At 38.5% G+C, this 144179-nt stretch overlaps 3 protein-coding genes across 7 annotated transcripts; 2 read left to right on the top strand and 1 right to left on the bottom strand.

The window, feature by feature from the left end:
• The first annotated feature begins 29881 nt into the window (after positions 1-29881).
• On the top strand, positions 29882-43247 carry ALKAL2 (ALK and LTK ligand 2). Of its 3 annotated transcripts, none has more exons than XM_066314891.1 (6): positions 29882-30012; positions 32374-32705; positions 35013-35066; positions 35187-35267; positions 37665-37731; positions 42578-43247. In XM_066314891.1, exons 2-5 carry the CDS (start codon positions 32423-32425, stop codon positions 37727-37729), a joined length of 483 nt encoding a protein of 160 aa, XP_066170988.1. In that variant the 5' UTR covers positions 29882-30012; positions 32374-32422; the 3' UTR covers positions 37730-37731; positions 42578-43247. The 3 variants fall into 3 exon arrangements, with proteins under 3 accessions (XP_066170988.1, XP_066170987.1, XP_066170989.1); XM_066314890.1 differs by lacking the exon at positions 29882-30012 and adding an exon at positions 31268-31521; XM_066314892.1 differs by lacking the exons at positions 29882-30012; positions 42578-43247 and adding exons at positions 31268-31521; positions 38898-38930.
• A 3540-nt stretch (positions 43248-46787) lies between these two features.
• On the bottom strand, positions 46788-65523 carry ACP1 (acid phosphatase 1). Of its 2 annotated transcripts, none has more exons than XM_066314894.1 (6): positions 65392-65523; positions 55906-55979; positions 55520-55633; positions 51083-51144; positions 48753-48858; positions 46788-47899 (listed from the first exon to the last, which is right to left on the bottom strand). In XM_066314894.1, the coding sequence occupies exons 1-6, from the start codon at positions 65432-65434 to the stop codon at positions 47822-47824; spliced, it is 477 nt and encodes a 158-aa protein (XP_066170991.1). In that variant the 5' UTR covers positions 65435-65523; the 3' UTR covers positions 46788-47821. The 2 variants fall into 2 exon arrangements, with proteins under 2 accessions (XP_066170991.1, XP_066170990.1); XM_066314893.1 differs by lacking the exon at positions 55520-55633 and adding an exon at positions 55689-55802 and having other exon boundaries at positions 65392-65511.
• Positions 65524-65590: 67 nt separating this feature from the next.
• On the top strand, positions 65591-113747 carry SH3YL1 (SH3 and SYLF domain containing 1). Of its 2 annotated transcripts, none has more exons than XM_066314888.1 (10): positions 65591-65790; positions 79209-79319; positions 80360-80473; positions 80980-81044; positions 83633-83745; positions 86756-86884; positions 87606-87768; positions 88406-88478; positions 89171-89227; positions 113188-113747. In XM_066314888.1, coding segments are annotated over exons 1-10 (1026 nt in total). In that variant the 5' UTR covers positions 65591-65789; the 3' UTR covers positions 113388-113747. The 2 variants fall into 2 exon arrangements, with proteins under 2 accessions (XP_066170985.1, XP_066170986.1); XM_066314889.1 differs by having other exon boundaries at positions 87606-87750.
• Positions 113748-144179: the final 30432 nt, after the last annotated feature.

Below are 144179 nucleotides of genomic sequence, written 5' to 3' on the forward strand. Positions count from 1 at the left end.
ACTCCTTTGTTTTATAAAACGCATAAATAATAAAAAGTTTTTATAGTTGGTGTACTTGATTTAAGGAATTCCAGAAGCACTTAGGCTTGTACAACTCTGAAATGAAAAACCAATGTCTCATGTAAGTGTGAATTATCAGCTTGTTCCACATCAGGTAACATGCAGACAACACATGAACTTGCCACAGGTTTACAATCTGAATAAAAATTCGACCATGGAATTCTAAAAATGCCTCAAATCCTCACATAACTTGCTTGCAACTGGGGATTAGCAGTTACCTTTACTTGCCAGCAGATGCTGGCAGAACACTTTTTCCCTGGGGAGGTTTCTCTCTCTCCATCTGCAGTTTTAAATAACTTTGGATTCCTCTCTTGATCCATTTATCAACAAAGGTCAAAACCAAACTTTTTGTTTAATGTTTCAAACCAGCATTCTAGTAGGCAAAAGGGACATTATCACTGGGTAGTAGATATGTGCACTTAAATACCTTTACTGGGTTTTTTTATACTATAATTTGTTGCTTTTGTCCAGTTATTGGCACAACAGCTGGAAGAATGGGTCAGGTTCCTACATGTGTTCAGTATTCTGGCTGGTCAATCAGGATATTCTACTAGGAAACTGAAGTAAGATGTTAAAATGCTAGGAAGAACAGAAAGTGCCTTATTCAAATTCTGAAACTGTGCATATACTTCTAAAACCTTAAGTTGTAACCTTTAGCCTGGGAAGTCTTGTGCCAGGCTCATAAGCAACACATGAATGGATCTCTTCCTCTCGTCACTGAGCATCTTCCTGAAGGACAAACACTAGCATTGTGAGTTCTGTGTTGAACTCTGGGCTTGGGATACATATGAAATGTGTATTTTTTACTAATGTGGAGCTAAAGACAGTCAGCCTTAGAGGATGGTTTAGTTGTGTCAAGATAGGACAAGCAAGAACACTACTGTACAAGTATTCTCAATTATATCTTTTACCTGCTCACTACTCCCTCATTTAGAGGCATTGTAAATTTCTGATAAACATCAAAGTAAATTTACAGTTCTGGCATCTGCTAAATCATTTACATGTATGCACTACACGGTCAACTATGTTGTGACTGTGATGATTGATTCTGTGCTTATAACATTCCAGCTGACAGATAATACAGTTGAACAGATTGAAAAGATATTGTGCCTGTATAACTGTCTAAACTGTCTAACCTCTGTGATAAATAATACATTAGATAAACGACATATTATGTTTTGCATTGATGTCTCAGCACAGTTTTATATTTTCAGTATTACCATAGGTAAGCAGCCTTCACAGTATGCCATTATTTACACTCATGCAGTATCTTTGAGAGTAACATCCAGGAGCAGATGTCAGACGTTCTAGTCCTGCAAAAAATAAAAGTATCCAGCATATAATAAACATATAAAAGGAAATGCTCTTAAGAAGACTGTCAGGTCCCTGCCTTTCTGAAGCCTATGAGCCACATGGCACCCAGTGGAGTCAATGGAAATCTTTCCACTAACTTCAGTGAGCTTTGGATTAGTACTTTCTGTTTCTGTAGTAGTTCTGATCAGCCACTATATAAATGTTAATGAGATGAACTCTTAGAAGCTGCAAAGACAGAAGATATTGTTTCCTCCATCCATCTTTGACAAGGGTGAAGTACCATGATGGAGGAATATAAGGAGATTCAACACAGTATCTCAACATGGGAAATGAAATTGCTCATTATACTCTTTAAAAATCCTAAGGGATTTAGATGGATGAATTTCTATTGGCTCTTTCATATTTCCTCTTAAGGATAAATCTGTAAGAGGAATTAGAATGGCAGTAATGACTGAAGTTGATATACATTTGCTGAAATTTCTTTCCTATCAGGAGCATGACTATATGCTTTCAAACATTTCAGTACCATTCCTGAAGTGGAGAATCACAAATGAATACTTGGAAGTAAATAAAGTGATCACAGATGATCACTTTGAATTCTAAAAAACTCCTATTTTCTCACAATGCTAATTCAATGCTACAGGAAATTCTGGATAATAAAGAAATAAAAATTAGTTAAAATTGTTGGTGTATTTTGGAAGAAATGTTTTTCTTACAGTATTAAAAATAATCGTATGGATACTGAACCTTGTGAAGTTTCTATGAAAAATGTTCATGTCAGGTCATACTTAGAAATACTATTTCCTAAGCACCCACTATTGGCCTCTATCACAGAGTGGCTTAGAAAAACTGGATGTTTTGATTTTCAGTGCAAACCCTAAACTGTCTGCTACTGGGTGAAACAGCACATCTTAAATGTAGTGATTTTTCAGGCAGCGAGACAGAAAATAAAGAAGATTATTTAAAGACATAAACAGAACAGTCGTGCATTAGGTGGAGGTGTCTCACTGACATACACAGTTCATGTTACTCTTTTGCAACAGAAAACACCATGAAAACATAGCAAAAAACAGCACACTGAAAGCAATAAAACTTGAATAGAATTAACATTATGCTTAAGGTAAATAGTCCCATATGTCTATATTTGGTAAGGTTTTGTCCATTAGGTTGTCATTTGCTAAGATCATATGCCTTAAAATATAGATATTGTTTACATCTTGGAAAGCTTACAAATTGCTGTGTCCCTCCTTCAAGCAGGAAAATGGAAGAAGATTCTCACTGTCCTCATGTTAAAACTTCCTGTGTAAAAATAGAAAAACGTCATGATACCTATTAATTCTGTGAGCCCTCAAATAATTCCTAACATGAGAAGAGAGGACACTTCAGAAAACAAAAACCTTCAGACTATTATAACATGAAATATTGGTGATATCATGTTTATTTATTATTGATTTCATGTTTGTTTATCTGTACACTTCCAAACTGATTTTCTTCCAGTATGTAGTAGACATAGACATAGACTTTTTTTAGTAGACAAACAATTAATCTTTGTCAAAAATGCGAAAAAGTGAAAAAATGCATTCCATTTGCAAGTAAGATATGATTTAAAAAATTTATTTTAACACAAGAATGATTGGATGAAATTCTGATATATATTCTGAATTCCAGAATTAATTCTGTAATTTTGTTAGAATATGAAAGATACCATGCAGAAAAATTAACTAGGACATTTTAAACATACAGAGGTTGACATGCCCTGTGGAAGAACTAATAAAGTCATACAAAAAAATTAAGACAACTGTTTGAGTATCAACTACTCCCTTAATTCCTTGACAACTAGAAAGAAAAGAAATTCCTACTAAATGGAAAACTGCTAGCTTTGATGTAGCCAGAATCACACTGTATCTACACTGCAAGTACATAAGTGAAATATTTTCACAAGAAGCTAGTATCAGCACTGAAATACATATTTATCAAAGAAATTTAATTAATAAACATAACGTTTTTCTCCAGAATAATTTATTGCCCATTTTAATATGCTTATGACCATAATTAAAAGCATAATAGCTTGATAATGATGTCAGCATTTCATTCAATCTTTTTTGTATTAATCTTTCCTTGTTTTGTGACAAAACATCAAGGGTTTTGCCAGAATTTCAAATGAAATAATTTTAGAGCCATATAATTTGCTCTTGCTCTTCTAGTGAGCCTCAGAATAAATTGTCCTTTATGTTTTGGATACCAAGTCAGACATTTATTTGGAATGCTGTTCTTAAACATCTAATCAGAGTTTCTGGTTGTCATTTGTTTACTTATTTCATTCAGAACAGCAAGAGCAAAAGGATATACTGGACCTCAAATCTACTTTAATACTGAAGTGCTGCAACCTGTTGGTCATTTTTCCATGGATGATAGCTAAATCAGCATAATCATATCATAGGACTGTCTCTTCTCTATTCCATAACTTTCTGTTCATCTACCTACGACAGATAGGAAAGCTTGACAAGAAACCCTGTCTTAATTCAAGACAGAAATTCTTCCTTAGGAAAGATCTTCCTATTAAAAATTGGAAGTGGCAACACATCAATGCAATCAGTGCAACAGTAAAATTAAAATGGTGCTTTGCTTATATAATAACACACATGGTTATTTGGGCATTTTACAGGAAGTTAAGTTTTGGAAATAAGTAATTTGTCCTATGTAGGCTTCCCTGCTGTGACTGCTATGTGCACAACTTTGTTTCCATGTGCATCTTGCAGGAAGACAAAAGACTGTGACGTTTTGACTTTGGCCAGCAAAGAGAACCCCCCTACCCAGCTGCTCACTCATTCTCCCACCCCAATAGGATAAGGGGAAAAAATAAGGTGGAAAACTCATGGATCAAAGGAAGGGCACTGAGATCATTCAACAATTAACATCACAGGCAAAAGAGACTCAGCTTAGGCATAATTAATTTAATTTACTGCAAGTTCAAAATATAGGGGGAAGGTAAGAAACAAAGACTTTACCACACTGTCCCTTTCCCCAGGCTCAGTTTCACTACTTCATTCCTGACTCCTTTACATCCTTCTCCCAACCCCAACCGACATAGGGGAATGGAGAATGGGTGCGGTGATCAGTCCATATGAGCACCTCTCTCTCTTGCTTCTTCTCTCTCCCATATTTCCTCTCTCCCAGCCTTTCAAGGAAAACATGCTTCAGCATGGTGTCCCCACTGGCTGCAGCTCCTTGAAGGAGTCTCCTCCAGCATGGAGCAGCATATATCCATGGCTACAGCTTCCTTCAGAACACATCCACGTGGTCCTGGTGGAGTCCTCCATGGACAGACAGCACAGTCCCTCCATGGGCTGCAGGGGTACCACCTGTGTCACCCCACAGGCTCCCCACGGGTTTCCGGGGAATCTCTGCTCTGAGGCCTGCAGCAGCTCCTCCACCCCCCTCAGTTCTCAGCTTCGTGTTCACAAGGTTGGTTGTCTCATCTGTTTTTTCCTCACCACCTTTTGTGCAGCGTTTCTCCCTTCCTTACACATGCAGTCCCTGCAGTGCCCCTGCCCTGGCCATTGGCTGGAACCAGCTGTGTCCGGCTGGAACTGGGTGTGTCTGGTTCAAACTGGCTGTGTCCGGCTGGAACAGGCTGTGTCCAGCTGGAACTGGCTGTTTCTGGCTGGAACAGGCTGTGTCCCGCTGGAACAGGCTGTGTCTGGCCAGAACAGGCTGTGTCCAGCTGGAACTGACTGTGTCCGGCTGGAACCAGCTGTGTCCGGCTGGAGCAGCCCCGGCCTCCCCTCACGGAGCCCCTGCAGTCCCCACTGCTGCCAGGGCCTTGGTCTGGGAACTCTGCAGAGTGTCTCTGGAGAACATGGAACCAGCAGCTCTGAGCACAGACACCTTCTCCAGACTGGCAAAAGACACTTCCTGGACTACTGAAGATTCTTTAAAGTTTGCCTTTGAGGGTTACATATCTTCTAGACACCTTAATGATTTTCTGTCACTATGGATACAGCCTGCCTACAAGTCAGTGTGGATAGAGAAGTGAGACTCTGCAGTATAAACTAGGATGATTTTTTTGTAACTGCACTGCCCACTGTGTGAATGGGGCCTGGGACCCAGGAAGGATGTTGTCAGGAAACTATCATGGCTTGTCCAGCCCTCAGACTGCCCCCCTGATTGCTCCATTGGTATGGACATGCTGGTCAGTAATGACATTACCAGGGAAGACCTGGAGTGTACCAAGCATGACTACAAGACTCTTGTGGTCAAGGGCATGATGGCCCAGAGTTCTTCCTCTGTAATCCTGCTGGGTGAGAGGGAACAGCTCAAAGATGATTGGAAGGATCCTATGGATAAACAACTGTTTGTAGACCTGGTATCATCATCAGGAATTAAGCTTTCATAAGTATTTTGAAGATTTGAATTTATAAGACTCCTAGGAAGACAGAGGACCATCTAAACAAGTGGAACAAAACTCTCTTTGTCAGCTGACTGGCCAACGTGCTGAGGATAGCTTTCAGCTAGGAAAGATGGAGAAAGGACGTGATGATCAACCATCAGATGAGGAAATCAGAGATGGGTGGCAAGCAAAGGATGCAGTGTGATGTGGTCAGAAAAGATACGGCAATCAAATAGAAATCATCATGGTAAGCATTGAAACAGGCTGCATACACTATTTACAAGGCCATTAATAAGGGAATGATGAGAGGGCTGCATTATAGGAGAAGATGCCACACTTCTAGGAAATCAGAACAACTATGGGTTGTACACTAATTCATATAGCATGGAGAACAAGTACGAGGAATTAGAGGACCATGTGCAGTCTCTAGGCCTTTACAATGCCCATTAAAAGAAAGCACCCATTCTGATGATTCATATGTACTTTATAACTTTGTCTCGCCCACAATACTGTTGTTTTGAAGATATATCAATGAAGTGGTGCTAAACTGAACTGTTGCAACTACTTACACTCTAATCTAGTTTCTTTTGTTCTCTGATGTCTTGAATGACTTCTCTGTGGCTACAGCAAAGGATGAGCTGTACGAGTGTTCTTAAGTTGGGTGGAAAATGTCCTTAGAGACAGCATCCTTTTAAAGTTAGGAGAACTATAACTGACACAACAGAAAAGGTTTAAGTCACAAGAACCTTTCTTCAGATTTAAACTAGAATCCTTAATCAAAATTACCTCATCCAATTTACAGTGTCAAATATGACTAAAGATACACAAAGTTTAGTTTTAAAGACAGAGATCACATCTATAAAAAATAGGGCTTTTGCAGATTAGTCCAGATTTTGAGGCAGCTCTTTTTATATGAAGTTCATTCTTTATCAGTGTACTGGATCTGACTGAGATGGAACTCATTTTCATCACAGCAGCCCTCTCAATGCTATGCTTTGTATTGGTATCTAGAAAGGTGTTGGTTACCCACCAGTGTTTTGTCTACTGCTGAGCAGTGCTGGCACAGAATCAGTACTTTCTCTCCAGGTGGGCAAGACCTTGGGAGGGGAAACAACCAGGACAGCAGACCCAAACTGTCCAAAGGGACATTTCATACCATATGATGTCTACTTAGATGCAAAAGCATGAATAAATTCATTATTACAATGCTTGTCTTCCAGAGTAACTGCTTCACGTACTCAAGGCCTGCTTCCCAGGAAGTGGCTGATGGGAAGCAGAGAATAAAGCTTTTGTTTTACTTTGCTTCTGTACCCAGCAATTGCTTTTGAGCCTATTAAACTACCTTTATCTTTATCCATGAGGTTTTTCCATCTTACTGCTTCGCACCATGGATAAGAGCCTGCATCCATCAGAGGATAGATATCAAAGGAAACCAACTTCCTTTCAGATACTGACAGACATTGACAAGGTGCCCTCGCAGCCTGTCTCACCTCAAGTTTGAGCAGACCCAGCCATTCTTTGTAAGAGAGATGCTCCAGTCCTTTAACTCTCTCTGCAGGCCTCCGCTGGACCAGCTCCAAGGGTTTCTGGGCCTTCTTGTACCGAGGAGCCCAGAATTGGATACTCCAGGTGCAGCCTTACTAAGGCTGGGTAGAGGGGCAGGATGAACTTTGAGCTACTAGAAAAGCTATTTTTATAGGAAAATAATTTTATGAACATCTCTATAGCCTAAACTGTCCCTAGTGAGCTTATTTCCATTTCAATAAAGTGCTAAGAGGGATTTAATGTCACATTCTGGAGAAATACTAAGAATGCAATCTCTCTGTCTTTTCCTGATTACTGCAGACATGTGCATACACATGCCTTGTGAAGTGTGGACTTTGTTCCTCAGTTTGAATGGGCCTCATAAGGACACACACACAAACACACCTGCCTGAGTGACTCAGGCAGTTCTCTAAGAGTTGCCATTTTGCAGGAGGAAAGGACATCCTTCCTATCTCCTGTAGAATTTTTCTACCTTGAAGGGTTTAAGAATCATCCATGATTTCAAATTTCTGAAAAAATAAAAATTTCATCCGAGAAGTAAACACATAACACTGACACCTGCTGGCTAGGACAATCTTCTGGAAATGAGGAGGGTTGTTTATCGATCTGGTAACTATCTAATATAAAATCTAAATGTTGAACAAAGAGCAGAATTACAGTGGAGTTGCCTTCTCAGCAGAGTTGCTTGGTCACTAAACCATGAAAGCACAGTCCATCCTGGTCTCTCTCTCTTAATCTTGAACCATTTCTAGAATGGATAAACAGCTTCTATAATGATGGAGAACGCCTGGTCAACACCGCCCAAAGCAGCCTTAAAATAATATTCTCATGGAAATGTAATCTCCTGGACCACATAATTTCCCTTGAATAGTACATGGCATACCATTCAGGTTCTCTGCCTTCTTGATGGGAGCTGTAACTATGTGCCACTATAAGAGGGGAAGAAGGATTGGACTGAGTTTGGTTAAGCTTGGCACAAAATTGTGCTCATGTTTGCAAAGGCTTCTGTTTATACAGGGAACCTTGCACAAGCTCAGAATCTACCTAAGCCACACAATGGAACACAAATAAAAGTTTATGCTCAGAGTTCTCTAAATTAATCTAAATGTTTTAAGCATGTACAAAATGGGAAAAGTGCAGGTAAAGGAAGACTGCATGTTAATTGAGCATTTAAGATGTTAAATGTTGTCTTCCTAAAGGAAGAAATACATGAATGCATGAAAATATTTGAAAAAAAAAATTAAAAATGGCACCTGGCTACTGAATGTGAAACTGGAGGCAGATATGAATTTAAATACAAAATAGTTCATAGGGTCAATCTGAGAAGTAAAACTATCTACATAGAGGTTGGGCAGTTGGTAAAGCTAATACAAGTATTTTACATGTAAGGACTAATTATGATAGTTTTTACTGCTAGAAGAGAGCTCTGCACATTTAGACTATGATGATTTTAATTATTTCAACTCATCTGCATTAAAAAGCACCAGCATTTATTGAAACAAGTGTGGGAGAAATAATAAAATTAAGCATTTTTATTACTATATTTTTAAAGAAAACTCTCAGGTCTAGAGATATTTTGAAGGTTGCAGGGAATTTTAAAATAAGTTTTGAAAGGAAAAAGGAATCTTATGAGGGCTACACATCTTATTAAATGTGCTCAAAGCCAGAGTTTGTAGGTAAGGGACAATTAAAGAGACCCCAACTACTTTTTAGATTTCATCATGCTCAGAGGCAAAAAGACATAAAGAAACACCCAGTGTACTTCAGGGGTATAAAGTAAATATTAAAGCAGAACTCGGATCTCTCCAAGATGAATTCTACTGGTTCTATTTAAACATTCAGAAAAATATAGTAATAATAAAAATAATAAAAAATAAATAAATAAATAAATAAATAAATAAATAAATAAATAACTTCAGATACCTAAAAAGAGCTACAGAAAAAATAACCCTACTTTGGTTTCAAAGTCATAAAATCAAAAACTTGGAAATATCTACATTAAGGTTTTCTGTGCTCTCTCAGTTCAATTCTTTATGTTAATTATATGATCATTTTTATTTCCTAATTTTTTTCAGTTGTAAGCAAAGAAATGCAATGATACATGTAACTATTTTTAAGTATGGATCTAAAAGATAAGTGTACTAACATTTATTTGTTTATTGACATTGAAATTGTGGGTGGAAGAGCAATCTTGAAAACACTTTCTTTCCAGCCCCTATTAGTATGCTAGGACTGAACCCATATATTAAATAGGTCATTCTTAGAACTGTGTTCTGTTGTTTAAGGTAATTTTTAGGGAAGGCAGGTGGAGAAATACTAAAATGAAATCATTATAAACAAAAAAAAAAAGAGACTAAGAAAATTAAGTATTAATAAAGCCTTGTAATATTTCATAAGGTTTACAAGAGACTTTTTATTTAGTTCAACAAACCAGTAGGTAGGTTTTTTATATATAAATGGTAATAAACATACATTGGTAACATAAATTAAGATCCTAGAATCTAAAGATCTAATTCTCAATTATTTAAAAAATAATGAGATTTTTGAGCTGTCAGATAATAAATCCAAAATTGGTTTAGTTATACAATCTAGGGTAATGAATGAAGTATTTCAAAACTTGGTATTTTATCATAGCACATAATGTATTTGTATATACTTTACCATAGTGAAGTGAAAGGTAACATATCATCTTGACATTTTATCTAGTAAGCATTTTCACAAAGTATACACAGAAAAAAAAAAAAAGAAAAAAGCCTCACACCCACATCTTTATTTTGTCCAATAATTCTGAGATTACTGAGGTTTTTTATTTTGTTTTTAATAAGCAAAAGAATGTAAGTATTTTTAGTAAGCATCAGTTCTGTATTCTGAAGTCTCTTGGGAATGTTATGTTATTTAATAACTCACTTATGAATAGAAAATACAAGGGGGCATCTGAGAAAAAAACTTAACTCTGATAGAGAAAACATAACACAATTTTAATGAAGTTTGGCAACGGAGTACTGAATTTTTATTTTAAAGGTGAGCAGCAACCTTGTTTAAACAGCGAATTTGGCAGGCAAAGTCTATTATTTAATGCATGTGAGAAGTTTTGACTTCAGAACATGGGATATTTTAAAACAATCTTATTACTAGGAAAGAGAGATTTGTGTATTTTGTAATGAGGATATATATACATCTGTGATAAGGACGTAAATATAAGATAACCCCTGCTTCACACTTTTTTTTCTTAAATAGACTCCAACTGGGAGGAAACCTCATGATGCACTTCAGAAGTAAACTTACCATAGCTCACATATCAGGCAAGCCATGTGTGCTCCCTGGAGTAGCACTGGCAAATTCCTGACACTGATGCCAGGTTTGGTACCAGCAGAGATTTATGCGAGCACCAAAAATGCTTACAATGCATTTAAAATAAATTTTTCATTACACATGTAAAATCTTTACTATTACACATTTTCAGGTCTTAGAGAAATCTAATCTGAAAAGTTAATTTATTTGCATTTGCAAGGCCTATAAAGTTGGTACAACAGTGAAGGCCAACAATAATTCTAGCTAGTTCCTTATGTTTTTGAGATATTTGCCTAAATTTGGAGTTACAGTTATAGTTGGACTGAAGATCTAGTTTTATTTTTGGATTCTGAACACAGATACCAAAGAACATGAGAAAATAGCATTAAATGAATTAGGGAAGGGAGTTCAGCCTCTTAGTAAGGCTAAGGCTGGATTAGAAATAGATTTAGCATCTTAGGAGAGGAGGCTGAAGATCTAGATTAATTTCTGGATTCTTCAGTGCCTAGAGAGCAAATCCAGGGCTTTATAAGCAGACAAAGGCTTTTGGTTACTTTGGAGGCAGATATGAACTAGTTTAAGAAAAGCTGTAAGATCACCCCAGGAGAGATGGAGGAGCATAGTGTTATTGACAGCACTTGAAAAGCACAAAGGGCAATGAAAGACTTGGTGCTAGAGCAGCAAATTTGTTTCAGCTAATTGTCAAGACATCATTGGGTTCTGGGTTCAGTTTTCAGAAGGATAAAATTCACCTCTGAGAGTACAAGCAGAATTCACCAGCATGCCAAGGGTTTACCTGCAATGCTATGTATGACAAGTATGAATTAAATATATCTGAAGAAAGCTTTGATTTAACATTGAGAACATGAAGAAGTGAAAAAAGGTGTTTTTTTTTCCATGTTCCTACAGCTCTGCACTCTAGAATGCACAATATCAGAGGCTTGAAGTGGGTCACATACACAATACAGTATAGGGCATAACTGTAGAGAACAAATAAAATTTGTATTTTGTGTGACAGTTTAACTTTGAAAGCAGGAACTAATTTTTTCTTTTTGTTATGTGTGATTTACAAGCCTAAGATGATATGTTTAGCAGAGTCAAATAGGTCAGAATGAGATGGACCTGGACAACAAGTCTATTGTTTGGTTTATATTTCATTTCAGTTCAGAGATTGAGACCAAGACATACTGAAAATGGGGGCTATATGTAACCCCTAAGGCCCTAAGAGTCAAGGGACAGAAAGGGTTAAATTGGTAAGACTATTTTTGGAAGAAGCACAAAGGCAGAAAACAAGATCTGAAAACTGTAGAAACTAATTTCTTTTAGTTCACCTCCTGTCTTTAAAAATCCTAACTGCAATAAATAACCTCCTTTTATCAACAATCAATGGCCACATTAGTATTAGACAGGCTTTCCAAGGCCATTCCTCATCTCGTTTTAGAAGATCCTGAACTATATTGTTACCAGTTTAGCTCCAGAGCACTTGCATTATAGCACCACGAAAAAAGCAGAAATATAGCTTTAAATAAGACACACAACCTCAATATGCTTCAAACCTGGGGAAAACTCACTCACCCTTATTGCTAAACATTTATTCCAGATCTGTGAGACTTGTAGTTTCAGTATAAACATCTTATCTTCTAGTTCCTGAAGCATTCACCTTTACTCTAGCCTTAAACACAGTTTCTTTTAAACACCAGCTGTTTTAGTCTATATAGACTGGGCTAATTAACTTTTTTCAGCTGCTGAACTATTATACTCCCTTACAATCACACACCCATCCTAAATTTATGTGATGCCCATTTGAACAAGAAATAAAACCATTTATCCAGGCCACTTGTGGGATCACCCTACTTCTGCAGGAATTAAACCCACAAAACTCCCAGAAATTTTCAGCACCTTTTGCACAAAACCCGCATCTCCTCAGCTATGATTTCAGGACCCATAAACTTCTTTACAGAACCTCTTGGTCCTGTGTGCTCTGCTCAGTCTCACAATTGGCTTAATTTCTTTCTCTGATCCTCTCACTGTCCTGGTTTAGGTCAAATTTGGGAGGAAACCTCTGAATGGGGTTCCTCTGGGGAGCAAACCCAAACGGCCCCACCCCCGGCTGGTCCGGGGAAAAAGAATTTCCTCAGAGAAAAGTGGAAAAAACCCTTTATTTAACAAACAAAATGCCCACGAGCATGAGGAATGAAAAAAATCAAACAACAAAACCTCTCGCTGCTCCGAAGAGGGATGGCGAACTGAGGAGGTTCTCGGCAGAAGTTAGTTTCAGTCTTTCTGGTGCTGGAAAATGCCGAGGTCCAGCCCAGGTGGCCCCCTGGATTTCGGATCCCAATCCTTCTCTGAGTTTTCAGCCCAGAGCAGACTGAAACAGTCCCAAGAAAAAGAGAGAAAAACAGTCCAGGAAGCTTCTTTGCCTCAGCTAGCTAAACTAACTAAAAAGAAACAAAACCTCTCCCAAATGTCCGACTAACACACCGACCCGAGGAAGAAAAAAAAAACAAACCAGGAATGTGGATGAGTGAACACTATTCAAAAACAAACTGCGCGCTTCTTCTTCCCTGCTCACCCTCAGAACCACTCTTAAAGGTACAGAACACAACCTACAGCACACACAGACCAGACGATTGGGGACACAGAGGCATCATACTCAACCCAGAACCCTCACCTATTTCTATTCCTAAACCTCATTAGAACAGTAACATTCTCCAACACAATCATCATAAAGACTCAAAAGAAGTAATTCACAACATGCGCCCTCATTCTACCTCTTCAAGTTATATCTTATAAGACTTCAGTCTCTGTTGTGCTTAGTAAGACCCCATACTATAAAACTAGCCCCAGACTTTACCTTTTACAGAGAACTATCCTCCCTTCCCTTGAAGAACTGAACTTCTCATTCAGACCAAACTCACCTATAATTTGTCTGGTCTTACAAATTTCTCAGAAAAGATAAAGTCATTATCCCAACTCTAATCATTGTTACTATAATCCTTCTTATTATTTTCAAACTTGTTAACAGCAGTGTGTTCCATAGGAAGGAGTCTCTAAAGAGTACCTTCCAGGAGATAGCTCTGTGGCTATCCCAGCCTCCTACTGTGCAGTTAAGATAAAGGAAAAGATTGTGGTTATGGCAACATTCATTATATTGTCAAGGAATGCTACTTGGCAAACTGGGACTTGGGCTGGAACTGGCAAGGTCTTGTATCTTACAGTTAATTCCTAGATTATTGTAGGCTGATGGTAAGTCTAAGATTTGAAGAATCTTAGTAAGATGGTAAGAATAAGATTTGACTGTGGTGTTGGTAGTACTACTGGGGAGAGGAGATCATAGAAATTTCAGGATACAGCCACAATGCTTTCACCTGCTCTCCCTGGCACATCTATGTCCCCTCTTCTCCCCGTTTTGAGATTAAATTTAAAAATAGGGGTAATGGATTTCTTGAGGTTATTGGTGAATCTTGATAAACATACAAACAATTGATGAAGGCTAGGTCTGGAATGACTCTATCCTTTTTCTTCTTAACCTGATATCAAAACATATATTTACCTTTTACCAATAACAAAGTCATTCAATTCATCTTGGGTCTGCATGGCTTGCAAGATGTCTTCAGTATCAAGTTCTTCAGTATCTCTGCTGCCTGCATTGATTGCATCACTGTTTCTATTCTTTGGGCTCACTTTGCATCTGTTAGTCATAACTTCCAGTGAATGAGCCATGACTCCCCCACTCCTGTTGGCACCAGCTTTTATTCCAAGACTCTGAGCCTTTTTTCCAACACTTCATTATTAACTATTTGCTCCCACTTTATAACACTTCATAATGTGGTGGGCACTATTATCTTACCTAAGGTTTTTGGGAGGAATGAAATCTCCTGGCTAACTGCTTTTGGAAGAGGTGTGAGGTTCTCAAATAAGATGCAGGAAAAACAACTTTTCCTGAGCTCTCAAGGGCCAAAAAAAGCAAAACTTGAAATGACAGAGGTGGGTAGGTTTCATTTAGTAATTCTAGTAAAGGTTCTAGTTAAAAACACAACAGATATACATTCAAAACAAGATGTGCTGATTTGATACACATAAATATTGTAGAGCTGTTTATCTACCTACCAGAAGTATCCTTTGGTATGGTAAAGAGGTAAGGGTCTGATAAAGACCAGGGACAAGGGCCTGAACTGGAATTCAGCTCCTCAGCCAGCTGAAGCCTCCAACACAGCTTCTTGCAGCTATTTCACAAATCCTTTTGCAGCAATCTGGTTTCCACAGCTGCACTGTATCAAAGCTGGCCTTGACCACGGGTGGTAAAACATCTTGGAGAAGGGAAAGGAATGAAGGGGCTGCTGTTTGCACTCAGGGCCCTGAGACAAGAAGAGTGGATGGGGAACACCTATCCAATTTTTTAGCAATAAACTCTTAACTCAAGAGCTGAATGAATGAAATGAATGCTAACAAAAAAGAGGCACCAAAGAAAGCAGATCAGCCTCACAACTCATTTCTCAGTTGTTATTTGCTGTCAGCATTGTTGCCGTCCGTGCAAAAGAGAAATCCCCAGGTTAGTCTGCTGATACTTATCTGAGACAAAGACATCAAAAAGTTCCAATATACACAAAAGAAAACTGTGGCACAGTCAATACACATTCAGACCTCCTGTCACACTTTGTAACTAATATGGTTGATCTAATCTATTCCAGATCTAACTCTTCCATGTTCTTAACACCCATCTTTTTGCTATTCTTTTACTCTATGCTGCAGGCTTTCTATATTTAGAAGTTCTGCAACCACCTGTATAGAAGTGTCCAAAAACATGCATGTCCTTAATCATAAATGTATCTGGAAACTTCTGAGGCATTTGCTGATTATCTTTTCTCTTATCCCGAGGACAGAATCTTCATGTGTGTTACTGTGCCTCATTCCTAAAAATCAGGTGCCAGTTAAGGCATCATCAACTTCCTGACCAAAATCGATAGATCCAGGCCCTATATATTATAGCCATCCTTCACAATATGCCATGAAGAATTCCTTACAGAATTCCATGAAGATCAACAACTTAATCTCTCTTAAAGAAGTAAAATGCAGTGTTGATCCATGGATATTCTAATAGCTCCTGAGAATGCTTTTCATGTTCAGATCAAGTAAATAGTAAGATCTAGCCTTCACTTTAAGTCAATGCTAGACCACATTTGCCATGTGACCTTACATTCTCTGCATGAATTCCCGCAGCAGATCTTGGATTTTCCAAACTGTCTTCCACAAAGTGGATAGTTTGACAACCTAAAAGTGTCCAGATCACATTAAGCCACTCAAAAGCTCTACAGATGCTTCCAGGTTACCCTCAGGCTAATTTTACTGGGAGACAATCATTCCCTGTGAGTTTCAACATCATTGTACCTACCCTGTGTGCTGGTTTCCTTTTATTGTGGTCTGCTGATCAGAGCAACAGCTTTTAATCCTTTTCCTTAGTTCTGGAGCCTCTTGTTTTTAATGTTCCTCCTATAGCAGTTGTTCTTACTATGCCATAAGTTCTTGCAAGTGCTCACAGGTTCTCAAAGCTTCTACTGGGTCTGTGCTGCCTTTAGCAGCATCTGTAGGTACATCTGCTGCAACTGTTGCTGGTGGCGTGCTGGTACCTCCTGGTTTTCTTACCAAGAAACTCTGAATCTGCATTTTCTACTGGCAACAGCCCTGCTGCAGACGTTCTTCCTCGCAGGTGGTCTGCCTTTGCCTATGGCCATCACAGGATCCCTGGTCTCACTCCATTGAACAACTCTTGATCAGTGTTTCAACACAAAGAAAATGCAGCAAGTCTATTCAGGGAACAACAACAACAAAGTCCTTCTTCCTTGAGTAGACATTGTTTTTTCACTTATTACAGAAGAATCAGGACACACACAAAGGCAGTCCCACACATTTAAAATCCACAAATACTTGAAATATTGGTATGCAAGCTCTTCTACTCCTTCACTGGGGTAGGAATTGACAAGCATGTGTGTATCATTTTATTATCGAATACAAACAGTCAATTTGCTAAATTCAAAAAAACCCCCTCATGAACTCCATTTGAGGGAACTAACAAAATTAGTTCTTGTGAGTCATCATTGTATTGCTGCTAAAGTGAAAGTATTCAGAACAGGAAGAATGGATTGATTAAACTTGAGCCCTGCAAAGCTTGCATGGCTAGGATAAAACCAGGAACCAGTAGGCATGAGTTTTATTTTATTTTCTATCAAGTATTGATAGGTGGTTTATAAGGCTACCAGAGCTGAAGAGCAAAGCATAGTCATCTACAAGAATATAATGAAGATCAGAGATCATAATTGCTATGGGTCTTCAATCTAGAGTAGAGTTAGTTATTCTTCCAATTAAGGTTTCTCAACAGAAACAGATGAATTTTTTAAAGAGATTTTCAAGACCTCCAGAGAAGCTTATAGCTCTAGAGCTATGATGTCTGTTTCTGAAGCAAGTATGATCATATCATATAAGAAATATAGTTGGTTTTCAACAACTCAAAATAGATTATAGTGCACATGATGCCATACTGGATTACTATTAAGCAAATGGTTTTGTCTGGAAATGGGCTTGGTTTAGGGACTATAAAGATTTGAGACAAATGCTGTACAATTCAAATATTTGGTTCAGTAGGGTGAAAGCTGGATTTAACAATCTGGTCTTTTTGGTGCCCGCTGTGAGGCAGCAGTCACAGGTGTCAGGACTTCCACTTGAAAAAAATTGCCCTATTGGTTGTTCTTTCCAACGAAGGACTCACCACTTGTGACCATCTCTGCTGAAAATAGGTCTCCATCACTTGTCAGAAGTCCCTGGGTCCCCCAGGAAAGACAGACACCAGAAGAGAGCAGAGACCAAGGAAAAACCTCCTGGGGCAAGGAGGTGGGAGTTGAAAAGGAAAGACACAGACACTCCTGAGGAGTGCCTTTGAAAGAGGAAGAGAGAAGGAGGAAAATAGTAGAAAATTAAACCAGTAAAAGAAACAAAATCATTACAGTCTTCAGCTAACAGACTCCAATAAACTGAAAGCATCAAAAACTTCATTCGAAACCCAGAAAAAAAGATCTGCTGCTTGTGCCACTGTCACATATGTCTATTGCAGTCTGCACCAATGTCAACTAAGCTGGCCCAAAAAGAGACACATAACCGAGACTGACAAGCTTCCTCCCATGGGCAACACTGCCAGGAATGAGAACAGCCACAAAGATCCTTTGCTCACCATGCAGAGAAAAGTGAAAAGAAATCACACAGAACTGTCAAAGGGTGTCAAAGGACCTGCAGGAGGTATCACAAATCATTTCCCAGTGCTTTCTTTACCAAATGGTACCTTCAAGTCAAGGAGGCCTCTAACCAAGTCTGAAAAACAGCATTCTAAGAAATACTACTTAGAAAAGTCCAAGAGGCTGAAGCACAAAGCTGATGCAATGCCTGACAAGGCTGTAAATGCCTTTCTGTACCCAGCAGAGGCTGCCCTTTTATTCACAAAATATGGGATTGCCTTGAAACTGGATGCCCTAGAGCCAAAATCAGTTTACAGCATATTTAGAGACACCATAGTTCTTATCAAATTCATTATGACATTGAAACCATTTGCAGACTCCTCAGTATCTTCACATGGAAAAATCTTTGCCATGTTATGAATATGCTGCCAGTCTATTTTGCAAATGGCCATGTTTGGTTACATTATTCCAGGCTCTTGACTGACCACTTCAAGAGTAATTTCACAGTAAAACAAGCACTTCTCCACATGCTGCAAGAATAGACTTGCCTTCTCCTCTTTATCCAATACTCTCTTCTGCTGGTTTTGTCAGTTCTGAGCTGTTATCGAATATCAACAATAGCACTGGCAAGAATGGCCTTGTCTAGAATGCCTTCACTTCTGAATATATTTAAACTCTTACCATTTGAATCATCTTGTGTCAAGGTGTTTTTCACATAACCACAGGGTAAGAAACAGTTCCTACCACCTGTTTTGAATCTAAGCCCCGCAAACCTTCCACTGGAAGGCACAAGCATTCCCTATTTACTACTCTACCAATAGTACTCTTGATTTCACAAGCCTTTACCATGTGCCATCAATCATAATTTCCATGTTGAAAGTCCTAATATACTTAGCTGTACCCTGTATAGAAGCTATTTCAAGTATCTGATCACCTCTGTCAAACTTTTCAGAACTTCATCCAGTGCTAATACATTTCTGTAGTGGGTAGGGGGGTGGGAACATAGCTGCAGACAGATCACCACGCTCTGTGGAGAGGTAAGGAGTGATTTCCACCATGTTTGTCTGTTCTTTTTTTAAAGAGTTCTTAATATTGACTTGATTTTGAGCAACAGGATGACATTTTTAACAGAACAATCAATTTTAATTCAGAGAAAACATTCAGAATAGTTATAAATTCAATCTCCTTTCTTTGAAAAATCGGTATTTATTTTTCTCATATATTTTGCTGAACATCAGATCTATCTGTACTAAGTTTCACCTGCCATTGCAGTAACTGTGCAGTCTTATATGGTTCTTTCCTATGTTTTTCATGTTCAGGCTTTTCTGAATACTTTAATATCAGTAAACACTGTCACATTTCCCAAGGAGTGGCTCATTTATGAATATGCTGGAAATCACTGATCTTAGCAGAGATTCCTGAAGAGTTTTATCCGTAATTTAATAGAATCACAGAATTAACTAGGTTGGAAAAGACCTTGGAGATCATCAAGTCCAATGTATGACCTAACACCACCTTATCAAATTAAACCATGGCACTAAGTGCCATATGCTGTCTTTTTTTAAACACCTCCAAGATGGTGACTCCACCACCTTCCTGGGCACCCCATTCCAATGCCCAGCCACTCCTTCTGGAAAGAATTTTCTAATGTCTAGCCTAAACTTCCCCTGGCACAGCTTAAGACTGTGTCCTCTCATCCTACTGCTGGTTATCTGGGAGAAGAGATCAACCTCCACCCGGCTACACCCTCCTTTCAGGGAGTTGTAGAGAGTGAAAATTTCCTGCTTACTCCAATTTATTGCACTGCTTACTCCAGTTTTCATTTTCTGTTGTCTACACATCTACATGTGTAACAACTCTGCTTCTTATTCAGTGGATGCTTTATTTATGTAGGAAGCTTTTAAGATGGCTTGTTGACAATATCAGCCAGATTTCCCTAATGTGTGCTTATTTCTCAAACAAAAGCAAAACAGGTATTATGTAACTGTAAGGTATGACTTTCCTTTGCAAATTTTGTGTTAATAATATTGCAACACAAACCCCACCTGAACTAAAACCACCTGGACCATAGGAAAGCTAAAGACAACGAGAAAAAAAAATCTATCTGCAGCACAGCTAAGAGTGAAGAATTCTAATGCACTAAAGAAGAAATGAATCACAGCAATGAAACGGCCTTTTAACTAGACATGGATTGTTAAATTATTAATAGTGTAGAAAAGGAACATTTATTCAATTAATACTTTTGTTCTGTCTTTAAAAGAAAGCCAGATAAGATACATGGGTCACGTAGGAATAAAGGAAAGATTCTTAATTCACTAGCAACTGAGAAAGATATTAGACAACATGACAACCAAATATGCATCTTACAGGTGCATAAGATGTTTCCAGTAACACTTAATTGCTTGCTGAGGAAATATCTGCCTTCCTAATTTGAATTTTATTTATTTATTACAGTGACAATAAAATTGTAGAAGACTGAAAACACTGATTTTTTTTGTCACCTTTCCAGATGAGGAAATGGAGTGTTAATTGATTAGTCTGATTCCAGTCAGAAGTAAATTAATCAAAAATTATTTCAGAATCAATAAATAAAGAATTAAAAGACAGAATTTTAGTTAATCCCAGTCAACAAATATTTTTTTAAAAACATATATTTTTTCAAACAAGATGGGATGGACTTTTTAAAATAATGTAGATCTATAGATAATATTGATAATTTAAGGAATATATATTTTAGAGAATATTTTAGATAGTGTACTTTTGTTTACAAAAGTCACTTAACCAAACTGATACTGTATCATTAAGGAATTAAATATGTGCTATTAACATAATAACTCAATGTTATCCTACAGGAAAATGACAGTGAATTTGCACTTGAGTTTACTAATCAGTAAACTTATTTATTTATTATTTCTTTACTTTACTAATAAGTAAACTGTATCTGGAAATCCAGATACAGCAGTGGCGAGACTGTTACTGTCATACTATGACCTCTTGATTGTAGGGGAAAACATGGAAGTCCCACAAAAGAAGGAACATAAAAATAATTAAAGGGTTATAGAAAGTGTGAGAAGAAATATTCTCCATAAATTGGAACATGAGTCAGGTGCTCTTGCCCTGAATAAAATGGCAAACTCAATAACTAATCTCTGTAATCTTTCATTAATCCATGATTAATCCACTGATGTTTGAATAGTTAATTGGGCTGGCTTCATTAGGGCCTTTTCTGGAGTCATAAAGTGTATGGATATTTCATCAACTGAGAGAATTAAGATCCAGGTAAATGGGGTTTTACTGAATTAAATATCACCAGAATTTGATTTTCTCTATGTATTCCTTTGGATAAGATAAGAAGAAATCATTCAACTTCACTCTCATGGCAACAAAAATGTATCTGTTTTTTGTATTATCTGGAGCAACTAATCAAAGCATCCATTTGTTCCAGACACATATATTATCAATATTGGGATGTTTATTTTCCAAACTATGCTATATAAAGCTGCTTGCCATTCTTGTGGGATGCACTGGTGACAGGGTCATCTCACACTGAATGTAGATTAAGATCGGTATTCTGAAAATACTGAATATAATTTTTTTTTTAGTGAATACAAGACCCCAGAACTTTTTCTGGTTTTTCTTCATGCCTTTCTGTTCAATACATATCTGTTTGCCTACACAAGGACTTGGTTGTTCAATACAGTGAGTTTTACCTTGTCTGCAAAATAACAAAAAAAAGCCCCAACAAATAAACAGTGGCAATATTTTGTATTCTGCTATTAAGAGGCACCCTAAATGGATCATGCTTATTTAATGTTTTTCCTTTATCTAGTTTCTCAGACTGAAATCTTCCTACTACATGAAGAGAGATAGTAAGAAATTTTCAAACATGGCAATATTTCATTCGAGGAACACTTCTTTATTAAAGTGATGAAGAAATATTTTGCTTTCTATCAACCTCTGACGAATCACAAATGCTGCTTCCTAGAAGGCTGCACTACATAGGTTGCTTCAGAGTCCAGCGGCTGGGCACTTAGCAGATGGAACAGTCAATCTCAAGTTTCTTGGCACAGTCAGGAGCTGCAGAACATTATGCAGCCAAGAACACAGCAGCCTTGCAAAATCTATATTCAAGCTTTTAAAGAACCTGGAAACATCTTCAAGGCATCCTGTTCCACATGTTTGTTGTGATAGTACTAAAATTCCCAAGAATGCTCCCACTTCTGAATGAGATGTGTGCACTGTTTAATTTTGGAAAAATCATAGGACATTCTGATTTCCTGAAATTATTTTAATACTTATTTTCCACAGTCAATATCTTTGAAGGTTTTTTATTTGCTTGTGAGATTGTCTTGGATCAAAACTAAAATATTTTGTTCAGACGATGGAAGTTCCACATTTTATCTAGCATATAATCATTATTACTGAGGTCATGATCCTTTTTCTCCTTTGAGTATTGCCCTATTGCTCCTCTAATGTGTAAGGAATGGATAAAGAAAAGGTGATAAATAGCTCCATCTGAAAAAAGGGTTTTTTTCTTTATTGTTAATCTCATATTTTCAAATAGTATAATTGCAGAGCTCACTGTTGCATTGGGCAACACTGCCCAGGGAACATCCTTATTCTATGACAGCCTCTAACAGAAACATCTGCTTGCAATTTGTTACTTAACTGACACTACCAAAGTGCCATTTCATCTGAACTAGCACTGCAGAATAAGAAGATGAGCATAAATATTGATATCTATGAGCAGTACCTGATGGCTGTGACAGAAGTCCATCTGCATTCCTTTAATCACAGAGACAAATTCTTTGGTATATCAGAAGAACATTTTACAAAATTTGCATGTAAGAGAATGAATATCTTAATCAGAAATTAATATTTTAAGACAGAAGTCCCTCTCTTGTGGTATTTTCCACTAAAACTTAAAAAAAAAAAGGGATGAAGACTTCCCCAGATGAGTATTCCAATTGGAAAAGGGAAAAGCAATTGTGCTGCTTCTGTTATTCAGGCTGAGCTCAACGTAAAATTTAAATCAATGACATAAAACAGTGAATTGTCAATTCCATTTTTATCTTTTATGTTAACCATATAGGTAATAATTTAGTAATACAAGATCTTCTCATACCTGTATATGTTGTTCTTGTTCTTTGCTAAATAGAGTGAAAATTTTGAAAAATACTTTTATAATGTAACTTTTTGAATTGCAGCACCAACTATGAAACAACCCATAAAGATTGGTCCCATTTTGGTATGAATGTCCAATCCAAGTAAATTTCCAGTTTCAGAACCATTTGGCATTAATGTTCTGAGACAAACTGGAACACATCTGACATTTAAGCTTAGAAAAAGACAAAAACAGACATGAATACTACTACCACTGCTAATACTACTACTACCACCTAATGACAATTCAAACGAATCAAATGTCTTGACTGGCCTCAAAATGGTATTTTTCTTTTATGTGTGAAAATTTCTCTATTAAAGAATATATGACTGATTTTGGTGGAGACTGAAGAGGGGATGAGGTCAGGAAAGAGGCTGAAGGAGCAGTCATAACAGGAAAACATTCAGTAGGTATGTGTCATGGTTTGACACTAGCCCAACACCAGGCACCCATGAAAACCACTCGCTCACCCTCCCTTGCTACAGCTGAGCAGAGAGAAAAAAAAAACAAAGGGCTCATGAGACAAGGACTGGGAGAAAACTCTTCAAGGGCAAAACAGGCTCAACTGAAAGTTACAAAGTGAATTTATTACTAACAGAATCAGAGGAGGATAATGATAAGTAAAATAAGCCCTTAAAAATACCTTTTCTCCCAGTCCCTCCCTCCTTCCCACCGACAGTGTGGGAAATAGGGCCTGGGGATTTTGGCCAGTTCATCACCGAGGTTTTCTTACACTGCTCTGGGAGAGGAGTCCTTCCCCTGCTGCACCGTGGGGACCCTCCATCGGGAAAGAGTTCTCCATGAACTTCTCCAACGTGGCGCCATGCTCATGAGCAGCAGTCCTGACAAAACTGCTGCAATGTGAATTCTCCCCTCAGGCACACAGTCCCCAAACTGCTGTGCCATGGGTCTCTCTTTCCACAGGGTGCAGTCCTTCAAGGACAGGCCACTCCAGTCTGGGAGCAGGGGCCCTCTCTCCATGGATCTCCCATGGGGTCACAGCTTCCTCCAGGCATCCACCTGCTCTGGTGTGGGCACCTCCTCCATGGGCTGTGGGTGGATCTCTGCCTCCCCACCGGATCCCCAAGGGCTGCAGGGGCACAGCTCCCTCATCATGGTCTCACCACGGCCTGCAGAGGAATCTCAGCTCCAGTGCCTGGAGCACCTCCTGCCCTTCCTTCTCCACTGACCTTGGTGTCTCCATGTTGTTTTCCCTCACATGTTCTCATCTGCTCCTCCTCTCTGGGTAGAAAAAACTGTGTGACTTTGTTTTGATTTTCTTCTTCACTATGTTATCGCAGAGGCATTACCAACCTCTCTCATTGACCTAGGCTTGGCCAACAGCATGTCCATCCTCAGAGCCACCAGGGTTTGGCTCTGCCAGACATGGTGGAAGCTTCCAGCAGCTTCTCACAGAAGCCACCTCCGTGGCCCCCCCACTACCAAGAACCAGGCCATGCAAAACCCATGCAGTATTTTATAGGCTGTTTAAAAATAATGTAATGTGATACAAAATAAGTTTTTGTCTTAGGAGAAAGACCAGATTGTAATGGTCATATAAAATTATTTTTTATTCTTTTCTTTTTCTTTGGACTAAAGCTAAAAATATTGATAATTCTGACCTATTGCCATACAAGATCTAAAAGATATTGCATTTATAAAAATGATGGACTTGAGGGGAAAAGAAAAAAAATTTATTAAGTTGTGCAACTAAGTTGATTTCAGTGTGGTTCTGCCCAACTTGCATTGATTCTTTGCTGCCTCCAGTGGAAGCTGTGTACAGCTGCCTGACCATAAAGACATGTAACTATTTTTTTGAAGTGATTTCAAGTCTTGAGAGTGCTTTTTGAAGCTGCTGCAGTTCCCAGATTCTGATGTTTATTTTATTCCCATTCAGGGCATGATGCAAAAAAGCTCATTTCAGTTCTACCAACTGGTAAGAGTCCCCAAAGCTTTTATCTCTAACCCTTGCAACACAGGTGGGACCCACAGGTTGTGACTATACCAGAAGACAAACGTGAAAACTGCCAGGGAGGTTTCCTGGCACTGGAACCCAGCCGTCAATACTGTTAAACAGGGCAGTCCCTGGAACGTGGTCAGTCTGTGACAACCCTCCTGATCGATCCCTGTGTGCTGTTGGGAAGTGAGGCTCCCCAGGAAGTGTTCCTAATGAGTAGTTTGCGTAAGGCTGTCCTCTTGCTGCCAGTAGGAAGGATGGACAGAATGGATGGGGCTTATGCTGTGCCAGCTGGCTTAAGTTCCACAGACTTTATCAGTGCTTTTGAGCGCATTATACTTATTCCTGGAGATGTATCCTGTGTATTCCAGGTCATTTGCTTCCTGCAGTTGTGCTGAACCAGGATGTTTTCTCTCCTCAAAAGGACAGCAAATTTCCATGTAAGAAGAGACAACATTCACAATACTCAGCTTGTGGATGTACAATACAGTATATTGAAAATATAGTCTGCGCTTTAATATCTTTTCATCATTTCAAGTGCAGAATCAAGGAAAGCTACAAGTTGGACTCTGAAATCTAGAGAGAGCTCTTCATAGTCTGTTGCTGTTGAATAAACTTTCTGCCTCTACTGTGGAGACAGGTTAATCCCGTTATGAAGCTGGTTATGAGGAGGCTGCCTGGGTACAGTTTGGGATTGCTGTGCTGGTTTCTGGAAGGTAAAAACCTCTGGTCATCAGTGAGTATGTGTAGAGGGCTTACTGCTGCACAGTAGTTGTAGAATTGTTTACAGCCTGAAAAATAGCTGCCTAGAAGAGGATTAACCCTGTTTCCTTCCTCAGCAGCTTTTGTAGGCACATGATCTTCCAAAGGCTATGCTTGCTTACAAGAGGTCTTTGGAATAGAGTCTGGCCAATGGGCCTGCTCTACATCTGATCTGCAAAAAGTCATCCAGCTCTCCACTGGAAAGTCATGAGGCCTGCTCACTAAACCAGCAGTGTGCCTGTCTACTGATGACCTGCAGAAGGAAACAAGTACCCCAGCTTTTTATAGTTCTCAGTGTTTGTGCTTAGCATTCATATGCTGATGGTGAGTCATATGGGATATCCTTATGTTGCCTGAGATGGCATTTGTTTTTCAGCATAAATTTTTTAAGAAGTGGTGCAAAGACAATGTGAGATAAAATTCTCAGATTTAGAGTACACTATCAAAACATGTCATCGTTTATCAGCCACGGCTCTAAAAAACACATGTGATCCACTTGTCTCTTTGAGCTAAGAACCATGGCTGTGATGAAAGATGAAGATACTCTGCTTCTAAAATTACTAAGTTCTTACGTTCACTGAAGCTATCCTCTTTCCTTTGGCACAGAAAGACCAGAGTAGGCCAGAAAATGTAATGCACTCTACCAGCTAATGAGACATCAGCTAAGGCTTTTACTTGTAATCTTAATTTGATGTAGAAAGAGTTTCTGCGGCTGCAGCTACATAACTCTAAGTGAACAGATAGGAGTCCACAGTGAACCCACATGTAGCAGGCTCAGAGCTGCACAGTAGCTATGGAAGGTAGTTTCATAGAATGGTATTAACCCCTACCGTCACTTACCTGCTTAAAAGTTCAGGATCTGGTCTATGTTAGTGTATTTCTGTAGGCAATTATCTACAGTTGGAGAGGTTTGACTTGCTTCACTGGGGCATTTATCTTTACTGTGTAAAACAAAGTATCTCTGAAAACCTAAATACAGAATAATTCAGAGGGATGTTCTCTGGAGATTTCAGGGGGTACCCTGAAGACCATGAAAAGCATGTAAAAAAGTGAGACTAATCTCTCAAGACTAAAATCTCCTCCTGCTGGTTCAGTAGGATTCCCAAAGGAGCTTTGTGTTGGTGCAGCACCATTGCCCTGCTGCAGCACTGCAAAGCTAATTGAACATAACTTTAAAACTGGCTCAATAAATGATGCATTTGCCAACTCAGAGCTGTCTTTAGCCTTGAATTTACAGGCAGAGAAAAGTTCTAGCCAAAAATTTGGTTGGGAATTTTTGCTGTGGTTTCTTTTTTTAACTTACTACCAAACATCAAGCTGGCTCTGGAGGCAGTTCTGATGAAACATTTGGGAACTGTATCAAGGTTCTTCAGTTTTGGTTGCAGTGATGATTAATGGGATTTTAATCTTTTTGGCATTTGCATCAGGTAGGAAGTGGGGAAAGCCCTTAAAATGCTCAATTGGCTTTAATACCCCTAACATCTGTTCAAGTTTTTGTTCTACTTATATATGTTCTCTGGCTGATTTCAATGCTAAAGGAATTCTTACTGCCTCATCTTTAGTTTCCCCAGCAGCTGTCATTGGGCATTGCCTCTGAGAGCTGGAGGCTCACAGAGATGACTGAGCCAGGTGCATAAATATTATTTTATACTTACGTACAATACATTATATTGAAAACATTCTGCATTTTCATTAACTTGGAACAGAGATTTTGGAAAGTATCATCCATTGAATGTAGTGTATGCATTTTTCTATAGAGATTTTAAAAGTAACTATCACACATGCAGATTCCATGTGTGTGGTCAACATAATGTGAATTGAATTGCCATGTCAACCAACTGATACACACTCAACCCAGCAGAATTACCAACCCCATCTCATTCCATAATACTAACCTCTACGGGGATTGGTATGTAACCTGGAGATTAAACACTGCTTTTTTTTTTTTTTTTTTTTTTTTTTTTTTTTTTTGTGAAGAGTGAAAAATACTATTTTTTAAACCAAGTTTTGCAAGTTGATGTGATGTTTAAGAGAAAAAGAGTATTTCAAAATACTTTTTTGAGGTTCTGAGGTCAATAAAGAGCAACGCAGGAAGCATTTCTTTAACCTAAGCATATAAATGTCCATTGGAATTTTCTTCTAAGCACACACTCAGTTCATGTATTGGTTATGAGCCTGATTTAGACAATCAGCTCTGCTCTGCAATCACTTCAGAAAATGTTGCACTTGCTTTTATTAAATATAGATAGGAACTCTTATGTCTGTTATAATCAGCTGAAACAAGAGCATGCTTAAAACTGTAGAGCTCTTAGCATGAAAATTTCACCAGTCTTAGACAACAGAACCAAAGAGAACACATTTTCTTGTTTTCATGTACACCATGTAAGTAAAGGAAGTCAAGATATCTTTCCTTTTCTGTCTTAGCATCACATGCTAGAATGAAATACTGGAATGGAATTGGTGAAAACAGTGACTAATGTGTGTTATTTAACAAAACTGGAAATTCTGCCTGGCATTTGTTCCAAATCCCAAATGTAGTGCCTTTGTTTCATAATCAAGGGAACAGAGAAGAGTACAATGGCTAAAACTATCCACCACAAGCTGCGTTTGATCTCACTTGTGTATCCTTACTTCATGAGGTTCTTACCCTGAGAATCACAGTGTTCAAAGACAGCACATTTTTAATAACGTTGTAGATCAATCTATGCATAGATTTTGATTGTGGAAGAGTTAACTAACTTGATCCTTGATGTCCTGAAAAATAACACAAAAAAAAAATCCCATCACTTTGAAATGAAAACCACTCCTCCAGGACAAGCCAAAAAACTAATTGCATAGCATTAATTCTAAGGATCTGCTCTCGAAGGTACATGTTGCTTTTTGAGACTGAGTTTTATATGCCCCTCTCCACTTTCTTTCAAGGAAAGCATGCAGGTTTTTGTCCTGGCATGGAAGGTGTGTTCATCTTTCATCTCTGCCTGAAGAGATTAGAATTTACATCTTGTAATTCCTGGAAGAATGCTTTCTTCACTATCCTGGCTGCTTAGTGTTGACAAGAGTCAGGCGCTTCCCGGCATCCAGGGAAGAAGTCCAAGAAACTGTGAGCAGCCATGGCAAACAGTGCACCTACTCACTTTAGAAGACTCGGGAGCCACACTGAGGGTGGATGGAAGGCATAGGGGTTGTAGATTTTACAGTATCTATGCAGAGTAGGAGCTTGGTAGCATATAGGCAGTGATCATCTAGATGGCTAGCTTAGATGGAGCCCTAAGAAAAATATACTTAAGAAAATACAACCTGTTCGAATATTAAATTACCATCCTAAACCTATCAGTGGGAATTTGAATTTAATTCTATTGAAGTCATGGGAACTATTATCTATCTTTGTCTAATTCAATGTAAACAAATCAGAATAGACCCTTGCCTCAGAGTCTGCGTGCAGAAAAAGACTACAAACTGTTCATCTACCTCATGTCTCAGTTAATGCCTTCATTGTACTTTGAGTCTATGTTTATACTAGTAAATTTAAAAGGAATATTGGAAATCAATTGTTTATAATGTTGACTTGTCCTTGGTGTGTCTTGGGGCACTTCCAGCTATCCCATTCTCAGAGCCACGGCAGAGTTATCTCATAAGAGGGATTAATGCCATTACTGCTTATGTCCACTGTCTTGTGAAAAGGAAGACAACTATATAAACTACATTATTCTACAATTCGTTGGTTGTTCCTTAACAGCTGGTCTCCATGCCAGACATAACAGGCATGTCTGGGTACATCTAAGCAGAAAAGATGCAGTCTAGGACTCATGACTTGAATTGATGTGTACTCAAAACACAGGTTGCTCCTTCCTTACACAATGGTGACCAAAAACATGAAAATTGTAGCTGTAAGGAAGGCAAGAATCCATCCAGGTGTTTAGCTGAAATCCTCTTTCAGTTTTGAAATTTTATCTACCTTTTTCCAAAGAGATTATTTGGGTGAAGAAATACTTGCAATGTAATCTCAGGAACAGAACACCAGGCTTTATTCTGCCTGCGTCGTTTTCCATGTTCCCTGTATCCAATTGGTGACCTCAATGTGTCAATATTTGGAATGACTAACATGTAAATACAGCCATACCAAGTTATGTCATGCAAAGGGACATTCTTTCTCGTTGTTGAACTGATTGTTCAATTTCTTTTTTTCTCTCGAGTCTTAAGGTGACTGGAAACAAACCACGAAGCCAAGAGAAGGAAGGATTCTGGAAACCTGACAAAGCAGTCTTGCTCGGTCTTGCCTCTGGGTCTCTTTCTTCATCATGTGGTGTGTATTTTTTTTTCCCAATGCTTTTGTACCTTCACTGTGACAGCACAGGCTGAGATCCTGGTAGCTAGAGACACGTTCCGTTCACATGCGGGTTTTGAAGCCGAACGGACTAAAGCGGCGCGGCGCACCCCGCGGAGGGCCCGGGCGGCGCGGAGCAGGCCCGGCGGGCCCACAGCGCCCGGGGCGCGGGGCGCTCAGCGCCGCCTGGCGGCGGGCGGCGGCACTGCCGGGGCGCGCGGGGCGGCGGCCGCTGGGGGTCGCTGTTCCCGCGGCGAGCCGTCCCCGGGGAAGTGGCCGCGGGGGCCGGGAAGCGCCCTCGCCACGCGGGGCGGCTCCGCGGCTGCCGAGGGACAGCTTCGTCCGCGGAGGAGAGGCAACACCGAGAGTTCCGCCGGATCGGGTTTCAGCCTCCCCCCGCCGCGCCCCGAGGGGCTACGCGGGGAGGGCGGCAGCCTGTGTGTGCTCTGGGGAAGGGCTCTCCTTGAAGGGGGCTCGGCGCTCTCCGTAGACTGCCCAGCGCTTCCAGTGCCCTTCGCTCAAGCTGTCACCTCTGCTGAGAGGCCGGCAGCTGAGGGTGCTCCCGGTGATGGCACTTGCCTTCGTCGTCCTCCTCCTTTTCCTCCTTCTCCTCTCCCGGCCCCGCTGGGAGCGCTTCCAGGCAGCGCCGCGCCGGGAACCCAGGAAGCCGCCTCGCCACCCGGGACCGCCCGTGCCAAGAATCGGCGAAAGAGGCGGCACGCCTTCTCCCTCCCTCTACCCAGACCCACTCCAGCCGCAGGCTGGACTCTTCGCGGGCTTCCCGGCCGGCGGGAGCAGAAATAGCCTTCCCCTTCCCCGGCAGCTCGCCCCCGCCCCAACACCTCCCCTTCCCCGCCGCAGCCGGGCCCGGAGTTCCCGGTAAACAGGCGGCTTCCCCGCCCGCCCCCCACGGGGCTGCGGCCGCGGGCCGGGGACCCGCCTGACGAGAGCTGCGCCAGGGACATCAATATTTCAGTGGCTCCTCAGCGCGGTTCTAATTAAAGGCTCGGGCGATGCGCCCCCCCGCCCCGTCCCCATCTTCCCGCCGCCGCCCCCTCCCACTCCAAACACACACACACTTGGGACCGTCTCCTTACGTCGGAGAGCAGCGAAGGAGTGACTGCCCGGGAGAACCGAGCAGGGGGAGGGACGGGGGGGCCCGGGGCGGGAGGGGAGAGAGGGCGGGAAGGGGGGGCTTGTGCAAGCAGCGACGCTCCCGAGGTTGCCAAGTGGACTTTTATTGTTTTCCACCCACTTCCAAGTCGATACTATCTGCCGTCTCATGTCCATCCTATAGCCTATATAAGCGGCTGCGCTGGGGCTGGCGGCGATGGAGTAGTTTGTGGATACGGCGGGAGCGCAGGGGACGGGAGGGGAGCGGGCGGGCCAGCCGCGGAATACTCGGACTCCCTGCCGTGCGCGGGCTGCTGCCGTCCGGGGAGCGGCTCCCGGGGGGAAGACACCTCGGCTTCTGGGACGGAGATACAGGTAAAGCGGCCGGCGAGCGCCAGCAACCTCCTTCCCCTCCGTGTGTCTCCCCATGCCTCCATCCCTCCCGCCCCGCCGGGCCGAAGCGCTGCGTGCGGCGGGACCGGTGACAGCCCCGGGCGGAGCGGCCGCGGCCGGACCCCGCCGGAGTTGGCAGGGCAGAGCCGCCGCACGGAGCGGCCGTGTGCGGGGGGCGGTCAGGCGTCCGAGGGCGAGCGGCTCCGGGCATGATGCTGGCCGCCGCTCCGGGCTGCTCCTGCGGGGAAGGGGAGCGAGGAAAGGGACAGAAAAAGGGGAGACTGGCGGTGCTGTCCCCTGCCCCGGCCGGTTGCCCCCCAGCCGCGCACCTCCCGTCCCGCCGCTGCTGCCCGCAGCCCGGGCGCGGAGCCCAGCGGCGAAGGTGGGCACAGCTGCTGCGGCTCTCCGGCAGAAACTTCGGGGAAAGTTGTCGCCCCTCGCCCGTGCTCCTCCGCTCCACGGCGGGGCGGGGAGAGGCGGGGCGGAACGCCCGTCCCGGCTGGGGATCCGCTCCGCCGGCGCACCCCCGGCCCGGCCCCGCTCCGGGGCTGCGCTCCCGCGGGGCCCGGTGCCCGCTGCGGGACGCTGTGCGAGCGCTGCCCCGGCGCTGGGGCGGCTCTGCCCGCGGGCCGGGCGCTGTGGGGAGCGGGGGCAGCGGCGGAGCTCCGCGGACCCCCGCCCCGTCCCGCTCCGTCAGCCCCGCAGCCCGGAGCGGTCTGTGCCCCCGCCCGGTGTAACCTGCCGAGCGGTCACCGCTCTTTCCTCTGCTAATGTTTCCGATTTCGCCCCCACGAGTCTCCCCACCTTCGACCCACCCCCAATTTTCTCTTCCAGTGAAACAGGAGACCTCACATAGCAGCGGATCCTTCATCTTCATCCCCTCATGCACTCTTCAGGTCGGACTGCAATGAGTGGACTGAGGTCTTCTGGGCTGCTGGGGCTGGTACTCTTAATGCTTTCAGCAGGATACTGCAAAGAAAAAACGGACTCCACAGATTTGAAGGACAAGCAAAGTCTCTTAAATCTCATCATGGAGATCATTCAGGAACTGAAAAGGTACCACCTGGAGAAGGACAGTGGGATGCAGTACTTCTCCAAGCATGACTATAACTTGGATCGAAGGGAAGTGGCTGACTACGGAGGATACCAGGACGAGCAGAGAGTTGGTAAGTCCTAGTCCTTTTTTTTTTTTTTTTTTTTTCCCTAGGGTGCCTCGGTGAATGAGATAGTGCATCAGGTTACTAATTTTGTATTAAGAATTCACCACTCAAAATACCTGGAGATTCCCTTTGGAATCAGAGACAGACACAGATGGCAAATTTGGAATAGAAAAACCTCCATTCACATATCAGAGTGTTTTACTCTCTGGATAATGTACTCAACTGAAAGTCCAACTTCCTGTGGCTTTGAGCAAAACCTAATAATAAGGGAAAAGAGTGAAATGGGCTGAGATCAAAGAAACAAGGGATGAAAACGTTTTTTCCTGGAAGGTTACCACTTATTATCATGTGCTTGGTTTAATTGTTTCTTGGAAATGACCCTAGCAAGAATTATCCTGCAGGACTGCAGTATGTCCTTACGTACAGAAGTCTTCCCTGTAGCTCAGCTTCACTGAACTGTTCACCTTGCTTGTTAGTTCCTTTTGTACTTCAGAGGTAGCACCTTTGAGATACTAGGGAGCTGAGAGTACTCCTCTGTCACTGTGCAGGCTGTGACCAGTTTGGGACAGTCCTGCAGTCATCTTTCTGCTCATGTGACTGGCTCTTCTCTAACCTGCTTAGTTTGTGGATGTGCTTCTGTGCATTCAGTTGAAAATTGATTTAGTTTCCCCTGCTGCCATATCTAACTTGGTGTCCCCTGTCACTCCCACATCCCTGCATGTTGCTCATCTGACTCCTCCTACTGCTAGTGACTTTCAAATATCTACTCACCTTTCCCTAACTGGCTTTCATTTTGATAGTATGCTATTTATTTTGTTTTTATTGATCTCATAATGCTTCATTGTACCTTTTTGTCATTCTCATTCATACTCAAATGTCCCCATAATTTGCATTTATTGGTGGTTGTCATGAAGATGTTGTTCTCCATTTGGATGATTAATGAATGCATAGAGGAAGACAATTTTGTTCTACTTAAGGTCAGCAAAGGAGAGAACATTTTGCTTGGCATACGTTGAAGGGTCAAAGAGGCCAGACTAAGCAGGGAACCATGATCTGCACAACTCTAAATCTCATCTTGGAACATGGGCATAGTTTTTCGTCACCCTGTTGGTGTAAAACATCTGCCTTGTGTGAAACAGTTATCTACAAAATTAATAATCCTGCTTCAGAGCAGATTAGTTGATAGTGTTGTTACTGATTCTGAAGAAGAACTTTTCATTCTGTTATTATAATGGAGTTTTTCCCAGCAACTCTGAAAAGGAACTACTAGTTAGAGTCTTTCATTTCAGTTTTGGCATCACTTTCCTAGTGAGTTTGTCCCATGGGAAATTTCTGAGTGAAGCATGTGTGTTTTTAATGCTCTTCATGACATAATTAGGTCAAATAGGATAAGGTCAATTTTACTTACACTGACTAAAGTTAGAAGTAAATGAAGAATGACTTTCGAGAAGTGTCTAAATTCACAAGTGAATCAGATCTGGATGGAAATGCTCTCTGCTTTATATCTGATAAGAGGTGCCGGGGGAATGAAAAAGGCTGCTTAGGCATTCATGGGCAAGTAAATAAAGCACCATATAGTGTATCATACACAATCAGCACTAAGCTATCAGGATAGAGTTTGTAACGGAAAGCAATCAAAGATAGCTGTAAATCAGGAAGTCACAAGCAGGGGTTAGGGCTAAAATGGATTTCAGTAAACCAGTTTCATTTTGCCATCTGCTGAACACAAAACACAAGGCGGTAAACCACAAACATAGGGAGCCAGAAGAGAGCAATTTGCTTGGAATCATTTCCTGTGAATTTTATTTACTGCTGGGGAGAGGGAGGGAAGATTCCTGTAAGTAGATCAATCCAGTTTCATGATTACAGTAGAGCAGTGCTTCTACAGACATACCTGGGACAAAATAGTGGTTACATTTACATAAGAGAATTAGAAGACACAACCCAAACTCGAATATATCTTTGGATCTTTACCCAAATGTAGTATGAAAGAATTTAAATCTAGGTAGAGTTGATAATGTAGTTCATAGAGAGCTAAAATCTGACTCTTAGTTAATAACCATAGTCATTAATGATTTCTCACCTAACAGGCATTGTTCTGTCGGTACTGTGTTTCACAGAGCCTTTTCCAAGGTCTCCCTATGTAAAGTGAATGCCTGCAATTTGGCCTCCTGTGTGCAAAAGACTTTTGACCGCCATGCACCTGTCAGACATAATGGTGATGTTGCTGGACAGTATTCCCTGTCCTCACATTATGCTTGGCAAGCATAGATCCAGTGCAGCACAGTAACTGTTCTTTTTTCTGTCCAACAGAAATAGTTCCCAGAGATCTGAGGATGAAAGACAAGTTCTTGAAGCATTTAACAGGTATGTTTTAATTTTGCATTGGTATCTGTATTTCACGTACATACTGTAAGCTACACTGCTCTACCTACTACTGAACTGTGCTGATTCATAACTTTTTTTTTTTTTTTCTTTATATTTCAGGTCCACTCTACTTTAGCCCAAAATGTAGCAAACACTTTCATCGGCTTTATCACAATACAAGAGACTGCACCATCCCAGCGTGTAAGTAACAAAAGCAGACACTTCTCTAGAACAAGAGGAAACTCTAAAATTTATTAGCTCTATCAGCTATCAGTAGTGATACAATGTCAGAATCCATTCCCTGCAAAGAAAAATTTGGACTGCTGTAAAATGTACTAAGTATCTTCTAGCATTGCTAGAACAGCATCAGCATTACAGAGAGGAAAATGGAAATAAAACTTTCTCATCGCAAATACACTGTGTAGAATGGCTGTAAACACTTCATCCTTAGGTACTAATGTTTTTCCCTCATGGGTCCAAACCAGATGTGTGCTTTTCCTAGGAACATGACTCCTCTCACAAATATCTCATATTTAATTTCTAGTACCATAAGTTCAAAATAGGATCACAAATCCTATTCGGCTATTTACTTTTCATTGATTATTTATGTAGGACACATTTTATAGGCATTTTCTATTTTGACTATTCAGCTACCAGTCTACCAGTGATGTTGGCAATGAATATGTGCAACACTTGATTTTATAATTCAGTGAATTATGAAAGTATAACTTCTTAGCTTAGAAAAAAAAAGTGCTGATGGACACAACTAAGCACATGCAGCTTATGCTACCTCATCACTGTTGATAGCCCAGAGGATTAAATAAAAATCGAACACTGACATTTATCGGTCAGTAGATGTGACTCTAGATTCATACTGAGGTGGACCTGTTGAGTAAGCAGATGCTATTTTAGTACAGCCTTTTCAGAATGGAAGCACACTTTATTTTACTTGTCTGAGGTCAATCACTTGGGTCAGTAGCAGAGCTGGGAATAGAAACAAGAGTGACCGATTCCAAGTTTCAAGTATTAATAAATATTTCAGCCCAGTGCATTTTAAAGGCATATTTGGGAAGAGTTGTGGTAATTTCTGTATTTGTAAGGCTTCAGATTAGGAATTCCTTGGAAAGACAAGGATTTCTGGATGACAGGTGGTAACCAGATCTCACTCTGTTTGGGTGGAGATGTAAGTTGTTCATAACTTACCTGTTCTGAACAAGCAACAGTCTTATTACCTTTTTCATAAGGTAATATCACAACACAAATGTCACTTGGCTCAGCACTAATGAGTACTCCAAGCTGTGAAGCTAAAAACTAGTTGGCCTTAAATGCTCTAAATTATCCTTTTCCTCCTGACGTGTGACATATCCACCAACATAATGTCTGGATAATGGAGGATAATTTGTATGAGTGGCAGTTATACCATAACTATGCTGTGAGTTGGGAATTGTTAACATTTCATCTCCAGAAAACAGTAGATGTAGTTACTCAATGAAATAATGATTAACAAAAGGGATCATCACTTACTGGGCTGGATTAACTAGCATCTCTTTAAAGTAACTTTCTTCTAGGAAAATGAGAATAACAGCCTGCTTTAATTCTTCATGCACAGAAGGATGTTACTTTTTGATAACATCCTGACTTCAAATTCAACTGTTCCTTCTGTGTAGAAATCTGAAGGCCAAACAGCAAAGAAACTAAAAGTATCTCTGATGCTGCAGTGTGGTGGTAGCCAATACAAAAGCATTGAGTTGGCATACTTTCTAATCCTTTGTACAGTGTAGTAGTAGCATTGGTACCTGAAAAATAATTTACTTTTCTTTCTGTCCATAACCAACTTTCACAATATTTGCTTTCAGTTTTTCCCGTAAATGAAAAAAAAGAATACCCTTTTGAATAATTTCTTTAGTTTTGCATTGGTTCTGTGTCTTACTATGAATGCATCAAAAAGTTAAAGGTCCATAAAATATGAAGAACTAACAATGGTACTACTGTTTAAAAAAACAATTTTACTAATTTCAAGATGAAGCTTCATACTCTTACGAATGTTTATGATGTGGTCATCTACTTGGGCTGGATTTAAGATTTGTATGACTAGAAGATGTTATATGTCTAATTTAACAGCTTTCCCAGGAAGAAATATATTGGAGAGGGGCATTATATAATATTAAGTTTTCAGACTTGCTCATAGAGGGCTGGATTTCAAAGGTGGATGAACACTACTTATTCTTTCTCTATTACAGAAATCCTACACTCACATGTTTAGATCCCACACGGAAGCACAGGCACAGATGTATAAATTTTTATACATATATACACACACTTGGAGAGCCTCCAAGCACATTCGTGCTGTTTGTTTACAGCTAGAACATGTGCAGAAGTCAGTTGCATAGTTACACGTGCCATTAGACATGGCTTTTACTTATTACCCAAGTTTTACACATTCCTCTTTTAAGTTGGAGGAGTTGATTTTTATTCTGTTGCAAACCAAGGTATTCACTGAACTTTGCTATGACACTAATTTATACACTGAAAACAATTTTGATTTTTAAAGGCAAATTTGATTACTTTGGTAATCTAGTAATGCTTTTTTTTTTACAGATTATAAAAGATGTGCCAGGCTTCTTACTCGATTGGCAGTAAGCCCTATGTGCATGGAAGGATAAAGGTAAGCTTTTTCTTAGCAGAAATGACATTCCACTGCACAGCAAAGCAATGGATGTGGTGTGAAAATTCATGGGAGTATAATAACAATGGTCCTTTAGATAAGGTATTCCCCTCACAGAGGATTTGAAGTAACTGGTTTAATCTGGCAAATTTTGGCATTAAGGAAAGGGTACCCCCTACTGGAAGTCATTACATAAACATCCATGTGCATCATCTGTGAATTATTTATAGCAGCATACAGTTAGCAGATAGTGAATTTGTTGTTACAGAACAAAACACAACAGCTGTGGCTTATTTTTCAAGAGTTTACTCAGTACACAATTGCCTGTATTGGCAGCAGCAGCCACCCTTTTATGTGTGCAGCTGTAGATCTGTGCTGTACTCAGTAGTATGAGTTAATATATACATAGCTCTCCACATCAAAGCTTTATAAATGCAGATAGGTCACAGGTGCTATTATTGTAATTCAGTTAAAATGTATTGATGGTAGCATTGATAAACTAACTTCAAGCTATTCGGAATTTTTGGGATTTCCTTGTGTACACCTCTCATTTCTAGAGGTTAATTCCCTCTTTCTTTGCCTATGTGGGCCTCTATTTCTCATAGATACTTGGGAAATTTCATCATGCACCAAAATAAAAACAAAAGCCAATCAATCAACCCAAAAAGTACTCCCAAATTATCTCTATTTTAGAGAACTGTAATGTAAGAATACAGAAGGACTAATTTACATTCTCATACAATCCTCAAACTTTACCTGAGACAAAAATGTGATCTTAGAAAAGGGGGTAAATAATAACCATTGTAGACTTGTCGGTAACAAATGCTATCAAGCCAAGATGCTTTAACTCTGTGACAAAATACACATCTTGTGGAAGAAATCAGTGAGAAAAGTAATAAATATTAAGTATTTTATTTTGTTTTATTTTATTTTATTTTTAAGCATTGGCACTGCTTTGCACTTCACTCTAACAAGCAAGCTGGGAAATAGGATCAAGATGAATGTAAAAATGACTGGAAAAGATACATAAGTCAGTTGTTAGTGCTTCATTGTCAAAACTGGAAAAATCTACCTACCAGTGCCAAACAGCTTCATTATGGGTTTGATATTGTTCAGTATTTTCATTAATAACTTGGGTGATAGAATACTGTATTTATGTATTTCAGTATTATTGGACAAGCAACCGGGATACAGTACAACCTTGAAATAAAAAATAATCTTGGAAAATAAACCAAATCCTCTAAAACCAGGATAACAGATAAAGAACAGAATTATGAAGTCCTGTAGGATTATTCAACTGCAGAAATAAATGGAATTTGGTGAATAGTTAGTTAGTGCTGTTGAAAACATAGAGATTGGTGTGGATTGCAAACTAAGCAAGTCTTCAGTGTTACACTTGAAGAAAGTCTGGAATATATAACCATACTGGAATATATAAACAGAATCATTATTTATGAAACTCCTGACATAATTACTATTACTGGAATACTTTATTTAATTAAGGGCGCCACACTTGAAGACATAGGGGTTCTTCTTATAAGAGTCGAAAGAAGAGCAACACAGATGACCAAAGGCCTAGAAAACTCAGTACACAAGAACAGTTACAGGAATAAAGATTATTTAATCTAAAGAAAACATGACTGCAGGAAAATCTGATGGATTCAATTTCGTGAAAGGCTTCTACAAGTCATTCTCTCTATTCACTCCAGATAAATGAGACATAATTTGTTTAACTTTGCAAATATGTAAAAAAAACTACTACCGATACCAATAAGCAGATACATGAGTGGGAAATTCTTTTCTCCCTTTCTTTAGACAATTTTATCTGTATGTTAACAACCTGTCATGTAAATATGAACTTTTAATAGAAGGAATAGCAACTAAAGTAATTCATATCTCAAGCTGAGAGTCTATTCAAAAATGTCCATCTCTTCAACAACCTTTGCTCAACACGTTTCAATGTCAGCAACAACTGTCCGCTTCTTTTATTCACACAGACACAAATCAGTAGTGGTAGACTCCTTAAGCAGCCTCCATTAGCAGAAAGGAAGACTATCCTCTACCACATACATCTGGAGATGCACAGGTGTCTGTAAGATTAAGCCTCTTTTCTGCTCAAGGCTTTTCCACTGCATCAGTTCAATTTGTGTGAAACAAATTAGGTTTCCTGTTTTGTTCAGTATCTGATTTTTGTTTCATTGAAGGTTTATAAGTGGGCTGGGCTATAGATGGACTATTACTTTGGCAAACTGGTAGTTCTGTTGGATTTTTCAGGTCTGTGGATATCTATCCATGTTTAGAGATCAACTTGGAGAGAAGAAAAAAATATAAATTTATTTTTATTTGTACTTAAAGTGCATTTCAGATTAGCACAGCTTTAAAGCACACAAGACTTTGAAACTCAAAGCTAGGATCAAACAAGAAAATAATATGTGAAAACAGGATTTAGATATGTTACTGTCACAACACATACCTCTGTGAGCACATGTGTGTTTATGGTACGACATGTCTGTGGCTAGCACCAGATGAAATAGTAAAAGCTTCATAATTTTCAGTGCATCAATCTCTGTGATCACATTACAGCAGAATTCTACCTGGGTGTGCACACTTGGGAAAACAATTTTTTTATGTAAGCATGGGGAGGTTCTGCTACAAAGTCCTACTGACACAGTATTTTAAAGTTTATATTGATATTTAAACCACTAAATTCTTCTCATATACATTAGCTTTTTTATACAGAGTTTATCATCATGCACAGGTAATAACCAGAATCAAATTTGGAAAGCTGTAATATGCCTTTACAATAGCTTTTATGTGTGCTTTTAAAAGTTAGCACAATTGGCTAGAGAGTTGTATAGTTAGCTATGTTCTCAACAGAGGTTGTAGTCAAATTGCATTCAGGATCTCCACTAAGACATCATCCTTTAGCTAAGTTCCAGCCAAATATTCCTAGACTGATGCATGTAACAGACTATATGAAATTTAAAAAAATTCTAAAAAGTAGAACAGATTTTATTATTATTTTATCGGTGTTGAAAATCTGGTGTCTGTTCAAGGGTTTCTGAAGGTGCCAGGGGTTTAGAAAACCGTGAGTTAGCTGATAGAAAACTGTTCAGTTACACATACAAAAGCAGGTGTTGATGAGATGACAAATGAGCATCCTAACCACTAGTTTTCATCCCCAGTGAGCTGCATATTCCCATTAGTAACAAAAAAAAAAAAAAAAATTAAAAATCTTTTTATCAAATTTAACTTGTAGATTGGACCACACACTGATCAAACCAAAAGCATGTTAATTTCTTCTGAATATCACTTTTTAATGTCATAGCTTAAATAGGGTGCAGTAGGGGCATACATACATAAATAAGAAAAATATTTAGGAAAATAAGGTAGATGAAAAGGCAAGACAAAGAAAATTTACATCCATTTTCCCTTCTAAGGAAGGATATTAAAAAAAAAAATAATTGTCCTATTTGCAAAGCCAGAAAAAAACCCCTAGATTACATTAAGGTTTTCTGTAACATTATTACATTTCCTAATAGCTTTCAAAAATTGCAAAACTAAATGTTTAAATACTACTAACAAGTATTTCTGTATGCACCAATAGCTTGATTTTCAATGGATTATGTTAAGTACAACTGACTTTGCACACAAATGATTCCATTACAAATTATACTTAAGCAGTAGAAAATGTAGAGAGGCTCAGAGTATCAGAGAACTCACACTGATCATGGGGAAGACAGTTACCCATGTTCAGACAGATAATATGAAAGTTTTAACTGTGAAAAATATCATCAGCGGAATTCTACTATCAGATTACCACTGTTTTTTTATCTCCCCCATGAATTTTTGATGGCTGTAAGACACCAAAGCTTCATCTGGGTCTATTTGCATGTTAAGAGTCTTTCAGCTGTGTAGTTCCTGCTGACTAAAAAGACATTTTTTACTTCTATATAAGAACAACAGGCATAGAAACACATGAAACTGGGCAGACAGACTTGCAGCATTCAGTGCTCACCTGCCTAGATGAGGACAGACTTCTAGATATGTGTATATGCACTTACACTGTATTTTCTTACAAGCTTTAAAGGTGTGGGGGAGGAGGGTTGTGAACCTTTGAATTAGCATTTCTAGAATAGAGACAGAATACATAAGCAATGTGGAAACCTGTAACTTTGTATTGGTGATTTTGATAGCAGAGTCATAGGCATGGTTGTGATTTCATTCAAAGAAACTCTTCTGGAAGACTTAACAGGCAGCAAATTAAACCACTGCAGCTCCTGCATAGTTTGTGGTGGCTCAGTGTTGGCATGTTCCAGGCTATAGTTATACAAACAACTCTAAAAAAGCTACTTCTATTTGTTTCTTGTTTACATGAATCCAAGTTTCTTAACAAATGGGCCCAATGTATCATTAGATCCTTCAAACTGGTCAGCCCATCAATAGCTCCTGATACCTAGGCATTTGGACAGCATTTTGCAATCTGTTAATGGTGTTCCTGAGGCTCACTCACTTCCTGACTTCACAGATGCAGTCATGAACAGATTAACTATGAGCACATTTTTGATGTGTAGAACTGGATTTCCCTAGTGTGTCTACCAAAAATGAACCATCAAAAAAAGTGATGCTTTCCAGAATTTTAGCCTTTATTAACAAAGAAAACATGAATGTAAGTTAGTGATATGAACTGAGCTAAAAATAAAATTCACTACTGCTATTTCCAAAGTTATTACTGAATTCTCTAAGTTTATTTACTATTTTCACTATGATAAACACATTCTCAAACACATGTATGTGAGTATAAAAATGATGAAAGACATTTTTTTTCTTTCTTTTAATCCACCAGATGTTACTGTCATGACAAGAAACACCAAGAACCAGGAGAAGTGCCTTGGAAACCAACAGGGAAATAGAACTTACTACCTTTTAGCTAATTCCATTGTGAACAAGAGATTTATTTTTGCAGATTGACAGACTACTTCCCATAATTCTTTTAACATGCATTTTGTATGTCATCAACAGTTTGCAGATTGACATTCTCTACAGTAGCATAACTGCCAGTAGTACTTAATGCTCCATACTTAAAACCACACTACAATTCATGTGTAATGCTGCCAAAAATTATGTAAACACAAATACTTCACCAAGAAAATTCATGTTCTATTGCTTAATTATACAGTTTTAAGGAATGTTTGTTTGTATATCTAAAACTACTAAAGATCTGCTCCACAGTAGTTGTGGTCACTTGATATCCTTCATGCTTATACAATTTTTTAAAAGTTTGGTTAAAACAGACTTGCATTGGGGTCACATTGTACCCTGGAGTACAAATTGCATGACAAACAGGAACGTAATTCCAAGTAGACATACTTTTTGGGACAGTGGAGCATGGATTTTGTACACAAACACAAGCTGCCATTAATTTACTTTATATAATAAATGTATAAAACATTCCAGCGAACGTGCAATATGTAAATATTGTAAATAGGCGTAAGTAATAAAGTGTTTGGTATTAAGTCGTTCTCAGTTTGCCTTCTGTTCATTGAATCCAGGTAAATAAACTGGTAACTACTATAATTTACCCACATGTAAACTTCTTTCCACAAAGAGTAAGGAAAGGTGTACTCATTTCAGAGTTCAGTAAGCTGGACACCCTGGATTTAACCAGGATGGACAAATCTGTGGGTTTCAAACCTACAGAATGCCCAGACTACAAGGCTGCTCAAATTCTCTACAGCATTATAAAATGGAATATTTTCTAAGACTAACAGATGTTCTGAGGTTTTTGTTTGGGGTTTGGTTTGGGGAGAGGCTTTCTGTTTGTTTTTTAATAATGTGCAGTCTGTTCATGATACTGCAAGGCAGTCTAATCAGAAAATATCCAGTAAATAATTTTATTATTGTAAAATTTTTAAGGAGTTAGTGTTACTCCAAAGACCTTGACACACATTTCTCTTTCTTCCTTATATCAGATATTAAATCCAGTTGTCACAGTAAAATGACTCAAACGGGAAGAAAATGTTTATGCACAATCTCTAAACCTGCATGGCCAGGTTTTGGTAGTGGAGGGGCTACAGGGGTGGCTTCTGTGAGCAGCTGCCAGAAGCTTCCTCCATGTCCAGCAGTGCCAACGCCAGACAGCTCCAAGATGGATGTGCTGGGCCAGTCAGAAATGGTAACACCTATGGGATAACACAGTTGAGAAGAGAAAAGTTATTGCACAGTTGTAACTGCAGCCAGAGCAGATCAGGGTGAGAAGATGAGAGGAACAGCCCTGCAGACCCCAGGGTCAGTGCAGAAGGAGGGGCAGGAGCTCCAGGCACCAGAGCTGAGATTCCCCTGCAGCCCATAGTGCAGCCCATGGTGAGGCAGCTGTGCCCCTGCAGCCCATGGAGAACCGCAGGGATGCAGAGATCCCAGGATGTGGAGGTGACCACACCAGGGCAGGTGGATGCCTGAGAGGAGGCTGTGATCCTGTGGGGGTCTGTGGTGGAGCAGGGTCCTGGCAGGGACATGCAGACCTGTGGAGAGAGGAGCCCACACTGGAGCAGGTTTGCTGGTGGGACTTGTGACCCCATGGAGGAGCCAGGCTGGAATGGGCTCTGCCTGAGGGACTGCACCCCATGGCAGAGCTGCTCTGCAGCAGTGTGGGGAGGACTGATCCCTGTGGGATGGACTCACACTGGAGAACTCATTGAGAACTCTCTCCATTAGGAGAAACCCCAAGCTGGAACAGGGCAAGGACTCCTCTCCCTGAGGAGGAGCAGAAACAAACCTGTGATGAACTGACCATAACCCCCACTCCCACCTACCTGCACTGCTGGGAGAGGAGGTAGAGCTGGGAAGGAAGGGTGAGGGAAAGGTGTTTTTAAGGTCTTATTTTACTTTCTCATCATCCTGATCTGAATTTGTTAGTAATTAATTAATAATTTCAGTTAAAATCCCCAGCTTGACTTGGTTTGCCCATGACACTATTTGGTGAGTAACCTCTCCCAGTTCTTATCTCAACCAATGAACCTTTTTTGTTTTCTCTTCCCCTGTCCAGCTATAGAGGGGACCATGAGAGCAGCTCTGGTGGGTGCCTGGCAACCAGCCAGGGCCAACCTACTACAATGAACCACAGGTACTTTTATCTTAATACTGGCATTTATAATTTCCATTCTATCCTCAGTTTGAACCACAAAATGTAAAACCAAGTACAACCCTCCCCACCCTGAGAACTATAGGAGTTGAGATTCTGGAAACTGACACTTCAGAGCCTTCTGCATCCAACTCTTTGGAAGAAAAAAATGGCAAAAGTACAAAATTCCATCCTGGAACATGGTTGGATTTAGCAAGGGAGAAGTACATATTTTTATTTGCTTTCAGTGATGACTAAATGCTAAGTTCCATGTCTCAATGGATGCAATACATGCTTGCAGAAAACCTGGTTGTTAAAGAAATCAACTTCTATGGGATTCACTAAAGCTGCTCATCTACAGTAAAGGTGGTGGAACTCAGTGCTTCACTGAGGTTCTACTGACCTTACCACAGGCTAATACTTACCAAGGGAGTTTAAAATATTGTTAAGCTTTCTTTTTCTAGTACGATACCCAGAATCTAAACAAAAATCTTCTAGTAAATCTCCTTGTAAACGGGAAATAGCAACTTATTTTATGATTTAATGAATTAATATAAATAAAGTAATCCCATGGAAGTTTTCTCAAGATTTAGCAAAAGTCAGCATGCTCTGACAGAAAATGCACCTATACTGTATCGGACTTGTTTTTAGTCTTAACTTTACCACTTAAAATATAAAAAGCTGTGCAGACGGGGAGGGAGAAACAGGAGTCAGTTCTGTACTTTTTCATTCAAAATTACATTTTTCATGAGTGGTATTTTGGATGTGTGAGCTCTTAGTCATCTCTATGATACATCATTTGTATCTTAATCCTGTGTTCACTGTTTCTCTTTGAATCCAAATAATGGTTCTGTGCAAGTGTCCTTCCCGAAGGCAATCCCTGTTCTGTATTCTGTATTTGCTTCTACAAATTTGTATAAAATACCATCATGCTCCTTCCCCTCTTCCATAAAAAACCTACTAATTATAAAAATAAATCAGCCAGCTTATTCCTTCTAGTAGAGGTAGCGAATTATTAAGTCATTAGATTGCTTGGTGAAAATCTGTCTCAATGTTGAGACTTCTAAAATGTGAACTGAATTTAGCACAAGTTTTGACTTAGTATCAGTTTACAGGGAGATTCCTCAGCCTAGTGAAGGTAAACAACCATATCCTCTTATTTCCTTTGTCACCCCAGCAGCCCAAAGACAAAGATTTAAGACCTTTCAATCTTAGCCTTAACATGCAGGAAACTATAGGCTGAATTCCTACATAGCCATGAATAGGAAAGCACAAACCATCATGTTCTCAATCTTATGAGTTGTTTTACTTTCACAAGAATATCTGAAATGGTCATTCAGGCAGGGAGTAACATTAGATTACTCCTAAATACTTCCACCTTTGAGGTTAGTGCACCAAACCACATTTGGGATGTTCTGTCCCTAACTGCCCATCATTTCCCCCATTTACTTTGTCAAAACATTAATAAAAGAAATCAAAAATAATTCTTCCAGAGTCAGTACTTAATTGGATCTGAAATAGCGTATTACTCTTTGTCCCTGGAAGTGAAACAGCTATTAGTTTGCAATTCCTACCTTATTTTTTAGAAGTCAAAACTGATGGTAATGCAATAATGCACAAACATTCTGATTTCTGTATTTAAGTATTCCTTCTACCATCTGCCTTTTCTAAGCAGGTTCTGAAGTTGTATGTCTGATGGAAATTTTAGCACAAACCAGAAACCTCATTAACACATACATCTATTCTACAGCAAAAGCCCCAAGAAACAATCCCCATTGTGAAGTCTGTAACACACACAGAGTGACAACAGGATTCCAACCACCCCAAGAATAACAGGATCTTCTGTTGAAATTCATCTCTCTCCCCCCCAAAGGCTGAGCAGGTGACAAGTACAGAGACTACAAGTTTAGAAGGCAGCAAGAGACAGAAACAAGGCTAAATAAGAAAAAAAAATTTATAGCTCCAGTTTTACAGATGTGGTAATGCTAGTTCATACCAGTGCTGAGAATATTCAAAACAGGAAAACCATCATGGTATCACTTGTATTACTGATCTCAGTACATTTACATGTCTAAGGCAGACAGGAAGGGTAATGTTCAGAAAAGCAGGCACAGACTTCTACAAAGCATTTCAATTTTGTCCAAGATCTGAACTGTTTACTTACTGGACTTCGGCTAACTTAGTACAGATTACAGATGGACTGTCTTTACACTGAACTATACTCTCAAAGAACACTTTTGACAGGCTGGACGTTCTCCTGAGTAGATCTGGAAATGCTGTCTGACCCTCATGTAGAAACTGAGATTACAGCAAATTTCTCATCCATTGTATTACAAGGACTTGACTATTTTACTACTGTGAGATACAAAACACGATTTCACATTTCAGCTTTTAGAGCCTGGGATATTTTCTCCTCAAAGTACATGCTGTGTTACGTGTGCTTGTGTCAGTGTGCTAGGAACTGACCAAAAAATCAAAGGAAGACTTAGCCAGTTCTATCAGGCAGCAGATCTACATCTTCCATCCAAAGGCTGCCTAATGATACTGGGATGACACACCTAAGTAATACATCAATTATTATCTCACAGACTACCACTGAAAGTTGACTGAAATCTACTCACTGAGGACAGAATGACAAGACCTCAGTTCAGTTAGCATTACATAAAAAGAAGCAAGGTGTTACTTTTGCAGTGCTTGTGAGAAAACACTGGAAGAGATTACAGAAAAGTTTATCCTAAATTATATACTTTATAACTGCATTGATGTGTGACAAAATGGTTGAACATGTAATCCAATTAAAACCTTTCTGTATTTTTTCATTAAATGACAGAAAAACTAAAATACAAAATTAAACTGAGTAAGTACTGAATGTAGAGGCATGATTTTACAATTTAAATACATCAATAAAGTAAACTTTACATATTTCAGGAGAAGCTAATTATTTTCTTTTAGAAATTATATGATGAAGCATTAATGATACTTCTCCAAAAATGCTTTACAGCATCTAAGACACTGCTCGTAAACAGTTTCAAAGTCCTTTTCGTTCCCCTAGAAAAGAAGAGAGGAAAAGATGGTAAGAATAACAGTACTGGCTAAAGAGCAAATACAAATTGCAGACTGGTTTCTTCACTAACAGTATTTGCAAAAAAACAGAAATTAGGAAAAAATAAAAACAGTGCAAATCCTTGGTGATACCTTTGACATATTTCTCTCTAATCTGAGCTCAGGAATTTCCACAGACAAACTCTGTGGCTTTGTATTCAACCGTCCTGCCTGACTTTCCTTCATATTTCTTCCATTCACTTTTGAGACTTTAAAGTCTTTTTTGTTTTTATGCTCACACTAACCTGTCATGTTGAGCTTCACAGTATAATGAAGTGCAGAAACAAAACTCCCAAAACAAAACCCTTTAGTATTACTAATCTGCTTCCCACTAATACCATTTGATGTTCTCTACTTCCTGGGTAATGAATAGCAATTCCTTATTCAGCTTTCTCCATGATATCAAGATTTTACAGAACCCTACTGCATCTTTATCCACTTCTGTTCCCTAAACTGAAAAATATTAGTCTAATTTTTTGCTCCTGGCTGGTATTATCCAACTTTTTCGACCACCGGTGTCAATGGCTTTGTCTCTAACTTTCCTGATCACATCCTCTTGGCAAAGAGGCTGATTAAACAGGGTTCCACCCAATATTAAAAATACAGATGCACTGCATTATTTAAATTTAAGTAATTGTTATAAGCATAATTACATAATTAACAAACATAATTACAAAATTAACACTTCACTTTGTGTAACATCAGATTACGTATCACATGCCAACTGTGGCATCTGGGAAGATATATACTATACACACACAATTTTTATCAAGCCACCCAAAGAATTTCTTACACATACATAGTATGGATCTTCAATGATAAGCTGTTTCTGTGGATCATAAGTTCCAAGTAGCTCAATTTTGGCCTTGCAGTCTTTAACTTGGTTGCTTTTCCTGTTCAAATCTCTGCAAAAGAGAAAATAAAATTTTCTCCTGAATTTTCCATCATTTTGGCATCAGTATGAGATGTTCATGACTGTTTCTAGACAATACAGGCAAATAACGTATCTGGACTCTGTCAATCCTGTGGACTTCATGCTGCTCCTTGTTTTTGTTTTTCTTGTTATGTGAAGTCTTTTTTAATTGAATATGGAAGACATAAACTGAATTCAGAGCATAAACAAGCAGTCAGGCAATTGACCCATAGCTTAAAAAAACTTCATAACTGTAAATTCAAGTTTTCCTCAAATCAATCATTAGTCCTTTCAACACTCACCTGTAGCTTGTACTGAACAAAAAACAATGGAAATTATCCAGGTATTTTTCCAGAAGTATGAGTAAGATGAACTTATCTGCTCAAAACCACTGTTCCAGATTGATATGCTCTAGTTCATGTAAAATCCTACCACATTCAGTTAACAGAAAATGGTAAATCAGTGAGCTACACCTGTTTTCCTTTTGATATACCATAGCATTTCATCAGCTGTCACATCCTCTTCCTTCTATATTGCCTCTCATTGATGAAACATTCTGGTTTTGAGATGGCATTTTCCCTATTTGCTTAAAAATGGTCATCTGTTATCCCAAAGCCACTTAAAATGCACCTCTCATAATCTTCACATTAAAGGCAGCTCAGAACTATCATCTTCACAATGAATTCTCGAAACATACTGAATTATTTTAACATTACACATCTCCATACCAAATCATCATTTTACTTACTCACCACTAAAAAATGCAAAGAAACCCGTTGTGAATACTTAGTCATAACTGTATAAGCTTTAAGAAATTAAATTCTAATTATTAATTCTGATTAAGAAGTTAATTTCAGATAGTTTGGAATAGCAGTGAGACAATAGTACAGGCTTTACCTGAAGAAAAATCAGAGATCCTCTATCAAGTTACTGCTTGAATTTACAGATTTTTCAATAAAATCTCTAGCCTTTTATTATTAAAAAAATATCAAACCATCTTCTAAAAGGCTTTTGGCACACCATCTAATGAACAAGAGAGGGTCAGATGGCACTGGTACTAAAGAAAAGACATGTCCCAAATCTTCCTTTTCTGATAAGATCGGCATTCCATCAACACCTGGAATCAGCTTGCCCTCCCAGAGCTACAAATAAGCATTCCTAGGCGAAATGGTTGAACTCAGTGCAAGCTAAAGGCAAAGCTTTAGCATAGCAGCAGCAATATCCCTGTTTTAGGTCTGATGTTTCTTCTGCTCTAGAGCTCATATATAAATTGTTAATTCAAATTTCTGTTTAAGAATTCAAGTGAAAATAGAAGGAAGCCTTGTCACGTCATTGCCTGAGACACTGCAATCAAGCCAAGTGTTACATATCCTTCATTCATGAAGGCTGTGGAAGAGCAGTTATTCAAGACATTCTAGAAAATTCAACAAAATCATACTTACTTTGGTTAAGTGGTGCTGCTTCTAGAAAATTTCATGGGTTACTAATATGGTCTTTATTAAGGTTTTGTTGTTGGTTGTGGTGGTTGGGCTTGGGCCCTTTTAAACTAACTTGACAACAGCCCTTATAAGCACTTTGACACTTGCAGTTTATTAAATTCAGCTCCTTAATCCTCAATATGCATGTAATTGAGTAGAAATTTGGCTAATGATATCCAAATTTTTACACTAGGCAGCTACTTAACCAGATCTTTTTTAAGTGCACTAAACTAGAGCACAGCTAGCAACAAAACAAGACTTCCTCAAGCTAACAACTTTGCTTGTTTCAAAGTTCCCTCTTTCTACAAAAGTTTAAAAACCTGCACCATATTTAATCCCTTCCAAGCTCCCAATTCGTCTTTTAACTGCCATGCAATTAGAAAAACTGATCACTTCAATCAAGACACTAAGTACATCCTCATTCTTAATTACACAGGCATCAGCTGTATATAGCACAAAGTAACTAAATTACCATGTCCTTGAGAGGCATGTATCACACAAATAAACCATTGAGTTCTGGCTCATTAAACTTATTAGAAGTGAAGAATCCATCCATTAGCAGATCATTCACATACATGTAAAAAAAAAAAAAAAAAAAAAAAAAAAAAAACACAAACTTCAAACAAAGAAATCCCAACACAAGCTAAGCAGTAAAATGTGACATCTGTCTTTAAAGTCACTTATGAGACATCACTACAAGTAATCCATATGAATTTGTTCCATTTCCTCATACATTACCTTAGATTGCTCTCATCCATACAAAGTATATGATCAAAGGTCTGGAAATCCTCTTTAGTAATCTAGAAGTAAAAACAGGTGCTTTAGCCTACAAACTGCATTTGATTAATAAAAAGGGAGAAAAAGTGTTTTCAAATTCTGTACCTCTGATTTATTAAAAAAGACACAGGTGGAAAAAATAGAACTGCACCTTCATCAAATTTTACAGTAACAACATTTTAAATATACTCTTACCACAATTATTTATCCATTTCTGCAAATATTCCAGAAAAAAAACCCAAAACCCAAGTAAACTATTTATTCAACTTTTTCTTTTTTTTTTCTTTTACATTTCATGCATCGACTTAGAACATCATTAAAACCAATATTTTTAGAACTTCTCAACTACTAAAACTAAAGCAATTTCCAATCACAGCAACCATGCAATAAAAATGGTTAAGAATAAAAGAGAAAATTTACTTTGATAGGACAACAAAAATGTACGTAACCTGGAATCAACTGCAATACTTACAATCTAGAAATTTGCCATTGCACAATAAAACATACCAAGTGAAACTTAAAGCTGAAGTATGATGGTATGAGTTACAATCTCTTAAAAACAAATGCATCCACAGTATTTTAGACCATGTAAATTCACAAAATTTGTAGTATGATGTGAAAAAATGTGGGATCTATTGTACATCTTCCTACCATCATATCATCTGTTCTTTTTCTTTCTTGAAATTTATTGACTCCTAAACATGAATATCAATTAAATTCAGAGATCTGAGTTCACAGTCATGTAGGCAAACACTGCAGATAAACCACTGACTTAAATACTAATGTCATCTTGTTATAAGGATGGCTGCAGATGTTTGCCAGTAGTCATTTTATTCCAGTTTACATTTAAGCCTTAGTTTAGGATAAAAGTCTACCCCGACCATGCCCACAAAGCTGGTATAAGATATCTGAACCAGGTGTTCACAATGAGGATGAAGGAATAGAATAAAATCTTTAATATTAGAGTTTACTTTAAGACTGCTTTTCATGCATGGTCCTGTGTGAAGCATCAAAACCAATAAACTTGGAAAGGTCATCCAGAACAGGTTTTTCTGGCAGGCATCCCTACAAAGGATGGGCTACAGAAGTGAGTAAGCAAGTAAAAGGCCAAAAGGCAAAACACATTATCCTGTAAGTCAGAGTTTTAACTTGTAAAAAATATCTATGCATTAAAAAAAGGTTTAGATGGCAAAACAGCCACTATTTTTTTTTTTTTTGTGCAAACAGCAAATAGATTCTGATTAAGCTCCCATAACAGGGAGTAAGAAAAGAGAGACAGAAACTATTGGAATAATGCCATAAATGAAACATTACACACCAAGAGAACTGCAGAGGCAAGGTATGTCAGAAGTGCACATGAAAAGAAAGAGTTAATGATGAAAACTAATGGAGACTTATTTATTTTCACTGTAAAAATATTTGCTGTATACATGCAGTGCCTCTGACCTATGCAAATATTTTTGCAGTGGAAATAGCTCTGTTTTCCTGGCAAATCTAATCAGGATTTCTACAGGCTGCTTCTGATTGCTCTACACAGCTGAACACTTGCCCCTGTGAAAATATGAGGGCACAGATTTCTTTGTTGTACAGACAAATGGAAGAATACACTAGGAACACTTAACAGTGTGACAGCTATAACCCTATGACCAGCAATAATACAGCTGCAAATGCAACTAAAACCAAGGTTACAATTTGGCTTATGTTTTTAAGCCCTAACAGAGAGTCAGATTAAAAAAAAAAAAAAAAAAAAAAAAAAAAAGCTTTAATTGAGCAAACACCAATGAACTGAAGGTACTCCTCAAAACTACTAAAACTAATACTTTGGGGGATGAAATTGAGGATGTAAAAATTTAGGTACATTTTGAGAAATGTAGTGGAGAGTTCAAGTAGTCAACTTTGGATGAAACTACACAGATAACAATGACTTTATATTTAAAAAATGCATATAATGATTATTAAATTAGTGAAACATTTCCCTTTATTTACAGAAGGGAAATCTCAATTTCTCTGTCTGAAACGCACAGAGAGGGAGGAATCCTCAAATTTATCCAGTTGTGAAACAGTGTTTAATACAACCTTCTTCTAATCTCAATTCATATTTAAGGCAAATGCATGGTATGAGTCATACCAAAATCAATTTTTGCCTCAGCATAAATAAAAGTGAAAATGATTAAAACCTCTCTGGTTTGTGCATGAAGAATAAGAGCTTAGAGAATTTCATACAGCAACCTACCATTAACTAAAATGATAACTGTTTTATATATAAATATATCCATTTATTTTTATACTTCACTTTTAACTTAGAATATCACTGTATATGATGGTAGGACATGACCAATTTAATATCCTCTTTTACATAAACCATTCTTGTAGTACTGAATTTAAAAAAAAAAAGCTAAAATCCATGATTATGGTAATTATGAAAAAAATTATGTGAGAAAAGGTGCCTTTCACTGGGTGTGTAACAGTTTTCCACGGGACTGAAGAGGATAATTTGTACAAGGTACTTATGACAGTACTTCGAAGGCAACAGAAGATAAATCCCTACTCTCTATTTCAGCTTCTGTATTAAAACTTCCTTAATCTGTTCTGAAACAAGTGTCACCCAAAATTCTATCCTTAAGTTTGCCTCTAATAGTGAAACAAATACACTTCCACTTGTACTAACCTGATTACTCTGAAAAGTCCTATTCTACACTGTCAAGTACCTCCTTTTTCAGAAGTACTGCAAGACCATAGCACATCTGCAGTTCAGAGAATCAACAGAATCAGCAGAGACCATGTGATAGAACTTTAGGGGAAAAAAATTTGGAGTTACATTATTAACATCAGTGCAAAATAAACAGTTACCTGTAGTTCAGGGATTTGAAGATTTTCTTCACAAAAGAAACTGTGTCTATTGGAATGATTTAGACAAATTTTCATCCTGCATTTAATTGCCTCATTTTTTTAAATTTTCTCTCTCTGTATATGTAACATTTTCAGGTCTCCTGACTGAAAAATATTTTCAATTGCCAGAATGTATAAGCAAATGTCTTCATTAAAGTGTTTTCGTTCCTTCTCTGCCAAAGGAGGATACATAGATTTGCTTCAAGACAGAGGATCAACTTGGTTTGGGTTCTTTGCTTTAATTTAACTGCCCATAAGCCACTCTAGGAATACCGAGAAGAACAGCTCTCAAGTTTCCAAGGCGTATCTTCTAAGACAAACATAGCAAACTACTGTGATGACTGAAACATTGACTGAATAACTGCAGTCCCATTTAGCTTGTATATTGACAAACAGTGATGTTTGTAAGCACTAATAAACAATAAATCCAGACACTGTAACAGGAAAAGATCACAACAGACTTTTTTAGTAATTATTCTAATAGTAAATTATTGAAAAAGCTGAAATGGTGCTGTGCTTAATTCTGTTTCATATAAACAGAGATTAACATCAGGAGAGGTCAGCAGAGGGCAATTGACTAATTCAGAGAATTTATTTTTGAAACTCAAAAAACTAATCATGCAGTCTTTGAAAAGTGAATAAAGTAAATATGACCTCAGTGAGGTCTAGAAAAATTCTGAAGGGAACAGCAATGTAAGACAATAACAAGACTACTTGATCTTTTTGTCAATACAAAAACTAGTGGTGTAAACTTAAACTAAGTAAAGGTCAAGCCCTAAAGGAGTATCTTATATCCAGAGAATAGTTAACTGAAGTAAATTATGTGCATTTATATGAATGTCTGAATGATTTAAATAGATGCAGACACATTTACTTCCAATCTCTTTGGAATGCAGTATGGAAATACATGTTCTTTTGTTAATGAAAGCAGATACAAGTTTAGGTAAAACTTAGAGGATTTCACTAAGTGGCAAACCTGCCTTTGACTTAAGAATGCTTCAACGCTATGTTTTCCTCTGAAGTTACCACCAACCGCGCTACTAATCTTGGGTTTGAGTGCTTTGATTCTAATTCAGCACTCCAGGTATTTTTAGAAGATCTACATGCAAGCGCAGAAGCTTTTTGAGATGAAGAGGTATTCTACTTTTTTTTGAACCTGCTAAATAAATATACAATTCTTTGCTGAAGGATGCATCACAGATTACTAGAGTAAGTCTATTTTTAAAACTTATTTTAAAAATGCTCAAAATACTAAACATTTGGAGGCAGTAGTTTTCTATAATGCAGAAACTGGTTCAATGCTTTCCAGTTATATTTCCAATGAACCTTAATAAAAAAAAAAAACCTCATTAAGCTCAACCAGAAGAGTTAAGCCACTTTACAGTCCTTTAAGAAACTGCACAGAGTATTTACTACTTGATGCTTAACCATGCATTGGTCAAATGACTTCTGTGATTGCAATGGTTAGGGCATGGGTATGAAAAAGGAAGAAAATATACTCTCTTCTACCTGTCGTGCTTTATGTGCTGTCTCAATGCCATGATGTCTTAGACAACCTAAAGCCCTTGAGTCTGGGAAGCGCCCCACGTTCCAGTCTGAGACAGCAGCACTGTCTGTCCTCCACTGTAACAACAAAACAAATATATATACACATTTTAAAAAAATTAAGGTACAGTACCTGCCTGGCAATATGATTCATAGCAATGCCATGCTTCTTCATGCAATTCTGTCCTCGATAGTCAGGAGGGCTTCCTATTTCATAGGCAGATGTTGCTGCACTGTCTATCCTCCACTACAGAAAAATAAATAAATATTTTTATGTTTCTTTCCTCAGTGCTTTTATTTCTGACTGGCTAAGAGACAGTTATTTCTCAGAACAGAAATCAATAGCTTACCTTATGTTCAAGCTTTTCATCAGTTACAAGTTTTCTGAAAACTGCTTCAGCTATTGGAGAGCGACAGATGTTTCCTATGGAAACAGGAGATTCAGTGAATTTTCAGACTACTGAAAACAAAAAAACAGTAATGGTGTGGACTTTTCAGCCCAGATCAGATTAAAGATTTTTGTTTACTCAAAAACAAAATTCTTACATTGTGTGAGAACCCAGAGCTGTGCACCTGGATTGGGGCAATCTCCAGTATCAGTACAGACAGTGGCATGAAGGGATTGAGGAGCCCAGTGGAGGACCTGGGGACACTGGTGGGTGACAAGTTGGATATGAGCCAGCAGAGTGCACCTGCAGCCCCAGAAAGCCAATCGTATCCCTGGATGCATCACAAGCAGCATGGCCAGCAGGTTGAGGGAAGGGATTCTGCCCCTCTACTCAGCCCTCATGAGACCCTTCACGCATCCAGCTCTGGGGCACCCAGCACAAGAAAGACACAGAGCTGTTGCAGTGGGTCCAATGGAGGGCCACAGAGATGATCAGAGGGCTGAGCACCTCTGAGTGAGAACTGAAGTCATGCAGTCTGAAGAAGAAAAGGACTGGGGAGATTAGATCTTACTGCAACCTTTATATATAGAAAGGGGGCTGTAGCGACAACGGTTTTAAACAGAAACGCAGAACGCTTGTATCGGACATAAACAAGTTGGGTTTTTTTACAGTGAGGGTTGTGAGACATTGCAACAGGTTGCCCAGAGAAATTGTGGTGTTCCATCCCTGGAAATGTTCAAGATCAGGCTGGATGGGGCTTTGAGCAACCTGGTCTAGTGGAAGGCATCTCTGCTTATGGCAGGACATTGCACCTAGATGAGATGATCTAGCTGACAGTCCCCTCCCACCCAAACTCTACTAGGATTCTGCACTACCCACCTATCTCTTGGATAAGTCCAAAACCCTGCCACCACCATTGTGAAAATGTAGTGAAATGCCTGAACAACGTCTGGTAAAAAGGCTTTTGGTCACTGAAGTCAAGTCACTACAGGTAAAATTGAGTCCTCATAACAGCAGCATCAAGAAACCAATTCTAACCCCAAAAAATTGAATTCAATTACACAAGCTCTAAAAACATCACAAGAAAAAATAAATTTTAAACTTTTCCCAAAATAAGGAGGATTAGGAACAAAACTTAACACACGGCAAAGCTTAAGTGCTGTCAATCAGCCAACAAACAGTTAAGATATTTATACAAATACATAATCTTCCCTTCGAATAGTCTCCAACTGCCCTAGCCACTTGATCTGACCTTATTTTCAAAAAGAACCTATTTCAACAATGCCTTCACGGCCCCATCAAAAACTAAAAATAATGGATATACCTTTGTTCTGAAACTGTAACTACAACTGTAATAATCTATGGAAGATCTCTTAAAAATGCACGCAGAAATTCATATTTAAAAAGAATGAAGTGTCTCAATAAAAAGCCTATTCAACTATTACTTTAGCTCTTTCTACCTTTTCATCCTTCTCAAGTTTTCAGTAACTAGATGGATATTCATAATATTTGATATGTCACGCAGATGGCAGTAACTCATACACACAAATCTTCAGTTCCCATCAAACAAAATGTGTAACTTTGCTCATCTCATCCTTGATTTTTGAGTAGATAAGTATAAAATACCAAAAATGGCAAAATTCATCCCTGTACCCTTAAATAAATCACTCTCCTACTACTGATTAAATGCATTCCAAATCTCAAACCATAAAAAGAAGAAGATGCCAATGAACAAAGCTACATTTCCATCAGCAAAAAGGAATTTTCACATGAGACACTTCATCTCATTTTCAAAAAAACACCAAGGTAGACACTTCATTGCTAAAGACAGAAGCTGCTATGACATGGGCATTTACTAACTTGCTGTCACACATCAACTATAAAAATCACAAAGAGGGAAGTGAAGGTCTGAAGCAACACAAATTGACTGTCAAAGATTTGGGGAACATCAACTAAATGGCAAAAGGAACAGCCTTTTGAAAAACTGATCTTGTGAAACATTTAGTGAGTTCTAATGTCAGTATATCTTCTTCCAGGAGAGAACATCCTAAAACATCCTCAAATATTCCATTGTTTGAATTAGCTTATTTCATACACAGAAATGAGATCAGTCTTGGAAGAAAAATAAAGCAGGAAAATTTTGAGGCTCCCTATGTGGTTAAGCAAGAACAGAAGTTAGGAAAAGTTTGTTCCAATTTATTTTTTAAATTAAAAAAGTCTGTAATAGGTACTTAGTGCTTTTGAAAATAACTTGAGAGTCACCTTTGATTCATTCACAAGTATCAAATTTATGATTATATAGAGGAACTTTAAGTCTTTTTTCTAAACTATTACATTCTGTTTCCATTACAGCAGCTGTTGACGGCATCCACTTCTTCCTGAAGAAAATTTTTTCTCAGTATGAATGATCCCACACAACTGTGCATGAACAGTAACTTTCATTACTACATTCAACATTTCAGTAAAAAACAATGATTAATACTCTTGGATCTAGTAATTTATTAACTAGCTCCCAGAATTTCAAAATGGTGGTTTTGAAATAAGTCCCTCATGGCTTTTTCCATTTATTTAGCCTTCTGCTTTACATGGATTGAACTTGTTTCAAATTTTCACTCTTCTACAGCTTGCTCACTTCTTGAAATATATGCCACAAATAACATCTTTAATGACATCATATAAAATGCAGTAATGAACAGCACCATGATCACCCATGATTAAACATATTAAATACCACTTCTAGCAGTAACTAGAAACTTCAGTTGTATCATTTTTGAAACCAACACTTAACCCAGTTTGTGACTTAAAAATTAATGTTTTCCCTGATGACACATTCCAGATATGAGCAGAGGTATTAACATTGTTAGGGAATTTCAATCAGCACTCAAATCTATTCTTGGGAACTACAGACAGGATCGCAGAACTGACTTAACAGAAGCTCTTTTCCCCACATACTCTGCAATATTATTTTCATCCTGAACAACTTTTACCCTTGATAATCCTTGCAACTGTTATCATTCATCTTGAGATTGATGTAAAGCCCTTTCTTATCCTACTGACATATGTAAATTTAATCTCTGTTTTCCAGTCACTTTTCTCACTCATTTCTATCCACTGCAGATATAGTTTTACATCCCACATTGGTCTTTCCAGGCTTTACTGAGGTTCCTCATGCATGTACAGTATTTCCCAAGTTATGCACTAACGGACACATTTGGAGAGTGAATGGAGAAATTTTACAAAAAGAATCTTAGGGCAATTACCTTCCACTTTGGATTAGAACCCCAGAACCATTCTTTTCCTTAAATGTTATCTACACATTATCTTCACTACCTATACTCTTCTGGTGTTCCTTCCCTCTTTGTTGCATTTCCAACTGACCTGATCATGCTGGCTTTATGTTAAAGGTAGCAGTATTCAAGTTCTCAAAATCTCCATCCTCTCCCTTCATTTTTTTTGCATCTCAACTTCTCTAAGTTGTAGCGACATTTTCAATGACAGAAAACTAGTGCCCAAGGTACCTAGAGGTACCACCTACTGAAATGAATCCTACAAACATCTCCAAATACGAGAGACTTCAATCAGAGAATCAATAGTAGAACCATTTGTCAATCACTTTGAAGAAGTCATGTTTTCTCATTAGTTTTCTAAGCACAAGGCCTCCAGTGAGAGTGACCTAAGCCAATACCTAATTCTCTGAGTTCTTACTCTGGTCACTGCACTAATCTTTGACCACTCCCTGACAGAAATGGAAGATCTGCTTCTACTGGAGAAAACACTTGAATCTATTTCATGCTCAATTCCACTGCCCCTCTCTGAGTATGTTGACCCAATCACTTATTCTCTCAATTAGTTCTGTATCTTAATTTGCTCTTTATTCAGCTCCCTACTCCTTTCAGAACTTCCCCAAATACAAACAAAGGGTTTTCTCTTATTCCTTTCTTTTTCTGTCTGTTAGTAACAAAAGTTTTACTAGTTTTCATCCTCTCACATGCAAAAACCTGATTTTTATTTTACTTCTGTTTCCACAAATGGTCACGTTATCCCAGTGACTGGAATAATGCTTCTCAGCATCATCTGCATCAATTCACCAGGCACCCTTCACAAGTGTTTAAAACTGACTGGTCACTTTATTCTGTTCTGTGCTCAAATTCCTGTCAGAACCTCATCACAAGTCCTAGTTCCTTCCATCTTGTCACACTCAGTATTCAACTACTTTTGTGAGGAACCATTCAAGGCACAAATTTTAATTCATATTTCCCAGTACATTCATGTGGGTTTCAAAAAACTTTCCTTGCAGCAAGAATAATTATCCTGAATTATTCAACTGCTGCTACATTATGCTTTTCTAACAAACCTAGAGGTTCATCAGGAAAACTCAAGTTTTCAACACGTAAGGACCTAGTCACAACAATCAGACCCTTAACATGTTTAAAGCATAGATACTGTTGTTCAATTCTAAGATTACTTTCACAACCATGCTTTCAACTCTCTAGTACTTCTGCATCATTTTGAAACAGATTAAATAAAACACTGTATTCTTAGAGCTGTATTACCAATACTGCATAGAAGAAAGGATAATTTTCCTTACATTTATCTAACATTCTCTTCTTTATAAAAAAACCCCACATCATTTCTTTTTGTCAACTTGCCAAGAATCCTCATTACAGCAACTGTTTCTCATGACTTCTTCAATTACCCAATCTTCACTTACCCAATCTAGTGCATTCTCATTATGGTATAAACCATTTTGGCCCAAGAAACATAGTATTTGGCTATATCTAAACACATACAATGAAGTGTGACAACTGAACCAGGAAACTCAAATCTCTCTATAACAGTCATCTAATGTACTCATACCCACTAAGTGAGTTGCCATTTCAGAAATTATTTTATGCAGTCTAGATCCCTGGGGACAATACTTGTACTTAGTGATTCTCAACAAGCATTAAACTTCTGAAGACCTAGTCAAACCCACTTTGCTCAACAGTACACCCATCTTACAACTGCTCCACCATTTCTGGAGATCAGAAAGCCAGTGCCTGGTCTGAGATGCTCAGTCAGCTTGTGTTACAGTGGAGAAGTCATCAGAGAAAGACACAGACTTATCTAATGCAGCATCATATTAAGCCCCTTTCTGGAGCTTGACTATTAATTACATGAGCTATATAAGTGTAAAATGAGCAAACTGCATTTTGATTCACCTCCACTTTTTTTTTCATTTAAGCAAAGAAATAATTAAATGTTTTCTGGTGCCTTTTCATATGCTGTAATTACATATATTGCTGGGTATTTCAATTATTTCTCAGTGATGAGGAACCCTTATCATTAACGTGGTTATGCACATTAACTAGATTGTATTTTGTTGTGTAATGACAATCTGCTTATTTCATTACAAACAAAGAACACAATCAATAGATACTTCAGTACTAGGTTTCTTTCAAAACAATGTAGAAAGAAAATGTAGTTTTTCATTAAGAAGTGTCCTTTCTGGAATCCACTCTCACTAGATGAGGCAAACTTTAAAATTATTGTACTACATTAACCAGCAAAGAATACTACAGTTAAATGCAGTTCTAGAAATTTGTTTAGTACTCGTTTCAGCAATTATCTCAGCAGTATTCCTAGTAAAATTTAAGAGGATAAATATATCACTCTTGAAAAATAACCAAAAAAAATTAAGCAGACTTAAAGCAGAAACAAGAAACAAGTTACCCACAAAATTTAACTGAGAAGAGTGTATATTTCAGTGGAAAAGAAAGAAGTGCTTATCATGTCAATTATCTTTCCACACGGCATATCACTAAGGTTTTTTCTCATAACCCAGTAACACAGAAGAGGAAATTTAAAAGCTATTTACAACATTCGATTAAAACAATCCATCCTATTAACATTGGTACTGATTGGTACTTGTGCACCCTTTCCTCAGGCCTAATAATTAATTAATATAAATTATTATATTATGTTACACTAGAAAGAGCTCCTGCATTAGAACCTTGTTGTAGTGCAAATCACCATTGTGGGCTTACAAATCCACACATATGAACTGTTTCACGAAATCACAGAATAGTGATTTTGTGAAACAAAAGTTTAGCTTGCAAAAGACCCTAAAGATCACATCCGACAGTTAACCCAGAGCTTCCAAGTCCACCAGTAACCCATGTCCTTAAGCACCATGTCTGTTAAATACCTATGGAGTATTTAACTATTCCTCAACTATTTCTCTGGAGAGCTCCTTCCAATGCCTGACAATACCTTTGTGATGAAATTTTTCCTAATATCCAATTTCAACCTTCCCTGGTGCAACTTAGAGTCCTCTCATCTTGTCCCTGTTAACTTATTTCAGATATTGTAGAGTGGTAAGGTGCCTCCTGAACCTCCAGCTCTCGAGGCTAAACCCTCTCAGCTCCCATAGCCACCTCTCATCAGACTTGTGCTCCAGACCCTTCACCAGCTTTGCTGCCCTTCTCTGGACACACTCCAGCACTTCAATGTTCTTCTTGACTGAGGAGTTCAGAGTTGAACACAGCACTTGAGATGCAGCCTCACCACTGCCAAGTACAGGGGGACAATCACTGCCCTGGTCCTGCTGGCCATGTCACTGCTGATTCAGGCCAGGATGTCACTGGCCTTCTTGGCCACCTGGGTACAGGCTGGCCAATGTTCAGCTGCAGCCAATGAGCACCCCCAGGTCCTTTTCCTCTGGGCACCTTTTCAGCCACTGCCCCAGGGGGTTGTTGTGGCAGGACTTGGAACTCGGTCTTGCTGAACTTTGTATTATTGGATTCGACCCAGCCTGTCCAGATCTGCCTGCAGAGCCTTTCTGCTCACCAGCAGATCAACACTCCCACCCAACTTGATGTCTGTGACCTCAGCAGCCCTCAATCCCCTTGTCCAGATTACTGATTAGGATATTAAACAGGACTGATCCCAATACTGAGCCCTGGGGAAACACTACTGATGACCAGCTGTCAGCTGGGCCCATTCGCTTTGGGCCCACATATCCAGTTTTTTACCCAGAAAACAGTGCACCCATCCAAGCCCTAAGTAGCCAGTTTTTCCAGGGGAATGCTGTGGGAAATGGTGTTAAAGGTTACAGTGAAGTCCAGGTAGACAACATGCGTCTTTCCCATCCATTAGGCAGGTCACCTGGTCACAGAAGATCAGGTCATTCAAGCAAGACCTGCCTTTCCTAAACCCATCCTGGTTGGGATTACCTCGTTGTCCTGTGCCACATGATGGCACTCATGATGATCTCCCCTAGCACCAACATCAGGCTGGCAGGGCTGCAGTTCCCCAGGTCATTCTTTCAAACCTTCTTGTTAGGTGCGTGTCATATTCACCAGCCTCCAGTCACCCAGGACCTCCCCAGCTGACCAGGGCTGATGGCAAATGGTTGAGTGTGGCTCAGTGAGCACTTCCAGCAGCTCCGTCAGTGCAGGAAACATGGCTGGAAAGCAGCCTGGCAGAAAAGGACTGGGAGATGCTGGCTGACACCCAGCTGACAGCAGCGTGCCCATGTGGCCAAGCAGGCCTGTGACAGCAATAGTGTGGCCAGCAGGACCAGGGCAGTGATCGTCCCCCTGTACTCAGTAAAAGGCCACACCTTGAATCTTACATCCATTACAGATGAAGATTCTACTTAGTCCACTTTTTGCTGCTGATGTATTTAGAGAAATATTTTCTTTTTGTCTTTCATGGCAGTAAACACTTTATGTTCTAGCTGTGTTTTGGACCTTCTAATTTTTCTCCCTGCATATCCTCATGACATCCTTTGGTCCTCCTGAGTTGCCTGCCCCTTCTTCCAAAGGTCATAATCTCTCTTCCTTCAGTTCCAACCAGAATTCTCTGTTCAGTCAAGTCAGTCTTCTTCCTCACTGGCTCACCCTACAGCACACAGGGATGGTGATTACCACTATCTTTAGAACATCATGTTTGGGAGGGAGGATTCATATTAATTAAGATGTTTTTATACAAAAGCATTTGTACTGACCACTAGCTTCTGAACACACAGCAACTGATAATCCCTTACTAAAGGATGTTTTCCCTTGATTATTATTTGCAGTTGATTTTACTCTAAGGTAAACATCAGAACATATTTCACAAAACTAAACTCTTATTTTGCTATTCAACTAATCTGCACATCTCCTATTACAATAACAAAAAAAAAAAGGCAAATAGTGAAAAGCCCAAACATTAACTAATGGTTTTGCAACAAACTGGGCAAAATGCCAGGGATTCATAGCACATGGGTAAGGTTACACGGGCTAGGAAGCAGATAATGTTAACAGCTCTCCTAGATCAGAGCAGAGAGCCATCGGGCTTGTTATGCCCTGAAGAAAGCAGAAGGTTAGAGAAAGCATGTACAAAATGGGGCATGGGTCTGTAACCTATGCAGTCAGGTTAGCTATTTGCTAATTGTGATTATCTTGCTTACCAGTAAACTCCAGAAAAGCATTGAGGTGATTTCTGATTCCATCTACACTTCTGTTTTCTGGGACTTTGCATAACAAGATTTCCAACTTTAACATACAAAACATCAACAAAAGGAAGTCTCCCATTTTTCATTTTGGTAGCCTTTAAAAAAAAGTCTTATTCTTTTCACTCATTTTCATAACAGATAAAGAATTTTATGATTAGATCTTAACAGATCAACCTCCACAAAGTTCATTTGCTTTTACAGCAGCTCTTACACTAACTTCAGTGGTCCTTGTGGTTTTCTCTCCCTTTCCCACGTCAGGCGCTGCTCCCAACAGCAAGCACGCGGCCAGGCTTCCCCGTTCCCATCCCGCTCTTCCAGACGCCAAGTGCTACACAACCCATCTGAGAACCCTGTTCAAAGTCACCTTTCCGTGCTGCCCCCAAGCACCAGCCTTGAGTCAGAGCTGGTTTATGCCTATTTAGGTGTTGCACTTCCCCACACACAACCTTCACATTTGTTAACACTGCACTTTACTTCCTTCACTATTTCCTACAGATTTCACAGAATCACAGAACTATTAGGGTTAGAAGGGCCCTCTGGACATTATCTAGTGCGATCCCCCTGTCGAAGCAGGGTGACCCAGAGCAGGTTGCACAGGAACGCGTCCAGCTCGGTTCTTAACGTCTCTAGAGAGGAAGACTCCACGATCACCTCAGGCAACCTGTTCCAGTGCTCTGCCCCCCTCAACGCTGAGCCCTTCCTTGTTGTTCCTACCATAAAAGGGTACAGGTGTATTCAGCCTTCTGCCTCCCTTCCAGGCTACTACTCCGGCCCTCCCCGGCAAGGCAAACTCGCGGAACCGTCCGAGGGCGGGACGCCTGCGGTACCGCGGCGGGCCTGCCGCACTTCCCCCGGTCCCGACCCTCGCCTCGCCGCGCTCCCGCCCCAGCCCGCCGGTGCCCCGGGCAGAGGAGCGGCGGGCGCAGAGCGGGAGCGGCCCGGGAGCAGCCGTCCCTCTCCCCGCTCACCCAGGCACACGAACAGCACCGACTTCGCCTCCCCCGCCGCCATCTTCGCTTAGAGGACCTCGCGGCTGTCGCGCCGCCCGCGCCCCGCTTTACGGCACCGGCTGTTATAGGCGGCTGCGGGACTTGCCTGTTTTGAGGGGGGGGAATAGGAGCGAAGTGTGGAACGGGCCCGGGCCAGCGGGAAGGGAAGGGAGGGACGGGACGGCAGCGGGCAGTGCCGGTGCCGCCGAGGAACCGCTGGCAGGAAGGGGAGAGGGCGCTTCGCAATCGCCCCGGCCCCGCCCGCCTCACCTGCGGCAGGTGCGCGGCTCAGCGGGGCCGCCCACTGAGGCTGCGGCGGCAGCGGCGGCAGGAGGCGAGGAAGCGAGGGGGAGCGGGGGCGTCCCGGCCCGGGCAGGAGTGAGTATCCCGTGGGGCAGGAGTGAGGATCCCGCGGGGGCAGGAGTGAGGATCCCGCGGGGGCAGGAGTGAGTATCCCGTGGGGCAGGAGTGAGGATCCCGCGGGGGCAGGAGAGAGGATCCCGCGGGGGCAGGAGTGAGTATCCCGTGGGGCAGGAGTGAGGATCCCGCGGGGGCAGGAGAGAGGATCCCGCGGGGCAGGAGTGAGGATCCCGTGGGGCAGGAGTGAGGATCCCGCGGGGGCAGGAGTGAGGATCCCGCGGGGGCAGGAGTGAGGATCCCGCGGGGGCAGGAGTGAGGATCCAGGTGGCCAGGTGGGCTCCTCAGCGGGGCAGCCGCGGCGGGCACGGAGCCGCCCCCGTTCCCCCGCGGGCGGAGCGAGCACCGCACACCGCGGGCAGGGCTGCGGTGGCACATCGCGGCCTCTTCGCGCCCGGGGTCGCAGCGTGTGCTGCGTCCTCCACGTAAAAATTAGGAAGCGTCGAATGCGGCTTTGGCTTCGCCCGGCTTCTGGTGAAATTGAGCACACGGGCGCTTCGCTTTCTAGGGCAGCTCGAGTGTCTGTTTTTTGGTTTGTCTTATTTAGTTGTATTTTATACCGATGTATAATATAGATAGGTTATATATACCTACTGTGTATTGTAAGACATATATGTATCCACATATATTTTTGTATTTATATATATATATATATATATATATATATATATATACTTTTGTGGGTTTTTTTTGTTTTGTTTTTTGTTTTTGTTTTTTTTTTTTTTTCTGCTGGGCTATCTTGTACAGTGTGTCTGTGTACCTGGCTGGGTTTTGTAACACCAGTAGACACAGCCCCACGACGGCAGGGTGTGGCCACGACTGGATTCCTCTGCTGCTTTTTAAAAACTTGCTTGGCTGGTCTTCTGGTCAAAATGCGACACTTTGGAGGTTAAATAAAAAATGCTGGGTTCTTAGTTTTGTGCCAGATCTGTGACTTGCAAATGAAAGCTGAAGATCTTACATAACATATGCTGTGGAAAGGAACAAACTGCACATTTGGTATTATGCTGATCGAAATGCTATCCTGCATACGCTGCTTCTTTTGTAAATACAGTTGTACAACCACATTTTTTTTAAAATTGTCTAGTTATTTGACTTTGCAGTGGAAGCAATTGGTAAAAAGCAGCGTGGTTTGTGTCCGTGGTGCCTGCAGCATCCTGCTGTTGTCAGGCCAGCTCACAGGTGTGTTGGAGTGGGAGGTGGGGGAGCCGGGCAGGGGCCAGGGCTCTGCTCCCTTGTCAGACATGACCTTGGCAAAGGAGGGTGGGATGAGTCAGTTGTGGCATTCCCACATGTGGCTCTGCCATATTATATGACTGAGCAGTGCAGGGTGCCTTCAGTCCTGCATTCTGTCATGTGAAGTCCCTTGCGTTGTGGACATTGGAAGCAGATTCCCCCCACACACCCCTTTCCTGTGTTTGTGGGTTGGGGAAGGTGAGGTTCTATATAGAGGTGAGTGTTTTGAAAGGCCATCCTGGAGCTCCTGTAAAACCGGTGTTTGTAGCTGTGTATGTCACATGTAGGCACATGCTTAGCTGTAATTTTGAGACAGTCTTTCATGTTTTCCCTGTCTTTGGGAGGGGACTGGGGAGGATCCTTAAGTGTTATCCTGCATTCTTAATTGAAGGGATTGTCAAGCATTGGAACAGGCTGTCCAAGGAGGTGGTAGAGTCACCATCCCTGAAGGTGTTCAAGAAACAACATGACACTTAGGGCTGTGGTCTAGTTGACAAAGTGGTGTTTGGTCAAAGGTGGACCTTGATGATCTCAAAGGTGTTTTCCAACCTAAATGATTCTGTCATTTTCAGCCCTCAGCAGTGGAAGAGAGACACAATTTTTGCCTTCTTCATCTAATGGCAACTTCATACCTTTGAAATGGACTGTGACAAAATTCACTGTTGTCCTTTGCATTGTGTCATGGTTTCTCACCAGTAAGAATTACTCTTTCTGATGCAATAAGCTCTCCATATTTTGGGGGCTTTTGAAACAGTTATTTTATTATTGTAAAAGAGCCTGTAATGCAGGGCTATTACGAAGGATAACCTGGATGACTTAGTGAAGAAGAAATACTCTTGTGAATAAGGTAATTTAAGAACTTGGGCGGAACTAGGGCTCTTCTAATTCTTGATTAATAAATATCAAGCACCTTCACTTTTTAAATGTTTATGCCTTCTAGCTCGAAGAAATGTTTCTTGTGTGATGAATTGTAGGAATTAATTGGTTGTGGGAATTGGTGACTTCTTAGATTTCATTCAAGCACATAGTGAATAGGGACATCTATGAACTGTGGAAATTAGAGAATCAGAATAATGGTGATAGTTTTCTTGACAAAAGTGTAAAGTATTTTCATTGGGAAATAAGCAAAGTATTTTGTTTAGGTGGTTAATATTTTTTCATGGTAGTGCAGAGGGCTGTTGTATAGTGCACATCTGAGTTTTGTCTTACATTTTTATTCTCTGTACTTCTGGTCTTAGTGAGAAGATAAACAAGATGTTTGTTTAGGATTTTGGTGAAAAAACAGCCTTGTTTTAGTTAAAGCTTTCATGTGCAAAGGGTAATAATGTTGATCTGCTTGGGTTGCCTTGAAGTTTATTCTTCATGATTAAAATACAGTAAAGAAGTCAAAATTAGGATTCCCTTTGGGATTTTCCCCTTACTCCACTGTCTAAATTTCACATATCATACCAACTCCTGTATTAAGATGACACGAGACAGGTAGAACTGTCCTTGTAGCTCTGACTTAGCTTCAGTAATGCTACTTATCTTAGTTAGTGGGTAGGACCCCTTTGGTGGCAATTGTTTACACATCCAACGTATTATAATAAGTGTATATGAAAGACTTGCTAGAAGAGTTTCCAGTGGACAGCATCCTGGGGCATGGGTGTAGGGTGGACAGGTGTGGTGCCAATTCTTGTAGTACAGATTCCTGCTAGAGTTCACATGTGAGTCTCAGACAACCCCCAGCACAACTTTGCCTTTCGTGCATGTTTTAGAGTACATCACTATATTTATATTCTTGAAAATGATGGTTTATGATTCTTTTTGCACAAATGGAGTGGTTTCTTCCTCGTGCCACTTGTGTTTATCCTTTCTTCTATGCAAAGGCTACAACTTGGTTGTAGAACTGTGGGCTTGGGATTTTGGTATTCTTGCAAGTGCTAAAAGTTGTAAGAATTTTTGAAGACTTTTATCTACAGGTATTCTACTACTCTTGTGTCCTGTGCAGCTGAACAGATGTCTAATGTGCTTTTTGGAACAAATCCTCTGTGCCTCAGGCAGGTATCAACTGTCTTCACACGCCACAGTTCCTTAGAAATAAGGAACGCCACCTAGTTGAAACATCTCACATCTACGAGGGGAACACATTTTTCTTTAAAAGTACATTGTTCAGCTTCATCACTATCACTTTACCCTCATATATTCCAGCTCTCATCAGAAAAGGAGAGGAAATTCTGCATCTCTAATTAGAATTTTCTCCAAGCTGGCTTCAGTATAAAAAAACTGTTAGGAACCCAACTCGTCAAATGCTTTTGATAACACAGGAGACTCTGTGTTACAGAACTTTTTTCCCTTTACTTTTCTCAAGGAAATAGCTAATTCAACATGGGACTGATGTCTGATACCACATAAAGTTACAAAGTGATCAATTTGTGTTTGAATTAGTTAAGTTCTTTCCTCTCTGTGGAGAAAATTTATAAAAATTATGCCACAATGAAACAGGGCATAGGTTTTTTGCACGTTGTAGGATTATTTTAGCATTAACAAAATGAATATTTCATGTGAAAAATATTGAACTCCCATGGGCTAGAAATGCACATAATTGGTTGCAAGATTGAAAAGGCAGCTTGTAAACACTAGAGCTCACCAAAAATCTTTTATGCGTTTGGACACTATACATGACAATAGTCATACTGATCCAGTTAACAAGCATTATTACTTTTATCACATTTCATACCATTTGATTTATATCAGATAGCCTGTGCAGAGCCTAAGCTTATTTTGGATGTGCTATTTTATATAATTATGGCATTTCAAATAAATTTTGCTTTGCTTTCCAGAAGGTCATTGGGTAACATATCAATTTCTATCTCTGTAAGCTTGAATTTACAAAATACCTTTGCTTAGCAAACAGCCTAAAAACTTGACCATGAAGTTTACTTACTCCTCTAAAGACGTCATCGCAGAAAGCCTTAAACCTGCATTCAGTGCTTATCCTCAGCAAGTTTGCTGATGACATGAAGCTGAGCAGTGCCATTGATGCAAGAGAAGGAGGGGATGCCATCGAGAGGGACCTGGACAAGCTTGAGAAGGGAAGCATGAGAGCCTCGTGAAGTTCAACAAGTCTTGAGTACACGGTGCTGCAGCTGGGTCAGGGCAATCCCAGACACGGGTATGGACTGGGAGAGGAGCTCATTGAGAGCAGCATTGCTGAGAAGGACTTGGAGGTCCTGGCAGACAAAAGCTGGACATGAGTTGGCAATGTGGCAGTGTGCTCCTGCAGCCCAGAAAACGCAACTGCACCCTGGCCTGCATCAAAAGCAGCATAGGCAGCAGGGCAAGGGATGGGATTCTACCCCTCTGCTGTCATGACACCCCACCTGGAGTGCTGCATTCAGCTCTGGAGTTCTTAGCACAAGACCTGTTCGAGAAAATTCAGAGGAGGGTGAAAGAGATGACCAAAGGATCAAGCATCTCTCCTATGGAGACAGGCTGAGAAAGCTGGGTTTGTTCAGCATGGAGAAGAGACACCTTCAGGGAGAGAGGTGATGCCTAAAGGTGATTTTTTACTCAGATAGTGATAGAACAAGGGCTAGCATTTTTAAACTAAAGGAGGGGACATTTAAATTAGGTGTTAGACATACATTCTTTATGTGAGGGTTGTGAGGCACTGGAACTGGTTGCCCGGAGGAGCTGTAGATGCCTCGTCTGTGGAAGTGTTCATGGCTACACTGGGTGGACTTTTAGCAATCTGGTCAAGGAGAAGGTGTCCCTGCCCATTACAGGGGGCTGGAACTGGATGATCTTTCAGGTCCCTTCCAACAGAAACTTCAATGACTCTCTAATAAAGGCTGTGAAGAGTTGCTCATCTTATAGTATCACCTAATGGTAGACATAGTGCACATGCAGGTTGGGGTGAGGCAGCTTGCCTCTCCAGGTTTAGTTACCATATTTACATGCCTCTGATAATTCTGGCTTCCTTTGAGTTATCTTTAGAAGTATTTTAATTTCCATAACTCATAGTAATGTATTTTAAAAAGCCCTAAACACACACACATGCGCACACAAAAACCCCAAAACTCATACCTGCAGACTTCTAGAGATGAGAATAAAGGAAGAAATCTGCTCATCTATCTCCATTACTTCATTTCTATCAATGAAAGGCCTTCTGTGTTTGAAATGGTTATTTTTTCAGTAAAGACTTATGATTCTTTGTATTTTGGGTTGATTTCATACTGTGTATTTGCATGCCAAAGTGCAAATACCTGTGTTGCTTCTCATTGTCTGACTTTTTTGCTGTCTTACAATAACCACACAGATATAATGCAAGTTTGCATAAAGTTTTTTGGAAGTATTAATGGCATTTGTTATTCCTCCATCCACACAAATTGCTGTGATTTAAATGCATAAAAAATATGTATTTGTGGAAATATAAGCTTTGCATATTCTATTATAATTTCTTACTGTAATGTTCTCCATTAAAAAAATTATTCAAAATACTGTCAATATCTCAGCTTTCTATATTGATAGGAATGTCTGTGGGATTCTCCTCTTTGAAATAGAGAATTGTTGGGCTGTTTTCCTTTTAGAGAAGTTGCTGTCTTCTGTTATGTGTCATTCCTTTTGCATATTTGAGTTCTTGAAGGTTGAATTTAGTTGTAACTTCAGTGTGCTCATGAGGTTTTCCTGGGCACAGGCTGTAATCAACAGCTACCTTTAGCAAGTTATTGCAGGCAACACAAGGAAAAACAGGCTGCTTTTAACATGGATAAGAGTGAGGTGGGTTTTTTTTCCATTTTCAGCCTTACTTTTAAGCACTTTTTCACTTCCTCTCACTGGATTGTTTGGACAGAATATATTTCCAGCTGCCTTAGGTAAACTTTAAAATGCTTCCAACTCATTGATTTCTGTACACTGTTCAGCTGCAGGTTCTGCAGACCTTTCTTGTCTGTTCTGCCTTTCTCACCACTACCAGCACCAGCTTAATGCAATGCCATCCAGTAAACAACTTGTAATCCAGGGTGGGGAAGGAGGAAAGTGTAGTTACATTAATTCAAAGTATAAAAACTATGGGGATTGTGAAAGCACACATTAGAGTCTTCCAGTGCAGCTCAGCTGACATCTGCAAGGCCATGTAGTGCTTGTTCTAGTACCTATAGCCTGCCATAACTTGTACTGTCAGTGACAGATCACTGATTTCTCACACCAGTGTTGTTGATGAGCAGTGAAGCATGGAAGCTGGTAAAACTTCAGGAATCTAAGTGATAAAGATGGTAGAAATACATGAGCATAGTGCAAAACTTCACTGTAGAGAGACCCTGTTTTCTACTTTTTTGCTCTGCTTCCATTGCCTTACACTGTATTATGTTGTCTCCTGTGACTCTTGCTGTTCTCAAGGTGCCTGTGTCAAAATTGAACAACCTTGCCGGTTGGCTAACCAGTGTGTCAGTAATGCTTTCTCATTCCCTGCTACAGCTTTCATAAACTCCTTGCCTATACCATAAGCAGGATGTACAAATTGTACATTTTGAGCCTCTCCTTGTTCATGGTCTTTGGAATCTGGAGGGAACAGTATTTGCTTGTTGCTGTTGGTTCCAAATCAGGACTGAGGAGCTCAGGCTTGGACAATAGTAGTCTGTTGGATTTAAACTAAAGAGGGTTGTTATTGCCTTTATTTTTTTAACATCCTTTTCTCATTGGTTACTTTTCAGCTTATTCTACTATTTCCTTGAACTCCACAGATCTTTTCTTGACATTTCATTAATTCTGGATTCTTTGCTTTCAATCATTGGCTTCAAGTGTTGCAAATTGTAAATGGAGAGAGACTCACAGAGACATGTTTAGCATTGGCTGCTGCTCGTCATCCACGTCTCTGTATTGCATCACTTTTTCTTGGGCTGGGCAAAATGCTTACGATGCACATCTGGCATGTTGTTTGAGGAATTCCAAGTACCAGATGAATCCCAAGGCTGGAGCTGGCAACCACAGTAGCATGTTGTTACACATTTGTGAAACCAAAATTGCATTAATCTCTTTAACTGTAGTACCAAATTAAAATTTCTTGTTTAGGCCCTTTTCCAGGGCTGCACAGTCTTGCTTTTCAGGTTTTTCCTTCCCATTAGAATGTTGTTCTTTAACTTCTCTTGACTATGCAAGTTTTCATGTTTATGAATGTCCATAATTTTGAATGTTCTCATATAAGTCTTTTAGCACTGATGTTCCTGATGTAACCATGGATATTTGAAAATCAACTAAGCTTTCATGTATTCTTGTGCTGCTTCTGAACTTTTTATTGGAGTGAAAGCAAAGACTGAATTAGTGTATGGGGCTCATAGAGGTATTTGTTGTTGTTTTTTCTTCTTTTTGTAACAAATAAAACCCACAAAACCACTTTTCACTAAATACTTCAAAGCTCAAACATATATGTGCAACATGTATGTGCAACATATGTGTGAAATCTGCATGTGAGTCTTTGTCTCCGCTTTGTCATCCATTCTTTGAAACTGTACTTTTGATGTTTGGGTTCTTATAATGCAACTAAGCTTTTTTTCATCTGTTCATATTCAGCATAATTTTGATTGTATCAGAATTAGTTATAGCTTTTAAGTAAAAAGACTTTATTTATTCTTTAATGCACCTTGCTCAGATAATTTCACCAAATGTTCAGCCAGCAAATTATTACTGTTAGTCAGAATGTAAATTAGAGGCTGACGCACTTGCCTCATCAGCTTACAAATTAAGCAGTTAATCAATTTTGGTGTGATATTCCCCCGTGGGGACTGTGTTGCTGACTCACATATGCTCAATATCTTCTCCTTTCAACAACAAGCAGGAGTGCAAATGAAGCTTACTCCCAGCTGAGCATTCACTGGTCACGGCATTCCAAATCCATCAGTCACTGTATCCTCCTGATAGATATTACTGTCTTATTGCTCCTGGTTACCTCTTTCCTGAGCAGTGCTTGAATACAAAACAGACCATTAGATATGCATACTTAAAAGCTAATAGTGAGGACAGTGCTACAGGGTTATTACGTATGTTATTGATGGGGTAAACTGAACACGGAAATTCTGCTTATATCTAACTATTTCATACAGTAGTTTTGTTAAAAAGCAGATATGTCTGTATGATTTTTTCAACAGACTTAAATGAGTTTCTAAGGAACTAATTTTACAATCCAAATCCTGAGGCAAGCTCGAGAGAGAAGAGGATAATTTGAAAGATGAACAGAAGCTGAAATAATTTTTGAGGTCACAGAAATCCCAGTCACAATTTCGTCTGTTTATACAGTGATTAAAATAAATAGAAACAAGAATTTACTCCTCTGCCTTTGCCATATTATTTGTTTTATTTCTGTTGAATTTTGAGACAGATGTCACCATTTCATAGTGCAAATCTCCATGTCCTTTTTTTTAAAGGGAATAGTTTTGAATTGTCTGACATATTTGTGCTATTTTTTGATTTGTTAGGGTGGGGTTTTTTTGCCAAAAACCCAATAATTTGCTTTGCCTTTGGACAAAGTTTTATGAAATTGGTTGATCTAAAATTAAATGGTAAGAGTTAGGCCTCAGCCGTACAATATCTACACTACATATCTAACCATTAAACTTTGCCTTTTTAGTGTTGATTGTTGACTCTGTCCTTATATAATCCTGAACTCTGTCAACAAAATCTTAAGTGTGGCGTAGCCCAAGAGGCAGTGCCAAGCTTTCCTCAGTGATAAAAATACTATATTTCTTCTGCTGTGGTTCTAGCATTCACCAAAATGGGAGTCCAGCCAGGCCTTATCAGCCATCACATTATACATAATTGAGGTCAGGGTGTGGATTTGTTTGGGTTTTTTGTTTAAACAAGTCATCAGTTCCCCAAGAGTCCTGTAGGCATCCCACCAGTTCCTTAGTATCTACACAGCATTATGGAAGTCAGTAAAGGAACTCAAAGTGAGCCACTGGGGAAAGAATCATATGGTTACCACTTTGAGTAACTGTGTTGGTTTGCAGCATGAAAGTGTTTGATCAGGTGGCTTATTCATCCAGCCTGTTGTTAAAAACTCTCTATGCCATGTTTACTGGGCAATAATGTCACTAATTTTCATACCTGCTTACTGTCTAAATTAAAATCTTACTTGCAGCCCTTCTCTACAAGGTGTAGCTTTGAGCTCTTCAGTTGGTAGCATGTTCGACCTCTTCCTTTTTTTCTTCCCTTTTCCTCTCTCTGTATTTCTGTTGTGCTTTAGAAATTTCTTAGCTTCTGAAAGTGCACAAGTCTAGCCACATGCAAAGTAACTGGTAGAATGCTGTTGTCAAATCCATCTGCTGTATCTTAGTCCAGAAAAATAATTCTGTATTACTTCAGTCTGTGTCAGGAAGGGAAAAAGTGAGGGATAATGGAGGAGTGAACTGCTGTAACTACCTATGGAAAGCAGAAGAAATAATGATGAAGAAAACAAGTGATACAGTGTGAAAGTGTAGTTTCTGATGTTGGCTTGAGGATGGGAAGTTAAGCTTTGCTGTGCTTGCTGTTGTAGTGTACAGCTAGATGAATGTCTCTCCAGTTTCTCGATTCTCTGGTGGTCACGCACACTATGTGACACCACCACCACCAAAAAAGAAACAAACCTACCCCCCCACCAAAAAAAAAAAAAAAAAAAAAAAAAAAAGTTCGAATTATCAGAGTGAAAATATCTAATTTTTCATTTACTTAACTAATGCTGTTTTTCTGTGCAAAGTTTGTATTTTAGAATACCGTTTTTGGAATCATAGTACAGAAAAGTCATAGAATGGTTTGGGCTGGAAGGAAAAAGGACATAATCCAACCCCTCCTGCAATAGGCAGAGACTCCTTTGACTAGAGCAGGTTGCTCAGAGGAACCAGTTATGTGTTGAGACATGAAGGAACAGTGAGGTAGTAACAGTGTTACTTTTCCTGACTCCTGAAGTTCAGCTTTGAGTTGTCTTCAATTAAATGGTAGGTCTTACATGCACGGTGGCATGCACACAGTGTTTTCTGATAACCGTCAAATCTTTCTGAAGCAATTCTGAATCTGAAATCTGAAAATGCTTGCAAAAACTGTAATGTGAGTTTATATTTTTTTTTCCTCACTCGATTTTTCCTATTTGCAAACTTTCAGGTCTGAAAACACCTCATTTTCTCAATGGATTTAGCTAAGGGATTTCTCTTCTAATCTGTATGAAAGCTGCTTTTTTTTCTTACTTTTTAGTAGTAGAAAGAATAATTGGAAATGTTTCTCCAAATTCTGAGATTAGCCAAAGTGAAGCAAAGCGGAGGAAGGAATGCATGGGTAATCAGGGAAGAGTTTGAGAAGAGCACAGAAGTTTATTTTATTTCTCTAATCTAGAAGCTGGATAATGCTTTTGCTCAATAATGTTTTTTTACCTCCCCAGTGTTTTCATCTCCCCAATGTTTTTTTATCTCCAGTCAGTGTACAGGTCTTATTTTCGTTGTCTTGATTACTTTGCTAGAAGTCCTACACAGTCAGGCACATAACTGTCCATTTTACTACAGTTTAATCTTACTGAACCATGAGAAAAATTAAGTACCATGAAATGTGTATTTTGGATAGAATGGGTAGGCGACTCTTCCCAAACTTGAGACCTCTAGATTTGCAAAGTATCTTAAGTGAAAACCTACATATAAAATTGTTCACCTGATTTTGCAAATGGACATGCACTCTGTATTACAATGATAATTATTAGTTGCAAATTATAATATGCTAGGTTTATTCTTTGTGCCTTCTTGAGAAGAATGGGGTTGCAATATGCTTTTTGGGGCTGCCTCAGTTTATCTCCATACAAAAGCAGAAATCTTATTTTTCTCTAACTACATGCTGGTCATGTTTACCCTCTGACCTTGAAAAGGCAGTGTGAAATGCAAACAACAGAAGTAATGGAGACATTTGCTCCACCCCAGTTTGTTAAACTACCAAAGGCGAGTTCACGTTTTATATGAGCTACACTAGCCTCTCCTCTTGTCATGAAGCCAGGTTCCAGCCTGGGGAAGCCTTCCAACTACAGAAGAAATGCATGTTCAAAACTCCTGCAATTTTAATATGCAACAATCAGAGAAAATTCACATACCCAGAGCTTTTCAGAATATCCTGAGCTCTTAGAGCTTCATTTTCTCTTATCATTCACACTCAGGGCCTTGACTATCATCTTAATATTCTGAAAATGGAAGGGATTATTAGGAGGTAGAATTAATATTTCTACTCTGATAACTGCAGTGTGGTTTAGAGTCTGTTGCATTCTATACATTTCCTTTTGTTCCCAGAGAGGCTGATATTTCTGCACAGCCTTCTGATGACATCACTTCAAACTCTCCAAGATTCTACCTGCTGCATCTCCACCACAGCCAAAAAATGTTCTTGCAAGTTGTCTTGGCAGATGCTAATCCAGACATTCAGCTGTCCAAACCTCTCATGTTCTTGGAATCTTCCTTCTTGCCTGGAGAACATACTAGAGGAATATTCTCTTTGAAAAATGGAGATGTATTGTATTCTAGTGAATGGAGCCTGACAAAAACCTGGTTGATTTGCTGCTATGCCCTTCACTTGATCTGAGCTGAATCTCTCTCTAAGCTTCATTGATGTAACCTCAAAATTTATTTAGTCCTTACCTTCTTGGTTTTGGGTGGGAATGTTGCCCAGAGTGAAGAGATGAATGAATGTTCAGGGAATGCCAATTAAAAAAATAGTCCACCTTTGACTGAATGCTGTTTGTTTATGCACAGTCTTTTTTATACGTTTGTGAATTTAGGAACAGTAGAATTTTATGGAAATTGTGTCACTAGTTTTTTTCAGAGATGTGATGTGAGACTAGATGCATCTTTGGCAATATATTTGTGTTAGCTTAATGGTCTGGTTCTGATAAACTTGGAAATAGTGAGTGCTGTTGTGTTCAGACAGGAAAACAAGAATAGTTTAGGTAGCTCTGAGGGGTTTTAGTAGATTTAGTAACAATCAAGACTGTCTCTTTAACTGCACTAAGGCTTCTTTTTGCAAATCTACATGTGAAACATTAGTATTCATACATAGAATGGTATTTATAATGTTGCAGAATACTAATTATTTATAATACTTGATTCTGTCTAGTCATTGACTAGGGAGCAGGATCAAAATGGAATAAACATTTCTGAAGACTCAATCATTGTGTTGGTTTGGAGGGTAGATTTCAAGATTTTGTGTACTGTACTGCTGTACTCTGTAGCTTTATAAAGTAAACGCAATTTATCTCTAATCTGTGCTTTTTCTTCAGTTGAAATACATGAGGGGCTTATGTTAGATCACATTGGAAAGAAAATATTGAAAAGATCTTCAACAGGAATTAGATCTCTAAAGGAAATTCCTTGGTCTGGAACAGATTTTTTTTTCATTTTCTAAGCGTGCCACATGTTTAGCTCTGTAAGAGAAGCATTCTGAGGAGGTGTGAAGCTTCTAGTGTTTATGAGTCAGCAGTTGCCAGTTGCTCTGCTCTTTGAAGGACAGCAGAGTTGACAGTGGTATAGAGAAGAGCAATTAGAGTAGTCAGTGATGGAGCAACTACCTGAGGAGAGACTAAGAAGGCTGAGACTCCTGAAAGAGTGGAGAAGGCTGCAGACTTTGACTATTTGTAAAAGCATGAAGGTAGTAGATAAGTTGAATGCATTAGGTATTCACCAGAACTTCGGAGACTTGAGCTAGCAGGCATTCACTGTAACTACAGATTAGTTTAAAATAGAGCACTTATTTATTTAAGTAGGAGTTGAACTGCTACTGCAGAAATTCCAATGGCAGAGTATCTGCAGATCTGAAAAGACATTAGACAAAGTCGTATGCAATAAACATAAATAGTGACAAGAACAACTAAGGACGTGTCTCAAACACCCTTGCTGTTATCAGTGTGGATTCTGAACACGTGCAATAAAAAGAGGTTGCATAAAAGAATCAGGTTTGTATGTTTTATTAAGTGGTATCTTCAGTTATAACTGTCAGAAACAAAATGTGAGTCTGATGCAGAAGATAACTTCTTATATTTGCTTGTTCTGTGTTTGTTTGATTTACTCTTTATTTGTAAAGAACCACTTTTCCTATACAAATGATGCTGCTGGCTTTTTCATATGAGATATCCCAAACTGACCATAATTTATTTCTTTCATGTTTTACAGTGAACAACCCTATACCTTCCAACCTAAAGTCAGAAGCTAAAAAAGCAGCTAAAATACTACGAGAATTTACAGAAATAACTTCCAGAAATGGACCAGATAAAATCATACCACGTGAGTAAAGAAAACGCTTTGATTCAGCTAAAACCTTCAGCACTCCCTGTGTTGCAGTCATGCTGTCTTTACCAATTCCCTCTGTTTTCACTGACCACAACTGAGAGATGAATGAAAATTTTGGGTGCCATAACTTCTTTGAAAATATTTCAGAAACTTTGAAAATATCAAGTAAAGGATTTCAGTTGGCTGTGTTCTTGGCAGATGTTACTTACTGGGAGAGATCTTTTGAATGTTTACTGCTACAAGGTACCTGCACTGGAAGGTTTCCCCTGGGATGGACGGACTGTCTCATAGTCAACCCTGTAAATATATGTTCGGAAGAGAAAACCTGCAATAGTAGCTCTAGCTCTTGAATGTCTGTATTGATTAGAATTAGCTAGATGAAAATAAGTTGAAGCAAAGGAATCAGGATGGTTTTCCTTTTGATACTGTTTCTTTTTTTTTTTTTTTTTTTTTTTTTTTTCCAGTTGTTACTCTGTTTCTCCTAGAGTCTTCTACCACCTGGTGTTGCTGGTTGTGGTTTTGAATCCTTAACTGTTATGTTCTGGAAGGTCTGTAATAAGATTTGCAGGATGATGACACATCACTATTTGCCACAAACACTGTCTAGTGATTCAAGCTTGTTAGGTTTCTCTGTGTTGCTGTGACTTAAATTTAGACTCTTCCAAAAATTTGTGGAGACATGGTTGTCAGCTATTCACTGCCTGTTTTATGTTTATCTTGCCAAGGGTACTCAAACACAAAGTGTGTGGCACAAAACAAACTACTATTATGCAAGCTAATCAGGACAGGTGAAGAAATTGTGACAGCGTGTAGATTGTCAGAGGCTAATGTGACCTGCAGCTAGGTTTGTGGTTCTCTGTGGTGGAGGTGTCATTATCAGTTCAACTTTTTTTGTAGTTTTCTTTAAGCTTTTGCTTCAATTATTTAAGTCATGTGTTTGTATTTGTTAAATGTTGAGTTTTGTTTTCCCATTCTCTTAGAACTTCTCTCACAAGGTCTTGAATAATTTTTTTTTTTCTGTTTTGCTGTTTCAGCTCACGTAATAGCTAAAGCCAAAGGCCTTGCAGTTTTGTCTGTTATCAAAGCTGGATTTTTGGTGACTGCTCGAGGTGGAAGTGGAATTGTATTAGCTCGTCTTCCTAATGGAAGTAAGTGGATACTTTCCTTTTGTACTTCATGAGAGAATAAAAAGAGATAAAAATATTTTTTTTATTATTCTTTTCACAGTACAAAACAGGAGATGTGTGATGAGTCAGAGAACTAGGTGACAGGTGACAATGTTTGGTGTGAACGCTATTTTCAAATCTTTGTACCTTTGTTTGACCAAATGTAAATGCTTTCAGTATCTTTGTGGAATACAGTGAAATATAAAAGTAAATAGTACAAAATTCATTAGAAAATTTTATTATTTCTGATTATGAAGGAGTGTATTAAAAAAAGAAAATAATTTGTAACAAGGAAATGTTTAGGTCATGAATGTTTGTATTTCTTAAATCCTTTCCTGTAGGATGAAGCATTATAGTTGTGATTCTATTGTAGTGGTTTTGAACATGGTGTTAAATAGATAATTTGCTAGCATTTTTTAACTGTAATAATGAGTATTTCTTGTAATAGATGGTAAAATTCTGTAAATTTATCTTGTTTTATGCAACAGCCTGGTCTGCTCCCTCTGCAATAGGAATTGCTGGTCTTGGTGGTGGATTTGAAATTGGAATTGAGGTATGGTTTTGCATTTGAAATACTTGTTGGTAACTTTTTTTGCAAGAAATTAAAACACATTGACAAAGATCTAAACATTAGTGAGATAGTAGAATCTACTTTTATGTACAAAAATATTATTATGAATTCCATTTATGCAAGACAAACGAAAGAGGGGTTTTGATCCCATCAGTCAAATTGTTAGAAGACATTTAGATGAAAAGAAGTGACAATGACACTAATTTTCTTGATTTCTCACTTCGAGCAGACTGAATTTTTCACATATGGAGAGCTTCCTGTCAGTGTTCACATGTAAGACAATTGAAGTTAATTGAAAAAGCATCCTTTACTTAATACTGTGTCAAATGCTTTACTAAAGGGCACAGGGACTCCATCTGGCAAGAAACAGTGTAAAGAACTGAAGTTGGTGTAAAATGGACTCCATTTAATGTTACTGTACTTCACACATTTCCCACTCACACTTGTGGTTACTGACATGACTTTAGTTTGAAAGCACCACAACTGGTGATGCTTCTTCTGAAGGAATACTATAGAAAAGGAGCCAGTTCCAGCCAGCAGAAACACTTAAGTAAAGGACTCCCAACATATTCAGGGAAACCCTGGTGAGCTGAGCTCTAACAGCGTTCTGCCTCTGCTTCCCATTTCTTCTTCCTTACAGCTCCTTTGCACTTGTATGTTTTCATCTTTCCTCTGCTTCCCTGCCATAGCCTCCAGACTCGTCCTTCTCTTTGTTTAGCTTCTGTTTTGCTGATTCCCAAAGAAAATCAGAGTAACAATATGCTGCCAACAAGATCTCTTGAAATGGGCATTCTGCTCTTCAAAAGAATCCATGTCTAGTTGATTGGATGATCCATGCCAGCCCCCAGTACATCTACAGCTTGCCAGCTATCCCTGTCCTGGCAGCCAGTCAGCCAGCACTCACATACTGAGCAACAGATCAATTCTTTATTCTCTCCTCATTGTTCACTGTGTGATCTCAGGCATTATTGTATGCACTTTTTAAAGGATGATGTGAATACAAAACCATGAATTTTTAAAAGGGATTTTCATTGGTTTTCATGACTACAAGATCTGAATGCATTACAAAGTGTTCCGTTTGAGCCCCTGAGTTGGTTTTGTTGTGTGGTTTGTTTGGTTTTTTCTTTCCTTTTAAGCCTCTTCATGTGTTTTGATTGATCTATGAAAATTTTCATTTAATCATCCCCACTTGATATTTTAGATAACATAGACATTTCCTATTGATACTGAATCAAATAATTTCAATACAGAAGCTATTTGTGAGAGGGATTTTTCTCTAAGTAATACTGTGCCCTTCATTTGAAATTTTTGTCAGCTTACAAAATGCTGTTTCCTTACTGACATTATTGTAACACAATCTTTTTTATTTCTTCTAGAAAATATATGTTGTTCAGAAATACCTGAATGACTTAGGAGCCCAGAGTCCCATTTCGGCATTCTTCTAGTCCTATGTAAACCTAGATGTGTTAGAAACGAGGTGAAATTTATTCCTATAGGAGAGATGATAGTTGACATAGTTGTAGTGATACAACTGCTTTTAAATAACAAGAAGGAGATCACAGGCTTCAGAAGTCACAGTGACTTGGTATCTCAAACTAAAGACCAGTTTTAAAATTCATATAAATACTTTCCTTGAAGGTTTTCTCACAATGGATTTGTTTATCTTTAACAACGAATTCATCCTCTTAATGGGTAAGAGGAGAAAGTATTATCCTGAAAGATGTTCTTCCTCCATCCCTGGATGATTCACAAACTACTACTGTAGGCATCTTTTGTTTGGGATGAGGTGGACGTTACCAGAGGGCTAATAACAAAGATCTCTCTTATGCTATGTGTAATACTTCTAGGTCAGCCTTGTTTTGCAAATAATCTGGTATTTCCTCTTGTATTCCCTGCTGTCACTGTTTGGAATTTGGGGTAAGTTGAAAATTATTTTCTGAACCTGGCTTTCAGTCAAATCCATCAGATGCAAGATCAAGTGCAGTTGTCCTTGGGTATACTGCTACCTCTTCAGTTATAAGGTTTAACAAGTTCTTGAAGCAACTGAATACATCTCATATTCAAGTATTAAAAAGTTAATTAATATTTCATATATGCACACACAGATATATAAAACTCCTGTCATGAAAATAAAATTATAGCAATGGCATCTGTATCTTTTTTACTTTTTAGTCTTCAAACGGGAATTTTTGTTTAGTAAGTTCTGTCTTGCCTTTATTTGTTTAACTATTGAAGGATCATAATGATTCACATCAGAAAATGTGCCTTCATAATTGCTTCTATAAGCCATAGAAAAAAAGAAATTGACAATTAGGAATTTGAATTAACATAGAGTTTCTGTCATAGCTGTTGTTTATGACATAGTGACCACATCAGCACCTTGAAAAAAATCAGTCAAATTTTATTTAAAAAGTAGTTGAAAGGATTTTTGATTCAAAATACCTTGCAGAAAAAGAATCAACTTTGTCATGAAAGCTGTTTTAAAATAATCCTTTACAAGAAAGGAAGACCATCTCCTGTGCTGTTCTTTCTTCTTAAAAAATATAGTACTTTTATTTGATATTTTATAGGTCTCAGACTTAGTGATAATACTGAATCATGAAAGAGCAGTAGAAGCTTTTGCCAAAGGAGGGAATCTTACACTTGGAGGAAATCTAACTGTGGCAATTGGACCTCTGGGGAGGTGGGTAATATTTTTTTGTAATAAGGCATATAATAAGGCATATATGGAAGATAAATTTTAAAAGCCATATTGATGTGGCATTTTTTTATATGCTACAGAACAACCTGGGCAACCTGTATGCTGACTGGACCTTATTTTCTTGCCAAGCACTTTTTTTTTTTTTTTTCCTTCTTCTTTCTTGATCTTAATCCTGATTAAATCATTTATTGGTAGAAGGAAAGTGTTCTGAGGTTTGCTCTCTTTTTGCAGGAGACTGCTTGGCTAGGCTCAATGAAGAGCACAAGTGCTTCTGTGCCTGATAGAACTATGATTTTTAGTAACATATGGGTCTGTTCTTTCTGTCACCATAGATTTGCCCAACATTAAATAAAAACTACACCAAATAATTTATTTTAAACCTTTAAGTGGTTAAGTCTGTTTACCTTGAACGATGAGGTGAAATAATCACTGAATAATTTTACTTGGAAATGAGCCTTGCAAGACTGCTACTCCAACCTCCTGCTCAAAGCACGGTCTGTTACGACTTCAGATCACATTGCTCAGTCCTTTTTTCGAGTTGGATCTTGAAAATCCCCAGTTAGGGAGACTGCTTGGATTTTTGGGCAACCTGCTCTGCTCTTCAGCTCTTGTGCCTTACATCCAATCAAAGTATTTCTTCTTTCAATTTACGTCAATAGTATTTTATTCTTCTTCCATACACTACTATAAAGAGCCTGGCTTCATGTTTTTGATTACCTCTCCCAAGATATTTGAAACCTGCTGTTAGGTTTGCCCCAAGCCTTCTGTTCTCCAGGCTTACCAGGTACCAGCTACCTCAGACTCTGCTTACGGAATATGTGCCTCCTTATGGCTATTATTCTTTATGACGATGAATTTTTTACTGCTGGTTTTAAGTCTTTTCTAAGAAAACAAAAGGATGATACTTACTGCACAAGAGAGAGTGAATCAGGGAAGGGCAGTGAATGTCATCTGCCCTACAAAGGCATTTAGTACACTGTCCTGCAACATCTCTGTTTCCGAGCTGGGACATAGGTGTCAGGATGGGGAGATGAGCAAACAGGTGAAGATCCAGATCATCAGGTTAGAAGAGCAGTGGTAAATAGTTCATGTTGAATTCTGAAGCCAGATTTCTTTGGAATTCCTCAGGAGACTCTTCTAGGACCTCTCCTTCTTGGTATTTTTATCAGTGACCTAGAGGAGCATTTGCAAAATATTCTCTTCAAGTTTGTGGATGGCACCAAACCAGGGGTTGCAGCTAGTGCACTTTAGTGTAGTTCCACCATTCAGAGAAATGGACCTATAGAGTGTAGAGGAGAGATCCAACACAAAACCTCATTAAATTAAACAAGGACAAGTGCAAAGTTCTGCACTCCAAGTTGCATGAACACAGTGCCAGCTTCCCTATAGAGAAGATGCTGGGATCCTGGTGGGCAGTGAAGCTAAGCCAGCAGTTGATTCCTAACAGAAAAGGCAGTGAAGAGTGTAGGGGGTTGCAACCAGTAGATATGGGAAGTGATTGTTCCCTTTTACATGACATTTCATAGACTCTGCCTAGAACATTGTATTGAGTTTTAGCACTGCAGAAAGTTGTCTATAAACCTAAATGTGTGCAGTGAACCACTACCTAAATGGCCAGGGAAATGCAGCATGTGAATGACGAGGCTGGGGAATCTCAGTTAATTGAACTTGGATGAGAGAAGACCTTATGAGTCTGTATTCCCAACAGAGTAACACCAAGAAGATAGACCCCAGTTCTTTACAGAGGTGCATGGCAAGACAATGAGAGGTAGTAGTCATATATCAAAAGAAGGATGGTTCTGATGGGATATGAGGAAAAAAAATTGGCATGAATAAAATTGAATGCTGATAGAGGTTGCTCACAGTGTCTGTGCAATTATATCCTTAGAGTTCTTCAAAAGTGGCTGGACAAAGTCAGAGCAACCTGCTTTCAATTTGATGTTATATCCATTTTGAGATTACTGTGTTTAAACTAAAATTTTATGTCATTCCATGAAGGACAAACACTGTAATCTTACAAATCCGTTGAGGTCCAGTAAGGCCTTACTTGAAGTGTTTTGTGCTGACCATAAAGTCTAGGAGAATTTAGAAATATTGAGTAGAGTTTCAGTCACCATTCCAAACGTAATCAGATAATTTTAAAATGCGATTAAAGTGTGGCTTAACAGTTTTCAAAGAAGGCTGTTAAGATCCAGTTATTAAAATTATTACAGAAATGCCTCTGGCCAAATAGGATGCAAGTGAGACCACATGCTGAAGTCAATAGTATAGATTTTATTTAACAGTAAATGTGAGTGGGGGAGAGAGAGAAAAAAAAAATAGAAAAAGTGGATGAGGGGAGAGAGTGACAGGAAGAAAGGCTGAGTAGAAAATATTACTACTCTTTGGGTCCCGATAGTGTCATGTTGATTCTTCTGGTCTTCTCAGTGATGAGGGTTCCACAAAGCTTAGAGTTCAATATATATATATATACTCAATTGGTACATTCAAGCTATTTGGGAGCACCCAGGTACCTCCACTGTTTGGGAAGCTTGACACGGTCAAGACTGTCTCTTGTCAGTGCATTGAGTCAGTTATGCCTCATGAGACCTTCCCCAGGGAAGGGATTGGGCTTTGTGTAAAGGGGAGCAATTGCCATGATAAAAGGTGCTATCCCACCTTGCAGGATTTGCCTCACCAGCCTGAAGGCTTGCAGCCTCCCCCTCTGTCTTGTGCAAATCTCACTGCACACCCAAACTCACCTCCCCTCAAAGGATGCAAATCTGGCCTCAGCAAATCACATTGGAACCTCCTTGATTGTTTTGAGTCATAAACCAAGAAGAGTCCTGTCTCTCAGAGACCTAATGGGGAGCATTCATGTGAGGCAGTGTTGTTCTGTGATTCTGTCTGAAAATAGCATAAAAATAAAGCGAAGGATTAAAATAAAAAGACAATTGCTGTTCATACTACAAAACTGTATTGAAAAACATCAACCAAAAGTTTTTCTTTGTAGAAACTTAGAAGGAGATGTTGCCCTGAGAAGCTCTGCTGCTGTCTATACATACTGTAAATCTCGAGGACTGTTTGCAGGTGTATCTCTGGAAGGAACCTGTTTAATTGAAAGGAAAGAAACAAATCGCAAGTAAGTTCTCTTAATATCTAAAAGGTTCAGTGAAAGCATAGTGACAGAAATAATTAGGACACATTCACTTTGGAAAAAGAGGTTTTTGTGAAAACATACTATGTTCAGTTTAGAATTTCTTGAGGGGCAAGGGTTTCTAAAATTTAGACAACTTGCAATTGATTGAGATGGTGCTATTGAGATGGGTATTGAGATGATGTTAAATGTTTAGGGATTTTTTATCTGTGGCGGGTTTACCTTAGCTAGCCACCAATTGCTTTGTCTCCCCAACAGTATGAGAGGAGAAAAAGTATGATGACAAACTTGTAAGTTGAGATAAAGGCAGTGAGATCACTTACCAATTGCTATTTCAGTCAAAAAACTCCAACCTCATCAAGGGGAAATTAGTTTAATTTATTTTCAGTTAGTAAGAGCATAAGATAATGAGAAGAACAAATCTAGAATGCAACACCTATCCCCCCCCCCACACTTTCTATTTACTGAGCTCCTCTTCAATCACAATTTCTCTACCTCCTCCTCCCAAGTGGTGCAGGAAAATGGGGGCTGTGGTCAGTTTTCCAAATTTAGAGCTTTAAAATAGTTCTGTCATTTCTCAGTATATGATCAGTAGGAAAAATGCAGGGCTAGGGATGGAGATAGGGAGCATTTGCACAATACCTGCAATCTTTTTTTTTTCTTTTTTTCTTCTTTTTTTTTTTTTTTTTTTTTTTTTTTGTATCAGGTTTTATGGGCAGGACATTCGTGCTAGTTCCATCCTGCTTGGTGATGTGCCTTTCCCTGCTCAAGCAGATGATCTTTATGAAATCCTAGCATCCTTCACTGAAGTGTATGAAAATGAAGAGCAAAGAAATAATCCAGGAAAATCTGTAAGGGAACAAAGAAGGGTTTGTGCACTTCTTTTTCACATAGGCTTTCCTTGCTCCTGAGCTGTTCCTAGTCATTGTTAGTGCTGTTGTTCATGTGTCATTTTTAACTTCTCTATTGGATGACTGAAGGCGTAGCACATGTCAGTTACTCCATGTAGAACATTTGTTCCAGTATTTCCCTTCCAGGCTCTTGGGGGCAAGAATGTGGCTGGGTTTGCTTGGCATCTTCCAGAATAACAAAGTATATCCTTGTTTTGTGATTATCAAATCTGAGTGATGATTAGGAGTGTTTGACCAAGTATTTTTAGTCAAGTTAATCGCAAATTGGATATTCTTAGTTTTTTCTACTTTTTCTGTCTTCCATTCAGACAATCACATTTATAATGTAATACTGGGGCTGTAGAGGATATTTTCTTACATATGTTGATGTTGCTGATAGACAAGCATCTACTTTCAGCTTTGTTAAATCCATGGTGATTTACTTCAGTGTCATGTGTATGTCACTAGTGTTCAGTATGCTTCTTGAGTTCCTACAAGTGTACTGGAGAAAGAGCAATTTTAATTTTTTCAGTGTAACTTGACATACTTCTAGGCTCTGAAGTGACCATCTATGTCCAGATGTGAATCTATGTTTTAAGAAAATTGTGTACTTTAGGTAAATGACCGACCTGCTAGACCATCATCCAGACCAGAACCACCTAAACCTGCTGTTAGACCTACACCACCAGGTGAAAATTTTTGATAATGGCTAATTAATTCTCTTTATAAAGTTAGAGCATTAAAGCTAATTAATACTATGCAGCTGCCTCTATAGAAATGTGTTTTAAATATTCTTCCTTGGACAAACACTGAAAGCATGTTGATGGAGTGCCATGAGTGATAAACACTAAAGGATTTGTTTTATATTAACCAACCTTTTCTCTCTGACAGATTTGCTACAGGAAGTGTTTTTACAGTTACAGAATTACATAATAATTCAAAGGAAATATTCATATTACTGGATACAGAGAAGCCCCATACTACGATGAAACTTCTTAGAAGAACACTGCTACTAGAAAGTGCTGGTCTGAGTTCTGGAAACTTCAGGTTTCTAGAAATCATAGTTTTTCTTTAGGTTGTCATTATCTTTTCATCATTAGAAGTTTCACAGTAGAGCAGAAGAGGAAGAATTTTGACTTTAAGAGTTTGTCTTAACAAAGTGCTTTCATTCAAAAAGAGGCTTTACTGCGCAGGTCGTCTTGTTAACTTCATTCTCTGGTTAAGCATATGAGGCGATGTCTGTATTTCTTTCTTTTGCACTGCTCCTTAGTTAACTGCAATCAATTAATAACTGTTGCACTTGTATTACAAGAGCAGTATATGAAGTATAACAATATATGTTAGCATGTCATATAAATTGCTACTTTATTTTCTCTTTCAGCTAAAAAGAATACAAACAAACTTTATCCTGAACTTCCCAGTGATTATGCATCTGTGGGTAAGTACTAAGCTTAACTTTACTTTATTAATACAGTGTAGAATCTGAGAAGTCCTAAAAGTACTTTGAAAGATATGTAAAAATATATGGCCATTGATATTTTTCTATATTGTCTATGTGTTAAAAAGAGATCTTCTATGATCTCCTGAAAATATTTAATAAACATTTATCTTATTCCCTGGCTTACATTTTAACAATGATGTTCTTTTTCTGAGCAGCACAAGTTTTTGTTTTTTTATTCTGTGAGCTTGAAAAATGCACCTGAAGTAGTAAAATTGTTCTATGTTACCACCTAATTGAAATGAAAAAGGAAGCTGACATAACAAGCTTCCATCTAAGTCCTTATGCAATGTACAACAATTTCTGTTTTAATTTTGAAAGTGCTTCTGCAGATGAGACCTGATTATGCTGGCATAAACACAGATGTACATTTCTTCTTCAGGTTTTTATACTGGAATAACTCTGTGTTACACTTAAGATATTACTTGTTTGATGTTCTATTGATTTTCTGATGTTTAAAGCACTTTCAGCTCTTACCAGGAGACTCTTATTGTGCAGTATTTGCATTCCATATTACATATGTATATATAAGAATATGTACTTATATTTTCATGTATTGCATGCTCACTTGAAAAAAAAATTAAACAAAATATCTCTTTTTTACTTCCACAAATAGAGCTAAAATTGAGCTTGATAATAGATCACAATGAAAAGTCTGTTTCAGGCAAAAAGTAATTAGAGCTTTTCACTCAAACTTAAGATTAATTATGTGTCATTGTCTTTACATCCTTTTTCATATCTTCTCTTCATACGTGTTCTTGATAAGCTTGTCTGTTGAAGGGGCCAACATAGGATTATCCTAAGCTGAGCTGTCAATGTGACTTATGCAGATTAGAGACTTCCCAAGAATCAAGATTTGTTATTGTGTTGTAGGACTTTTATGAGGGAAAGGAAGATGACTCTAGTGGTCTATACTCAATAGCTGTCATCCATGAGTGAAGAACTGGTCTTCTGGCTATTAAAATTAAGCTTTCTTACCAAAGCCCTGACCAACTGAGAACAGGTTTCTAAAGCTTGCACACATTTGCTATATTGAAGGGAGTGCTCTTCTATTCAGGTGCAAGTGACAATGTAAAAATATTCCAGATCCATCTGCTGAATGGCTTTCCAGATTCTTTGAAGTCAAGATATAGATTCAGTCTGCTACTGGGGATTTCTAGCAATTTCTTGAAATATACAAGGTTATCTTTGAGGAATGCAAGGGGAAGTAGGATCTTGTCTTAATGATGGCATGGTATATTTGGCTTTCTTTTGCAGACTACATTTCCATAGGTAACAATTCAAATGCTTTCTGAATCCACAGAAATACTCTGTTTCTAAAGGCTAAAGGTTTTTTCTTATTGCAGGGAGCAATTAAGGTTGAAGTCAAGAGTCACAGTCCCTTTCACAGGGGGTGTGTTAATGGTGGGGGATGAAGCCTCCTCCTGAATCTGTTCTGCCTATTTATTGTGCAGATTATTTCAGTAGAGCTACCTAGCAGTTATAACACACACATCAATCTTTATTGCAGGAGTAGCTACTGCAACGGATGTTCTTCTATGGTGATCTGTAAAAGACATATTCAAAATTTTTTATGTCTTTCTGGTTTAAAAAATACATGTAGATAACCAATAAAAGAGTGAATGAATTTTATCTTTAGGAAGCTATATGTTAGGTATAATGGCTATGTGGAGGTAGGTTTTAATGCTGAGCATCAAGCTGGTCTGGGTTGCAGGAAGAGGTCTTTGGTTGGGGAAGAGGCAACATGGCATTGTGTTACCAGCATTTGGTTTTGCAACAGTTATACAAGTAGTAGAAAGGTTGAAATATTAACTCTTCTCATTATATGAAAGAAGAACTAAACTTGTGGATGAAACATTTTTAATTATTTTCTGTGTACTTGAATTATATAGATAAGTAATGTAATATAACCTATTTTAAATGCAAGAAGAAAGATAAATTAAAAACATGGTTTTCTAAACTGATAATGTGATACTTGAACTCAGATACAAGGAGATTGTTTTCATGTAACTGAATAATGCTTAAGGTAATGCATTTAGTTGTAAAATGAGCTTTAGTAGTGTTTTAAATGTTCTCAAAATCTTGGGAATACAACATATTTTATTTAGATGCAGTTTAAAAATTGCACAGACCTTTTACAGTTTTGGGAAATAAAACCCCAAAACAACCACAACAAAAAACCACAACAAAATAACAGCTGATACAGTTATTGTGATTCAGTGAAGTATGACGTTTCTCCATGAATAGACATTTTTCTGAAGACTCACTAAATAAAGAAATTTGATTTGCTTATGATTATGAAAGTTCATGTGTTCTTTACTAGAATTAGGCATTTGCATTTTCATTTTTCTACTTGTCCCCTCTGTTGTAAAATCAACTAAAAGGGCTGAGTCGCCCTTCCAAGATTTATTATCTCAACCTAGCTCTTCTTTTTCTGGGTGGATGATTCTTTGGACTTCTGTAGCACATATGTAATACAAACAACCCATGATTCTTTAGTGACTACTTGGACATTGTAGACTCAGGAGTTTATTTCATTTTGACAATTTTTCTAGATACATTAGGTTCATGGTTTGTCACTCCTGGAATATCTGATCCTAGATATTAGATTTTCATTAGTGTTATGATTTGTAGTTTTTTCTGCTTGGGGTTCTGCCATGGAGCAGCAAGTAACCAAAAATGTTGTTAAATGGTTAATCACATGCCTACTCTCCTAACAGTTTAAGAATAGTATACAATTCTTAAAATGTTACAGTGATGTGGTTTCCCAGCTGAACTGGTGGCAGCAGGAGTAGTGATCTGCTAGTAAAATTTGAACCTGGCTTGAGGTGAATGTTGGTGAGAACTGAATCGATAACAGGCCGTTCATTCAAATCATAAGTCAGATATTTTTCACTTTTTCTTCAGCTCAGCTAATCAGAAAAGGACTGTTTCACATGTTTGGAAAGAAATCACTTGAAATTGCCAAGATGCTGAAACAATTAGGAAACAGACTGGAGACAGGAGTGGGGATGAAAACGGAAGCTTCTTCCTTCCAAACACTGTTCTTTCACTATTCATTCACAATTATCAAATGTCACCATGGGCTTAAATTCTTACAATACTTTAAGACAAAATAGTAATATTAAACACAAAAGCAGTTTTTTGATAACAGTATAAGTATTTTATGATAATTTGGAGAAAGTAATGATGCTGTCTGCATTTTTAAGGGGTCAAATGATTTGCTCAAGAAACCCATAGTAACTTATGACTGTGAATCCTGAATATTTAGGAATATTTTTTTAGATTGCTCTCAGAAGCACTGTCTTTCTTACCTTCCACAATTATTAAACTAAATATTTCAAAATTTTTTATCTTAAGAAAAATATTTGCTCTCATCTTTGGATTTTTGAATGCAATAAATTACCTGCAGCCATTGAACTTTTTAACTATTTTGCATAAAATTGACACACTCCAACCTGAGTACAGTAAAACTAAAAAGAAAAAAAAAATTAATTTCAACTAGGTTTTTTTTTTTGAAAACACTTTTCACTTTGAAAATAAAATAAGCTATTAACAGATTTTTATTGTCCCAATAGGCATACATTTATATTTTCACATACTGAAAGAAGTGCTGTATCAAGCCTCCTGATGAGGATATGAAGGCAGATGAGAAAGTTGTCACTGTTTTTAAGAAGTTAAAAATACTCCTTCTTCCTTCAATGATGATTTGAGTGATTCGTCAACCTCATTATTAAAAATTCATGTCTTCCTACATGAATTTGTTTGCAGCTTTTAGACAATATTTGTTGTGGCTTTCTTCAATATATTAAAGAGCCTTTGCTACGCAGAGGAGCTTTTTTTTTTTTTGTTCTCCTCTTGTTGTCTTTAAGACATTTGTGCTGTAATCAAATCACTTTTTGGTCTTCCTTCATCTTTCTTTTGATTGCCAAACAGATTGATGAGCTCTTTGTCAAAAGTAATTTTCTCTTTCCTCTCAAATTTTTAGTAATAATACAAATAGCAAATTCTGAGGTGTGAGCTCACTGAGATCAGTAATTTGGGCTGTAATCAGTAATATATACTGTAATCAGTAATAGATTTGGGCTCCTAAAACCTCTAATGAATTTGCACTAAACTCTCATCCTTATATTTTCTATTATTTATTTACTTATTTTAACCTTCTTGAGTGTTCCTTATCTATGTTTAAAACAATTGAGGTAATATCGACCCTTTTTGATTAGGTGTTACCATGAGGTGGAAAATCCAGTTTGTGTTAACTAAATGCATCAGAGATGTTTGTTTTCATGGTTACAGTTCTCCAGGAATCAGGCCTGGTCCACTTCTCTGTAATTTCAGAGATTATTTCAGTTTTTCTTTCAGTAATCTATGAATGCCAGATGGTTCAGTAGATCTGTGAAAATCTGCTTCCCAAGAGAATTCCAAGACAGATTTCATGCCTCCTGAAGTGTATTTTGTGAAGTAAAATTTGGGTTCTGTATGTGAATTTGCCTTTATTGGTACATTAGGTTTTTTTTTTTTAATGTCCAGTTAAAAATGTGTTAACTAAGCCAACATAATTATTTGGACTAAGAATCCATAGACCTCTTCACCTCAGATACTTTAAAATATTTTTTGCTTGTGATTTCATCTCCTGTTTCACTTATTTTTCTTGCATACCTGTTCTGCAGTTCAGTTTACATCTGATTCGTTACCTTGTTATGTTGAAAGTTACTACTGTCTTGGGTAATATTGATCAAACTTGGAAAAGAAAAATATAAGCTGGAACATGGACACCATTCTAGCAGTCTCTGCATTAATTAGTACCTCTACTTACGTGTGGTGCTGAGCTTTTATAACACAGTATAATGAAAAAATGGAATCTTTAGTTGGAGCTGCTGAAAGAGAACATCACTCTATGTGCTTGCAATTTTAAAATGGGCTTGCTTTGGTAAATATGTATTGAAGCAATCACTTTATTTTTTATATATGTATTTCTCAACTTAAGTTTAACAAAACCAGTACTATTTTGGAACAACTCAGATTTAACTGGAAATCTAACATGCAACTGTTTATACTCACTGTGCAGTTCCAAGTTTAGAAATGTCTACTGACAAAAAAAATCTGACAACTGTGCTGCAAAAGAAATGTAAGTGGGCCCAAGTCTCATCTTTATGAGTGACTTTTGAATTGGGCATTTTTGTTTAAGACTAAGTGCCAAAGCAGGAAAGTAAAAAATATTCCATGAGCTGTGAAACAAACAAAATCGGCTATCTCTGTGGTCTCAGACTAACTTCTTCTTAGTATAATACCTGAATTTTTGCTTTTCCTTTGTTGTAAGAAAGCATATACATTGAATCTACCTTTATAGGATGTTGTCAGTATTTCACTATTTGATTCTTTCTGTCTGTTCTGGATCAAGATGATTTTAAATGGTTTCATCATTCTAAAGTTTCCTTTGCCAACTTGAATTGTAGTAAATTGAATCAAAAACGTTTAACTTTTAGTTAAGTAAGATTAGAAAATGTTTTTGTACCCGATATCTGCATAGACCTGGAATGGAGAAAGAGTGCAGAACCTCTTGTTTTTGAGGATGGAGGAAGACTGTGGTTCACAGTGAGGGGAAAAAATCATTTTGCTTTAGAACTGGAAATTAAATCATCCATGAAAACCTAATAAAATCAGATGTGTACATACTTCTTTAGGGGTTGTGGATATATGCTCTGTATGTGCAACTGGAAAAAAGCCACTTTTTATTCTTCAGTTTATGAATTACTCCTTTTCCAAGAAAGGAAGAGATTTCCTGTAGGATCAAGTAGAACTACAGTAAGGAAGAACCCTCATCAAGCTGTGCAGTAATCTGTTCCTTCAATACTATAATTTGATGAGAAACTCTTAGCAGATTATAAACTATAAAATCAATAAGCTCAGTGCGACAAATAGGTATTTGTTTTAGAAAAATTTTACAGTGTGTGACATATAATGTTTCTGCCATAATCCTTCATGACATTGTCTACTAATTTGGTACACTAAAGTATGGGAGTTTTTGTTTTGTTTTAAGAGTTTTAGCTGAGCTTGGTCTATTTTTGTGTTTTTCATGGCAAGACTTGTGACATGTTTATATTTAGTTACTAGAAAAATAAAACATCCATCTGGTGGTCCCCCACAGTATTAATTTTCTTGCTATTATGAGCTCTTTCTTAATACTAACCAAACCCAGGAAATCCCAGGAAATTATTTTTGAGACTATTTTTATCCCTGATTCACTTTTACTAGGATCGTACTATTACTATCATGAATGTGATAAGTCAGATAATCAAGCTTCTTATGGCTTATGTTGTGGCAAGCTGATAGGAAAATATGCAGCGTGCAGGCTTTCACTGGTCATACTGAAACAAATAACTTGATGCATATAATCAGCTAACTCAAAATACAACAAGGCACAGAGAGATTGAGGTCAGACATGCTGGAATGAAATTAGGGTCTTTCTGATGTATGTGTGCATGCGTGGCCAGAGGACTGTTGTGCTAAGTATGAACCAGCTACTCTGGCATGGGTAACAATATTTTTCTTCTCGATTTTTTTTAATGGTTTGGAATAAAAATCAGGAAATCAGAGCTAAAGCACAGAAAAATTTCAGTGTAATCTACGTGTATTTTTTTAAAGTGTAAAGCACCACTAAGGTGATAATTCTCATTCACAGAATTAAAACATGAAATTGTTCACAGGAGCATATAAATTTTAAATAGTACAGATTGAAGTCTTGTCCGAAGCCATTGTAACACACACAGATTAGTGCATTAGCATTTGCAATACATGTTAAATGTTGTTTCAAAGCTGTGTGCTGCTTTAGATAGTATTTTCTTCTGTGTTGTTCAAGGAGTAGGACTAAAGCAAGCTTAAATTATTTTTCTATTATCCAGAAAACTCTTTGAGAGTATTGGGGCTTCTGTTTCATTTACAGTACTTGAAGCCAAACAGAAATTTTGACTGTCTCAAGGAAGTGATAGATGTACAGGATTTCTCTCCAGAATGCAGAGAAATGCCCTGTGCTTGACTGACTTGAGACAAAAGCTAACACTATTGTAAGAAATGGAGGTCTTTGTGCACTAATGGTGGGCTGATGCTTTACAGATCCATGCTTATAGCAGGAATGAAAACATCTACTTCATACTAAATACTAAGGGAAGACTTTCTTTTCTCTGGGAAATTCTTATTTTTCACCCTGATGGAACACCTGCTTTAATGGTGTTTTCCCATAAGCAGTAAAATTAGGTGCCATGATTCTCCAAAAAGTGAATTCTTCAGTCATGGACAGTAATCCTCTGTCATGGATGGACCTGGAGTCCTGCATCTACCTTGGCTATGCTGGTTCAGTGTTATGTCATGCAGGTCAGTCAGCTGGCTATTGCTGATTGAACCAAAAAGGTCATTCACCATTTGTCAAAACACTGTCAGTCCCTGAACAAGAAATAGGAGGCCATGGGAGGAAAAAAAAGAAAAAACAAAACAAAACAAACAAACAAACAAAACCCCACAGACATTAATGTAAGCTAAACTAGTACAGCAAATAACTGTTCTATAAATGGTGTAATGATGCTTTTCACTTCTACAAAAAGACAAGATTTCAAGAAACTTATAACCTTTTCATGAAGAAGTCTGGCAAGGTTTGCATTGAGACTTCTCTGGTTATATTTCATTTGGTTTGTCTTTCTCATTAACAGCTTTTTTACCATATTAGGTAACCTTCAAATATTTTTTCCAGTTGTTTTTTTCTTGAAGAAGCTCAAATAGAAGTGACCTCTACTGTTGTGGAATGGAAGTGTTAATTTTTTCATATGCAGTGAGACTTGCATCCCTCTTTTCTCTCTTTTCTCTCAGTGGTGAATGTTTGTATTTTTAGCATCTCCTTTGCTATGTAGCAAGGAAGGTGTCAAAAGAAGATTAAAAATAGGAAAATAGAAAATTCCTCTGTAAGGAAAAATATAATGGGAAAACTTACTCTAGTCCACAATTTCAAGTATTGGACTCTGCCATAAGATTTAGACTATGTCTTCTCTATTCCTGACATTTCTGCCTTTTGTCAGCAACTACCGAAGGATGAGACAGAATTTGAGGTTGAGACAGCAGAGTAAGTTTGGAGATACTGTTGAGGGAAAAATCTGCCTTCACATTTTTCACACACTGGACAAATTTGGGCCAGAGGTTGAATCCCATCTGCATGCCTGAATTTCCTTATGCTTGAGCCATGGGATGTGATTACTGTTCGTTTTTTTCTTTTTAAAGAGCATGTATACAGCCAATATTTCATTTTACTTAAAAGCATATGTATGAAGAATACTGTTAATACCATTCTTAAATTTCAACTGAAAATTGTGGTACTGTTTGCTTTTTCATTTCAAGAGCTTTATCATAATTGATGAGGCTGATGTAATGAGTATTCTGCAAAGTTTGCTTGTGCTTAGCTGGGAAGTATAATAATCAGCACACCAAGGATGATAATGGCTGTCGAAGATGCTTCATCCACGTGATGGTGGATGTTGCAGGTTGCAGAGTTTGCACTGATCAGATTAGGCTCTAGTTTATGGTTCTGTGCCACTTCTAGCTCTTGCTGAAACTGTTCTGTAATGAATAGGGGCTATCTACCTTTCTCCTACCATTTTAAAGTGTGGTCAAATGATTACAGGATTGTGCCATGAGATACTGTAAGTGGAAGTACAATTGAGTACTTGACTCACCATTTGGCACAGGAGAGGAACATTGATTGAATACCTTTTGACATTGTAAGTTGATGGAGCCTGGTGTAGGTAGAATTAGTAATGGCTGTACTGCTGCCAAAGGAACATATAAGCAATGAGAATTAGTAATTGTGGCAAAAATAAATCCTAGCATAGATTTCAACAGCCCCTATGTCCCTTAGTGCAGCTGAAGTTAACAAGACTTTTCTACGTATTGCAGATTTTCAATCTTATGAAAGTACTAGACTTTGTATTAAAACAGGAGATATTTACTTGCTCCTTTTTACAGAAAGCAGTTTCTGAATCTTTCACAATGACTTGAAACTCTCCTTTTCATCTCTTTTTTTTCTTATCAAGATTAATTACTCTTTTCTCATGCTTTCTAGTTCTCCAGCAAAAATACTTTTCTGTCTGATTCCTTTGCATAGTAGTAAGTAGTAACATCTTTAATTGGTTTTACTCTGTGAAACTCATTTTCATTTTACCTTGATAACAGGCTTTCTGTTCTTGGTCTGCTATTGTCTCAACCAGTTTTAAACATTGATGATAAGGATTGTGAACGGACCTTCAAATGAGGCCTTGTACGGTATTATTATTTATACTCTTTGTCTCTATGGAGTTATACTCTTTGTCTCATAGAATTTTGTTATTTTAGCCATTTTTCTAGCCAGTGCAGAGAAGTATTTCTCCTTGCAAAGCAAAAAGAAAAAAAAAATTCAATCAGTATTTCACAAAGCATTACCCTAAGAAACTGGCAGAAACTGTATGGGATTGTTGCATTTACTATTCTTTGGGTTTTTTTTCTTGAGACTGTAGATTGTTTCCCAGACCACTGTAAAAGCTAGGACTTCTATCAAGTGAACCAGCTTATGTGCCAGTAATACCCTTGGCAGAAATTTTGAAGCTGACCATACAGAGATTTGAGAATCAAAATGCAGAGACAGTGTGTGTAGATGAAACATGGAGAAGCTCGTCAACATAAAAGAGCCCCAGATCATTCCTAGATCATCAGTTTGACCTGAATAAAACAGAGTTCAGTTCATGTCACTGTACTTTGCTTTTCAGAATATGAAGGCTATGCTTAGCATTGCATCTCAGCTTTTGCAGTATGTTTTCACCACAGGCATTATTTCCATTCATGTACTCTTGAGCATGATAAAACCCTTGACATTGATATGGTTTATTTGACCTTTTCACTTTGAATAAAAATATAATTGTTTTTTGAAAAGGCAGAAAAATCCAAAAAAGTAATCACCAAAAGTACTGTTACAGAATTGCCTCTTGCAAGTAGGAGGTAGAGGGTTTTTTATATCCTAAATATCAAATACAACCACAGATGCTTAACAAAAAAGGCACTGCTTTAATGCAAAAGCTGAGTATGCTGAAATAAAGATAGAAAGTATTCCATCAGCAGATGAAGATGATAAGCCAGCATGTTCCCTAGTGGGTCAGAAACTCAAAACCAGCGAAATACATTTCATACCGAATGAGCTAAATTTGCATAGTGACTTAAACTTTAAATATAGTCAGGTCTGTTTCAATCACCAGTTTTGTTTGCTAGACATGATGCTGTTCAGTACCAACACGAGTTGCTAATATGGAATCTGCTTTGAAATGATCCATTTCTAGCTTATCTAGAAAAGGTCAAAAATATGTAAGTATTTTCCTGAGTTTTGTGAGTCTCTTACAAAAGTGTATATAACATCTTCATTCCATGCATACAGATTTGAGCTGATGATGAACTTTTTATCTGTTGAGGCTTTGCTGCAAATTTGAGGGTCTTGTACCTTATATGGAACATTGGTGGCTAACTTTGCCTTGACTAGTTCTTTTCAGCCAACACTTCTTTGTTTATAGAGAATGTAGTTATTAAGTTATTCTGAAAATCAACTGGATGGCTTTGTAACAGTGGAAACCTGGAGAAAGTACCCCATTAAAGTAATACATAACATCTACCATTGCAACTAAATCAAAAAACAGGGTTTGCTGAGGCAGTCCTCATGGAAGTGGAAGAGGGCTTAACATCTGGTTTTGCTTTCCTTTCAAGAACTTGGGTGTACATTTAGTACTGAAACATATTAAAGGGAGTAGTTCCTGGCATCATACAGGCCTTCCTTGATGTTATCAATGTACCTTGAATACATTTTACAGGTGACTGAAAAAAGGAAAACATTATACACCTCTTTAAAAGGATGGAAAATAGGGCCCCAGGAACTACACACCTGTCAATTTCACCTCTGTGCCTGGTAAAGTCACAGAACAGATCCTCCTACAAGCTATACTAAAGGACAGGGAGGCAGGAAGGTGATTTGAGACAGCCAGCATGGCTTTACCACGAGCAGGTCCTGCCTGACCAACCCAATCAACTTCTGTGATGGAGTGACTGTGATGGAGTGGACATGGAAAGGGCTACAGATGCCATTTATCTGGATTTCAGGTCCCTTCCAAGCCAAGCCATTCTTTGATTTTGAAATTGCCTTAAATCTAAAGCTGCTGTAAAAAAATAGCCTTCAGGTGTTCTAGGTATAAAACAATTCTTTGCCAATAAGTGAACGTGGAATAGAGATAATGCAACTTATGCCTTCTCTCCCTCCTCAGAGCAGGTTTGTTTAACTGAGCACAAATAGGCATTTGTGAGGCATTTAAAGAGTATGGTTTTACCCCAAAGACAGTGAAGCTCACACCCATTTTCTTAGTCATGAAGAACTGATTATTTGCAGACGTCAATATTGAAATGAAATACTTGAGTGTCTTAAGAAGCTTTTATTCAGGAAGTAAAGAAAGACAGGTGATTTTGTTTACTTGCCCAAAACAAGCAGTAATTATTGGCAAAGAAACAGCTAAGCAAGAAATTATTTGTCCTGAGTGTGATTTGCTGAATATCATGTCTCCTGACCTTTGATCAGATGAGCATTATTGGAGATTATTTGGATCAATGGTGGCATATGACATACTTCAAGTATCTGTACAGAATATATCTGATTATATCAGATTAGTACCTGTAGATGTAAAATGTCAAATCTACTGTGCATATTTAGGCCTTCCCAAACACCTGTCCAGTGAGAGCTGAGGTTGTTGTTTTGTGTATGCAGAGGTTTTTTGGGGTGATTCTACATTTAAAAAACAAAATGTAAAAGGCCATTAAGGAAATTAGTAGTTTAATGTGAATGGGACATTTGAGATTTCACTTAGAAGGCTTGGTTGAACATACACTTGGTTTGTTATATGTCCGGAAACAACTAAAATTAAATTTTTAAGTAAGTATACATCTGTTCTGCTCTAGAAGCTGAGATAAATCCCTTTGTTCTTAAGCTAAAAGCTGAGAGGTGAGAGCTAAGAATATAGAAAATAAGCACATTGGGTAGAGAAGAGCTCATCTCCATTCTTGTGTGATTAAGAAACTGAAATTATTTTCATAACTTTTAGTATTTAAGATACAGTTAGGCTACTGTTTTTCTTTCTAAACGGGAGTTGCTTGAAGATTTTTTTCTAATTAGCCATTAGAATGTGTAATATTTTGTTGCCATATGGGAGTGGGAAAGTTAATTTCTGCAGTCATAGTATATAATACACTGCAGTATGGTTCTTCTTTACTCCGTTTTCCCCAGTCCTCACTGGCTGATGTTTTGTCTTGTCACAAGAGAAGAAAGTATGAAATCTTTTAATTTACTGACCTCTTATTCTCTATGTAGTAATTCATATGGCACTTACTTTCATATTTCTCTGACTTTCCTTACATTATTTCCTTCATAAGTTCTTAAACAGATTTGCCACTTTCCCAAGATGCTGCTGTTTTAAGCCTATTCAGGCCTTTAAATGTAGTGAATGGTAAAGCCTGAGAATGGACATTGCCCCATAAGGGCCCAGTAACTGACTTTCAACATTATAGTGTGTTTTATTTCTGCTTATCACTGTAACTTAAATAACTCAGTAATTTGACTTAACTTTTGTGCATCCTAGCTGTGAACATGAATTCAACATCACCTTTGTGGCTCTGAGCTACAGCTTTGAGCCAAAGTTGACATTACCTAAATTTGTTGGAAACCACTTACAAATGGTAAAGCCTGGAAATACAGACATCATCAGAACACGCACTATTATTTGCATTAAATTTCTTCATCCATAAAATATTAAAAAGTGTACATATTCAGTGAACTATACTTAATGATGTCTTAATCTCCAAGATGCCAATTTTTGAAAAGTCATATAGAATGAGACACTTTCTCTGCCATGTTTTCATTATTGTGTGTGGTCATAAAGGGCACATTTTGAGGTAGTGTTGTTTAAATATTTCATGACTTTGGAATTTTTGTTTCTTTGCATTCCAGGAAGTAAATGACCCAATCTCTTTTCATAAAAGTATTACATAATATGTGCAAGATGTTTTTAAATTTGACCAGATGCTCAAAATGGTAGCCACACCCCTGCAATCTATGTATTTTTTAATTTAAATAAATTTAAATAAAATTTAAAATATAAAATACATAAGTTGCACTTTATATAATTTTGATTGCTTTGAAAAGTCATGAGTGGAAAAAAAAGAAAAAATGATTTTTTTCTATGTGTGCATGTAGTAATAAATGTACAATAATGTACTTTTTTAGCTTTATTTCTTTATATATGAGAGTATCTTTTTCTGTGTTTTCAGAATTATTCTGTGAAAATTTGACTGTTATTGCATAAATGAAATTGTTTACATTGCTTTGTTTCTAAGGAGATAAGTTTAGTTGTATACATGTATTCTTTCAGATACTGACACAACTTTGCTTTTAGATTATCAACAGATGTAGATTTGGTTTAGAATATCAAGAAAGTTTCTTCAATTTTTTCTTTGTTATAACTCAGAGTGCAATTTATCAGACATATTATGACCAAGAGTACTATAATTCACATATTTTAATTTAAAACTAGTATTCTTTCCTGTTTTAAAACTTTTTAAAGCAATTACAAAATGTAAGAGTGAGATAAGGTGTGAGATCCTTAGCATTAAGGTACTGAACAACTTTCAGGAAACTGGTATGTTGGACTAATTAGTGGTTTACTCAAAAACCCAGCACCAAACCTTACATCTTTCTGCCACACCTCCTTCTCAGTTTTCTTCCAATGTTTCTTTGACTGTCCCTGATACAATTCACCTAAGAAATTATATCTCTTTCTTAGCTGGGCTTCTACATAATAGTTGAGATAGGCTTAAAATATAAAGAAAACCAAGAGGGTAAATTTAAATATGGTAAAAGGTTGATACTCCCCAGTATGACTGATCATACATAGCCAAGATGTTGGATTTGTCTCATTCTTGAACAAGGTACTCTGTCATTGAGGCTTTGGTAGTTCACCTCTGTAATTCTTTGGAGAAAAGAGAGAAACAGATTTTTTTCTCTATATATATGAGTGGTCTGGTACATAATTAATGCTTTGACTTCAACCTCATTAATGATGTTCTTAAGTATTTCAAAATTAATATCGACAGGTCAGTTTTAGTCTTGTTTCCTTAGTCTCTTTGAAACAGCTGCACCATTTACCTCATGGTCAGAAAGCAGATCAAGGCACTAATCACTAAGACATCTTTATCTTCCCTCTTAACTTTTCATCCCTCTGGTCTTCTGTTTGCTATCTTATTTTTTTGATTATTTTTTTCTTTTTGTAACCTTAAAATAGGTTCCATTATTGTAACATAGGCTTCTCTCCTTTGAAAACCTACTAACATTAAAGCAATTTATGGAAAAAAATGCCTTTTTGTTGTATTAATGATTGTCAAACTAATGCGTAATATCTGTATTCAGTACTTTATTATGTTGAGTTCTAATTTGATTCTGGGTTTAGATTTCTGGGATTATGGAATACATCCATTCATTTTCAAAATCTCTGTCTCTCTATATTTAAATTTCTTTAAATTATGTACACATTGCCTTATTTTCTTGATCTTTGTTATTAGTTTCTGTAACTTCATTAAGATTCTTCAAAATGGATTTGACCCCTTAGCTCTGTGTTTTCTAGCTTTATCACATATTTTACATTTAGCTTAGTCTTGAGCTACAAGAGTGGCTCTGCTACATCACTAATACTTCTCCTGTTCTTGAACTTCACCTTTCAGTGGCTTCAAGTTCCTCCAGTGTTCTCTGCTCTCCTTTTTGCTTGCATTTTTCATTTGCTGATTTCTTCATTCATGGTTATCTCCTCATAAAAAACCTATTCTGACAGTCTCATGTGCTGATTCATCACAATTTTTTTAAAAATTACAATTTTCACATTCATATTTAAATGCATGATCTCCACAAAGTAAGTTCTCTGTTCCTTCTGTTCCTTCACTCTTCCATTTAAACAACTCTTCATTTAATGGTAATGTGAAAGGTCAGTTACTACAGGCCTTTTACCTAATGGTAATGTTCTGTTTACTCATTTGCAAGAAAAAAATAGTTTCATCTGAATAGATGTGGAGAAGTTCAATGAGTGAATGAGTGGAGTAAGGAGTCCCTGAGATGTGGTAGCTATCTTATTTTTAGTGTAATAGTCTGAAGGTGAGAAAAAATGGATTTTTACTATAAAAGCATAAATCAAGCATATAATTGTCAAGAAAGAAAGGTGTCAACCAAACCACAATGTTGGCAAACAAAAAGAAAAAGAAATGTATGCCAGTACTGAACTACTTGGAGCTAGACATTAAGGAAGTTATCTTAGCAACCAGGGGAATACAGCTGTGAAATAACCTTCCCAGATGACTAATGGGGGTAAAAAGAGAAGTGGCAAAAAAGGTAGTTTATTGTCTGGCAACACCAGACTCTGACCTAGGTCTCAGAGGATGTGCTTTATTTAGTTATGAGCTGCTGGTCTTGCCTATATGGAGGCCTTGCATTACTAGACCATGCTTCAGGTCCTAGCCAGTGCCTGTCCCCTCTTACCAGTTCATACTGTTTATCTTTCAGGATAATGATGCAGATATGATGGGTTTACTCATTCTCAGTTTGTATCTTCTCTAAACTTGAGAGCTTTCACAGATGCAGAAGATTCTCATTGTTTTATCTCCCCTCTCTCTCTCTCCCGGGCATCTATCTGATCTAGTTGCTTCTTTTTAATGCTCCAATTCACAATATCTCTTCTCAGTATTATCATCTCATCCTTCATCTTATGAAGTCCAAGGCTGATCATATTGCTGTTGCCTAATCTTTTATCTTGTTTTGAAGTTCTTCAGTACTGTGCTTCACCTTCTTTAAAGCAGTTTCTCTTCCTCCCAGTTCAAGCCTTTGGCTCTATCTGTGCTGATAAATTAGTCTTTGCTAATTTATCAGCATCAGTAATGCCAGTGTGATTGGGCAGTGGAACCTGGACTCTGATTTGGAGACATCAAATTCAATAACATGGACAGGAGCCATTCACTGATGTAAATGTAACTTACTTCCAAGTCTCTGCTGACCTGTGTATAACCACATATTAGAAATTGCATTCCGTCCTTCTGTATGTAACCTGATAGATTAATATTCATCTTCTGCTTTCTTTGGTAATACTTGTGATCCCTGAATTCTATTGCTGGGCTGTGTCTATAATCACCTTTACATCTATATTTTGGGTGTCACTTAGAAGCCTTCCTTATTCAGCCTTCTATTTTCCTGCTAAGTTTTCCCAGCTAGCTGTCCTTTGTGCCCTTAATTTGCTAGATAGCATTTTCTGCAAAGAACCATTTCTATTTCTCCTTTACTCAGGTATTCTTTTGTTAACTAATTAAGAGAACAAGGTTAAAATTGTCAAATAGAATCTGAAATTTCCTCTTGCTGATCACTGCAGAGGTCATGTGTTCTTCAACTTGAATTTCTTTAGAAGTTCTCACATTCACTATAAGAGCAACGAGGCTTATAGATGTTCTCTGAATATCATTTTAAAGATGCAACCTTTTCTCTCTGTCTCCACTTTTGTCCACTCTTTTTTCCTGTTATGATTCAATTGTTGCAACATCCTTCTCTCTGACCTTTGCAAATTCAATATTTCTTTACTCTCATCTAGATTCAGTTCTTGCTTCAAAGTTAATTTCCTGCCCTATCATTTTGTCCATCTTTTACATTCCTCCTCTGGGTCTCCTCTTAAGTGTGTCTTTGAGCTCGGACAGAACCTAAAGCACACCCTGACAGATCTAGTTTTCATCTCAGTCTTGTCAGTATCACGGATTTAACTTAGTGGTTCACCTACTTACTTCAAAGTTGAAATTTAACCACTTCTCTGTCTGCCTTTAGGCATCACCATGGCCCAATGCTGCTGCATTTCTCAAGTCAGAAATTTGGATCTTTATTTCCTCATATAATGAGCCCTAACACTCCTTCAGAGAGCCATCCTTGCCATTAGTAGTTACCCTGACGCCTTCAGAATTTACTATGCTCCATTTCCATTGCCAACCCCTTGCCTTTCATATTCTAATCTATGCTATGGCAAGCATAAAATGTATCTCTCTGGGTTTTGTAGTCCCTACCCAAATCCTAACTGAAATAAAACTCCATAGACCTTGAGGCTTGTTGAGCTCAAACAGAACCAAAAGCACTCCCTGACAGATCCACCCTTCATTTCAAGGTTTATTGAAGTCATTATAAAGGAGGAAGGGAGTGTAAGACCTCTAGAAACAGTGAGTGCCAAAGCTGAATAACGGTTACTTTCTGGATTCCATACTATGATTTTAGTTCTTTCCCTTAAAGCTGGCTTTAAGCTATAAAACATTTTTTTCTCTTTTCTGTCCTTCACTTTTCCTACAAGGAGCCAGTGTTACTTTTTAATTTTTAGATCTAGCTCTATCTGTTGAGGAACACAGCAAGTACTGACATACCTGTAAGATAATACTTACTCTTGCCATTTACTGCTTCATCTTATTTCTGGTATTGCTTCTTCTCCAGTTAATCTTTCCCTTCAGCCTCTTATTTTACTGAACTCTGATCTAAGAGTTGCTCTGTCAGTCCTAGACTAAACTGATGTGTTTGTGTGTCAGTGCAACTCCCTACAACACAGTGATCCATATAACATCCATATAACATATGTTGACGAGAAGGCCCTGCCAGGAAATCACATTCTCCGAGACATGTGGGTGCCTACTATGTGTGCTCCATGCTGGCACTCCCCTAGCTGGATAAAGGCTAGTCAGTGTCTGACAGGAAGTCTGCTCTGTCTGGCCTGACCATCAGATGATGCTGACAGTGTGAGTTCCATTAGCATCAGATTGGGTTTTGATTACACCTGTTCCAATCCAAACTCCCTACAATTACAAATTTTCATGCTGCTTTTATACTTTTAGGTAACTATTTCAAAAGAGTCTTTGAAGTTTTTCACCAAATTACAGAATGGCTGAAGTTGAAAAGATATAATCTTTTCAGATGGATATCATCTGGTAAAATCCCCCTTGCTCAAGCAGGACTGGGTCTATACAGCTTTTGAATACCTTCAAGGATAAAACTTCATCACCTCTCTGGGAAACCTATTCAGTCACCCTTAGAGTAAAAAAGTGTTTCCTGATGTTCAGTCAGCACCTCCAGTATTTCAGTATATGTCCATTGCCTGTGTCACTGGGCATCACTGCCAAGAGCCTGGCTCCACCCTATTTTTCCATCCTTCAGGTATCCATAGATACTGATAAGCCTTTTCTTCCCTGGCCTCTCAGCCTTTCCACATAGGAGAGATGCTCCAATGGCAGCTTCCACATGGCCCTTTGCTGGATTGTGCCATGCATGTCCATGTTTCTCTTGTACTGAGAAGCTCAGAAATGGACTGCACTCCTGGTGTGGCCATGCCAGTACTGAGTAAAGGAGATCAGCTCCTTTGTCAATACTTTTCCTAATGCAGCCTAAGATACAGTTTGCTTTCTTATAATAGGCTCATTGATAGCTGTTGAATTAAGCTAATGGTTTTCTTCCTCTTCAGCATGTTTGTTTGGGTCCTGATAATATTCTTCCTTTTTAATATGATCATTTGGGGCAAACATCCTTCAGGCATTTTAGTGTAACCAATAAGTGTATACACACAGTATTGACACTCACAGAGGGGTTTTAGCAGGTGGTATTGTCCAGACTCATTTTCTAAGGTTGGCTTTAAAATTTCCTGTCAAATCTTCATTGTTGAACAAAGCACCATCATTTTTTACTCAGATTTGCAATGGGCCTAGTAATTGACCTAGTTCTTTAACCTACTTTGGATTCTTTCCTGAACTCTGGTTATAAACTTAATACTAACCCTTTTTAAACAAAAGCCCAATATTTGTGTGTTCACTGTTAGTTACATTGCTCATACTAAGCCTATGAGCAATACCTGATCCTTTCAATGCCTCTGAACAGTGTACTAGTGTATTAAACCTTTCTGATACTTGATATGTTTGTTTTCAAAAGCACAGATTTCTGCATTTGCCTCATCTGTTAGTTGTTTTCCATCATTTGGTCTGTTTGTTGGTTTTATCTTACTTCTGCACAAACAGGATGGTTGCTTAGTTTTCTAAGTCTCCATTTAAGCAAGGAGAATTCTGTTACACCTTGGACAGCTTACCCCAGTTGGGTAAAGGTTTATCCCACAGAATCACACTCAGTGTATTAACCTGGGGGAAAACTGCCTAGGGGCCACTGCTTGGGAACAGACTGAGCATCATTTGGTTGATGGTCAGCAGTTGTTGTACATTTGCATCACCTGCTTTTCTTGGGTTTTATTACTTGCTCTTCTTGTTATTTTCCTTTTCATTACATTTAAAAAATATTAGTTTCTTTTAATTATTTTAATGTTCTTATCTCGACCCATGAGTCCATGAGTTTTCTTACTTTTAGCCCTCCAGTTCTCTTTACATCCCACTGAGGGGGTGGAGAGTGAGGCGTGAGTGGCACTTAGTTGCCATTTGGCATCAAACCATTACATCAGTGCACAGATGACCCACAAAATCATGGTAGCTCTCAAATTACTGACAATTAGCAAAATTTACAAAGTGCATATTGAGCAATCTCACTGCTAACCTGAAGTACATGCAATTTATTATGGTTTTATTGCTGTGTCCATGGCCGAGACCAGCACATCTTCTGCAAGATCAGGCATGATGGGTTGTGGGATATGTGCATCTATGTCAGTAAAATTAAATTTGGGGCCCACAGCTGAACTGTGTTCCCACTATTCTGTCTTCCGATCTGGGGTTTGAAAGTATCATAAGCTCAAGCCAAAATTATTACAAATGCTTGTTCTTCTCTAAAAACCAGTCTTAGAAGCAGCCTATGACTTTACTAATATTTTATAAGCTCAAATTAGAATGTGAAACTAGTAGCTACTATATCTACTAGCAAATTAAACAGTGTGAAGGCATGGGCCCAAGCGCTGTAACTCATTTACTTATGTACTTGTGGTGTTAGGAAATGCTTTGGCATAATCTCACCTTGCACTTTCCCAAATAATTCCAAGATATGGTTTAGTTGTTACTCCAGTATAGGATCCAGTAGGTAGTTTGCATGTGGCTCATCTCTCTGGTCAGTGTGTAGTGGTATGTGTGTGGCCAGTCTGTGCCAGCTGGCCTTGTAGTCAAAGACTGTCACTCTTAACTGAGTCACAGAAGTGTAGACAGTGTATTTGTTCTATAGCAACTTTATAGAAAATGCTTTTATTATGCAATAAATGTGCCATAATTAAAAATATTTTTATTGCTCTTTCATTCACTCTGTGGCTGTATTGCAGCACACCCAAGAGGCCATAAATTCACTCTAGTTTATACCCCCTGAGTCTTTTATCTGTAGCAGTGGTCCTTCACAAAATTTTCAAATAATTATGCTATGTGAAGATTAATAAAATGAAAGGATATTGCAGTCAGAGAAGTTTGTCATTAAGCACATGCCATAGCTATGTATGCTGGAGCATTGAATATGTATGCTGGCTATTGTACTAATTTGTCTTCAACCAAAATTTCTATATTTCTGTTTTGACCACTGTGTTTGTGGAAGTGTGTGTTCAAATAGCAATTGCAAGGATTTGCCACAATGTAGTTTGGGGTTTTTTTGTAGTGTGCATACTCATGAATCTCAATGATTTTAGTATCACATGCTGTATGTAGCACTGTAGCACCATCTTGTGTGAGCTGCAAATGTGGTTTCTGTATATGCAGTCAGCGATCTTCATGTGGAATATAAAAATTTTATTTAAAACCCATTCTATGTAAAACTGAAATTGGAAAATGAACACAAAGTAGATCCTCCTTATAATCCATGTGGTAGATTTCCTAACAGTGCATTCATTTAAGGTACCTTATTGTTAGGATGATCCATATAGATATGAAGCATAGGATGCTGAACTCTGGAGGCAAGAAATATGCATTCTGTCTGCATTGTGCTACAAAACTCCAGAATTAAAGCAGAGAAATTGGAACCTTTACAAGAAATAAAATGAAATTAAGCTATAGTATGGGAAAAGGCTGCTAGGGAAAATTAAGTAGAAATGGCTATTTAAGAGCTGATAGGAATAAAACTGAAAAATGCTTTTAAATTATTGCAGGTAGCTAATGGGGCGAGGACACAGAACTGAATATTCATGTTCAGTAGTAACAATGCTACTACTGTAGTGCTTTGAGTTTTCTCTGTGTTTGGAAAGATGCACATATATAGAGATAAAAATGGGAAGACAAACAGAAAACAATTTTATTCATATGACAGAGCAAACAATAATTGGAGACATGGTTGTGGTGAATTGAATACATGCTTATCTCGCATATGAATTTTTTCCACCTTTTCATGCTTTAGTTTGTGTTCTGTTTCCTTTCATTTTTCTTCCTACTTTTACAGAGCCCAGTTTCAGAATACTCAGCAGTTTGTGCAAGAGGAATTATAGTCTTGATGCAAGTTCAGCCATGGAGGTGTTAACTATGAGTTACTGACCACTGCTATGAGTCCAGCATATCAAGTGGTTTGATAGCTCTTCTTTTGAATATAAGGAAAAGCTCTCATGTCACTTTTAGCACTTTCGGTCTTTTCTTGTTCCCTGTCAAATATCTACTTTTTTTTATATATATTTTGGGCAGTTTTAAATATATAGTAACTCAAATTGTCTTTGAGTGATTATTTATTTACATGATGCAAACACATAGATTTAAGCACATAAAGCATAGGAATTTTTTTGCCTTTACTGTAACATATGAATGCACTTTACCCATGCCTAAATGCAGGATGGGTAAAACACACCCTTTCTTCCTTTTTATATGGAACTGAGTCATAACTGTTTAAATGCCATAGCACCTAAAGAGTTTATGGGCTACATTGTTTTCTGACTATTCTTCAGTTAATGCTAGAAGTAAAAAAATTGGTGTTTTACCTCTGTGGGTTTTTCTAAGATTTCCTCAATCAAAATATCTAGCTTCAAACCACACTGTGCATGAGAACATGTCATATCATCCCAACTTCATCAAATGCTTGAATTATTGGAGGAGAATCAGTCTGTCAGGGTTTCAGATGTGACAGTAAAAGTGCTATTTAGAAAAGCTGCAATGCTGCCTTTTTGGTAGGAGTAACTGGTGAAGATATGGACTTGATAAATTTGGTTTTATTTTCAAAGTAAGAGAGTTGTATGACTTTAGATAATGACTACAGATAGCAGGAGAGATATTGTGTGATCAAGAAAGATGGCATTTGACTTCTCTGCAATCAAATCTGTCCCAGCTCATGACCAACTAATTTTCTATTAGTTTTTGGTGATTGCTAAAAATGCAGATCATTAAGAGAAAATACTAACCTGTAGAATGAACATATATACTGACAGGTGCTGGGGAAAAAAAACCCATGTGCTCTTTTTGCATACATTTGTGGTCCATTTTTCTTCTCTGTCCTCTTTGGCAACAGTTTGTGTTTGTGAGCCTTAGGGAAAATAATTTTTTCCTCGTTCTTTTGAAATGATAAAAACAACCAGAAGAGAAAAATCTGTGGGTATCAGTTGTGGAACACAGACTGCAAAAACAAACAAACAAAAAAAGGTGTATCAATGATTCTCTCACCACACTTTCTAGCTCTCTGCTTGTAAGCTAGCTCTCAACTAGTGAGACGAGTTTCCCCTTTTGCAACAGTTTTGACAGCAAGAAGGTGCAACTAATTCTAAAAGCCTTTACTCTGGCATGCTTGAGCATTTATGCAGCCATCATGTCCATATAAGCAATACATCCTGAGATCTACCTGACTGCGTAAAGATTATTTCCTCTTAACTGATTTTCCATTCCACCTTCCATTTTTAACTTTTAGATTCACTCATGTGAGAAATTTAACTGTTTTCTAAATCAACATTAATGTAATGCAACTACTTACTATACCTCAGACAGTAAAAGGAATTGAAAGAAAACATAATTATTGTTAAACTGAAGATACTCAGATTAAAAGTTTAGTGGCAATAAACATTGGCTAAATAATAAATATTGGCTAAAATTTTTCTACAGGAATGGAGGGTGGATAATAGTATCCAAGATTTTGACAGTTTTAAAACTAGTTTAGAAGCCTCATGGCATGATTCCAACCCCAGCTGAGGACTGAAGGAGTTATTTAAGAGATTGGTGTAAAGAGAATAAAAGCTGCTTGGATATGTGGTTGAAAATACCACTATACAAATCAAGTCACTTCGAGTACATCAAACCATAATTAGTTCTTTCCACTGGCACTTTCCATTTTGTGTGTTCTGTTTAACATCTGAGATACACCAAAATCCCAGGCACTTCAAAACCTATGTAACAAGAAGGGAAGTGCTGTGCTTATTCTGTATTTTGCCATCCTATATCCTGAGTTTTGATTAAAAAAATCAAATTTTCTCTTTGAGTTTTGCAGTTTCCATGAAGAAGCTATCACAGAGAACACAAACCAAAACTCAAACCTGAACAGTGGTTCCAATAGCAGTAATTCAGGAAACGCTCTTGCTTGCCTCAAAACACCACTTTTTGTTCCCACTTCTGTCTCTGACCATATGAGGCAAACAGAAAAATGGCTGACCTTTACTTTGTATGGAGTATTATTTTATTAAATAGGCTGTGCTGATAGGCTGGAATTCAAATTTCACTTATATAAGAGTATAGTGGAAATCGAGGGGATTTTTCATCAGTGGTTTATATGCTTATGTAGATTATTTTAGTGTCTTTGTCACCCTTTTCTACTGTCAATTAAGAATATTGTATTTAAGAACTTGGTGCTGACACAACTAATTTCTTCTAGTAATTTCATTTTTCTTTGATTTCAGATAACTCTTGGAGTGATCCAGTAGAAGTGACAGCACTTTATTCCTTTGAAGGACAGCAGCCAGGTGACTTGACTTTCAAAGCTGGAGACAAAATCATAGTGACAACTAAAACAAATTCCCAGTTTGATTGGTGGGAAGGAAGAATAGGAGGGAAAACTGGCATCTTTCCAGCCAATTATGTTGCCATAAGCAACAACTAAATTTGTACAGAATAAAATGTTGAAGCAGTAAAATATTTACTCTGAAAAATATTTTTTAACATTACAGATTTTATTAAAAAGAGATTTTTGATCAATACTATTCTAACAAAAAAATGAAATGCCTTGAATGACCATAACTTTCCCCTAAATTTATTTCTTAAGTAAACAGCAGGTGATAGTCAATTTATGAGAGTTTTATTTTTGAGCAAATTATCCCTTAAAAAGTAACCCAATTTGTGTATAGCTGCAATTCTGTCTTGCTATATGAATTAATTTTTTACATGAGGGGAAAATTTGAAAGAGTTTGGAATTAGATATGTTAAAAAAAAATGTTTAACTTCTATTAAATTGTAATTTATGGTCTTTAATAAATGCTCTTAAAATTGTTTCAAACCATGTCTGAGTTCTTTACTTAGTAATTACAGATTTTTTTTTCACAGGTATGGCACATAAAATGCCTTCATACTTCACTTTTTTAAAATCACTCTAGATACTGCATTTTTTAGTAACTACTTTAGGTGTGGTCTGTCATGTTTCTCATTGTTAGGTATACAAAGACTCTTTTTAAAGCAGCTTTGTGACAGTTAAGCAGTTCAGCTTCTCTGATAGCTTATCCTATATTCCCCTCACCTTTGGAGAATTTAAGCACTTCTGAAAGTTTATTTAGTAAAATGCATGAATAGTCCCTCAGAAAACATACAGGCTTATCCTTGATTCTTGTAGGAACTTGTTCCACAGATCTCTCTATCCACAAGATAGAGAAATTTCTGGTTCACAAGTGAGCTTGAATTCTTCCTAGTTCTTCCCATTTAAAACTTTTTGATTGTTTAATCTTTAAGAAAACAGCAACATAAAGTAAACTACAGAGTAAATAGAGCATATTTATAATAGTAAATTAGGGAAAAGGTTTCTGTAGCATAGATATGATAGTAATGTATAGCAGTATCGTTTTCAGATTTCAACTTCATTTTGACTATATTTGTAAATCAACATCATTTTACAGATACAGATGCTGCCTTTGAAGTTGATGTGACAAATCAGAGCAGAAGTCAAAATGAGACTTTCAGTTTTTTAGAACCAGTTTAGTTGTCTTCTCAATGCTGAATATGCTGAATTTGTCTCTTATATGGAGTTAATGCCAAGATTATGATTATGCTCCATCAGTCTCAGCTTTTCCCCACTTGAAAATGTATTGTCCTTGTTTCTTCTATGAGGACCAGAAATGTAGTATGTGTGATCTTTCCAGCAACCAAGTTATAGTTGATCTGTTATGATCCACTAATCTATCAGGTCATCTTTAGCTTTAAGTTACTCCATCAGGATGGTAAGGCTAAGCCTAGTGTAGATGAAGACTTAGCATTAAGAAGTTGTCCAGTTCTACTCATTGGCAATCATTTCTCGATTTTTTTCAGACTGGGCCAAAATACATTTTGGTGAACAAACTGGAAATGAGACAGAGGAGACTGAAACTATAGTCAAATGCATTCACAACCTTTCAGTGAAAATCCTTCATATGCCTTGCCTCTAAATTTAGACAGAAATCTGTCTTCAAATAGATACCACCAACAAACAGATCCATACTGCTTGCATGTGGGTTTTTTTAGTAAATGTTTTCCAGCTAGTGGGAAAGAGTTATACAACCTCATGTAGCTGCAGTGGAAATGCTAATATATGCCTCTAGAAGGATTGTAGCATCTACCAGTCTGAGGTGAGAAAGCAGGTTCTGTGCTTACCTATCTTTGACAGACTGTATCTATTTCTTCTTAAGTGAAAAAACACCAAATAAGCCACCATTAGAATTCAGTTAACAGGATTTATAATAGTGCAATAGTCCCAGAAGCTAGATATTGTCACATATTCACAAATATGAACTCCTGCATTTATGATATCCTGTTACTGCACTTTAGTTGCAGAGTATAAGCTGAAGCATCCACTGGCAGAATTCTGCTGTAATACTTCATTAGTCATTTCCAGAATGCTGGCCGCTTTTTCAGCCACTGCACTTGCCTTTATGTGAGTTGTTAAATCTTCTTAACTCATCTCAGGTGTTGTGGTTTGAAAGTAAAATAACTGAGAGGCTCCAAGTCAGAAATACAACTTAACGAGAAGAAAAGGGAAAAAAGATAAAATAAAATAAATGCAATAATACAAAAAGACCATTGAGAGAGTCAGAATACAACCTGAGCAGGGTGATGGAAGTAGTCCAGGTGAGATGGTCTTCCTGAAGCCGTGATCCCGTAGAAAGGTCTGGTAGCTCTGGTCCTCTGGGAATCCAGTGGGTGAGGGCTGCCTGTTCTGTCCCAAATCCCAGCTTATATCCAGATGAGAATTCTTGGCTCCTCCCCCTGGGTGGAGCATCTCACAATGGGATGATGAGTCATACAGGGGCTCCTTGACGGCCCATTAAAGAGAGAGAGCGCCTGGAGGGAGTTATCTATGAGTCATGGGCAAGGCATTGATTGAAGGCGCCCCAGAGGGAGGGGGGCCTGGGAAAACACTGCTCCAACAATTGGATTCATCAGTTCGTGAAGATGGTGATGGAATACATCCTATACTACAACCCAGGACACATGAGACTGTCAGAATTTATGAACTTGCACAGTAAAATCTTTTTATTGTTTATGTAAATTCAGTTTCTTGGATTGTTTTAGCTGAGTTTGGGGAAAAATGAGGATTGTCTAATCTCAGTGTTCATGTTAGTTTGTAGACTGCAGGATATCACTGATTAATTAGTAAATCTAAGCTGCATTTTGAGGGGGAAATACTAAATGGAAGGGATATCTTATGACTGGAATGTGTCTTACTTCATTTAAATGTAATATAGTAAAGAGAAAATTCAGCAAATTAGCCTAATGCAAGAAAAGTCATAGGTTGTCAAAAACAAACCTTGAAGCACTACAGAACTCTACTGTCTGATTGCAAATGTCATTGACACAGGCTCGATCAGCTCACATCAGTGGGCTTAGGCTAATTCCAAAAGTGTTCTTGCAGTAAAAACACTTTACAGTAAAAGGCACTCTGCACAGTTCAGTAAACTAAGAGCTCTGTAAGGAACAGTGGTTGTATCTCAGGTTCTCTGCAGTAGGTCTAGGAACAAAAACCTAGAAATACACAGAATGACCTGTGAAGCACATGTTCTGGTAAGAGATGTTTTCATCTATGAAAATCCATGAATGTGTTCCTTTGCTACAGGATGCCTTACCAATCCAGAAGAAAGATACTGAAGAAGATGGTGCCTCTGGCACAAGTATCCAGCAATTAGTGGGGGTTGGGAGGATGCATGTCTGCAGCACAAAATCAGTAGGAATCTGTACTGGAACAGAAAAAATTAGTTATAGAGCCATGGGGTTCTCTCAAGGGGATATTTTGCACAAGGTACAGAGATTACACGTGAAGTACTTCTTTGTGTTGTGCAGGTTCAATTCATCATCTTGTTTTATAAGCAGTTACTGTCAACATATAAAACAACTATTTTTACTGTTGAAACAGTTAATGAGAAAACAGTAATTTCTATACATACAGTAGAGGCAATTCCCGTATTTATTTTGTGATTATATTTATATATGGCAGCTCAGTTTCCTGTCAGTCCTCATAGGCTTTATTTTGAGTGAAGTGATTCTTGAAGAGTCTTAGTTTTGACTATGTGCTCCATGTTCAACACAAAAACCATGTGCAACTATTGTCAAAAGATCTTTCTTCCATATTAATGCATCCACTTTAATTGACTACTTAAAATAATATTTATGGTTTCAGAGATTTAAACTCTTGTTTTGAAAATCTTTTCGGTTTGTTGACAACTGCCTAAACAGAAGTTCCCAAAGGGTTGTAGAGTGGCATGGCGTATAGTTGGAGGCCTGTCACTAGTGGTGACCCTCAAGGTTCAATACTGGGCTCAGTATTTTTTAATTTACCAAAACTTACTTGTTTCTTACTTGGATGAAGGGGCAGATGCATCCTTAGCAAATTCGCTGAAAACACAAATCTGTGAGGAGTGGCTGGTGCCCCAGAGGGCTGTGCAGCCCTTCAGAAGGACCTTGATGAGTTGGAGAGATGAGCAGAGAACTGTGAAATTCAACAAAGGCAAGTGTATGGTCCTGCACCTGGGGAGGAACAACGCCATGGGCATGTACAGGCTGGGAGCTGATCTACTGGTAAGCAGCTCCCTAGAGAAGGACTTGGGGGTCCTGGTGGACAACAAGCTGCTCATGAGCCAGCAGTGTGTCCTTGTGGCCAAGAATGCCAAAGGTGTCCTGGAGTGCATTGGGAAGAGCTCTGCCAGTAGGTCACAGGAGGTGATCCTGTCCTTCTGCTCTGCCTGGTGAGGAACATCTGGAGTGCTGTGTCCAGTTCTGGGCTTCTCAGGACAAGAGCGATGTGGAGCACCTGGAGCAGGACCAATGCAGGGCTACAAAGATGATTGAGGGACTGGAACATGTCTCTGATAAGAAAAGTCTGAGGGAGTTGGGCCTGTTCAGCCTCCAGAAGAGATGACTGAGAGGGAACTCATCAATGTCTATCAGTATCTGAAGGGATAGTGTCAGACTGGCTCTGCTCTCTGGATCCAAGCAATAGGACAAGAAATGGGCAGAAACTGATGTGCAGAATGTTCCACCTGAACATGAGGAAGTTCTTGACTTCGTACGTGACTATGCACTGGATCAGGTTGCCCAGAGAGGCTGTGGAATCCTGTATAGTATGCTCTAGAATGACCCTCCTTGAGTGGAAGCTTGGACCAGATCACAGAATCTACTTAGTTGGAACGGACCCACAAAGATCATTGAGTCCAACTCCCGTCCCTGCAGAGCACCATCCCTAGGAGTCACACACACCATGTGCCCAAGAGCACTGTCCAAATGCTTCTTGAGCTCTGTCAGGCTGGTGCTGTGACCACTGCCCTGGGGAGCCTGTTCAGTGCCCAACCACCCTCTGAGTGAAGAGACTTTTCCTGATATCCAACCTAAACGTCCCCTGACACAGCTTCAGGCCATTCCCTCAGGTCCTGTCACTGGTCACCACAGAGAAGAGATCAGGGTCTGCCCCTCCTCTTCCCCTTATGAGGAAGTCATAGACTTCAATGAGGTCTCCCCTCACTGTGCTGTTTTCCAGGCTGAACAAAGCACCCACTGTGTTTCCTTCCAACCTGACCCAGACTGTGAATCTGTGATTCCTAACGTGTCTTTGACAGCTTACATTATTTTTTCCCTTTATGTTTGTTTCTGATATTTTAAATATATGACCAAAATAATAATTAGACAGTGTTCAGATTCTATTCTTTGATTCATTAAAAAAAAAAAAATCTGTTCCTTTAATAGTATTTTAGTGTTAATTCTTGATTTTAGAAGCTACCTTGGTAACTTGGAAAACTTTTCACCTCCATTTGTTTTATTTTTCTTTCAGACCATTGCAGACCAAAAATATTTCTGTTATGTGCAGGTGTAAATTTCCATCATTGCTAATATCTCCAGGTCTTCAGAAACAAGTAAACATGTAATCCCACTCTTCCTTCTCATATCAGGCCAAACACTCCTGTTTATTGAACCTTTCACAAAATCTTCTCAGGCCAGTCTTTCTTGATGAAGTGTTATGTTTCACTCTTTCTGTATGCACAAACACACACACACACACACACACACACAGAGTGGTTATTTTGGAACTGTGTTAAATTTTGAAGCCAGATTTTTACACATCAAATCAAAATTTAGAGACTTAAATCCGTTCTGCATACATTACTGTCAATTCTATACATAGCCTATGCCTAGGGTCATAAGGAAGACAAAAAATTTGGTCATGTTTGCAATTTATCTTTAGAAGAATTGTCTGATAAGAAGGGAGCTAAATGTCACCTGTTAATGTTGATTTATTGAGGGTACTTAGATGCAGAGAACTTTTGAAATTTATACCCTTCTTCCTCATTACCTAAAAACATAGACACAGCACCCTACCTATAAGCATCCATTTCTAAAAACTTGGCCAGAACATTCTGAAATCAAATTAGTTTTTATTGGGAATCTAAATTTATCCAACACTTCAGTCTCAAAGTTCATGGGAAACCATTTGAGTTTTTAATTGGTTCTTGCTCTTTAATTGAATTAGAAATGCTACAAAGAAAACCTCTTGGGCTTTTCCCATGCCAGAGCTAATGTAAGAAAAATAAATAAAAAGAAATGGTAAGCTTCATTCTTTTGAAAAGATTTTTAGTTAATTTCATCTCATATTAAGTGCAAATAGTTCCTCAAATGTCAGGGGTGTATAAACTAATGCATGCTAATTCTTGTGCTAGATTGTGCTAGATATATATCCTTATAACTAGATTGATATTCTTTATCTGCTTTTCATTCTGTAATTCTTTACCTACATCTGGCTTTTGACAGTAAAAATAAAAATTCTGATAACTGTGGACTGCAGAATTGTGCTATCTGCATTGCTAAGATGAGCCTTTGTATCTGCCTTTATAAAGCTTATAGGTAAAGCACCGTTTTGGAGTTTTCTTCAACAGTTCTCAAGCCTTTTACCTGGGAAGATTCACATTCCATTTGACATTCTGAAAGAGGCAAATGCTCCTAACATCCTTATATGCCCATTTCTAGCCTTTGGCTTGAGAATTTGTTTTATGCAGGAGTGTCTCTTACAAGCAGAGAAAGCAGCCTAGACAGGGTCTGGATGCCACGTGAAAGATCTACCTTGCTTAAGACTGAGGGGTTTCTTTGCTTGTCCAGCCTGAGGACATTGTCTGTAGAGGTAATATGAGCCTAAAGGGTATTCTAGCTACACAAAGTGTTTCCATGGACTACTTGAATAGGATTTATTCAATTCACAAAATCAATAATCATTATTAAAGTAATTTTATGGTTTAGGTTGTTTTGAAGCAAACAGTTTCTTGTCCTTCCTTTTTTTCCACATGTGTATCCTTCTCCAGTCTTGTGATATTCCTGTGCTATGTGTGGCCACTTATTATCTGACCTGCTGAATGCCTGAGGACTGTGTTTGACAGTGTCCAAAGCAATTAAACCTAACCTTACTATGGCCTCCCTCTAAGCATCAGAGTAATGCTAACCACTGTACCACACAGTCAGTTTGGGAGGAAAAAAAAACAAAAACAATCAGGACTAGTTACCTAATTTAGCCTACCTAGGCTAAATTCTCACATCATTCCTGTAAATGAAAATTGTTGTTCTGTCACACCACATACATGGTCTGACAACAAACATTATTAGACTTCTGAGGTTTTGAACATTCTGTTTTCATATTATTGAAGTGCCTTTTCTGCCTTCAGACATTTTAATCTTATTTTCCAAATGCAAATGCTAATCAAATCCTTTTCTCCAAGAGTTTTAAATATTTTAAGATTCTAATTTCATGCCAACTAAATGTGAGTTTATGTTTCACAATAAATTTAGATGATGCTCATGAAGGAAATAAATAAAGCACCTGGATGCAAAAATATTGTCACAGATTGACAGTTCCAGCTACTTGGGAGACATGTTTGATTGCGAAAGTATCAAATCACTTAGATAGGTGCCAATCTGTAATATTTTATCAACTGTAGAAATTTGGGTCAAAATGAAGTATTTTGAAGCAGAGGTGATATCTGTTAAAATACTGGGTCTAATTTCTCTCAAACATTCTGTGGTGCTCATTTTTTGTAGAAACTAGATCTGCCCATTACCTTCTAAAACCTATCTTAGGCTATTACTTACTCTCAGCCTTGTATTCCCTTTGGTGTGTCTTGTATTTTAATTTTCCCAATTTCCTTCTGTCATATTCTGATGTCAAAATTGAGGCCACAGTTAAGCCAGAAATTCAAAACATCAGTCTCTTATTGTAATTGGTTTCGTGTCAGCCATCAGATTCTTACAAATGTGAACCAGGACAAGCTGTTTTAGGTTTTGCAGCTGAAGATTGTATTTGATGTGTTTTGGATCACTCCTTCTGCATATCTGATTTCATGCTATTCAGACTAACCCCTTATTTCCTTCTGGGAATGCTTGGACCTATTCCAGCTGATTTTGCATCAGTGGCATTCTTTTGGTAGCTTGAGGTATACTAAATCTTAAATGGTTCTACCTTTACTTAAAATCTACATGATTCTCCTGATTTTACTAGGAGCCATACTGCTGATCAAATTCCGGTGTAAAACAGAGATTACTGATGTATTTATAAGCCTCTGAAAACAATCCAATCAGTATTTTTGCTGTGGCCATCACATTCTCAAGCAATACATTCTCTTAATGTAAGTTTCCAGTAGCTTACATTTTTATCAGAAAGGATAAAAAAAAAAAGGCTTGCTTTCCATCAGTCCATGCTAAGAATTTTTTTGCTGTGTACCATCTATATGTTTTCCTGGTCAGTTACTTCTGTCTTTTAAAAAGCCATCTCACGTATTTAAACCCTGTTACAACCTAAGCTCTGAAGCAGCCCTGAGCTTGGCAGATTCCTGTGCAGAGTGGCAGCATCTTTCCCTATACATTCCTTAGAGTCTGGTCATGATTATGGCAGCCAAAGGAAACAGACTCTTTTTCAAGATTCCTAGTCACAATTGCCCTTTTGATTGCACAAAAAGAAATAAAAAGGATTTACTATGTAAAAAGTAAAATTCTACAGCTACCTCTACCTCCTACTTTTGCCTTCTTAAGGTTTGGAACATTACCTTAGCTTAAACTGGAGTATTTCATGATGCAAAGAATTTCCTCTTGTAGCAGGGATTTATCTTCTGATGCACAAAGGTACACTTCTATAATGTAGCATTCCTTGCATGGATGACAAATGCTAAAAAACAAAAGTGGAATCACAGAATGGCTTGGGTTGGAAGGGATATTAAAGGTCATCTAGTTCCAAACCCCTGCCGTAGGCAAAGATACCATCCACTAGACCAGGTTGCTCAAAGCTCCGTCCAATCTGTCTTTGAGCGCTTTCAGGGACGGGGCAGCCACACTCCTCTGAGCAATATGTTCCAGTGCCTCACCAGCCTCACAGTGAAGAATTTATTGCTAATACTTAAGCCTACTCTCCTTTAGCTTAAAGCTGTTCCCCTTTGTTTTATCACTGCATGACGTTGTGAAAAAGCTCCTCTCCAGTTCTCTTGCAGGTCCCCTTTAGGAACTGGAAGGTGCTCCAAGATCTCCCTGGAGTCTTCTCCAGGCTGAACAACCCCAACTCTCTCAAAGATTTGTCTTTCTTTTTAGGACAGATTCTCCAGCCCTGACCATTTTATTGGCTCTCCTTTGGACTTACTCCAGCAGATCCATGTCTTTCATATGTTGGGGCCTCAGAGCTGGGCACGGACTTACAGGTGGGGTCTCACAAGAGCGGAGTAAAGGAATAGAACCACCTCTCAAAAATTGCTGGCCATGATGCTTTTGATGAAACCCAGGGTGCCTTTGTCTCCCTGAGCAGCAAGTGATGTTTTTTGGTCACATTGAGCTTTTTGTCCAACACCCCCAAGGCCTTTTCCCCACAGCTGCTCTCAAGGCATTCTTTGCCCAACCTGTACTTGTGCTTGGGATTTCCCTGCTCCAGGTGCAGGATCTTGCACTTGGCCTTGAAGTGGAGAGAAAGAATATTCAGCACCAACCAACACATCATTCAAAGAGCACCTTTATTTTTGAACATCCACCTAGATTTGTGCCATTGATTTCCAGGTACCTGTTCATAAATATTTAGGAGCTCTCCCAGGTTGGATATCTGCTTTTCCAAAGCAGTTAGTTAAAAGAGGTAGGTTGCATGAAGTGCTTTCTAGAGTGCAGCACAGAAGATTAACTTGTTTCATGAGACTGACATCCTAATGTCATTTTGTAGTGAATCCCTCAGGATGGACTCTGTTTATAAATCCTTTATATTTGCATTTTAAAAATAAGTACAATTTTTCTTCATGACCTGCTAAATTAAGGAAGGAGACACAATTTCATACCCTATTAATGGATGTTTGCAAACTGGAATGTGAACTGAAGCTATGGATCCCTGCCACTGGGAATGAAGAATGAAAAATCTAAGAAAGGGAAAGATATAATTAACAGCAATATAAGTTCATATCAACTATGGTGATAGGAATTATTATGAGATATTAATCTTATTTGATAATTTTGGCACACTCAAGATATCTGCTTATTTAATCATTGCCTTTTTAGGTACTAACACAGACGCTGGTTAAAAGTATGTATCTGTCTAACTTAGTATTCAGAGAATTGTGTTAGATTAATTTAACACCCTTCAAGTTATTCTTCTTTGATAGTTTTGAAATATTCTTGGCAAAACAAAGAGCTGGAAAGAGAACTTCCTGAATGAAGAAAATATACATCTCGTGAAAAGTTGCTATTTATTAAAACTTTTAAAATCATATTTGCTAAATGGGTTATCTTAATTAAAAATGTTACTTGTTGATGCTATCTAACAACAGTGTACATTCCAAGCCTAAGAAACTCAGGTAATCTGAAATATCTTTCTTTTAACATGTTATAATATAAAAAATTATATTTATATATTTCTTCTAAGGATGATATTAGAATAAAAAGACTAATTCATTTACATTTTAAAAATGCCAGTTCTCTTTAACATGGAGAGTTTGCTCTTAACAACTGGGCTCTAAAATCAAAATGAAGAAATTTTTTAACATGTAACTTGCAGTTCCACATTAATAGATCCTGGCTGACAGTATGAAACTAGGACATTATTGATTACAGTTCCAATGAGATGTACTAGCTTTAATAAAGCCTACAAGCAACATGTGCAGACAAGCCAGATTCAAAACTGAAACATTATCTAAACAGAGTTGATTTCAAATGTTTCAAATGTAAATAACCCACCGGGTGGTCCTTGAGACTGTCAGCAGTCATTATTTTCTGTAGCATAAACAGGACTGTCAGCTGGGATTTCTGTCACAGATAAAATAGTCATTCTTCCCTTGCAAATCCCAGGCTGTTTTTAAAGCAAGTCATGTACCTCCAAGATAGATGGAGAATTCCTTCCTGGATTTTAGTGAAAGTATCTTATAAGCTGCAGTGAAGACCAGAATAGGTGTCTGAACTGTGTACTCTATGAGCTAAGTAAAGGTTAATGGAGTCAGCAGAGTAATAGGCCTTGAATTTCTGAAATGTTGAAATAAATGCATAATTTCCACAGATTCTACATACTTGTTTTTCAAAGTTTTCTGCAGGTAGCAAAAGATAAACCAAAAGTCATAGATGTTAATAGATGACAAACATGTAACCTTGGATGAAAAAGTCATTGTACATTTGAGGCTGCTACTTCAATAGAAATAAGACCAGTTTAAATTATCTAAAATATTAGTTGATCACAAGAATTTATATAATGGCTTTAAGATTTAAGTCAACTGATCTGATTCAGATATTTCAGAAGAGTCTCATTGCACTGTCTACTTAGTTCAATGGCAGCTGATCAATTAAAACATCTTAACAAATTGGGTCTGACATGTCTTAGCACAAAATTAATCCTGTAGCACTATCTTCTGTATCAACAGTCACACCTTTATCTGATAACCACTGAAATCCACAAGAGCATTGCCATTGGCTTCAATGGAAAGATGATTTTGGACAGTGCAACACATCAGAATTAATTTCCAAAATCATTGAAGATTTTTCCTACTGGTTTCCTGGAAGACAGTAAAATTTCCAGGTCTTTCTCAAGACGATTTTCACACTTCCTCCATTCATCAGGGCTCCATGCCTGCTTTCTGTAATGGTGCTGTGCACTGCTAAAAAACTAGAGAACTTCACTGAACCACAAAGATCTTTTCTTATTATGAAAGGATTTTCTTTGTGCCAGGGAACCTGTGTATAGATCCTACCTTCCATGATAGAATCATTCTTTGCCACCCTTATTTGTACTTGCTTACATGGTCTAATAAGTAGAATCAACAGAAAACATGAGCAATGTGGTTAATCCCTCCTGGTGCCTTGGCATCTCAATATATGTTACATCCCTTAGTCATTTTTGGAAGAAGGAAAGAAAAGGGAATTCTTCATCTGCAGTGTTACTTGGAACCTAAAAATCTAAGGAAACAATGCACGAAAAATGAAAGCTTTTGAAAGCAACCAGGATTCCATGGTGAATCTGAACTCTCATTCTTTTGTAGCAAAGAATATCATCACATTTTAATCTGAATTAATGAACTGAATCCCATGGTTGCACTTTGTTGCTTCCAGGTGACTTGGCAAGATAAAATCAGATGTATTTTACACAGAAAAAAAAAATCCCTTCATCTAAGAACCTATGACCAGTCATGCAAAATTGATTTTCTTCAAAACTGTTACCAGAGATACATGCAGAGAAGTGTTAATATATCAAGAAATATTTATTCCCCTCTCCTCCTGAATCTTTATTCTCTATTTGTATGTCCTGCAAAGTCTGTGTGTAATGTTGTCTGTGTGCTTGTCAGGTTGCCTGGCTACAGGTTTTTTTTTTCCTTTCTCCTTTCTCCTTGCTTTCAATGCACTCCCCATGTCCTCCCAAGCAGCTACCATGTATTCACTTCAACCTTCCCCAGGGGATTTTGTAGAATGCTCTTGAGCCTTGTATTCTTATCTTGGAGAAACACCTGTATAACATGGCTGGCCGTATAACATCCTGGAAAAAAGGCATCTTCCCTTTATAACCTGGTACTTATACCTAACTCTCTAAAGTTGTCTATAGTTGTCTTTATCTTTTTCTTACTATGAAACTTTTCAATTTGCATAACTGTGTAAAATACGGCAAGCATCCCACTACTTTCTACTGCTAAGAGGAATTTGTTGGCCAACTCTCTCTGAGATCAATATGAGCATAGAATATTACAGGAATACTATATATTTTTCTTTTGGGTCTGAATTAACTTTATTTGAAATTATGGTATATTTGAAACAGATTTTTAGTTCAGCAGGTGAGGCCAGCAGTTACTCTGAGTACCTGAGCCAGATGTGTCTCCGTCCCAGACATGCTTCAAGAGGTACAAAAACTTTCCCCATATGACATTTTACTAAGCAGCACCCCAGACAAACAGCTCTCACATACCATGTGCAGACAGACCTACATGAATTACATGGTGACAGCAAGGAACTGTCCTTGCATAAGTATTCAGAAGTGTATGGAAGCCAATGTCACAGTTTCTGGGTGTTGAAAGGGGAATGTGCTCTTCTTGATATGTGGTATCCTCTGCTTCTTTAAATCACAGCTGTGGATTTTGTTTTTGCCAAAATTCATTTTTTCAACAGAATGGAATTTTCCACAAAACACTCCCTTCCACAGGAATTGCCCATTTTTAAAATGGGCAAAAACCAAAAACAGATTGAGAAACCAAACCAAAACAGATTGAAATAGGAACTATTTCGATCAACAAAAAGAATTTTTTCTTCAAGTGTTTTTCAGGTGTTCCAGTCCCCTGAGACTTTTTTTCTACTGTTCCCCATAGTTTTTCACTCTGCAGTCTATCTGTAACTTTCATACATATTGCCCTTAGGTTTGTGTTTGTGCATTTCATGGCCTTTCACAGAAAACAAACTTAACTACTGAAATAAAAAGGGATAGAAATCCCTGCAGTATAATTATGCATCAGAGATTCCATAAGCTGTAAATGGGTGCTCTATAATCATGGTACTTCCTTTTGTCTTCACCTAACATTATTTTTCTTACACTAACAATACATCAGTCTAGTAATTGTCTGTAGAGAAGAAAATGCACTGACATGTCAGATTTGAATGTTAAAGGAAAACACATGGAAGCCACTTGAAACTGTGGTTGCAGTGAAAGAAGATTCTTTTGAATCCTGTTCTTCAGTATCTTTTTATAAATACTCATTAAAGTTTTTTAGATTAATGCCAGAAGGTTTTACTGTATCAGTCAGTAATAAAGTGGAGGGACTGGGTAAGCTAGGGTAGCTTCTGTGTAGAGATTCAGTGAGTGCCTCTGCACGTGTGTGTATCCATATGTGGTCTTTGGTGCAGAAGTAATGCCAGAGTGAACCTCTTTGATTGGATTATATTGTGTCTTGCCCTTTCCATCATTGTTATATTATTAGCTGATGTTTATTTGCATAACTGTGCTTTTACTACAGCTGTAAAAAAAAAAAAAAAAAAAAAAAAAAAAAAAAAAAAAAAAAAAAGGAGCCTTCTTTGAAGTTCAGGATTATATTGTGCTGGGAATATTACTTAAAAATTGGCTTAAATACAGCAGTGGAGGGAGAGGGCTGAGCATGGGAATTTAAGGCTGAGTGGAGTAAAAGCTGTAGAAGTTCTGAAGCCCTGGTCTCGTGACCTTTAATAACACAGCTTTGCTACTCTTCCACTCCACAAACAGTACTGCTGATTTACTAGCATGAATAAGATTTAAAGGATTAAAACTATAACTTGACAGTGGTGGACTTATAGGCATAGTTTGGTTTAATCTACCATAAGATCTAATTTTGCTCTGATTCAGAAGAGAAAAGTTAGAAGAAAAAACTCCCTACATAGTCACTGGAGAGAGGTAAGTGCTTCCAGGGGGGGCACTTAGGCAGTGTCTGTAGAACGGCTAAAGCAGACAGCATAGATAACATGCTTCTGAAATATAACGGTACCATGTGGTTCTTGGAAAGCGAGACAGAGACTTGGGTGCATGTTAAGTTTAGTCAAAGAAAGATAAATTTATGGTGGAGCTCTTGCTACTTTCATTTGGAATGTTAATAGCTCAAATTAAACACTGTAGAGTACTCCAAATACCAGAGCAATGAAAAAGTTTACAGCAATGATATCAACATTTGGAGGGTCCATATTTTTTCAAGATCTGTTCACTTCCCATGACTTTTAACATATTTGTACATTGCCAAATATAACTCAGGGTACAGATACGATGTAGGCCTGCTTTAACTTGAGTGCCTGGGTATAATTCCTTCACCAGTGTTACCCCATGAAACCAAAACAGAACCAGACCAAATAGTGTTGCTTTCTATTGTAAAAGTATATTTTGTCTCCATATATGAAACAAACTTCCAGATTTGTGCACTCAGAAGCAGGCCAAGGAGTGAAGCAGCAGGGCAAAAATTCTTCTTATGAGTAAGAATAAAGTAATTTTCTAATTTTCAATGCAAAAATATAAGTAAACTCTGCTAAAATTATGCCCTCCCTAGGTAAACAGAGGTAAGTTTGTTCTCGAAGTTTGAAAACCTTGTCTTTTATACTCCCAAATTCTGATGTTTTATGCAGTTTTCACATTAGAGATATGACATGGAATCAAGGACCATCTCATTAAAAAGGAAGATAAAGTTTTAGTCTCATATTTTTGCAAAGAGAAGTTATCAAGGACCAGGCTGCCAGGCTGGGAAAATGTCAAAGCAACAGACAGAGAGAAAAGAAGCTGAGTATTTGTGTCCATCCAGCTCCCCAGCTGACGGATGCCATTTCATGGCTGAGCCAGCCTTGCCACTTACTTTTCCCCACGTGCAAGGCAAGGTACACCCTCTGTTCAAAACGCTGCAAGGACTAACAAAGCGAAGGAGCTGAAAATGGGCATGTTTGAGAAGGAAGCCTATTTCTCAAGTCCTCCTGTTAGATTCTGTGTGTTGGTACCCTGGCAGCCTGCTCAACTTTCTGCTTCTGAACAGTGGGTTTGGGCTTGTCCTTTACTTAAAGGGGCAGCAGGGTAACAGGCTGTGCTCCCTGTGGTCTCCACGGTGTTAAAGAAAGTCAAAGCAAATTATTTATAATATCGGTACGTGCCTACACAATAATTGAAGCTGTATCCTAAAGATTTGCTGTCTTGGATGAACCCCAGCTGTCCTGGGCATCTACCACTCCAAAAGCAAACCCTTGACCCCTTTATATTTTCACAATTATACGTATAGTATCAAAAAGCAGTAAGAACGTGGGAAAGGGGAAAAAAAGGCTTAAAAATAAGCATCCTCACTGTGGGAACATGGTGGGGGAAGAGTGGTAAATGCAGTTCTCCCTCACATAAGAGTGGAATTCTGTACGAGGTTATGTAGCCTTCATGCCGTTTTTTTTTTTAAGGAAGGCACTGTTGCCTAAGCACCTGTCTGACTTAACACTAAAGCAAACAGACAGCAAATGTGTCTCTCCTAGAGGCATTAAAAATGGCCACAGTTTGTGCTTACTAGATCCAAAGCCAAAAGGAGACCAGGCCAAACAAATGCACCTTCTTCTTTGGCAAGTTCGGGTGCTGCCTGTTTGCTGGTGAGCGTGCAGAGATGCTACATATCCTATCTAATTTGAAACATCTGTGGAAAGGAGTATTGCATGAATGATAAATACAGAATGAAAGGTTCTCGTTGCCAAAAGAAAAAAAAAAGGCAAGAAAAAGGCCTCATTTTTGCTGCTTTTCCACTGCTGTCTTTTAGTAAATACTAAAATGAAAACAAACCAAAAAGGATCCTACATTAAAGTACCTTATATGCTAAAAAGGTTTGATCCAATTGCTCTTGAAATCAATTAGAAGTAACTTTAGAGAGCTTTATATTGAACGCCTAAGGACATTCTTCTTTTAAGAAATTATCTGCCTCATTGAACATATTTGAAGAGTTTAGGATAAAGCAAAGTGCATTTGAATTACAGAGCTACTGGCTAATATGTCAACTGCCATAGGGTTACAGCAGCCAAGCCCCAAGAAGATCCCAGATTAATAGAAACTATTGATATCAGCAAGAATGTCAATGGGCTCTGTATTAGCTCCAGAGTATCTGTGTTTACCATCTTCTTATGCCTGGGGTATAAGGCCTTCTATGCCTTTTTTTTCCCTAAAACTGTACGTTCTAAATTAAATTAATATCCTTGGTACAGTATGAGAAGCTGGCCAAGGCTTCTTCGTAAGTGTTTGTGAGACAAACAAGACATTACTGCCCAGATAGTTTCTCACGCACATAGAGCAGGAAAAGCCAAAACCCAAGTGTTGTGAAACACAGAGAAAGGAGTAAGGGATAGGTCACTCCTGGAAGAAGATGTTGTGATTCCAGATAAATAAAGAGGGTTAATAATATCTAAGTTAATATGGTCCCATCAGTATGCTTCAGTAAAGAGGAACTGCCAGACATCACTGGAACTTGTGACAAAATGAGAGGTTAGACAAGTTAAGTGAAGGCATGAACTTGGGAAAAAGCTGTAGAATAGAGGGTGAAAAAATGTTTATATCAGAAGAGTGGTACCACCAATTAATTAATTGAAATGTTTTGTGGTTCATGCGTCAGCCTCATTTTATTTTGGGAGTCAGCTTTAGTAACTTTGGAGGAAGATGGCAGAAAAACTGAATAATCCATTTGCTCCCATAAACTAAGGATTAATAGAAGAGATGTCTGTTGTTCTTTTGTGTTCCAAATTATATTAAACATCCTTTTATTTCTCGTTATGCTCTTCCCATAAAGCCAAAAGCTAAAACTGGCACAGGACAAATATTATCAAGGCCCCCACACAAGCATTTCACAGAAACCTGTGGTGTTCTGTGAAACCAGAAACACAGTTAAAACTTGAAAGCCCTCTCAAGAAAAATGCTGTCACAGGCAAAGCTGTTTGTGACTTTTGATAGCAGAGCTTTCTCTCCTGTGGGTTGTTGAGAGCCACCCTGAGTGCTGGGCAGGGTGAGGCTGCAGCAGGAATGGCCACAGCAGCAGCTGGAAGCATTCAGCAGTGAGCAGCAACCGACCATGCAAAACTCAATGAAGCAGCTCTTCTTCTGGCCTCTGCACACCTATCCCCAGTGCATGTCATTTCCAAAATCCACCAGAAGTAAGTAAAAACACCTATTTCTTTTCATTCACCATCCTGGAGTGTTTGTTTTCCCCCTTGCTTTTGGGCATCAACTCAGCATAATCAAAGAAAAATACAATTTTTAGCTCAATACAAAATCCAGCATGTAGGCAAGAAAGGGACAAAAATGGTCATTGATACTTTTGTTCTTGTTCTTAGGTATTTGTGTGCACACCACTACTATGATACAGGGGCCCAGAGTTTTTTGCAAAGAAGCACAGAGTATCTTGACATCTCAGGTGATTCTATAACTACAGAAATTCAACATAAGTAATTTATTTACATGACCTGGTGGTCCTTTCTGCAAGTTTATGTAATGTTCAAATGCTAACGTTAGTATGAGTTCCACAGATTTTTAATATATTTCCACATATTTCTGTTTAGTTGATCATAAAGTGAACATCTCTGCTTCATCTCATTTTATTATGGAATGAAATTTACTGAGGAATTAATATACAGTAGGGAGAGTATTCATGAAAGAAGTACATTTTGAGTATAGTTTGGGTGATATTCAAAATTGCAGGTCTCAGATGGCTCAGTCCATTTTAGTGGGATTCTTGGTCTCAGATGGGCTAAATTTTGACAGTGGCAGCAACTGAGCAATAGATAAATTGGCCTTTGATAGATGGAGGTTCTACTTAGCCAGTTGGGTTAATAAACTGTTTTGAAAGCAATTTTTATTCACTTTTCCATTGAAAAACACCTTATAATCATTGAAACTGAAAGTCTGAATTAGGAAAGCATCCAATACACAGAGAAGTAACTAAAGCAATTTATTTTGCTGCCACTAAACTCAAAAGAGCTGAGCTGATAATAGAAAAACCTTGTTACTTGATAGGGGTTGAGGCAATTTAAAATTCACAGTCTATAGGTGAAAGACCTATAGATATATTCCATTCTTATTGAGAAATACATAGAAGATGTTAAAGTCATGCTGGACTTCAATAAGTTGGGGAATTAGGTTTCTTTACTGAGGAAAGGTTTCTTTACTGGCCAAAGTAAATAGTTTAAAGCCCCCACTACCTCCCAGTTTTTAGTCTTGTATGTTTTAATTGCTAATAATTATATTCTAAGAATAATCAAATTTAAAATAATAAAAGTTTTAAAATATGTTAATTACAATTATAAATAAGTGCAACAGGTAAAATATCAATATTCAAAACAAGAAATTATTTCTTATTTCTCTATTTCAACTCTTAGTTTTTTAAATAGCAATTCTCACAGACCTTAGAAAGGAAGGACAAAGACAATTTAGGAGAGTGCAGTAGAAGTAAAAGTAAGGAAATTGCTAGAAAAAACTGACCTTGAAACAGATTTTCAGAATGATAGGCTGATAAAGTTAAGGGACCAGATGGCCAAGAATATTGAAGATAGAACATAAAAAGTCCTCAGCCTTTGTTTTGAGCACTTCTAGACATTTCACTTGCCATTATGTTATTGAACTAAAGAAAATATTGACTTCCCTTGATGCCTAATTTCTGTAGAGGGGGATTTTATAGAAACACAATGTCAGTTTGGTCATACACAGTTGGTAATCATTGCAAGGAGAGAAGATAATTTACCAGATTACTTTTCATAGCGTATTTTTTTTGCAGATCTAGGAACTACTAGGTTCACTGCTAAAAGATTTGGGGTGAAATTGTGGCCAATGGGAATTTTGCCATCAACTTCAAAAGATTCAAATTTCATCCTAGATCTTATTTGTTTAGCAAGAAAGTGCTTATTTTTCTATTCTTTTTTTGTGAGCAAACTGTCAGCATTGCATGACACAAACCATCCTGATTTCCAGAGTGCTTTTCAAAAGCTGAGTGATTGCCAAAATTGCAAATCCAATTTGTTCACAGACTGACCAGTGTGTGATCATTCCAATTATATTTGGCACATGTCAAGTGGAAGAATCAAACCTCCCTCGTTTTGGATCACTTATAAACACTTCAAAAAATAAACTCCCAATATAATTAGCTGCTGAAATGCTTGGCGAGCTTCCCTTAAAAAATCCCCATCAGAAAACACCCCCTTGATTCTTCCCGGGCACGTTCTTCAATAACGGACTCAGATCTTGTCTCCTGCACTGGCACTGATTAGTGTAATCCTCCTGACTGCCTGTGGGTACCCCCAAAAACTAGTTTTCCCACAACTGAGGTGCAGGAACTGTGTTGCATGAGAGCTGGAAAATGTGGCAAGATCCCCACCCGCCAAGTTCCCGTTAGGCACAAGCTGCTGCTAAGCCCATGTGCAAGCTAAAAGTGTGCAGCAGAGCTCCCTGGTGCCTTTACCCTCCAAAAACTCTGCTACTGTTACATGTTGAGGTTTTTTGCAATGCATCAGTGAAAATGCATTATCCTGACAAGCTGTCTGAAACCCTGTGTAGGAGATACCTTTTCTAGAACGAATCTGCCTTAAATCTTAAAAACAGTTTGCATAATTCTGCCAAAAAGCAAAGAAAGATTCAGTGAGCCAGTTACCCGGTTTTGCTGCTATCTTGAAACACAAGAGCTTTTCCTCTTATTTCTTTACTTTTTTTTGTTTTCCTTTCTTTCCAAAGATTGTCATGAGAATCACTTCAAAACACTCAGAAACTGAGAAAAAGAAAAATTCAGTGATGAAGAAGGAAATCAGAACAGCAGGTAAATGTATCATGGAACTCAAGCTCATTTAGCAAAACTACATTTTTGAAAACAGTTTGGCAAGAAATGCATTTGGACTTTTTTGCCATCAGAACACTGGGGAACTCCCAGTGTCTAATCCTTAAATCATGTTACTTCTGAAGACAATTCTACCTCTACTCCCTGCTGTTTTTAGCAAAGTCTGTGAGTACCCATTTTGTACAGAAAGACTATCAACTAAAATACTAAATCAGCCCCATCTCACAACAATCTCTGTAAAAGAAAAAAGCGCTTTTCAGCTCCATGGATACTGCTTGAAGCAACACCTCATTCTTTCCTGATAAAGTATTTCCTGATGATTGCTTTCCATTTTCCCCATCTTCTCCATCTCAGTTCAGTTCTCATGTAGGACATGACCAAAGGCATGTTTTCAACAAGTCCAGATGGTTTGGCTCTGGTTCATCCCCCTTACCCAGGAATAGCTTAGCACAAAATTTGCCAGATAAGCCTTGCAGAATCCATGTTTGGTAAGTATTGTTGCGTTTCTTCCACATCTCTACTTATGTTTTTCTTCAAAATTGTTCAGAAATCACAAACACTGACAAATGGTTCAGTAGATGCCTGACTTATGTTTTTCTTTCATTAAATATAGCTCGGAAGTTTATTATTCTCTAGTCAAAAGCTACCACAGTCAATGTGATGGGTGTATTTATAATGGTTCCTATCAGACTTGTAGCTCTGTGTGCCAGTTCTCTCAGTGTTCTGTCATCTGATCCCTCTGGCTGAACTGTGGTGAAGTATTTAAGACTGTCTGCCATCTTGTAATCAATTATGGTCATATTGATAGGTAAATTCTCAGTTTTCTACCATAAAATCCCATTGGAAGATGATGAGCCACTTAATTTTAAGAGTAGAATTTATGTCCACATACACCATCTCATGAAGTTGTGTGAGATTGCTGCCAGAAGACTGCGCTTTTGGGAGAAAAATAGTTGTACTTGGAAAGATATGTAAACCTTAACACAAATATTATGAAAATAGTGTTCAAACATGTAAACTTGATACCTAGTAAGATACTGGATCTTCCATACCGTTTTTTAGTTAAGGAAAACAATTACTTCTAAGAGAACAGATCAAAAACTTACTATTAGCAACTTCTAGATTATTTTGTTTTGTTTTGTGTTGTGTTTCTGCTTTTTAAGGCACTGCAGCAATCCCCACTTTTATGTATGGTGTTGGGACTTTCTGCCTGTTCTTTATAAATATGTTTTTCTGGATGTCTATAAATCGGCTACTCAAGATTGTTCCAGACAGATACTTGGCTTCCAGAGTCTAAGAGCAGAGAAGAATGGTTTTCTTTTCTTCCTGTACTGACAAAAGTAGATGTGATAGTGTGTAAGCCACACCACTGGAATGCAGTAAGTAAACAAATATTTAAAGGACATTTTAGCAGCCTCAGCCAGTTTATTTACCTAGCTCTAACTCAAATGACCTCTGTTTAAAGCACAGTTCAGTCAGTTAACTGCATCACAAGTACTCGCATCCTGCCCCCTCAACAAGAATAAGAAATGTGAACAAAGAGCATCCTTAACATCTGGGAATATGAAGGAACAATGGACACAAAGAAGTATCAAAGCATCAGGACTGCATTTGCAATCTTGTATCACATGCCTGAATCCCATGTATTTCTGGTGAGGTTTTGCTAACAGCTCCTGAGGCACAGCTTACACTGCCCACAGAACACGAGCTGTGGGCAAGGAGACCCAAACCTCCTGGTACCAGAAGGAAAGCTATGGTAATGCTCCACTGCTATTCCATTCCTGGGTAATTTTTATAAGTGGGAGGAAATGCAGGCCAGAAAGAAAGAGGGTAGTGGACCCAATATTACAGAAATTCCCCACAGACGAATTTAGAGGGCTAAGGCTCCAACACTATGTTTCATGCCATGAAATATTCTTATTGCTATTCCTCAGCTGCTGGGGAGTATCTTTCCTCCAAGCCCCTCCTGGGGTCAGTGCTATGAATACAGCCCTCCAGCACAGCAAGCTGAGGCAAGCAGCAGCCACGGATGGCATTTGTCTTGGAATGAGTTTAGTTATGTGAACATCAGCTTTCGCAATCTGATTCATAGCCTGAATAAAGGTTACAAGTTTTCAGGCTGGTATGCACCGCATTACACTTAAGACTGTATAGTCTTACCAGCTCTTTTATTTAATCTGAAGAGAGTCAAGTTACAACGAACATAACAATTCTTTAGAACACTTCATACACTTGAATTTCCCCACCCCCCCTCCCCCTTTCTCCCCATTCCACGTTCCTTACCAGCAGATATGAGAAACCTGGTTTTTAGAGAGGTAATGAAGGAAAACAAATATTTATGTATTGGTTGCTCCTCCAGGGCCACATGAAATTGATTGCTCAGATCAGCAAAAGAAGGAAAGCACTGTCTACTATCAATGACTGAGTTAATCAGAAGCCTCAAAGGAAAAGTTTATTGTAGAAGAGCGAAAAACATTCAGCCTTTATCCCTTCCTCCCTGTAGCTTCAACATTGAACCAAAGTCCTCCAGCTTTGCTTGGGCTTGTGTCTGAGGCATCCAAGACCCCTCCATGGCCTCATAAGGAAATCAACATACCTAGAGCACAGTTTTAGCATCTCAAGCTATTAGGTTCTTAATTCAGTTGATAGCCTAAAATTAAGGAGAATTAGTTGAGACCAGAGTTTAATATAAGCAAATGTGTGAAAAAGACTGAAAAGTCTCTTTAGTGCAGACATGGGTAAATAAAAGCCATCAGCTTCTTAAAATTGATGGTGTTTGCACCACAAGGAAGATATTCTGATGTGATGAACAAACGTTTGTGTCAAAAGTGCATAGCTCACCCTGAAAAAATACTACTTAAGTTTGGTTGAGATTCTTGCCCTCTGAGAAATTCTTCTTTTCAAAACATAAGAAAAGCTTTTAATTTCCTCATATATCTTGGTTTCTATTTCTCTCAAATTTTGCGTAATATCCTGTTCAGTGCTGTGTAGTGGGGGGAAAAAAAAAAAAATCTTTATTTAAACAGGTGCCCAGTCTCTATGGGATGCACAGGTTACACTGAGTTTAACAAATGGCCATAAAGTCATTGTAGCTAACACTGTAGATCAAAAGAGTTACAAATATGCTTTATCTCTTAAAACAAACAAACAAACAAACAAAAACAACAGAGAGAAAATGTATGGAGTTGTCTTAGATTAAAGTTTGCTTGTAATGACTTTAGTTATTTTATTATCTGACAACAAGCCAAATGTGTAAGGATAGATCCAAGTTCCTTCTGTGTCCTCTTTGCATTGCCTCAATCATGTAGTGAGGTGCTGATGATCCAGACAAAAGCTGCCATCCATTTCTTTTCCTCCAAGGTGCCTAGGCTACAATGACTTGGGTGAAGAACAAGAGGGATTCAGTGGCTGGAGATGACACTCACCTGTAGAGAACCCGGACAGGGGCTGCAGAGACAGTGCAGCGTAACAGCAGTGGCTGCCAGCCAGTGCAACCTTCCCACATGTGTCTGAGCTTTTTGTGCAGTGAGGGGAAGAGGTAAAGGGAGCACATAAAGCTGGAGCTACATCAGTGTGGGGTGAAATAGGTAATGACCTCAGTTTAAGTTGTAAGGGCTGACTATGAAAGATATTTAGCACAGCATCTTCAGACATTGATGCCTACCTTTGCCTTTAGTAGAGCTGGTGCACAATGGATTCCACCATTCCATAAGACTACCAGATGCATCTGAACAGCAGAAATTTTTTTCAGAAGGTCAGCACAAGGCAAGAAGATGTTTTTACCTCACTGTACCACAGCTGAAACATCTTTCAGAGCTTTAGTGAGTACAGTGTGGCAACCTCTGAGAGCAAGTTTCTTGGCTGGGCTTCTGCTGCTGCAGAGAATGTAACTTATTTATGAGGAGAAGGTCATGTACCCACATTTCAAGCTGTAAAACAAGCCAGAAAACTCTCACAGTTTTGTGCAACTGTGCCAGAAGCTAAAGAAATCTAATACATAGGAGAAATCACATTTCATTGTACCTGAGAGAGAAGGACCATAAGTTGGTGGCTGTATATGAAAATAGTTGTGCTTACTGTCTTTAAGATAAAACACTAAATATCTCATCACCATTTGGTTTTTTTGGTTGGTTGATTAAAGACTTTTTGGGTTTGTTTGGTTTGGTTTTTTGTGTTTTTTTCCCCCGGGGGTTTTCTTTATGTATTGTTACAGCCCTAGAAGACTGGACTCATGGGAAAGACAAAATCTGTAGGAAAATATGCTGTATTTTGAGATGCAAAATGATGCCTGTTAAATGCTGAAATCAGTCAACACCACACTGCAGCCATCAAAGTAAGTGTCCCTTGCCGCTAGAGCTAAGGAAAAGTACAGACCGGTCCTCTTCTAAATGTCTTGTGCTTCATCCAGGCATCAAGTAGAGGACAGTGCTATCAGGACACAACTAACCAAGCTGCATTGCACAAGGTGAACACATCCTCACTAACATACATAAAGATCACGTTAACATTGTGAGAGTATTTTTCATAAAGTTTGAGCTTTGAACCCTGTTCCCCTTTAAAAACTGAATTTGAGAATTCAGAATTCCACTTGCTTTATAGACTTATAGAAAAACTTCATTTTAAGCCTTCTCATCCACAAATGTCTTTTTATTCCACTAGTACTGTCCTCTTCTAAATCCTTTACCACTCTACTCTGCTTTTCAAATTGTCTCATTCATTAAAAAAATTAAACTCAGAGCAGTTGTTCTGTTCTCAGCCTTTCTGAGTCAGTTCTTGACCTTCCCCAACTTCACATTTGGTTTTTCTACCAAAAAGAAGGCTCATTTATCCTATATGCTATGTTTGTTTCACCTGTGCAGACACACAGCCAAGATCTTTACATCTTTATGGAAGAATTTCATTATGTTAATAGTACATATAAACTGAACCTCTCAAAATATAAGGAAAAAAATATTTTCACAGAATAGCAAAATCTCAGAACAACCCAGGCTGGAAAAGACCTTGAAAGTTAACCTGGTCCCATCTTTCATGAAAAAGGGAGCCCACATCTTAGTTCCTGTAATACCTCAAGATTTTAAAATAATGGGAATAACGGGAATAATCTTGCGAATAGAACTGCCATTGAGTAGGCAAAGTGATATTTGATGTGCAAAGCTGTCCTTTAGAGGCCTTCTGTTAATGATGATCAAAGATCTGGTTGCATAGTGCACTAAATGACCCATTAGTCATCATCTCTTTTTGAAGGAATATTTATCATGTGTTTCTAAACTACTTGTTTCATGCAGCACAAAAACCTTTGAGCAAATTGTTATACTGGGACTTGATGTTCTGTACTTGGTATTGCCTGTGTTTCCATTTGTCTGTGATAATCACCTCTTTAAGACATTTGTTTCTACTTATTTTGTGTTTTTAGTAATTTCCTAATCAATCTCTCCTCATTTTGCTTTTCACATTGAACTCTAACTATTTTGCCACTATTTTAGAAATTAGGAATTATGTCTACATGTGTAATTAATAACTTGGTTTAGTGGCTGACCCCTAAAATATAGGTTAATAAAAGTTTATGGCTGACCTAATAAAATTGCCAATTCTGAAATGGAAATATTTTCATTTTTTTAAGAGCACTTTTGATCAAACCAGGCATTAATCCAACTCAAGGCAATTTAATTTGTTTCAAACTCGGTTTTATCACAATGGCATTCTTTTTGGTGGGAATCAAGCTTTAATTCATCAGAATGCATCAAGCTGGTACTGTAGGTGACATCTTTCTGGAGCAACAATGTATGAATAGGATGTGTCTTCCTGAGGGTGCAGATTTGTGCTGCCATCAGAGATGGTTTTCCTGAGACCAGCATCTGGAGCTGGGAGAGCAGCCAGGGGTAGGACTGGCAGCCAACTTGTTCTTTTTCTACTGGGACAACAGAAGCAGAACCTTCTCCCACAGGGCATTTTCCATCTGAATTGAAGGTGAAAGATTTGCCTAGGACTCAGGTGGGCTGAATAAAGGTATAAGGTTAGGTCACTCACTTCCATGCTCTGAGAATCACCTTAATGGTGAGTAGCATGTTACAGAACCTAGGAGGGAATAAAGAATCTGTGCAAGAGAGACTAGAGATCAAGTACTTTTCATGGAAAATGTCAGTGGTGTTATAGCTACAACTTCTCTGGGTTGAACAGAGATTTGTGGTTGTAATAAGGCTTCCTTGTATTTTATCTGCTCCTGCAGTTATGGTGGCAAACATTTTTCCTCAAAAATCAAACAGAAAAGACATTCTTGTGACCATTAACTTGTTATAAACAGTACAAATTATCAGCAGGATTTTCAAAAGCATTCCCTGTGAGTCTACCCATGACCTTGGAGGTAAAAAAATACTTCCATTCCTGCCCCCCATTGACTTCAGTGAAACTGTTTAAAAATCCTTCACTATTTTCAGGTCACTGTCATTACTCCATGGATCTGAAGGCAAACTTATCTTCCATTGTCTTACTAGACTGAGACCATTCTAACCACGTTTTGTAATCAATAATTTTCCCATCTTTTCCACATACAAAATGATTCTGTTTTCTCTTTAGTTTCTCCATAAGTCTTCAGATACTGTCAAAATGCAGTGTGATTTATATTCATTGTGCTTCATGTATGTCTCCCAAAGGTGCCAAAACAATAAACCCTGGATAATAGATAAGTTATTGCTGATAACTCAACCAAGAAATATATGACAACTGTGATAGTATGGTTTGTTCTTAGCAATTATTTGTATTCTCTGAGAGATGGAAACTATTGCAGAGCCTGGGAGCACAAAGCTTCTAATCCAGCTGTTAGGAAGGGAAGATGGATTCACTAAACCACTGGGCCACAGAGATTGCTTATCTCTTTGTCATTATGCTGGGGCAAAGGCAATTATTTCTGTTGAGCCTGGGCACAGGTTTTCTCTGAAGGAACCACAGATTGGGAGCATTTGATTTCTCCAGGGAGAAACATAATTTATCCTATTCATAAGCAAATAAGTAGGTTAGTAATTAACATGAGAAAAGCCTATATGAAACAGATGGCAGAAAGGTGACAAGCTTTAACCTCAAGTGACCACCAAACAGCAGGACAAGGGCACATGGACTGATGTGTGCAGCCTCATGCCCTTTCCACCCCCATCCAAGGTCAAAGAGGAAAACGCTGCCTCACTCGGGAAGGTGCAGGAGCCACGTCTGTATGGAACATGGGCTGCTGTGAGAGGCACTGCCTCAGTGAGGCTGTCAGTGCAGCAGGAGGACAAGAAAAGGGTGACAACATGTGGACCTGTGGTGTTAGCACTGCTCAGGGGTGGGCAGCATCACCAGGTCTGCCTGCTGTGCACTGAAGTCAGGGGTATCCCTGTGAAGGAGTGCAACATGAAATTCAAAACACAACAAAGTTATTTATTAGCACTATGTTTGTACCAGCACAAATGGCTTCCTTGTCATAAGCACGTGCAGTAAATGCTTTTCTGCAACTAGCAGAGTAACCACAGATCCAAAAAACCTCAAGGAATGAAAGGCACTGGGATCCCTCCCAGTAGCATAGTGTTACAGACAATATTAAAAAAAACCTAACTACATCTGAGTTTAAAAATAAAGTAAATAAACACGTAAGCATGTGACACTCCACCACTCCCCAGTACATAATCTCTTACTGAGAAATGAACTGTCAGCAGAGCTGGTTGACGTTGCCACACCAGAAATGTAGGTCAAAGTTCACCACCATTTTTTTGAAGACCAAAGTACCAGCTTACACATCATCTCAGCTGACCTCCTTTGACAGGCAGAGGAAAGGCTGTCCACAGCATATCCAGATAATGTTCTGGAGGAGACTCTTCCACAGCTGAGATAGCTGAGAGAAACACTGGAATACTCTGACATTCCATAAATTGAGAAGAAGAATAGACGGAACAGATCTAGTTATCTTATATAGAGCCTGCTCTGGGACCTTAGACTACAAGGTCTTTTTGTGCCCCTCTCTCTATTTAACTAGCAGACTCCCTAGCTGGAACAGCCTTGGGTACAGTCACCAGGGTTTGCAGGTGCTGGCAACACAATTACCGTGACAGTGTAAAGTCCCATGATTCCAGTATGGCTCACGCTGCTGTTCAGTCCACCAAGCATGGACTTGTTTGCCTTTACAGCCCAGCTGGCTTCTTAACAGAGTGATCCTGAGTTTGAATGAATCCTGTCATGAAAACTAAATCTCCAGAGTGCAGGTCAGTATGACTCCTTTGGTATCTGTCTGGTTTTGCATTCATTCCTGTAATCCCAAGCAGGTTTTATTGGAAGGAAGGGAGAAACTTTTAGTAGAATTTCTCTAGTTTGGAACACACTGTGCCCTGTTGCTGTTGTCTCCTCAGCAGCCTCTTTCAGGAAGGCACTGACAGCCCCCAGCCCCTGTGTTGCCCATGCCCTGATGCTCCTGCACTCCCATGCCAAGCACAGCTGGCACCCTGGCTCCTCCCAGTCAGCAGTTTCTTCTCACATGGCTAATGCCTAGAAACACCAACAGCAGAAACTTGAAAAGTAAATTGAATTAAAAGAAGCTTTCCTGACTCTCGAAAGCAGGATTGAAAGAGCAAGAATGCTGCTTTTGAAGTAATTGATGTTTATTCACTAACAGTTGTTAAATAGGAAAAAATCAACAAGAATCTTGTTTCTTAATCTTAATACTTTAACTTAGTTCATAACTTAGATACTTTAAAACGTGACCAGAGACACACTGCCTGCACCCTCCTATATTACTGTGTATTGAGTAAACAAATCTCCTCCTGGCCAGGGGGCCTTGTGGAGGGGTGAGCACAAACCTCATACTCAGTTGAAAACCTGCAATATTTAAGTATCTCAGAATGTTTCATTGAAAATATAAAGTCATGCCTCAGCATGGCTAAAGGAGACATATTTCTCTTTTTCCACAGGTTGTGATTATCACATTTTTCAGTCACTGGGAAAGCTGGAAATGTCTGTCCACAGATTTCAGCAGTGACCACTGCAGTTGGAAGCAATGGATTAGGGTTCGAACTCCCAGCTGCTGTTTGAAGGAGGCACAAGGAGATGATGCCATTTCCAGGCAATGCAATTCTCAAAGGCAGTCCCTAGATGTCACTGAACACCACGACTGGTTTAAATATAAACCAAGAGGTTTTACAGCAGGCAAGTCCTTCTCATGCTAGAGACGCGGTGTACTGCTTCCAGCTAGAAAATAACATCTTTCAAAAAAATCTTTATACATTCAGTCTTGCATTTTCAGTGGTGAAATTAGTCCATACTGAAAATTAGGAATGATGAGCATAATGAGCTGCTCAGGCACCATTGCTAGGTTTGCTCCTGAGCTCCATCAGACCTGCCAGGTGGTTTGTGTCCTCTTTGGAGGTGACTTCCAGCAGCCATCCAGCAGCTTCTCCACTAACAGGGCAAACTCCTGTTCCTTTAGTTCTTCTGAAAACTCCTCTTTCTTGTATGAAATTATTTTTCCATGGAAACTTGCCTATACCACATGCCCTTCTTTACCTTCTCAAAGGCACTTGGTCCTGTAGAAGTCCCTAGGGCTGGGTGCAGGGTGAAGCAGCAGCCAGGACCAGCTGCTGTGGCCCAGCCCAGAAGCTGTGCTCAGTTTTAAATCTAGTCCAAGTTTTGCCTAAGTTTTTTGGGGTGGTGACTGTGGGAGCTGGTCTGTTCTTACTTTCTGAAACCAGTTCAGATGAGATCAGCACAGGCTCTTCAGTGCCATGGCTGCCTGATGGCTATCACTGCTATGATACAGCATTCCCTAGGAAGACTGGCAGGGGTCGTTCAGCCTGGAGAAGGGAAGGCTCCAGGGAGACCTGAGAGCAGCCTCCCAGTACCTAAAGAGGGTCTACAAGAAAACAGGGCACTGCCTCTCATAGCAAAAACTTCAGCTAAGACACTGTCTTTGCAAACAGGAGGCCTTCGGGGAAGATTTTCAAAGGTAGATGTGACAGGTCATATTTTGATCATCTGCCTTTATAGTGCAATACTATAGACTGTGCTATATAAAAACTGGTATAATCTACACATTAGTGTCTAGTATTTTCTTGGACTCCCAAAACAGCCCTAAAAGTAGTGATCTCTTTTTCTCTGTGTTAATCATGTGGCTTTTTCCTCATTAAAAAAATACATTAAAACCCTCCCAAATGGAAAAGAGGTTCAATTTAAAAAAGAAAGTGAGAACAAGCTACATTTAAAGTACAAAAGAACAGCAACAACAACAAAAAAGGTTTTGTAGGGTTTGTGCTTATAAGAAGAGGCTGTAAACCAGAAACATGCTCCACCAGTAAATCCAGGTAGGTGTTGCTGTTGCTGCTACAGGCTTCTTCTTAGTCAAACAGGACTGAATTCTCTGCCAGAAAAACACTTGAGTCTCAAAATTTATTTTCAAGGCTAGGGAATCTGGGAAC

The sequence above is a fragment of the Sylvia atricapilla genome, chromosome 3 (assembly GCF_009819655.1).
Source record: "Sylvia atricapilla isolate bSylAtr1 chromosome 3, bSylAtr1.pri, whole genome shotgun sequence".
Classification (NCBI taxonomy): domain Eukaryota; kingdom Metazoa; phylum Chordata; class Aves; order Passeriformes; family Sylviidae; genus Sylvia; species Sylvia atricapilla.

Coding starts and splice junctions, on each gene's coding strand:
- ACP1 (XM_066314894.1), bottom strand. CDS start 65,434: ATGGCGGCGGGGGAGGCGAAGTCGGTGCTGTTCGTGTGCCTGG. Junction 55,980..65,391: donor GGTGCTGTTCGTGTGCCTGG/GTGAGCGGGGAG, acceptor CTGTTTCCATAG/GAAACATCTGTCGCTCTCCA. Junction 55,634..55,905: donor ATGAAAAGCTTGAACATAAG/GTAAGCTATTGA, acceptor TTGTTGTTACAG/TGGAGGACAGACAGTGCTGC.
- SH3YL1 (XM_066314888.1), top strand. Junction 79,320..80,359: donor ACCAGATAAAATCATACCAC/GTGAGTAAAGAA, acceptor TTGCTGTTTCAG/CTCACGTAATAGCTAAAGCC. Junction 88,479..89,170: donor TGTTAGACCTACACCACCAG/GTGAAAATTTTT, acceptor TTTCTCTTTCAG/CTAAAAAGAATACAAACAAA.
- ALKAL2 (XM_066314891.1), top strand. CDS start 32,423: ATGCACTCTTCAGGTCGGACTGCAATGAGTGGACTGAGGTCTTCTGGG. Junction 35,067..35,186: donor GTTCTTGAAGCATTTAACAG/GTATGTTTTAAT, acceptor TTTATATTTCAG/GTCCACTCTACTTTAGCCCA. Junction 35,268..37,664: donor AGACTGCACCATCCCAGCGT/GTAAGTAACAAA, acceptor TTTTTTTTACAG/ATTATAAAAGATGTGCCAGG.